This window comes from Cricetulus griseus, chromosome 4 (genome assembly GCF_003668045.3).
Source record: "Cricetulus griseus strain 17A/GY chromosome 4, alternate assembly CriGri-PICRH-1.0, whole genome shotgun sequence".
NCBI lineage: Eukaryota > Metazoa > Chordata > Mammalia > Rodentia > Cricetidae > Cricetulus > Cricetulus griseus.
In genome coordinates this window covers 184,085,868-184,230,046 of record NC_048597.1, presented here as the reverse complement: position 1 = coordinate 184,230,046, position 144,179 = coordinate 184,085,868, and the positions used below count along the sequence as shown (strand labels likewise).

The 144,179-nt window shown below is 43.7% G+C and overlaps 1 protein-coding gene and 1 long non-coding RNA gene across 4 annotated transcripts; one reads left to right on the top strand and one right to left on the bottom strand.

Annotated features, from left to right (window-relative positions):
* Nucleotides 1-26,757: 26,757 nt before the first annotated feature.
* LOC118238803 lies at nt 26,758-30,691 on the top strand. The gene is made up of 3 exons (XR_004769972.1): nt 26,758-27,048; nt 28,760-28,886; nt 30,427-30,691. It is a non-coding gene; the product is annotated as an uncharacterized LOC118238803 (long non-coding RNA).
* Nucleotides 30,692-46,976: 16,285 nt separating this feature from the next.
* Nucleotides 46,977-136,213, bottom strand: Nedd4 (NEDD4 E3 ubiquitin protein ligase). 3 transcript variants are annotated; one of them, XM_027411183.2, is made up of 29 exons: nt 135,909-136,213; nt 129,490-129,654; nt 128,337-128,410; nt 121,408-121,486; nt 121,269-121,307; nt 112,411-112,464; nt 86,860-86,910; nt 85,499-85,560; nt 83,493-83,595; nt 79,165-79,331; nt 75,781-75,898; nt 75,531-75,695; nt 72,406-72,471; nt 70,101-70,220; nt 66,395-66,469; nt 66,076-66,130; nt 65,925-65,983; nt 64,865-64,930; nt 61,970-62,199; nt 60,392-60,513; nt 60,211-60,281; nt 57,507-57,602; nt 57,120-57,193; nt 56,788-56,848; nt 55,526-55,585; nt 54,537-54,644; nt 53,834-53,930; nt 50,269-50,341; nt 46,977-49,813 (listed from the first exon to the last, which is right to left on the bottom strand). In XM_027411183.2, exons 1-29 carry the CDS (start codon nt 135,951-135,953, stop codon nt 49,711-49,713), a joined length of 2,658 nt encoding a protein of 885 aa, XP_027266984.1. In that variant the 5' UTR covers nt 135,954-136,213; the 3' UTR covers nt 46,977-49,710. The 3 variants fall into 3 exon arrangements, with proteins under 3 accessions (XP_027266984.1, XP_027266983.1, XP_027266985.1); XM_027411182.2 differs by having other exon boundaries at nt 61,970-62,202; nt 135,909-136,061; XM_027411184.2 differs by lacking the exon at nt 70,101-70,220 and having other exon boundaries at nt 61,970-62,202; nt 135,909-136,061.
* Between the last annotated feature and the right edge of the window lie 7,966 nt (nt 136,214-144,179).

Sequence of the window (144,179 nt, the reverse complement as noted above, 5' to 3'; positions counted from 1 at the left end):
TGGTGGTACTAGGGATTAAACCCAGTGAGGCAAACACTCCACACTGTGCCACACCCCCAGCCCTCCAGGGTTCACTTAGACTCTATAAATTCTCTAGAAGTGAAAATATCACGCAGCACCTTGCATTTGTGAAAATGGTTTCAGATTAGGTAGTTCAAATTTCTTTATTGAAACTGAAGAGACTTTCAGGTAAGATGTGAACTGAAAGGAAAGAAACTGCTAGTTTCTGTCCCAAAGGTGACACTTTTAAAGACATATTTGTTAGTTGTGAGTGACAGAGGTTACAGAGCCAGCCGGGACCATTTCTAAAGTGTTAAGCTGACCTTCGGTAACAAGGTCACGAGGTCGGTGGGGGTCAGGATTGGTGCAGGAGAACCCTTTGCCTTTTGTGGAGAGCTTTTTTTTTTTTTTTTTTTTTTAAAGGCTTTAGCTTTCTGTTCCTCCCTCTCTTCTTGCTGATCTCACCCTGCCTGGCTGTTTTAAAAAAACCACCATGGTTTGAAATCTGACTCACAGGCTGACCTCCCCAGCCTAAGGGCACATGGACAGCCAGATGCTGTGGCCAGAGCCTCTTCCCATTTGGCAGGATGGCAGGAGCTCCCGGAGCCTAGCAGGAAGGACTCTCCTACCCCCCACCTCCTCCCAAGTCTCTTTAATGATCTCTCCAGATCATCCCTTCTTCTGCCTCAGCTTTTCTATGTCTCTGATGACCTGGGGTTAGTCATTCACAATTTCCTGAGACCCTTTTTTTTTCTTTCTTCTCATTGACAAAATAAGAAAGTTGGATTGTATGGTGTATTCTGTTTTTTGTTGTTGTTTGCTTATTTTTTTGTTTTTGTTTTGTTTTGTTTTGTTTTTCTTTGGTTTTTCAAGACCAGGTTTCTCTGTGTAACAGCTCTGGCTGTCCTGGAACTAGCTCCATAGAACAGGCTGGCCTTGAACTCAGAGATCCACTTGCCTCTGCCTTCTGAGTGCTGGGATTAAAGACTGCACCACCACCACCACCAGGCTTGTATTCTTGATTTTTATCTTTTTTGTTTGGGTCGATAAAATGCCTGAAGTTTTTTTGTTCTTGTTATTCCTGATTAATAAAATTAAAAACAGGTCACATTTTGTTTTCTGTAATATCTGCATCTCTTTAGGTATGAAACTGCTGGGCTAACTCTGCTCTGTATGTAACTAAGGGCACCGTACACGGGGTAGTGACTCTGGGGCCCCTACTTAACAGGGCAAGTCTTTACATACAGTCAGTGAGATGTCTCTGTGGGTAAAGGCACCTTCTGCCAAACCTGATGATTCTAGGACGACCTAGGTGAGAGGAAGGAACTGACTCCCACATGTGGTCTTCCCCATGTGCACCATGGCTGTGCATGTGAACACACAAACACACATGCACATAAAATGAAGTGCAATTTTTAAAAGCTAAAAAAAAAAAAGCATTTGGTACGACATCCAAGATCTTACATATCATGTGTGCTCCATGCATGGTTCTGTCTTCTCTGGCGCATATGACGTGGCACTCAGACGACTCTGACACCTCACCACAATGTTGTGCACTCTGATTTCTGATAGAACAAACTATGCTAAACACTCTTTCTCTTCTGAGCATGCGAGGCACATTCTGACACACACCCTTTGAGCAGAGAGATCCAGCACCCTGCCCACCATGCCTGAACTCAGGCAGTGGCATCCCTTTCTCATTAATCTCCCTCCATCAGTTTGAAAAAGAAGTCTCAGCAAGATGACACCATGAATCCTCTCTCTCTCTCTCTCTCTCTCTCTCTCTCTCTCTCTCTCTCTCTCTCTCATCCTCACAGTCTTTGGAAAGACTGCTGGAATTTCCACTGGAGTGTTTTCCAGGCTCCCAGCTGCAGAGATCTCAGTCTCCTAAAACCACAGCTGCCCCCACAGAAAACTATAGTGATGGAAAACCCAAGTGTGGAGTATCCTCCATCCCCTCAGCCCTTGCAGGCCTGTGGAGGACTCTGGAGACCTACAGAAAGAACGGCAGTTCTCCCTGCCAGATGCTCCTCTGGCCTGCTCTTTCCACCTCCATTTTAGGAGAAAATAGCAAGGGAAGAAGAGGAAGCGATGGCATTAATGATCCTGGCCCCACAGACTTCTACTAGATATTCTGGGCAAACAGTCCTTGGGAAAACAAGGACTCTGAGTAGGAATTTTAGAATTGTTTCCATCTGACTCAATTCAACAACTATTTCCACGAGTAAAACTTGTTTGTTTGTTTGTTTTTTAGCCCTTGCTAAAAATATATAAACCAGGCTGGTCTCGAACTCACGGAGATCTGCAGGCCTCTGCCTTCCCAGGGCTGGGATTAAAGGTCTGTGCCACCACACTTAGGTTTCTACAGTAAAATTTTGTCCCATGAGCAAGGGAGATGCAAAAACCACTCAAGAAGTATAAGTAACAGGTTCGTCTTCTAAGGGAAGAGGAAGAAAAACTCATCTAGATCTTACACAAAATACAAAAGTAGCAGTCCGTGGCAACAGAGGGGAGGTAGTGACTGGGAAGGAGAACTCCCAGCAGGCTTCGGGCCACAGGTAACGTTTTAACTCAGAAGAACCAGTATGATTCAATGAACAGATCTTACTAGGGGGCAGAGGCGATGGGAGATGGTCCAGAAGAGGTTAAAGAAAGCAGTTTGAATAAAATCCTAGAGGAGGCAGCTAATGGCTGAGGAGGGAAGCTAAGCCTCAATAAGGTCCTGAGCAATTACTATTGCCTTGAAAATCACAGCGATGAAGGACGTTGGGTGGCGGTGGTGCACACCTTTAATCTCAGCACTCATGAGGCAGAGGCAGGTGGACCTCTACAGAGTGAGTTCCAGAACAGCCAGGGCTACACAGTGAAACCCTGTCTTGAAAAACAAAACAAATACAAACAAACAAAAATCAAGTGTGGCGTTGAGAAGCAAATAGTTAAAGACAAGACTGAGAACTTAGTGTACAGTATGTTTTGCTAAGGGTTAAGGTAGTATGTGACTCTTCTAGCATGTGTAAGACACTGGTTCAATCCCTAGTACAGAGATGGATAGATGGATGGATGGATGGATGGATGGATGGATGGATGGATGGACAGAGACAATAGATAGATGGATGGATAGATATATGATAAATAGATGGTTGGATAGATAGAAGATGGATGAATAGGTGGATGGATAGACAGATGATAGATAATGAATAGATAGATAGATAGATGGACAGACAGGTAGATGACAGATTGGATATATATACAGAGAGAGATGATAGATGAGAGACAGATGGAGAACAGAAGAGGGGGAGGGGAACAGAGGGAGGGAGAGCTAGGGAGAGATTGTTAAAATGAAAAAAAAAAACCTGTCATTATATACAGCACAGAACATCTTGGAAAATCGCCTGTCAGTAGTGGCACACATCTTTAATCCCAGCACGTGGGAGGCAGAGGCATGCAGACCTCTGTGAGTTCGAAACCAGCCTGGTCTACAAGAGCTAGTTCCAGGACAGGCTCCAAAGCTACACAGAGAAACCCAAAAACAAACAAACAAACAAACAAAAATCTTGAAAAATCTTGGTAATTACTTAAGCATTACTCAGATTAGGATAGAATGTTGAAAAAGTGAAAAACAAAACGTGTTTGTATGTGTAAGAAAGCAGGTGTGGGGCTGGAGAGATGGCTCAGAGGTTAAGAACACTGGCTGTTCTTCCAGAGGACCTGAGTTCAATTCCCAGCAACCACATGGTGGCTCACAACCATCTGTAATGAGATCTGGTGCCCTCTTCTGGTGTGCAAGCGTGCATACAGATAACTGCATACATAATAAATAAATAAAATCTTTAGAAGAAGAAGGAGAAGGAGAAGGAGAAGGCAGGTGTGTGCCAGAGAGAGGCCAGAGGACAATCTCAGTTGTCAGGAGGAAGTTCTCAGGAACTCACCCACTTCCTTTAAGTCAAGTGTCTCAATGGTCTAGAGCTCACCAACTAGGCCAGACTGACTGGCCAGCAAGCCTTAGGGGCCCCCCTGTTTCTGTCTTCCTAACCCTGGGATTGTAAGTGCACCCCATCATGCCTGGCATTGTCATAGGTTCATCCATCGCAGATGCTCGTGCTTACGAGGTAAGCACTCTGCCGAGTTACTCCCCAGCCGCGCATGAAACAGTTCTCTCCTGTGCACTGGAGGGTCAAGGAGGACCAAGAAGTCTCGAGCTAAAGGCTCAATACTCTGCCAGCTCTCTATACTGTTTCCTCTTAGAGTGTTTGTTTTTTTTTTAGGGGGGGCGGGGGCATTCCCAGACAGAGTTTCTCTGTGGCTTTGGAGGCTGTCCTGGAACCAGTTCTTGTAGACCAGGCTGGTCTTGAACTCACAGAGATCCACCTGCCTCTGCCTCCTGAGTGCTGGAATTAAAGGCGTGCACCACCACGGCCCGGCTTTCTTAGTGTTATTTTTAAAACTTTTAATGATTTTTTTTTTTACAACTTTTCTAGTTATATAAAACTAACATCCAAAAAAGCAAGAGTTGAAAAGTGCTTGCTATGAAATGAGGTGGGGGGGAAGCTGTCAGGACAAACCACTGAGGTGCCTATTTAACATATCAAAGCAGACACTGGCCACCAGGTTCTCCCTGCACCGCTCAGTCCCCACCTGTTACAGGGTCCTTCAGACTGGCATGCCCTGCCCCTACCCTGAACTCTCCAGCCTAGGGGGCTGAGCTGCTCTTTCCTATATAATCCAACCATTTTGGTTACCAGCTCTCTGTGCACCTTTGGCCTCCTGAGTGCTGCACCTGGTTCCCCTCTCCCTTCTCTGCCCCATCTCCTCACATGGCACAGCTCAGTCTGGTCATGTCCACCCTGGGCTCTCCCAGATGTCCCTGCCTCTGGCTGTGCCTACCCACATATCTACAATAAACCTTCTCCTCTACCATATCGAGGAGCAGCCATGATTCCTTTTCCTTTTTTTTTCATTCAGAATCAACGAAGTTTGATCCTATTAACTGGAGACTGGAGGCACCGATATATAAAGTCAGACTGTGACGTGGGGCACTTTGGGCACCATCAGACCTTTTCCCCCAGCCTTATATTCTAAGCTCAGCCAACTTTCTTAATAGCTAGAAGCCACTACTGTTCCCTTGTAACTTCCTCGTCACCCCTCCAAGCCTGGGCCAGGTACCACCTTCCCGAGACATGTTCTTCCCATTGGTCAGAATGAACAAGAGTTTCTTGTGTGCTCAGAGTCCTGACCATGTACATATTTGTGTGTCTATCCCTCTTTCCGGACTCTTCTGGGAATCTTGCACTTACAGGCACTCAAGAAATATTAACGAAACATAGCAATGTTGAGTTTAAAAGGTTGCTATACTTACTTGTTTTTTAAACTGTCATTTTATATGTTTGGATGCTTTATCTGCACATATGTATGCATACCATATGTATCAGTGCCCGAGGAGCCCAAAAGAGGCCATAGGATCCCCTGGAAGTGGAGATACAGATGATTGTGAGCCATCAGCTGGATGCTGGGAATTGAGCCCAGGTCCTCCGCAAGAGCAGCCAGTGCTCTTAACTGTTTAGCCATCTCTCCAGCCCCCTCCACACACCTTTTTCTTTCTTTCCTTCCTTCCTTCCTTTCTTTCTTTCTTTCTTTTTTATTTATTTATTTTTTGAGACAGGGTCTCTCTCTATAGCTTTGGCCTGCCTGGAACTTGATATTTAGATCTGCCTATTTCTGCCTTTGGAGTGCTGTGATTAAAGGTGTGCGCACTTAACACGTCCAGCTATATTTACATACTTACATTATAAATGTAGGTGCTGAAGAAGTAGCCCCAAGACCTAGATATTTAAAAAATAATCTCTCTCCATTTTCCTCCCTTCCTTTTCTTTTGAGAGAGGGCTTTCCCTTGTAGCCAAGGTAGCTTACCACTAAAACCACAGGCATGTGGCATAACTCTGCCCATAAATTTGCTTTTCTGGAAACTCCATGCTTTTCTCTGAAGGTGAAAGAAAATGGTTTTTAGTGTTTCTTGTTTTTTCTTTCCCTTTCCCTGTGAATTGCAAGGACTAGAGGGCTCTTCTGGCACTGCCTGGTACCTCAGTCCACCCAGCTGGATGCTGAGCCATTTCTTATTCCTCTGAACATCTCAGTTTGAAGAACTCATTCCAATGTTGTGGTGCTGGGTTCACTCTGCTGTTCAAATGTTCATACGGCTCTCCCCACTCTGTACTGTGCTGTCTCTGGGGCCTCCAGGGGCACTTTCCCCAAAGCCATCTCTGTTTCCTCTCATTTCCCACCAGTACCCTGGGCCAAGACACAGAGCACAACCTTCACCAGCAACCCACCTGCTGGTGGTCCCTGTCACTGCCTCATCCTCTCCCACCTGGGGTTTCCTTCTTTTATTTCCCCAGCAGAAAGCCTTCATCTTGGCCCAGGAGTTGACACTGGCTCTGAGGCATGCGCCAAGTGTCTTTCCATGTCCCAAGGGTCCCACTGCAGCCTGCATATGACCGTTACTTTTATTTATTGTCAATTTTGGCAGCCTAGAATCCCCCATGAGGCAGGCCTCTGACCAAGTCTTGATTGCATTAACTAAAGTGGGAGGAGCTGCCCGCTGCGGGAGGGAGGCACCACTCCCTGAGCAGGGGATTCTGGCTAAGGTAAGAGAGAGAAAAAGAGCAGAACACCAGCTTGTGTACATTAATCCCCTGCTCTCCGCTCTTGACTGTGGCTGTGATGTGACTAGCTGCTTCAAGCCCCTGCCACCTTGCTCTCTCACAATGATGGACTGTACTTGAGAACCAAACAGACCCTTTCTCCCCTTTATCACAGCAACAGGGAACAAAATTCAGACACTGTACTTTGAAGCATTAAGAGCCTTCCCTGTCTGAAGACCTAGAATGTCCTTTGTACCTCAAAGGAAGAATGGACAGGGAAGAGGAGACTGTGGGATAGCGGAGTCTTTGTTATTTCAGTTGCAATAGGTGTTCAGTGAAGTGGACCTCTTGGTACGGAAAAGAGAACTGGAAATATAAATTTGGGCATCAAATATATGTGGTTTTGATCCACAAGAATATTCTTTGTCTCCACACATGTCAAAGGGGAGGGGAAAAATCAATCCAGAAAAATTTTTTTTTTAAATTAAGCACTGTGCTAATTACCCCTGGGGAATAGACAGGAAGTTTCCTATGAGGTTTAAGAGCCTTTTGCAGTCCGCTCCCAGGCTCCCTCTGTAGCCTTTTTCCCACCACCACCTTCCTAGACTACTAACTCCTTAATGCTAAACCTTTGCTGGCTTCTCCCCTCAGGCAAAATGCCTGCAAGGCTCTCCTGCTTCTCTACCTCAGCTGACAAACTCATCCTGAAAGAAGATTAAAATTTCTGTAGAAAGTTTCCTGTTGCCTGCAGCACTGCGGTAGCTTTCCCCCAGCCTGTCCTACAGCAGCAACAGCTGGTCTGTGAGACGCTGAGGGCAGGGACTGAACCCATTCCACAACCTAGCAGTCTTATGCACTTGGGAGATACTCAGTGCAGATCTGTAGACTGAATGAAGGAAGTGTGTGTGTGTGTGTGTGTGTGTGTGTGTGTGTGTGTGTGTGTGTGTTAAAATCTGTACATGACAAAATAATGACACCTGAGCGGTCAACTATAGTAATAAATACATTGAGTGTTGCTGTCTAGGGCTTCCCTTCATTTTCTCATTTACTCCTATAAACAAAGCTTAGCTTTTAATTTCCATTTACAGAGAAAAGTACTGAGGGTTGTTACCTGTGCAGGGTTACTTTCCTACTATAGCAACAATTAAGTAACTGCAACTTGGAAAAGTGTCTTGACTTGCGGAGTCAAAGCTCATGATTTTGCCTTTGGAAAACTTCTGAGAAGATGGAATGTTGTTTGGTTATTGATTTTTTTAAATAATATACTTCATGTGATATTCAGAATATTTTGTGTTTTGTTTGTTTTTCGAGACAGGGTTTCTCTGTGGCTTTGGAGACTGTCCTGGAACTCTCTTTGTAGACCAAGCTGGTCTCGAACTCACAGAGATCTGCCTGCCTCTGCCTCCCATGTGCTGGGACTAAAGGCATGCACCACTACCGCCTGGCACATTATGTTACATTTGTTAAAGATTTATTTTTAATTATGTGTCTTGTGTGGGTGTGCACACAAGTATGCAGTTCCCAGGGAAGCCAGAAGAGGTGGAGGAGCCCTTGGAACTGGAGTTACAGGTGGTTGAGAGCCACCCTTACATAGGGACTGGGAACCCAACTCAGAACCTCCAAAACAGTGGCAAGCACTCCTAACTGCTGAGCTATCTCTCTAGTCCTGGTTATGGTCCTTTTAAATTGAGTACCTAGGATTGTTAGCGTGAGGGCTCTCATGAAATGGGCCTCACTGACATTCCCTCTTGGGGTGGTTGGAGACTCACAAGTCCCCTCTTTCCCCAAGGACATATAAACAGTTAACAGTGGTGGGTGTCCCGCGCTACCGTCTCCCCAGCAAAAACTATGCAGCACACTCCTCAGGATCCTTCTGCAGTAAAGCTTTAATGTGTCCTGAGAGAGAGAGCATAAGCTTACAGGGCAGAGACTCCGAACACCCAAAAACCCATCCCTTATATAGGCTGGCAACCGCCGCCTCGGACTGTCACCCCCTGACTGGCTGAAGCTCATCGGACCATATGACGTCATGGGAGGGGCGGAGACCAAGGGCTGGAAAGTTGCAAAGTTACCTAGTGCGCATGCGCACTAGCTTGTAACGGCTCCTTACAGGTGGGTGTTATAGCCACTCATAAATTGCCCAATTCCTTTCTTGTTCTCAAGTATAATCCCAAATAAACTAATTGGTTCACCAAGACAGGCTTGAGTGGAATCCTTTGTGTGGTCTGTCATTGCCCCCTCTAGCTGGTGTGGATAGAAATAGATCTTACAGGGAAAGTCACACATGATCCGTTTGCCTTGTAGGCTTGTCTTCTGATGGCTCTACGTGGAGCTACTGACTTTTAGTTTGTTCAGCATTTTGTTTTTGTTTGTTTTCTTATTGGGATAAATGTGAAGGTCCCCAAGGCAAAAAGCATAAGTCTCTAGATAGTCTATTTTAGAATAAGAAAGTAGATGACCCAGAGTAAGGAAGAAGCAGGCAATTTTAGGTCTTGCGCCTATGAGTTGCTCATGTCTGTGAGGCTCTGCCCCTGATGGGATTTAGCAGCAAGCTCCAAGTTCCCTATCTGTGTCCTCCATACCTTTCCTTCTAGGGTAGGCCTGAAGAGGAATTACTTATCCCTGGATCCATTAGCTATGGCCAAGGTCCTAAGGTCACACAGGAAGCATGTGGTCTCTAGAGCCCACCCCTGTGACCTGGGATCTTTGTCAGATGAACAGAGCCATAGGAAATATCCACGTCCGCTGTTAGCTGTCCCTGCTGGAAATGCTTATGAGAAGATGGGAGGGAAAAGAATAAATCAACTTTCAGAGACAGTTGCTAGGTAAAAAGTGCCATTACTGTCCTATCTCAAGAAGATGAAGAATGGGAAAAATGGCTTTATTTAATTAATTGATTAACTTTTTGAGACAAAGCATAACATGTCCCAGCTGAGATGTACTTGGCAAGTAGCAGAGGATGACTTTGAACTTCTGACCCTCCTTCCCAGTGCTGTAATTACAGGTACATACCACCAGACATGGTTCATGTGGTTAGGGGACTGGACCCAAGACTTCACAAATGCTACCAAACATTTAATTTATTTTTGGGTGCTGGAGGCCAAACTCAACATCTTACACACACTAGGCAAGGGCTCCACCGCTGAGCAACATTCACAGCCTCAAATACATTCATTTACTAAAGACTGAAGGGAAAGCAGCTAGACAAGTGGAAAAATTAAAACTAAAAAGCTTACGGAGTAAGGGCGCTGGAGAGATGGTCTGTAGTTAGGAGTGCACGCTGCTTCCCCAGAGGACTAGAGTTGAGTTCCCAGCACACAGGGCACATACGCTCAGCTCCACGGCATCTGATGCCCTTCTCTGGGTTCCTCGGGCACTGTACTCATGTATGCACATAGACACAATTGAAAATAAATAGTTTTTGAAAGCATATGGAATGGGAGGGGGCAGAGAGATAGTCCAAGGGTTAAAAACACTTGTTGCTCTTGTAGAGGTCTAGGCTTAGCTCCTGGCACCTATGTGGTGGCTCACAGCTATCCATAACTGCAGTTCCAGGAGTTCTGATGCCCTCTTCTGAATTCTACAGACACTCCACATGCATGTGGTATACATACATACATACGTACAGGAAAAATACTTATACCCATAAAATAAAATAAATAAACAAAAAAATAAGTATATGAGCCGGGCGTTGGTGGCGCATGCCTTTAATCCCAGCACTTGGGAGGCAGAGGCAGGCGGATCTCTGTGAGTTCAAGGCCAGCCTGGTCTCCAGAGCAAGTGCCAGGACAGCTGTCCAAAGCCACAGAGAAACCCTGTCTCAAACAAACAAACAAACAAACAAAAAAGTATATGGAACAAAAAAAAAGCCAAACCTTAAATTTTCTGCTAATTTGGATGAGCCATTGGAGATGTCAATGGAGAGAGAAAATTGGGTGACTGTTGGAAGGAATTCAGAGATGGTTTTCTGAATACAGAGTTGAAAACCAGAGGGTGTGGCTAAGGCTGAGTCAGTAGAGCAAAGGGTGGGAGGAAGGGAAGAGAGGATCCACTGGGGGCTGGGGGAACTGTTTTGGCAACTTTGTTTAGGGGCAGCTGTTTGGCAACCTTCTGCAAACAGACTGGCAACTCACAGGTTATGAATGGTAAAGGGTCAGAGGCCAGGAACAGAGGTTGGGATATGTTTCTTTATTTGTTTTGTAGTGCTGCTGGGTAGCTTGGACACCAGGAATTCACTGTCTCCATCCTAGAAACTGAGATTAAGGTGTTGTCTGGTGTCTGAGTTAGGGGATCCAGTGTTTTTATTACTGTGATAAAACAGCATTCCCCAAATCAACTTGGGGAGAAAGGGGTTTGTTTCATTTTATATCACTGAAGCATGCCAGGGCAGGAACCTGGAGGCAGGAACTGGTGCAGAGGCCATGGAATGCTGCTTCCTGACTTGCTCCTCATGGCTTGCTTAGACTGCTTTCTTATAGTATGGTAGAAATATTATAATACACTGGATTGGAATGAAGAAGGTTAATTTTATTGGGGAGAAATCACTTACATGAGAAAGAGATAACCCAAGGTCAGTGCTCCAAGCAGCCAATCTCAGCTGCCCTCCAAGAACCGACTGGAACCCAGAGAGAGAGAGCTCTGGGGTCCAAGCCCCCAGATCTAGTCCTCTCCTCTGTCATGTCCTCACCTGTGACCACTCCCAAATAGTGGTCAGTGCTAAAGGTATGGGGGAGGGGTGTGTATCTCACTACAATTCCCCTTTTAGTCTAAAGAAAAAGATTTTAGGCTTGATTTGAAACTATATACAAAGATAGCAAATCTCAAGGACCCAGGACCACTTGCTCAGGGGTGGCACCGCCCACGATGAGCTGGATCCAGCACATCAATCATTAATCAAGAAAATGGCCCAAGAGCTTATCCCCAGGCCAGTCTGGTGGGGCAATTTCTCAAATGAGGTTTCCTTCTCCCAGGTGACTCTAGTTTGTGTCAAGTTGACATAAAACCAGGCAGCACACCTGTTTTGTAAACTACCCTGAGTGACTCCATCTTGTCCTAGCTTTAGCTAACTGTCATGTGCTTCACCAGACTGCTCTCCAGCCTCAGCTAACCACATCCTGCCTGCCGAGCAGGCACTTTGGGAGGTCCATTGTCTTACAACATAAAACAAATTGTTTTAATCAACCTAACTGAAACCTTTGAAACTTCTGCCCCTGGCCTGCCTCTGGTATGATGTAATTGTGGGTTTTGGGTTCATAAACACTACCCTTACTTTCTCTGGGGTTAAGAGTTCTTTCTGGCACGAGACTGCTCTGGGCCACCGGCAAATAAAGGAGTCTTAACCTGACTTTTGTTGAGTGGCATTTTCCTGCGTCCCAAGTGGGTGTATCAGGTTGGATCCTTCTGAGATGATCTGCCCATGACTATCTCTGGCCTTGTAGTGTGTGGCCTTCAGGCCCTTGCCTTCATCTGTACAGAGTGCTTCCTTCCCCTGTCTCCACTTGGCCTTCTCATAAAGACAATAGGCAGTGCAGTATAACCTCATCTTTGTGAATTATACCTACAACTACTTTTCCAGATAGGGCCACAGCTGAGTTCCAGGAGGCTGTGGTTTCATTATATTTCCTTTAGCGTAGTGAACCAGTGAGTTTTCTGGGGTTACTTATAGGAGCGTAGGTTGCTCAAAGGTGGTGACATATTCAACACTCTCTGCACAACCTCCAGGTTAAAGACCCCCTCCCTAGAACCAATACATTTTCTTTTGAGGGGACACGAGTTGATATTTAGTAGTTCCCACTTTATGCATGAGCAGACTAAGAATCAGACAGGTCAAATGAATTACCTGATGTCATTCATCCTGTCTTAGCCAGGGTTCAAATCTCTGACCTCAAGACCAAGAGGCGCTCTTCTCTGTGATCTGAAGGCTGGCGCAGAGCAAATGGAGGGCTCAGGAGAGGCCATCAGCAATGTGCTGAGCACTGAGACCAAAATAGCAAGCAGGTCTCTGGAACAAGTGGCCAAGCTCAAAACCCTCTGCTAAAGAAAGGCTGGAGAGGAGCCCGAAGGGTCAACAGCACTTGCTTCTCTTGCAGAGAGGGCTCCACCTCTCCTCCCTCCTGGTCCTTTCTCCTACTGACAGCCTCAGCCACACCCTCAGGCTGCCATCTCCATGTCCAGAAAGCCAGCTTAGTCCCTTCCAACAGTCGCGCTTTTCTCTTTTGACAGCTGGCTGATCCTTCATATAGAACCCACATGAACAGTTGATTTAAGATTAGTCTTTGTTCCCTATACTTAAAAAAAAGATTTATTCCATTTTTAATTCTCTCTCTCTCTCTCTCTCTCTCTCTCTGTGTGTGTGTGTGTGTGTGTGTGTGTGTGTGTGTGTGTGTGTGTGTGTAAAAGTTCGGTGACTACAGAGGCCATCAGATCCCAGTTTGGTTCCCAGAAGCCATGTGAGGCAGCTTACAACCATCTGCAACTCCATCTCCGAAGGTTTCAATAGCCTCTTCTTGTCTCTGCAGACACACACACACACACACACACTGGTACAGTTAAGGGCCAGACAGATGGCTCAGTGGATAAGAGCATTGGCTGCTCTTCCAGAAGACCTGGGTTTGATTCCCAGCACTCACATGATGGCCCACAACTATCTGTAACTCCAGTTCAAAGGAACCCAGTGCCTTTTTCAGGACTCCAAAGGTCCTGAAATACATGTAGGCAAAACATCCATATACATAAAAATTAAATTAAAAACTTAAACATGGGGGCTGGAGAGATGGCTTAGAGGTTAAAAGCATTGACTGCTCTTCCAGAGGTTCTGAGTTCAATTCCCAGCAACCACATGATGGCTCACAACCATCTTTTATGAGATCTGGTGCTCTCTTCTGATGTGCAGATAAATGGAAGCAGAATGTTGTATACATAATAAATAAATAAAATCTTTTTTAAAAAGTTTTAAAAACCACTGGACCTAGGTGCCGCACACCTTTAATCCCAGCACTCGGGAGGCAGAGACAGGCAGATCTCTGTGAGTTGGAGACCAGCCTGGTCTACAAGAGCTAGTTCCAGGACAGCCTCCAAAAGTCACAGAGAAACCCTGTCTCCAAAAAACAAACAAACAAACAAAAATTATAAACCAAATAAATCAAAAGTAAATAAGCTGGGTGGTGGTGGCACACATCTTTTATCCCACTACTTGGGAGGCAGAGGCAGGCAGATCCCTCTGAGTTTGAAGCCAGCCTGGTCTACAAGGTGAGTTCCAGGACACCCAGGGCTATACAGAGAAATCCTGTCTCAATTAAAACAAAAACAAAAAGATATAAATTCAATAAACAATGGTGGTAACAATAAGGACAATTTTATAGTGTACTTTCTTTTCTGCAGGATGCTTGCCTTTTTCATGCTACTTGACCGAGGGCTGGCTTGGCCCTGTTCAGTATCTACCGCCATCCTTAGATTACTGACAAGGAAAGTGAGGCGTACAAAACTCAGTGAATTCTCTAGAACCTCCCAGCTGGTACAGGGAGCAATGTCTAGGGCTCTGGCCCTATTCTCTGCCCCCTGAACCCACCCTCAGGAGTCTTCTTTATCAAGGGTCATCTGGAGCCACAAGAAATCGGTGACATCACCAAGAAAGGCCAGGGAGAGAAGGAAGCCAGGCTAAGGTCCCTCAGGGCGAAGAACCACAATGGAGACACTTGAGTCCACACAGGGCAGGATCATGGATTCAGAGGGAATAAGATGGCAATGGGCCGATCAAACACTTGAGTAATGTCAAGGAGAAGGAAGGTGGAGAAATAATGCCACTGCTTGGGAAATGAGTCGTCTAGTCTGTGACCTCTTGAAGGTTTCAAAAGAGCAGGGGAGGAAACAGGCACACAGGGGGCATGGGGCGGGGCTGAGGAAATGGGAGAGTGAGTGGCTCCATTTTTCATTCAGAAAGTTTGGCAGGGAAAAGGAGGAGAGAACGGGATGGTAGCTGGAGGGCACAGCAGGACCCAGCAAAGGTTTTTCCAAGGGGGGAGGTGGGAGGGCTGTGCGTGTCTGGAATACATCGGATTTCAAGGCTAGCCTCTGTTTCCAGATGTGCAGTAGTCAGTGATGAATACAACAACGTCTCCATCTGTCAGCGCAGTCAGAGTCTCCCTCATGAGATTTCCATGTTTATCAACATATGTTACTAATTCTGTTTGCATTGTCTTGGACAGTGATTTGCCTGACACTTGTCAGAAAAGTTCCTAGCTAGATTTAAATGCATCCTATCACATGGCAACATTGACTTTGTAGGGACTAAGAGCTCACATTTGAAGGCATAAGGACCAAGTGGAAACCTCTGGCCAGCTAAGATGCTGTAACTTCACTTTCCTCACCGGGAGCCTGGGGTGGTGCCTACTACATCATATTACCAATGGAAGGAAATGAACTCAGCCCAATGCTGCCACATTCAAGTGCTCGGTATACTGCTTTATGGACGGTCGTGGTCGTGCGTACAGCTGTGAGAATGATGTGTCTGCTGCTGGGCCCTTAAAATAGAAATAGAGTCTTGTCTTATTTCCGTATGGAGAGTGTGCAGTCTCTTCCTACCAGAATTTTCTTTAGGTCAGATACCACTGGTGCAGAATGAGCTACATCTAATCCCAGAGCGGCCCCTCCCCCACTCATTCCTCCACTATCAGGTCAGTCTGTGTGTGGGAAAAAAGATCTGAGCTCTTTGCAAACAGATCTGGGATGGGGGTTGGGGAGGAAGAGGAGGGAAGGACAGACACCAAATGAAACTCTTTGATCTAAAAAAAATGCCCCTCAACACATACACACACACACACACACACACACACACACACACACACACATTTGGTTTCTCCCTAGCATGAGCCTTCCTTTTTTGAGGCCTAAGAGATAAAGACAAGAACACTGTTTAGAAGTTTTGCTTTTATAGATGTTAAAAATGGTGAAATCTGATGGAACCATCTCAGCTCTTTTATTGGCCCACAAAAGTTTCCTGGAAAAGGTTCTGAATTACTGAATTACTATCCGGAATAAGATACAGATAGATAGATAGATAGATAGATAGATAGATAGATAGATAGATAGATAGATAGACAGATAGATAGATAATACATTCATACAGATGCAGATCCCTTACATATATATATTCTACACACACACACACACACACACACACACACACACACACACACACACACTCCAGCATGCACACGTATCGCTTAGAATTTAGAAAAGCTACACACTTGCAGGAACTAGGTGGAACCGGGCTGGAGAAAAGACAGACTGCCTCAGAAACCCGACAAATATAAACAAATATCCAGGCCCACTGTGATTTTCTTTCAAGTTTTCTCAACTCTTCACAAATACCCGTTCCCCTTTGATCAGTTTCTTCTGAAGACTGGGGGAACGATGGATCAGGCTTCCTGCTGCTCTCTCCCATTTTATCTCATTAGACCCTCTGCTCATCAGGAGAAGGCCACTTGGCCAGGGGAACCCATATCTCCCTCCTGGAATGTGCTCCCTACAGTACTGCTGTCAAGGAAGACTGATGGGCTCTCTGGAGTGTGAAGATAAACAGGTTTCTCCTGTCTACAGGGCTTGTTCCCAGTGCCACCCATCCACTCCTGCTCTGGAAGGACCCTCCCTGCATTAAAAATGTCCCCCAAATATGATACTCCTGCAGAGGGGCTCTCTCTAGGGTAGCATATAATTGTCATTCTAGCATCCCTGAAGTGATTAATACAATGCAGGCTCTTAAGAGGACACAACACCAAGACGAGATGACTCCATAATGGGTGAGCGAACAGAGAGAAGCACAAGGTCCCTCTCTGAGGTTACAATAGCCACAGATGTCTGGATCTGCCACCACATCTGCATAAACACATATGCACACATACACAAACATGCACACACACAGAAACATACAGACATACCCAGACCCACACATACCTGTACTCTGAAAGACAGTCATGCACACACACACACACACACACACACACACACACACAGACACACACTCATCTCGCCAAACACCCCTGCTAACATCTGATTCCAGCCTCTTGCCCTGGGCACTCGATCCTCTTCCTCACTCCCAGAGGGGCATCTTCTGGATGCTTTGTCCTGTGATTCAGTGCTGGGTTCGGGTGCAAGTCGAGAGTGACCACTGGAAGGGGCTCAAGGGATCTTAACTATGCTGTCATTAACAGATCAGGGCAGGCACGTCGTGGGAGTCGGCAGTGGGCTCCTGATCTCAAAAACAAAACAACTCTTTTTCAGTGCAGAATTGGTGCTGTTTTAGGATGATCACAGTTTCCTACTAGTGTGATGTGAAGCCTGGATTTGGCTTTGCAAAATGAAGGTCCTCAGGTAAATCGAAGAAAAAGACACAGTCCGCGCGCGCTAATGGAGCCACACAAGCAAACCTCTCACTGCTGGGAGGGGGCAGAGGCAGGGCAGAGCACAGCCTCCGGGCCAGGTAGGAATCTCAAACAGATAACCTCAAAATAGCCAATTGGGTTGATAATCCTCCTGGCGGCAGGTGACAAAGGCTGCTTGATGCCTTGCAGACAGGACTCCCCTGCCAGGCCCCTAATGGTCCCTGGCGTCCCCATAATCCTGTTCTAGAAAAACCTCCTAGGCGCTGTGGGGTTCTCTTCTGGCGCCAACAGCCCCAGGCCAGAGCAGATGGGGAGAGGAGGGCCTAGGAGATTGAGGAAGGACTTCTGTAGCACAGGAAAGCACTCTGTAGGACGAAAGAAGGAGAAGCTGCCTGGAGGGGAGCTTCTGATTCCATCCCTGGTTCGGAGCAAACTGAGGATGCTGAGGAAGCCAAAGAAGGGTAGGTCCTCCCAGTTCACAAGAGCTCTGGAGGGCTGGCAGCCTCTTCCTCGGGCCCTTTAGAAAGGGACTGATTTCCAAGTGAGCCCCAGTAAGGGAAGAGAGGAGTCGGGAAAATGGACCCACACCCATTTCGGCATTCCTCCAGCGCTCTGACTCCCATGGTCCTCCCCAGCTTCAGCTGGGATTCCTGAGCCTCTTACATGAAGACCTCCCTGTCCCTCCCATTTTCTTCTTTGATTCCCGACTAGCTAAGCTTTGTGATTTGTCTGTATTCTTGTCTCCCTTGGACCTTAGGGCTCTTGAGGTGTTAGATCCCCGGAAAACTCAGGCCTCCAGGGTCCCAGCCCAGAACCATTGTCACCCCAATCACCAGGTAGATTCGAAAGCTTGTTGCAAACAGCATGAGGCTTTATTGTTGTTTAACCGCTAACCCCATGGCGGATGGCTAGCAAAGACAGCTCCAAGGGGCTACAGAGAGATCTTGTAGGGCAGCATAAGGGGAGTGTCTAGGGGTATGCACAGGCTCAGGATTGGTGTGCCTCCAGGCTTGGAGGGCTTGCCCTGTGTTGGTTGGCCAATTGGTTGTTATGGCCCATAGGCCCTCCAGAGTGGTTACTATGCTCTGCGGGTGATTGCTGTGCACTTGTCTGTAAAGCACACCCAGAGCCGTAAAGCATAGCCGCCACCAGCTAACTTCTGATTGGTTCCTTGCCATGAGGCAGGGATCTGACTTTCTAGTGACTAGGACAAGGTCAGACAAGCTGTTATGGCTGCCAAAATGGGGAGCTGGTCCCTTCAGAGGAGCTGGTGATGTGATGTCTAAACTGTTTGGTATACACCAGGGATGCTGTGGATGCTGAGTGAATAATCATGATTAACCAATAGTATAATGAATAATAATAATGACTGGATGAACCATTCCCTGGACCACTCTCTAGAGCATCCTGCATTATTCTAGAATGCTTTCATCCTCTTCAGTTAACATTAGATGAAAGATATTGAGAGGCCTTTAAAACAGAATCTTTTGTGTGTGTGCATGCATGCACACATGCATATGTTCACACAAGTGTCATGTGTGGAGGTCAGAGGACAACCTCAAGGGTCAGTCCTCACCTCCCACCTTGTTTTAGATAGGTTCTGTTGTTTGCTGCTGCATACAGCAGGCTAGCTGCCCGGTAAATGTGTATGGATTCTCCGGTCTCTGTCTCCATGCTGGGATTACAGCTGTGTCCTGCTGGATCTGGCTCTCCTCAGTGTCTGGGAATATGAACTCCGGTCCCCACACTTGCATGGCTTGCACTTTACCCTCTGAGCCATGCTCCAGCCCCAACACGGGAAGGTCGGAAGGTACAGGAAAATGAAAGTGAGATTCAGAATGCTGGCTGCATACCCAGATGCAGACAGTCCTGAACACTTCACCCTTCTCATTTTGAAACAGTGTCTCCTGTAAGCCCAGGCTGGTCTAGAACTTACTATGTAGCTGAGGATGACCTTGAAGATGACCTTGAACACCTGATTCTTCTGCTTCTACTTCCCTAATACTCGGATTACAATCTTGTTTCACCATCCCCAGGGGGTATTGTTCTGTTTCTTTAAAGATTTTACATTTTCTGTAAGTGGCTATGGACACAAGTATGTGGGGACCCACAGAACCCAGAAGAAGGCATCAAGCCCTTTGAAGCTAGAGTTACAGGTGGTTGTGAGTTTCCCAATATGGGTGCTGAGAACTGATCTCAGGTCCTCTTCAAGAGCAGTACTTTGAGCCATCTCTCCAGCCCCATCATGTTCATTTATATGTGTGTAAAGCAAAGCTGGGGAATTGAACCCAGGGCTTAGAGCACCTAAGGAAAACACTCTACCAGCTGAGCCAGATTCCCAGCCCCCTCAATGGCAAGCTTTTTTTCTTTTTTGTTTTTTCAAAAATATTTTTATTTATTTTGTTGGCTTTCTTTTCTTTTCTTTTTTTAAAGTGCATTGGCATTTTGGTATGGGTGTCCAGAACTGGAGTTACAGTTGTGAGCTGACATGTGGGTGCTGGGAATTGAACCTGGGTCCTCTGGAAGAGCAGTCAACGCTCTTAACCATTGAACCATCTCTCCAGCCCTTTCTTTTTTGTTGTTTTTGTTTGTTTGTTTGTTTGTTTGTTTGTTTTGAGACAGAGTTTCTCTGTGTAACAGCCCTGGCTATCCTGGAACTTGCTTTGTAGACCAGGTTAGCCTCTAACTCACAGAGATGCACCTGCCTCTGCCTCCCGAGTACAGGGATTAAAGGTGTGCTCCACCACCGCCTGGCATGCAAGTGCTTCTTGATTTATGGACAATGTTTTCAATTTAGGATGAGGTGAATGGGTTGTGTTCTCATCCTGAGTCCAGGGATATCATGGTAACCAAGAATGTCCTATGTCTTGGTTCATTCATCTTACTGTAATGCAGCAACAAGACCCAGGGACTTGTAGTAAACAGAGGCTAATTTTCCCACGGCTCTGGTTTCTGGGAAGTGCGAGATTGTTCCCTGTATCCAAGATGTCACCTTGCAGTAGCATCCTTACTTGGCAGAAAGCAGAAGGGCAAATGGGATGGATGCAGCTACTTCTGTAAAGACACAGCTGTTCTGACCTTTTCTAAGGGCCTTAATCCCAGCGAGGAAGGGGGTCAGCCTCATGACCGTCATCTGTTGTGATTTGAATGTGAAATGGCACCCATTGGCGTGTCTTTAAACACTTGATCCCCAGCTGGTGGTGCTGCTGGGAACATTATGGACCCTTTAGTAAGTAGGGCCTAGCTGGAGGAAGTGGGTCACGGGGGTGGGCCCTGGGGTTTTATAGCCAGGCTTCATTTCCTGTCTGCTCTCAGCTTCCTGTGTGCTCTTGGCTTCCCGACAGCAGATGAAGGTGTGACCAGCTGCCTCATGCTCCTGCCTCCATACTGTTGCCTCCACAACAGACTGTTTCTACTCAAACCGAAAGCCAAAATAAACCCTCCCTCGCCAAGACTGATAGCTGGGAATCCAGCATGGGACTGATCAGGAACATGGGTTTCAGTGAGGAAACCTCAGAAATCTATAGGACCTCCTGTAGAAGTTCAGTATTTATCCCTAGCATAGGTGTAGACTTTGGGAGCCCTAGCATAGGTGTGGACTTTGGGAGCCCATCCCATATAGAGGAATACTCCCTGAGCCAAGACACACGGGGGTGGGCCTAGGCCCTATCCCAAAGGACACGATAGACTCTGATGACACCCTATGGAAGGCCTCACCATCCAGAGGGAGCAAAAAGGATATGTGATAGGTAGGGTTTTAGTTGGGGAGGGGTGGTAGAGGAGGACGAGAGGGAGAAGGGAACTGGGATTGTCATGTAAAACAATCCTGTTTCTAATTCAAATTAAAAAAAAAGTTGGAAAAAAATTAACCCTCCCTCATCTAAATCACTTTTTTGTCATAGCAATGAGAATGTATTAATACTCATCCCAAAGACACCACCAAGTCAATATGAATTGTGGCAGACATAGACCACAGCTCCCTATTTAGGTACAACTGAGCCTCGTCTCTTATAAAAAAGTCAGATCAACCTGGGTGTTGGTGGTGCACAACATTAGACCCAGCATTCAGGAGGCAGAGGCTAGCGTGGTCTATATAGTGAGTTCCAGGACAGCCAGGGCTATGTAGAGAGACCCTGTCTCAAATAAAACAAAAGAAGTCAGACCAAGATTTGTTGGGACCTAGCCTGGAGCACATGTTTGAGATAAAAGGTCACACCACCTTGCTGTTGGAACCTATGAGAAATTTGCCTCAGGCAAGCCTAGAGCAGACTCCAAATACATCAGACTGCAAATGCGAATGGCCATCTTGGTTATTTGGATGATCCAAGTCCACTGCAGGAAACAGAGGGAGTGGAGTCTGTCGGGTGCTTCAGCATAGAGGGGGCCCCAGAATCAGCCTCACCCTGGACAGGCATGCAGGGCTTCAGATCTGCCATGAAGAGTCAGGAGGTGGCAGGTATGCAGGATGCTCTGGCCTAATCCTAAGACCAGCTGCGGACACACTGCTTGGATAGGCTTTGCCGTAGTTAACACTTGACAACTGTTCTGATAACATTCCGGTAGTATTTTCTGTGGCAAAGCAATACCATGATATTTTGACCTTTAGAAAATATGAGGAAATAGGGCTGAGGGATGGCTCAGTGAGTAAAGGGCTTGCTGCTCCATCACAATCCCCACCCACATAAAAAGCCAAGCACAGAGGTGCACACCTGTAATCCCAGTGCTGGTGAGCAAGAAACAAGAGGGTTCTTGGGACTTGCTGGACAGCTAGCTCAGCCAATCAGTGAGCTCCAGGTTCAGTGAGAGGTTGGAGAGATGGCTCAGTGATTAACACTAGCTCTTTTGCAGAGGATCTGGGTTGGATTCCCAGTACCCACATGGCAGCTCACAACAGTCTGTAACTCCAGTTCCAGGAGATCTGATGCCCTCTTCTGGCATTTAAGAGCACTGCACATATGTGGTGCACAGACTTACATGCTTGAAAAATATTCTTGTGGCCATTCTGAGGACCATGTGGCCATCAGACACTGCTGTGTCTCCTCTCAAAGCCCAGCATGGGGTCAGACTGCCACTATGCCTTTTGGATACAAGCCTAAGCCCAGGCCAAGCTAGACTTGGTATTTGGGTTTCTATAGAAATGAGTGTCTGGTTCAGTCAGGGCCCCCCTTGCTAAATGCTGGGAGTAAGCACCCTGCTCCCTGGCCACCCACAGGCCCAGTCAAGTTAGGATGACAATACCACACAGTCCTGGTGATCAGGCATCCACTGTGGCTGTAGAGAATAGCTGTCTCACTATGGAGAAGGTGACAGAGATTGGATCGGAGTAGACTGGGCCGGAACAATGAGCCCACAGTGACATTGACTTCTTGGAGGACTTCAGTGCCAGCTCCAGGAACCACCGCTGGGTCAAGCACTGGACTTCTCATTTTGCATATTCCTTGTTCTTCAGGCTATAGGCAGGCCACCAACACCACTGTTTACCACTCTGCTGTGTATCCCTTAATACAACAGGCTCCTGCACACAGAAGCTCCGTAGTGGCCAAGAAATTGATTCATGATTTCTCTTCAGTAGTTCTGAGATCTAGATTTAGAGGGACTTGTCATAGTCGGAGACAGACAGACATAAGCCAGGTCTTGTTGATGTGGGGAGCATCTACCCTTAGTCACAGCTGCTTGGACCCACCTGGACTTTAAAGAGGACAGCATCCACAGTTTGCAATGTGTAGACTAGAAAGATGCGTGTCTGCAGGTATGCCACCAACTAGACAGAGACATCAAAACAATCCAGAATGTCTCCTTCCCTCCCCCATCTCCTGTCCTCTCTTCTGCCCGTCTTCCCTTCCTTTCTCACTAAATAACCCAGACAATGGCTTCAGACAATCCTGCCTCAGCCTCCAATGTGCCGAGATTACAGGTTAAACAATCGTGCCCTCCTATTACCCGCTTCTTTTAAAAAATATCTTATTTTATATGAATAGGCGTTTTACCTACATGTATGTGTGTGTACCACATGCATGCAGTACCCACAGAGGCCAGAAGAGGGCATCATGTTCCCTAGAACTGGAGTTATACATTGGTGCTGGGGTTTAAACTCGGTCCCACGGATGAGTAACAGGTGCTCTTACCTGCGAAGTCATCCCTCCAGCCCCTCCTATCTGCTTCTTGAAGCCACCTCTCATTACTGCAACCTCGGGATTTGTCCTTGGCCCCTCCCAGTTCTAGAACACACAGCAGCTATTCAATGAGTATTATTTTACTAGGTATTTGTTCTTTGCATGTTGCACGTAGTGGTTTTATTTCTAAGTCTTTTCTTCTATCTTTGGATGAATAATGTTTCTGCATGCGTGTCTGGCTGTCCCAGGGAGACTAAGCAAGATCTCTGGAATCAGGGCTACCCTGTGTCCTAACCTCCCTGCTCTACCCAGGCTAGCACACTGCAGGGCTTTTCTATGCATGCCGGCAATGAAAGCGCCTGTCCGGAAACTCCCAGTAACAGGGTCTCCATGGTTACCCAGGTCATCCAGCTTCCACCATTAGTTCTCGCAGCTGGTCCACTGTGTGGCCCTGTGCTAGAGCCCGAGGGAGGGCAGGAGGATGAGCGAAGCCTGGCTTTTGCCCTCAGAGGGTGGTCAGTAGCACAGAGCCGGGAATAAATAACACTAACTTAAAATAGGAAAATGACGTTCCATCCTAGAACCAGAGACAAGACTTAGCAAACACATCAGAGGAGGGAGGATTGCTTCCAGCTGCTGAGCCCAGGCAGGCCTCCAGGACACTCACTGTCTTCTGCCACTCACCCCCAACGAGGAGGAGTGACCTCCCAACACTTCAAAGGACTCTGGACCAAAGCAGATAACAGAGCAACCAGAGAGTCCCTCCCTGCCTGTCTGTGCTCTTTGGAATACTTCAGCAATTACTGTGTGAAGGAAATAGGATCTCTCTCTCAGTGTGTGTGTGTGTGTGTGTGTGTGTGTGTGTGTGTGTGTGTGTGTTTGTTTCTGTGTGTGTCTCTGTGTGTCTGTGTGTGGGGGGGTGGTGGGTGGTGGTGTTTGTCTCTGTGTGTCTCTGTTTCTCTCTGTGTGTTGCTTGCTCTGTCTCTCTGTCTCTTGTGTTTGGGTGTGTGTGTGTCTGTGTAGTCTGTCTCTGTCTCTGTGTGTCTGTTTCTCTGGTGTGCGTCTGTCTCTCTGTGTGTATGTGTGTGGTATTTGTCTCTGTCTCTGTGTGTTTCTGTTTCTGTGTGTGTGTGTGTGTGTCTGTCTGTCTCTCTTTCTCTGTGTTTGTGCCTCTCTGTCTCTGCCTTTCTTTGTGTGTGTGTGGTTTGTCTCTGTGTGCCTCTCTGTGTCTGTTTCTCTCCCTGTGTGTGTCTCTTGCTCTGTCTCTCTGTCTCTGTGTTTGAGTCTGTGTGTGTGTGTGTAGTCTCTCTGTCTCTCTGTCTCTGTTTCTCTCTCTCTCTCTCTCTCTCTCTCTCTCTGTATATATATGTAGTGTCTGTCTCTGTCTCTATGTGTTTCTGTTTCTGTGTGTGTGTGTGTGTGTTTCTCTGTGTTTGTGCCTCTCTCTGTCTTTCTGTCTGTCTCTGCCTCTGCCTCTCTGTGCATATGTGGAAGTCAGAGGACTACCTTAGCTCTTGGCTTTTCCAGCTTGTCTGAGATCTCTTTTGTTGCTCTCTTCTGTGTACCCAAGGCTAGCCAGCCTGCAGGAGCCAGCCATTCTCCTGTCTTTGCCTCCTGTCTCCTGGCAGGTGATGCTAGGAGCACAACCACCAGTGCTACCATGCCCAGTTCTTACCTACGCTCAGGGGATCTAAATTCAGTCATCAGGCTTGCACACCATCTTCCTATCCCGACACAGTGTCTTTACAGTTAAATGAAAACCCATTGTGTCTGTATACCACACTCTTACGGTCTGGCTGATGGACACAGGGGCTGCTTCCATCACAGGGTGTTGCAAATAGTGTGCAACATGCAGGTGTGTCCTGGTGTCTGTGTGACAAGCCGACTTGGCCTCCTTTGGATACTCTCCCAGGAATCAGAAGTGGAAAGTTCTAGTATGAGGAACGGCCATACTGATTTCCAGAGTGGTTGCACAGTTTTTACAAGTTTATGCTCCTATCAGCAATATCTAAGGGTCCCACTTTACTCACACTCAGGCAAACATTTGTTATTATTTTCTATTTACTTATTTATTTTGGTTTTTCAATACAGGGTTTCTTTGTGTAACAACCCTGGCTGTCCTGGAACTTGCTTTATATACCTGGGTGGCCTTAAAGTCACAGAGATCTGCCTGCCTCTGCCTTCTGTGTGCTGGGATTAAAGGTGTGTACCACCACTGCCCGGCACACAAGGTTGCCGGTGCTCTTAACTGCTGAGCCATCTCTCCAGCCTGGTATATACCTTTAATTCCAGCACTCAGGAGGCAGAGGAAGGTGAATTCTAGGCCAGCTTGGTCTACAGAGTTAGTTCCAGAACAGCCAAAGCTACACAGAGAAACCTTGTATCAAAAAATAAAATAAAATAAAAACAAAAACATTTGCTACTCTTGCAGATGACCTAGCACCCACCATGGGCAACTTACAAGCATATGTAAGTCTATCTCCAAAGACCCAACGCCCTCTTCTGGCCTTTGTGGGTACCTGCATATATACATGTACATAGTACACATAAACTCATGTAAACACACACACACTCACACACAAATAGATCTCTTAAAATTTCAGGGAGAACAATACAACTAAAAGTGTAAAATCCAAAGAAAACATGTAGAATGCTTTAGCCACACCAGCAATGGACTAAACACACCTTTTCAACAATTTCAGGCCATCTTTACAAAACTCAGATACAATATAGCAGTTCTTGTTAGTGATGAGGAAATGGGGGGACAAGGTCACACAGCAACTAAGCAAAAACTGATATGATGTGTGGAACCTATATGGAAGCCACGCTCCTGAGCAGTACAATGTGTGAAGGGAATGTGGCCAGAAGACCCTCAGCAACGTTGCAGAGTTGTTATCAGGTAGTAGTGTACAGTTTGGGAGGGCACCCATCTTTCCCAGCAATGCTCTGAGACAATCTGCAACTATGTTCTGGTGCAGATCTGAGGGACCAACCCTGTGAGCTAGCTGCTTGCTTCCTTACTACGGCCCCAAGGCAGCTCTCCTTTGAGAGCTTTGTTGTGTGCCTGGCCCACTTCCAACACCTGTTTGCCCAGCACATCCCTCTAGGTGCAGCAATACACTCACTTCACCACCCAGGGTGGGGCCTTCCTTCTGGACTTAACACAGTGCCCAGCAGGAAGCCAGTGTCACAGAATGAGGGGCAGGTTTGCATTTGTGAATCACTGTGCCATAAGGCATTTAAAAAAACAAAACAAAAAGATAGTCTCAGATTTCAGTTCTCCTTCCATCACACACACCGTGGAGTAATGCAGACTAAAGCATGGGTTCCCTGACTGTGTCCATAGCTAAAAAGTGCGGTGTCAAGTCCACATCACATGCCACAGTGTTGATGGAGCTGACGGAAGTCAACGTATCTCCTTCCTAGAAAAAGCTATTTTCTCTCCTCAGGTGCATCTTTTTAAAGATTTATTTTTATTTGTGCATATGCCTCATGGGGGTACAGGAGCCTGGAATCGCAGATGGTTGTGAGTCACCAGCGGTGGGTACTAAGAATTGAACTCTGGGCACTCTCCAGCCCCCTCATACATATTTCAATAAAACACTTCTCGTTCCTCGGACTTAGGACTAGCCTGTCCTCCTCCAGCTCTGTTGGAAAATCTTAAACAACCCCTTCCACTTGTTCCGAGATCCAACAAGAAAGAATCATTTTACTTACAGTTACACAGTCATCAGGGTGACTGTCCAGCATGAGATCAGTTACACAGTCATCCACATGACTGTTCAGAGTGAGATGGGATTTCTCAGCAACCTAGAACGACAGGCTCAGCTCTGACCCACAAGACCAGGGAGGAAAACTCTGCCCACTCTACTTCCTCCCCACAAGAGGAATCAACAAGCCTTTCTCTGACTTTTTCAGGTGACTAAAGAAACTTTCCAGGGGCTGGAGAGAGGGCTCAGAAGTTGAGAGCACTGGCTGCTCTTCCAGAGGTTTGGAGTTCAATTCCCAGGACCCACATGGTAGCTCACAACCATCTATAGTGGGATCTGACGCCCTCTTCAGGCATAAAGTTGATAGAGCACTCACATACATAAAATAAACAAATCTTTAAAAAGAAAGAAACTTTTGTGAGATTTGACAGTAATTCTTTCCTCTCAAAAACGGGTGCAGCATGTGGGTGTGTACAGTGTGTGTGTGTACAGTGTGTGTGTGTATACACTTACACATACAAGCACATGAGGAGGCCGGTATCTCTCTATCGCTCTTCACCTTGTTTTTTGAGACAGGGTCTCTCACTGAACCTGGAGCTAGCTGTTTGGACTACTTTAACTGGCCCCTAAACCCCACACTAATAGGCCAGTAAGCCCCAGGGGTCTTCTGCCCACCTCCCAGCCTAGTTTTGCCATGGGTGCTGGTCCTCCTGCCCTGTCACAAGGAGGCGCTTTATCTACCGAGTCTCCTACTCAGGCCCCAGACAGATACATCTTTCTTTCTCTCTCTTTTTTCTTCTTTCCTTTTTTTCGTTCTTTCTCTTTCTTTCTTTCTTTCTTTCTTTCTTTCTTTCTTTCTTTCTTTCTTTCTTTCTTTCTTTTTCTTTATGCAGTACACAGTGTTCTGCATGCCAGAAGAGGGCACCAGATCTCATTACAGATGGTTGAGAGCCACCATGTGGTTGCTGGGAACTGAACTCGGGACCTCTGGAAGAGCAGACAGTGCTCTTAATCTCTGAGCCATCTCTCCAGCCCCATACCTCGTATTTTCTACTTGAATCTTAAAGTTGTTTACTTTTTATGAAAGAAAATCTAGACTGAGGTATTTGAATCAAAATGATTTCATGAATCCACATTTCACTCCCTGATCGATCTAGTTCTTTCTTTTCTTCCCTCCCTCTCCCCTCCCTCCCCAATTTCCTGTGTGCATGAGAGGGGTTCACTTGTGTGTGCTTGTATATAGAAACCAAAAGACAACCTTTGTATTGTTTCTCAGGAGCCACACACCATGTTTTGGGGACAGGCTCTCTCACTGTGTTGGAACTCACCAAGTAGGCTGGTTGGGTGACTAGCAAGCCTTGGGGATCCCTAGGTCCCGGTCCGGTCCCTACCTCCCCAGAGGTAGCATTACAAGTGCCACCATGACTGGCTGGGGATTTGATTCAGGCCCTTTCCTGGTTGAGCTGTCTCCCAATCATTAGCCACCCCCACCCCCGAGACACACTTCTCTTCTGTCCATTCTTCCTTCCTTCTCTTAACATGTGAGAAAAAAAAAAATCAGAGCCTGGGATCTTGTTGGGGACTTTTCACTTCACATTTACTTTATCTTCCAGACTGGCTTTGGGTGGCATCAGGGACATGGCCCTGCTGGCTTAATGTCTTTTTTTCTGTCCTGATCCCTCTTCACAATACTGACCCGGCTCTCAGTAACCTGAGATGGCTAGATAACCACACTTTCAGGGCCTCTCTAGCGTAGCTGCTGCCAGAGATCTGAAGTGGCAAAAACTGTATATCAGCGCTCTCCGGGCAGCAATTGGGCAATTGCCAAGCTCAGTGGCCATTTGTACCTTCTGAACAGCATGCAAATGGCTGGTAGCGGGTGCAATTCAATAGCACGCGCTCATCCCCAACTCCGTTAGCCCTTTCCAGAGACCGTCCAAAGGAAGACCAGGTCGATGTGCTTGAAGTCAGCAAAAGAACAGACAGCGCAGCCACCCCCTGCAAGCATGAGCGTCATTGTTTTGAAGATTCATCTGTTGGCAGCAGGTGAGTAGGTGATTTTCCCGCAGCCTCAGAAAGCGGGGGGGGGGGGGGGGGATTGGGGGGGGTTGGGGTGGGAGCCTTCCCAAATGGCCAGCCCACAGTCTGGGGGAAACATGAGTTAGTGGCGCCACCTTCTGGCAGAAATGACCTCAGGCCGTTGCTGAGGAAAATGTAGACATTTTGTTGGAGGCTCTAGAAGACTCGGGGCTGGGAGAAATCATAGGACTGGTTTTTGAATCTGGTCCAGTCTTCTCATTTCATGGGAAAGCAAATGGAAGCCTGGGGGGGAGGGGGTTGGGGGGGTGCTGACGAGAGTCATGGTAGAGTGGAGACGAGGAACTCCATGAACGGATTCTTACCTGTTGACTTTCCTTAGGGCTGAGCACAACCAAGGACAAGTATATCTTACACCCTCTGTATGAAAAGTGAGATCAGAGACGCTCAGGTGATGGCTAATTACAAGTCCCGGTGGCCTTTCATGCACACAAATGTCACATGCAACCTAGGCTCCAGGGTGTCTGGGAAAATGCTGCCACTCTATCTGTTCATGTCTCCAGAGCTCCTGAATAGACACAGGCCCTGTTCTTTGGCTAGAGTGGGCCTCCAGGAAGCAGAGGCATGGTGTCTGAAGGAGGCAAGGGGCTTGTGAGAAGTCAGCCAGTAAATAACATTCACCAGGCCACTTTGCTCTCTGTGAGATTTTTTAAAAAGATTTTATTTATTTATTATGTATCCAACATTCTGTTTCCATGTATATCTGCACACCAGAAGAGGGTACCAGCTCTCATAAGGGATGGGTGTGAGCCACCATGTTGTGCTGGGAATTGAACTCAGGACCTCCGGAAGAGCAGTCAGTGCTCTTAGCCTCTGAGCCATCTCTCCAGCCCCTCTCTGTGAGATTTTTCACAAATGCCAGAGTAGTGTCTTGTTTGGAAAAAATAGTTCCTATGTTGTGTGACCCAGTGGGAACTCAGGAAACACTATTAAATATTACAGATTGGGCTAGAGAGACAGCTCAGTGGGTAAGGGTGATTGACTCCAGCAGGGTCACCTAAATTTGATCCCCAAGAACCACATGTAAGAACAGACTCCTGAAAGTAGTCCTCCAACCCCTACACACATGCCATGGCACACACTTGCATGCATGCACACGCAGAAATAAATAGAATACATATGTGCATACAAACATACATACATAATTAGATTGCCCACAAAAGAGAATAGGGGCATCATTTGTGCACTTATTTCTCCCTTCACTCACACACTCACACACACACACACACACACACACACACACCTACATATGTTATTTCTCCAATTCTTAATTCAGCTTGACTAGCTCCAGAAGTCTCAAAGATTGCCTCCCTTTAGTATATTCCTATAATTAAAGTTATTCCTTTGTTGGCGTAGTTGGTCAGACAACTGCAGTCCCTGGTCCTAACAGTCACTTCTTGAGGTTGGTTTGTCTTCTACCAAGCGGTGGCTATAGTGGCTATGTTCCTCTTATGCTCTTTCCCTTAACTCGCCTTGGCATCTTCCACAGGTCCTTCCTGAGGCTTCTGTTCCCACCATGCAGTCCCCATCCCTAGGCCCAGGTGCAGCCTGCCAAGCAGATCAACTAGGGACGATGTCTCTTTCATGCCCAGGCCTGCCTCCACCAGATGACAGACCTGCAAAGAGTCTTGTACCCGACCGTGGCTTGTACCAGGCAGCTCCTATTGGGCCTAACAGCCTGGTTTGTACCTGGCTCTTCAGGGAATACTGAAATGTCTGCAGTTATTGGGTAACTCTGTATTGACTGTGCCCTGCCTTCCATCTCATCCATAAAATAAGGGATGTGGGTCTATTTACTTCAGTGGCCCTTTGTGTCTCTGATGCAAGCCCTCTTGGCATCACCACAGTAGTTCCGAGCGCCTACGCTGGCCTCTCTGGGGAGAGCGGAAGCATTTTCCAGTCACATCTGTGTCTCATCTGCACGCTAATCTTTTCCTTCCTAGAAATTTCATAATGGCTACAGATTACTATTTGGCAGAATCTTTTCTGCCTGAGCCAAAGAATCGTTTATCTCTTTTCTTTCCTGCCTCCCCCCTTGCCTTTCTTCAGGCCTCTCAGTGGAAGTAGCCTGGCCACTTCCACACCTCAGGTTCTGTGTGGTCATCTGGGGTAGTGATGCATGCCTTTCCTGCACTGTGACAGCCCTGACAAGTCACAACAGGTGACTTGTCATATAATGTTCATGTATGTGCAGGAGTGCTTATGAGTGGTAAGGATGCCATGTGGAGCTCAGAGGTCAGCCTTTGCTGCTGTTCCTCAGGAGACTGCCATCTTTTGAGATAAAGCTTCTGGAACTTGCAAATAGGCTGGACTGTGTGGCTTATGAGCCCCCGGGAAAGATTCATTCCTCTATCCCTTCCCAGCACTGAATTACAAGTGCATGTCACCACACTTGGTGTTTTTTTTTTTTTTTTTATGTGGGTTCTGTGGATTGCACTCAGGTCCTTGGACTTGCAAGGCACTGAGCCATCGCCTCAGACCCCAGTCAGTGGGGAATTTTGAGCACTGGAGAGGATGCTGCACACATCCAGATCAATGGCAAGATTATGATAGCCCCTCTTTCCATATAATCATTATTTTTATGGCCGGCATTAACATATTATTAACTACAATCCAGAGCTAGATTGTGTGAGGCACTGATTTTCTCATAACACTTCCAGGTGTCTAGAACACATGTTATTTGTACAAACACTTCATTTATCACAAGAGGGAATGCACAGAATTTTCAAGCATATAGTTCTTTCCCCACAAAAAGCACTCATCTTCCTGACAGGAAGGTGTTCCTCAGTGAAGTCAGTAACAGCCGCTTGCCTGTGTGTTCAGACCACACTATTCCTGACTTTTCTCCTTAGCCTATAAAGAACAACAGACAAGCTGAGGCTCAAACTCTGAGTCTAGGCTAGTGTGGCCTGATTTGGTCCTTGGAGTCTTCTGTCCCTGGTAGGTGGTAGGGACAGCAAGGGCTTTGCTGTGTCCACCACACACAGGAATAATCATCATAAGAGAGAAGAGAGAAAAATATTTTAATTGCCTTGTAACTCTCTCTAGCTGTGAAACAAGGTGGCCTTTACAGCTGCCCCCCAGAGAGACTAAACACTGGCCAGACCTATTCTGAATGGAGAGCCATAAAGTGCCAGCAGTTAACAAGAGGCAAATCTGTAATCAGGGCTATTTATAGCGCTGGCCCCACAGGCACAAGGCCCAGAGCTCCTGAAACTGAGCAGGCCTGCCCTCAGCAGCTGACTTTGCCCGGAGCTGAAGGCCCAGAATCCAGCAGAAGTTTGGGTTGGAGGAGGCCTAGGTCTATGGGACTAAACACACACACACACACACACACACACACACACACACACACACACACACACACACACACACACACACACACACACACACACACACACACACACACACACACACACACACACACACACACACACACACACACACACACACACACACACACACACACACACACACACACACACACACACACACACACACACACACACACACACACACACACACACACACACACACACACACACACACACACACAGGTGTCCCAGCGGGGGCTGAGACTGGAGTGCAAGCCAGAGCCTCCCCTGAGCTAGGTGATTAGGGAGGAAGCTGGGCAGATAGCAGATCTGCCACCCTTTCATCTCTTAACCACGAATGCTTGGAAGCTAGGGTCTATACCAGTGGAAAAATTTAAACACTTAAATTTGTTTTGAATCTTTCCCCTACTGAAATTAAACATCTGTAGAACTAGTTTTGCCCAGGATGGCTGTGACTAGCAGACCTACAAACCTCTCTCCCCACCCCTCCCTGCTTCTCTTTCCCCCTCTCTTCCCCTTTCCCTCCTTCCTCTTTCTTTCTGCTGTTTTGAGACAGGTTCTCACTGTCCTATCTGACTAGCCCGGGACTCACTATGCAGACCAGGCAGGTCCACACCTATCTTCCTGATTGGGGGTTGGGCTTTCCCAGCTGCAGCTCTCCCTATAAACACAGAAATCTAAGCAGCAACCACAGGCTAGCTAGAATGAACGAACGAGTGAAACCAACAGAAAAACTCATCTCAGGGAGAAATAAAATTAAATCAGGGAACAGGAGACTTAAAATGAGAGTCCATGAATATTGTCAGAGGCTATCTTGTCCATAAATCAAGATGGGACGCTATAAAATAGAGCTGGCAAGATTCTTGGCTCAGTGGGCAAAGAAGCTTGTCACCAACTGTGACAACCTGGGTTTAATCCCTGGAATCCAGAGTGGAAAGAGAGAACCAACTCCAAGAGGTCCTCTGATCTCCACAGGCATGCCTTGAGGGATACACACACACACACACACACACACACACACACACACAAATAAATCTTTTGAGAACAACAAAATAAGAAAAATAAGAAGGGCTGGACATTAAAACAATTTGAAACTGGGTGTACTGGCACGAACCTTTAATTCCAGCACTTGGGTGTCATATGAAGTTTTACTCTATTGGCTTTTTGGGGGACCCACCACCCAGCTCCCAAATAACTACACATGGATGCTTATTCTTAGTTACGAATGCCCGGCCTTAACTTGGCTTGTTTCTTGCCAGCTTTACTTAAATTATACCATCTACCTTTTCCCCCCTGGGCTTTCTTCTTTTTTTTTTTTTTCCGGTGGGGGAGGGCGTTCAAGACAAGGTTTCTCTGTGGCTTTGGAGGCTGTCCTGGAACTAGCTCTTGTAGTCCAGGCTGGTCTCGAACTCACAGAGATCCACCTGCCTCTGCCTTCCGAGTGCTGGGACTAAAGGTGTGCGCCACCACCGCCCAGCTATCTTTCTTCTGTATATCTTACTTTCCTTTTTACTCCATGGCTGGCTGGGTGGCTGGGTGGCTGACCCCTGACATCCTCCTCTCCTTGCTCTCTCATTCCTCCTTTTCCTCCTTTCTCCTATTTATCCTCTGCCTGCCAGCCCTGTCTACCCTTGCTCCTGCCTCGCTATTGGCCATTCAGCTCCTTATTAGACCACCAGGTGTTTTAGACAGGCGAAGAATCACAGCTTCACAGAGTTAAACAAATGCAGCATAAACAAAAGTCACACACCTTAAAATAATATTCTACCAAACTCAGGAGGCAGAGGCAGGCAGATCTCTGTGAGTTCAAGGCCAGCCTGGTCTACAGAGTGAGTTCCAGGACAGCCAGGGCTACACAGAGAAACCCTGCCTGGAAAAACAACAACAACAACAACAACAAAGATTGCTGAAAGAGAAATTCAATAAAAGAGAAAATAAACCTCCTGGATGGTAAAATTAAGGAACAGAAAAGCCAGGTGTGATGGCACACGCCTTTAATCTCAACATTCGTGGAGGGGAGGCAGAGGCAGGTGGATCTTTGTGAGGCCAACTTGATCTACATAACAAGTTCCGGGACAGCTAGGACTAGAGACCCTGTCTAAAAAAAAAAAAGTAAAACACATAAATAAAAGAACATACAAAAATGGTGAAATAGAGAACCAATTAAGCCCAAGGTTAGAATATCCAGTTCCACAGAAAGAACCACAAATAGGCAGGAGAGAAAACTATGAAAGGAAAAATGATTTAAAGTTGAATAGCATTATGGTAACAAGTGACATCATAGTTAACAGGCTTCACTAGTGCTAAGGGTGTCATTCACTTGCCTAGCTTCTGAGAGGCTCCAGGTTCAATCCCCAGCAAGTCACACTTACCCACAGAAGGCCTTGCACAATAAACCTAGAAAGTGGAGGAGGTGTGGTGGCTCCTACCTTCAATTCCAGAGCTTGGTAGGCAATACAGTCAGATCTCTGTGGGTTTGCAGTCAGCTAGTCCCTACATAGTGAGTTCCAGGTCTGCCAGGGCTATAAAGTGAGAACCTATCTCTAAGATTCATACATACATACATCATGAACCTGCACAAAACTGAAAATGAAGGGTGGAAGTGGTTAAAAGGTGAAAAAAAGCTGCATACCTAAACAGATGTGCCGTTGGGTGATGGTCACAGCTGTTAATGGTAGAACACAATAGCACAAATGACAAAGACCATAAGGTAAATGATTTTTAACTAGAAATCTGTACCCAATACAGCTATCACCAGAACATGAAGGCAAAGCCAAGATCCTCTCAAGACTTAATAAATTATTTGTAATTTGTGTTTTAGGAATTTACCCTAAGATGTGTTCTAGAAAAACAAGGAAGCAGACTAGAGAGATGGCCCAGTGGTTATGAGCACTGGCTATTCATCCAGAGGACCTAAGCTCAATTCCCAGAAACCACATGGTGGCTCACAACCATCTATAATGGGATCTGGTTCCCTCTTCTGTCTTGCAGGCTTACATGCAAATAGCACACACACACACACACACACACACACACACACACACACACACACACACCCTTTAAAAAAGGAAAAGAAAAAGAAGGAGGCAAATTGTGAAAGAACCCTGACTGGGTCCGGTATCAAAGAGTCTCAGGATCCAGAGGGGCTGTGAAATGTCTGCCCAGAAGTAGATCCTAGGAGACAGGTCTACAGGGAACACCGTCACTTCAATGGACATGCAGTAAATATACAAGAAAGATAATAAGAAATTCCAGGAGAAGGCCTAGAGAGATGCTTAGCAGGTAAACGTGCATGTCATACAAGCCTGGCGACCCGAGTTTGATTTTTGGGTCCTATAGTGGAAGGACTGACTGACTCCCGAAAGCTGTCCCCTGACTTCCACAGTATTGGAGGCAGAAGTAAATAATGTATTTTTCAAATGTATTTATGTTGTGCTTATATCTGATGCCCTGGAACGGGGAGTTAGGGATGGCTGTGAGCCACCAGAGGGTGTGATTGCTGGGAATGTGAGTTCTCTGTAGGTGTGAGCATGCCCTGGTGTGAGTGTGGAGGTCAGAGAACAATTTTCAGGAAGTCAGTTCTCTCTTTCACTATGTGGCAGGGGACTTTACCCACTGAACCATCTTGCTGGCCATCATAATACTGATTTTCAGCAATTGGACTTAGCAAGCAATGTAAGAAAAACTACATGCTGTTTTTGGACCCAAATGTTGGCATCTTGAATCTCGAAAATAAAAAGTTAGATGAACAGTTAGGGAGAGGGAAATCAGCTGAAAGATAAAATATGGGGGTAGTTAAAATTTCAGTAAAAGAAATGCCACCCATGGCACATGGGAGGAGAGATAACGGTATTATTTAAACATTTTCAACTGTGTGTGTGTGTGTGTGTGTGTGTGTGTGTGTGTGTGTGTCCATACCTGAGCGTATATGAACCTGCTTCTCTCTCTGTGTACCATGTGCAGCAGTGCTTGCTAGGGTCAGAAGTGGGCCTCATGAGGCCCCTGGAGCTGTAGTTATAGATGACCGTGGGCCGCAGAGGCTGTGGCACTAGGGTGTGAACTGTAGTCCCCCACAGAAACAGTACACACTCCTGCTTTGTTTTGTTTTTGTTTTCTGAGACGGGATTTTTCTGTGTAACCCTGGCTGTCCTGGAACTCGCTCTGTAGACCAGGCTGGCCTCAAACTCAGAGATCCGCCTGCCTCTGCCTCCTGAGTGCTGGGATCAAAGGCGTGCGCTACCATGGCCCGGCCTCTCTGCTTCTTTTATGCTAACCTTTATATCAACTTGTCTTTTAAAGGTTGCTGGTATCACACTAAATTTTTATTAAATAATTACATTCTTTTTTATTTATTTACTTTTATTTTATGTGCATTGGTGTTTTGCCATGGATGTTGTGTACCCTGGAACCCTGAATAGGAACAGGAATTGTAGACAGTTGTGAACTGCCATGTGGTTGCTGGGAATTGAACCCCGGTCCTCGGGAAGAGCAGTCAGTGCTCTTAACCACTGAGCCATCTCTCCAGCCCCTCACACTAAATTTTTACAAAATTTATTGATGTTTAAATTTGTGTTTGTGTGTCTGCTCAATTGAGTGCAGGTGCTCATGGAAGCCAGAAGAGGGCGTTAGATCCCCTGTGTCTGGAGTGAGGATGATTTTTGTAATGTTGAATCATTTCCTGTAAGAATAGGGTTGTACTCCATTTGTTCAAGACTACTCCTGGCCTGGGTTTTCCAGGAGTGTCAAATTACATTTTAAAATACACTTGTTTCCAACTAATTTGAGGCTGTGTTGAGTTTTTAAGAATATGACATCCAGCCAGGCGTTGGTGGCGCACGCCTTTAATCCCAGCACTTGGGAGGCAGAGGCAGGCAGATCTCTGTGAGTTCGAGGCCAGCCTGGTCTCCAGAGCGAGTGCCAGGATAGGCTCCAAAGCTACACAGAGAAACCCTGTCTCGAAAAACAAAAAACAAACAAACAAAAAAGTGACATCCAACAAGATGGAGACAACATATGTCACATTCTCTGTGGGAAAAAAGATCTGCATCTTAAATGGGATTCTGCCTCACACACTAAGTGATGATTTCAAAGCCCACAGTGAGGCTGGCCAATTCCTTTGATGAGCTTTGTATCAATGTCAGCTGCAGAGGGAGGCTGTGGGCAACCAGGAAATGCCAGGGACATGGGATTGTTTTCTTTTTTGGGTCTGCCTCTCAGTGCTCTGCAGGAAGCCAGATCTTACCACCTAAACCATAAAATTTCTTGAGAAACATAAACAGCTTCTCTCTTCCTGAGGAGAGTAGGCTGATGTAGCCCACAGTCAATAATCTGAGACAGACTCTTTCAGAACAGAGTGCAGGCGGAAAAGAGTGTAGGGGTGTGTGGCTAGGCCAGTACTTGCAATAACCAGGCACGAACTGTGCTGCAGAGAGCTCAGTACACATGTGTAATACATGCATGAACATATAGAAAACATGCACACATGTTTATAGACACTTGTATATGTGTACAGGCACAATACACGGGCATATGCTTATACATGGTACACGCACATATATGTATGCAAACATGCACATACATATGCACAAAGGGCATGGGAATGCATGCTGAAACAGGAGTGTGTATGTGTGTGCTCGAGTGCAAGCATGCATGCCTGTGCGTACTCACATGCAAACACACAGACACAGCACCAAAGGACAGAAATGGCAGAAAATAATTGATCTACGCACAGAGAATGAAGACCCAAGAGGTACAGAGCGAAGTCCCCTCCCCTCACTGGAGAATCTTTAGCAAACTGTAGATCACATTTGGGCATCCAAGGCCACAGCACCTCAACACACTAGGTTTCTGATGAGTGGTATGTCATGTTTAACTATGGTGTATGTCATAGTTTTAGGACTCTTTAAGACTATATAAAAATGTAAATCCAGTAAGGTCTAGCTGTCCTCAGTTTATTCATACTCTTCCCATGTGGAGGAGAGGAAGGGGACCTGGCTCAAACTCCAGACAGAAGGATGGTCTCCGGCCTCACCTGCAGGTCAGACATGGAGATTAAGGTGCTCGTATTTGGCCTCCACAGAGCTTGGAATCTGTCTAAAGCCTGAGTCTGGAGACCACCCAAAGAGACTGACCTCACTTCTAGACCTCCTTCTCACTTAGTGGGTGAGCAACAGCGAGCCATGACAGCTTCTGGCTTACCTTTCTAACTGTCAGATGGCAGTGAGAGAGTGTGCTTTTACCAGCTTCCCTGGAAATCAATGGAATGAGGCAGTGAGAGGGAAAACATGTTAAAAAGAATTAAAAACACTGTCTAAAGGGTAGAGTGTCGTGAGTTGTGTGCTAGTGCCCTTCAACGCCACACTCCAGGAAGAACAGCCTACAGTTAGATCTCTCACAAATGAGTGTCATGGGGTCTGAAACTATCCACTCACATGAGGGCTGAGTCACCCTCCCCACCCAAGTTCGACCTATGAGTGTCATTGTGCCCATGCACGCAGCCGGTTTAAAGGGCTAAGGGACCTGGATCCCACAAGTTGAAAATGCTTCCGAGCGCCATAACTTGGCAAATAGGCTTCAGAATGAGGCTGTCCCCACACAGTTGGCAGGGCACACTGAGGCTGAGTCAAAGGAAAATAGTTATTGTCACCCTGGCAGAGGTTCCATAACCTCCAAGAAACATTTCTTATATTCAATTAGGTAACCAATATCATTTCAAACCTCACATTTATGGCTGTCCCTTATGGTGTAGGCATATTTGTTCTGGGAGTCCATGCCCGAGAACACTAAGCATCTTTGGGATAATTCAATATTCAGGAGCATTTTGTGGCATAGAATTGTGAAATGCTTCTACTCAGAAGCCCTAAAGGAGAGCTCAGGCAGATGGCACAGTCCAGTGGCCTGTGCTTTGTGGAGAACACACTGCCTGCCTGAACCTCTGCTTGACTGTCCCTCCTGGCCCAAGACCAGCTTCAGGAGCCAAGACAAGGTGGCTGGGTTAGAGTATGGCTCCCACAGGCCTTGGGGGCTCTTTCCCAACTTAGGGGAAGTGTCTGTTTTCTAAGTAACCAGCTCTGAAATAGTGGTTGACTATGGGTACATTTGGGGCCAGGAAACCTCTTTTTCCTTTGGCGTTTAATAACTCTTCCCCTTTCTGACAGGATCTCATGTAGTCCAAACTGAGATGAATTCAATGCGTAGCTGAAGATGACCTTTGAACTCCTTGATCTTCCTCCCCCTACTGCCAGAGTTCTAGAATTAGAGGTGCATATCATACACCCAGTTTATGTAGTGCTGGGGATGGAAACCAGGGAGGGCCTAGTGCACACTAGGCTGAGCTGCATACTCAGTCCTGGTGCGTAATTTCAGTGTGGAAATGAAAGGCCTTCTTTTCTATTCAAGTCTGTTATCAGAAAATAGGTGGGAGTGTAAACCCTAACTCTCCGGTCTCACCCTTCCGAGGCCTTTGCGTTTGTACAATTACCATAACTCATCTCCTGGCTCTATTTCCTCTTCCACAGCACTTCCTCAAGGCTCTGAGAGTATCTCATTGTTCTTCCTGCTTGGGCCATCCTGTCTGGTTGATTTCTCTATCTACCCAATCAGCTCACGGAGTTAACAGGGCTGTGTCCATGGACCCTCCCCAAGTCCTCTACAGGTGCAGCTGGGTTCCCCACAGGGAACCTTCCCCACAGCTGCTAGGCCTCCTAGCCCTAGATGCTAATGTGTGGAAGAACGAGACTGCCTTATCTGGGAGGCTCAGGCCCAGGAGTTGGGGGTGAGGGTGGGGTAAGGGTGAGGGTGGGGGCTCAGGCCTCTGCCAGGAGCCTCAGGCCTCAGGTAGGGAGCTCAAGCACCCTTAGAGGGGAGGGCAGCAGAACAGATGAGACTGTGAACCCTAACCGGCAGTGGACATCAGGCTGCCCGAGTGTGTGCACGTGTGTGGACATCTCACCAGCCTAATGGGAAATTCTGACTTTGTACCTGCTGTCCTTACATAAAGGAAGAGTCGCCTAAGAGGTGAACAAATTGCACACACACCAGCTCTCACCGTGGCCGTTGCTCATGGGACCCAGATGGGTTGTTTCCACAGTCGTCTGTTTCTATTTTTCCACCCCAAGACAATCTCTGCTCTTTCCCCACCGGGAGGGACCCCTTGTTTAGCTTCACAGGCCACACGCACAGCTGAAAATGAGGGAGCTGTTCCAGTTCAAAGCCCCCAGCTGGACCCAACGCCCAGCCGGGGCCCAGTCACATCAGCCTGGTCTGGTCACATCTTGTTATTATCCTCAGACCCCCAAAAAACAAACAGATGTCTCTCCCACAGCCTCTGCCTTCCCCTGCATGTCAGAGGTTTGCTCCCAGGTGACCCCTGTCACCCCAGTCCCTGGGAGCTCTGACCTCAAACATTTGCTTCCTCCAGGCATTCTATTTTGTCACCGCCCTCTGTTTCTTGCACTTTCAGACAAACCATCTACTCCTGTTCACCTCCCAGCTGTGGTGCACATGGCCTCTTTCACTGAGATCTGTTTCTACCCACCATGCTCACTGTCTTCAGCATGGCTACTGGGGACAACCCCAGTACCTCTCTCTCTCTCTGAATCTCATGTATCCCAGGATAGACTTGTTATATAGCCAAGGATGATCTTCCACTTTTTTTTTTTTTTTTCCGAGACAGGGTTTCTCTGTGGCTTTGGAAGCTATCTTGGAACTTACTCTGTATGTAGACCAGGCTGGCCTTGAACTCACAGAGATCCGCCTGTCTTTCCCCCCCCCCCGAGTGCTGGGATTAAAGACTTGCACCACCACGGCCCGGCTCAGTCTTCTCCTTTGGATGCTCCTGTGTCTGCCTCTTGAGTGTCAGGATTGCAGCAGGTGTGCACCACCACACCCAGCTGATACAGTACTGAGGATTGAACCCAGTGTTTCCTGCATGATAGGCAAGTGTTCCATCAACCGAGCCACACCCTCAGCCCTACAAGGGTTTCTTTCCACACCCCTATTCCTCTCCGGCACGCAGTCTGGCAGATGTTGGCTTGAGCTGAGGGTTCAAACTCTTCCCCACTGTGGTGTTTTGAATAAGAAATAGCCCCTACAGTCTCATATATTAGAGACTTAGTTACCAGGGAGTGGGATCATTTAGAAAGATTAGAAAGAGGTGTGGTCCTGTTGGAGTGGGTGTGGCCCTGTTGGAGGAAGTGTGTCACTGCAGTGAGCTTTGGGGTTTCAAAAGCCCATGCCAGGCCCAGGCTCAGTCTCTCTCCATCTCTTCCTCCCTCTCTGCTTGCAGATCAGGTTGTAGCTCTCAGCTACAACCTCACGCCTGCTGCCCTGCTTTCTACTGTGATGATAATGGACTAAGCCCCTGAAACTGTAAGCCAGTCCCTAACTAAGTGCTTTCTTTTATGAGTTGCCGTGGTCTTGGTGTCTCTCTCTTTATAGCAACAGAACAGTGACCAAGATGCCCTCATACTCTGCATCAGCCTCTCACCCAAGTTGCTATTAATAAACATTATCAGTGAAGTGAAAACTGCTTCTGGGGACACACAAATCCCTTCCAACCAGATAGCCATCCCGAACCATCTAAGTGTAAACTTTGAAAATGCAGGAAGTGACCGTCGATAGAGCATTGCTTACTTCTCAGCATTTGGCTTTCCTGGAACCTGATGAAGAAAGTGAACCCAGCCCATCAGCCTCTCACTGTCTCTCCCTTATACAGTTCTAGCCTTCTTCATCACCCCCAAGGTTGTTTGGTACACAAGCACCAACCACACATGGCTATTTGGAGCATGACCAGTCTGAACTGAGATATGGTATGGTGTAAGACAATACTGGATTTTGAAGACCTAATACCCCAAAGTGAAAAATGAGTTCATTACCAATTGTATATGGATTACATATTGATATGGTGTGTTGTACTATTACAAATGACTTCCCATTCTATTTTTTACTCACTTGAATGTTGCTATTAGAAAGTATAAAATGATACCACACATACATGTCCATTGGTTAAGGCTGCAGTTTGGGGCCTTCACACAGGTCTCAGTATAGCTTCCAAAGTCTGTGTAATTTCTCCTTTCTCCCTAAGGTCACCTACCTTGCCAGTGCCTACATGACTAATTACAAGTCTTTTTTTATTGATTTTAAAATGGGGTCTTATGTAGCTCAGGTTTTCCTAGAACTCCCCATGTAGTTGAAGGTGAGTTCAAACTTCTGATCTTCCGGCACCCACCTCCCGGTGCTGGGATTACAGATGTGCAGCCTCACACCTGCTTTCTGACTAGAGATTTTGATACTTCCCACATTCCTTTCCACACTGTCCCCAGATGGAAATGGAGCAAACAAGCAAACAGAGCTCCTGGGCAACCATAGATGATTCCAGAATCCTGGTAGTGACTGTGTTCCTAGAACATTCTCTTTTCTCATCTCACAATTCTTTTGAAGAGACAGATGAGGTGAAAATGTCTCTGAATCCTCCTGGCTAAAAAAAACCCACACCAGCAACACCGAGTAACAAGCACTTCCCCATTACAAGCAATGGTAAAACTAAAGAAGCAAACCCAGCTGGTGGTTAGCCATTTATCACCGAGAACTTGGCTATCCCATTAGAGGCTAAACGTAAGATATTTCACTGTCGTCAGCCGGGAAGAGTATTTATGCTACTCTTGGATTGGTGCCCAGGGATAGAGTACTAACAAAGTCATTCGTCTGGGTTGTGCTTTCAAGTCTAGCATCAGTGAAAACCCTGTTTGTTTAAACAGACATTAGCTGTGGTTTGCTGTGCTTATTATCTCTAGTAGTTCAAGTGACTATTCTTGACTTTCTCCTGTGTAAAATATACTTGTTTGGGGACTGGAGAGATGGCTCAGCAGTTAAGAGCACTTACTGTTCTTCGGGAGAACCCATCGGGTTCCCAGAACCCACATAAGGCAGCTTATAGCCATCTGTAACTTCAGTTCCAGATCAGATGCCCTCTACTGGCCTTTGTAGGCACTACACACAGGTGGTACACACACACACAGACTCATACACATACATTTAAAAATCATTCTTGTTAAAGAGAAACTATTTTCAGGAATACAGATTATTTGCCTTGATAATTATTTTTCCACAGAATTATGGTCCAAATAAGGGACTGGATGGTGCTGCTGTACTTAAATACCAGTTGCTTATTTAGTCTGATTAACTGGACTAGGAGGAAGATGTCTTATCCAGAGTCACTGGATTGCAGAGGATGGTCCAGCCACGCCAGGTGGGAAGAACACTGTTGCCCTTCCCTCTTGGGCTTTCCCTACTTCTGGACTCTGTTCTGACTTGGACCCACCAACTAATCCTGCAAAGAATACCAACCTTCAAATAAAAAGAAGGAACAGCTTTGGCCTTTCATTGATGGGTAGGTCAATCTGCACTCCATGGTATTAAGACAAAGATCAGGAGCTTACAGGAGGAGGGACTTGAACATGCAGTGTTTAAGTCTCACTGGTTGGTGTTCAAGTCAGTTTACACAGCCTTGTGCTGATTAGGAACGGAATATCCTGGTGAAGATTTCTTTTGCTGTGATGAAACACTTGGGGAGGTGTTTATTTGGCTTATTCTTTTTTTTTTTTTCAAGACAGGTTTTCTCTGTGTGGCTTTGGAGCCTATCCTGGCACTCTCTCTGGAGACCAGGCTGGCCTCGACCTCACAGATACGCCCGCCTCTGCCTCCCGAGTGCTGTGCCCTCCTGCATCAAACACTAATTAAGAAAATGTTCTACAGGCTTCTCTACAGCCCAGTCTTATGGAGGCATTTTCCCAATTGAGAATCCCGCCTCTCCAATGACACTAGCTTGTGTCAAGTTGACATAAAATTAGCTAGCACACTGTGTGTTACAGAATTAGACACCTTAGCGTTTTTTACATTTTAGGTTTAACCTATAATGACTGAGCAGATCGGCTGATGCATCTGCATAGCACGGCCGGAAGTAAGAGCCTTCATTGAAAACCACAGGCATGGCTGACCAGATTGTTCTTCAGAAAATCTGCCTCCCCACAATTTAAAAGATAGGAAGGGAAGGACTGGAGACTCTACTTTAAAAACTCTGAGAACAATCTGGGAGGGTACCAGGTGGGCCACATCTGGTCAAGTAAGCCCTGATTGAAGAGAAATTTTCCACCTGTGGCAGACAGCAAACCAGAGGCTAGGAGCTTGAGATGCAACCTCTTCCTGAATAGAGATGGACCAGTGATGGGGGATGGAGGTAAGTGTCCCACCCCAAGTTACCTGCAGTCACAAGAGGAGTCCAGGCCTGGAGCTATTAAGAACTGGACTGGAGCTGGGCGTTGGTGGCCCATGCCTTTAATCCCAGCACTCGGGAGACAGAGGCAGGCGTATCTCTGTGAGTTTGAGGCCAGCCTAGTCTATAGAGCGAGTTCCAAAGCAATACAGAGAAACCCTGTCTTGAAAAACCAAAACCAAAACCAAACCAAACCAAAAAAACCCAAAAAAAAAAAAAAAAAAAAAAAAAAAAAAAAAAAAAAACCAAACCAAAAAAAAAAAAAAACAAACTGGACTCTGGCAGCCCTGAGGGATCCTGGAGAAGGTAAAGCCTGGCAAGTTGGCTCCTGGGTTTTGATGCCAACAGAATCCATGGAGATTTCTGAGCTACAGAGGGTCTAGTTTTTAGATGCTGTTTCTAGCAGCTTGTGCAAAAGAAGAGCATCATACCCAGGGGATTTGTTCAGTTTCATTTTTCTTTTTTTATTCCAACTGTTCACTTCTTTGAAGAATATATGTGTTAAGGTATCTTCACAAATACCAGTTAAGTACCAATGATAATATGATCAAGTTATTTAATCATTAATGGCAATATCATCAGGTTCAGCTGGCAGGAAAAAATTCCTGCTGTCTTCTTGTGAAAACAAAATGAAATAGGTTGTGAAAATGGATCTCAACTGTCATTGGTCAGTATATAAGAAATTAGGGAATGGAGAGATGGCTCAGTAGTTAAGAGCACTGGCTGCTTTTCCAGAGGACCTGAGTTTGATTCCCAGCACTCAAACAGTGGCTCACGACCATCTGTAACTCCACTCCAGGTGAGCCAATGCCCTCCTCTGCCCTCCAATGATACCCTCATACACACACACACACACTTTAAAAATCTTGTAAAAATCACTAATTTTGAGACAGCTGACCTGAGTTTATGGCAGTTTATGGACTCTGGACCAAGAGTTAGGTAGTCTCAATGGGAATGACCTAGGCCCTCTGCATGTGTGTGACAGTTGTGTAGCTTGGTCTCATTGTAAGGCTCCTAGCAATGACATCAGGACATGTCCCTGGCCCTTAGCTAGCTTTTGGAAGCCTGTTCCCCATGCTGGGTTATCTTGCCCAGCCTTGACGAAAGGGGAGGAGCTAGGTCCCCCCTTTCTGAATGGAGATGGGGGAGGAGTAGAAGGGGAGGGGTAGATGGTAAATGTATGGGGGAAAGAGGAGAGGAGAGGAGGGAGGGGATCTGATGCTGCCTTCTGGTCTCTGAGGGCACCTGCTCTCAAGTGTTATCCACAGACACAGAGATCCATAAATAAAAACAAATATTTATTTACTTGTTTTGTTTCGAGACACGGTTTTGGTTTCTCTGTGGCTTTGGAGGCTGCCTAGAAACTAGCTCTTGTAGACCAGGCTGGCCTGGAACGCAGAGATCTGCCTGCCTCTGCCTCTTGAATGCTGGGATTAAAGGTGTGCGTCACCGCCTGGCAAAACAAATTTTTAAGAAAAAGATGCATGAAAGGCTTCTCTGTCCCTAAGCTGCCCAAATATGTGCAAAATTATGCAAATAATCATTAGAATTAGGTTATTGGTATTAGTGGATACCAATAGTGAGGTCACTAAGCCCAAAGAAGTGATGTAAAATTAGAAATGAGCTGAGTGTTCCAGGAAATACAAGCACTGGGACCTTCAGTGATCAGCGGTAGAGGCCTCATAAAATTCTCAAAAATTTTTAATAAGCAAAGAAACATTGTGAAGGTTGACAGAGGGGCATAAAAGAGCATTCAAGGGCCCAGGCTTCAGCCTGAGGTCTTTTTATTGGGTCTAAAGGAAGAGGGGGCTGGTTACTAAGGGATGTAGTTTGGGTGGCTCCCTATTGATTGATAGATTAGGTCATATTCACTTTTCCCACTGTGATGTCCCATCCTGTATCTGACTTTAGTCATATGCACAAGCATAGAAGGTAAACAGGGCAATCTTCCCAAAGTTTACTGGAAGACATAGTTTTGCCTTTCTGCATATATACCCCAAAACCAGTTCAATCTGAACCAGCCCTTCTAATCTTCATATTTTGGTTTGTCGGATATCCACCTGGATACTGACTAAATATGATTGTTACCAGAAACAGGGAAGTGTACACTTTTGTTCAGAGAAGGGAGAATGTGCAGCCCAATGCAGGTGAGACTCCAAGGGGGTCCTGGGCACATTGGTTGGAGAGGGGTGTGTACGTACAATACATGCAGGTGAAGGAACTAGACTGCTGAATTCACTATTCTCAGGGAGTCTGTGTAACCCCAAATGAAATGGGGAGCCCTAAACTAACCCACTTCCTATACTTGCCTAGGTAAAGTGGAGACAGACTGTCCATCAGTCATTTAGGAACTGCAGGACGCGTTCACACACATGTCAGGTCTATCTTGAGAACCTGAAGACGTCCCTCAGTAAAATGAGCCTCAGCTTTGTCTTTAAAATTAGAATAGAACTTTATTTGTGGAATTGAGATTTTGAAAATGATTTTATAGTTTATGCGATAATTTTTGATACATTAATCTGGATATACATTTACCATATAAGAAAGAATTTAAAAACAATGTCGAATAGCTTATCACCAAAACCAATTGTGTTTAACTTGATATTTTTAAGGAATAACTTGGGTGTTATAAATAAAAAGCGAAAACAAATTACCATTTGGGTCTGCATTTGTAACGTAATTTTGTGTTTCATTTGTCAGGGGAGGAGAATTAGAGAAAATGAAGGCTAACATACTTTCCTAGAAAAGTACAAAGCCTTTGCTTTGTGAAATTGGCTCCACAACTCCCCAGCAGTCGAATGTCGCTGAGACATTTCCATGCAGACTGGCACGAGGAGCTGTGGTGATCTATCCAGGTTCCTCCAGACCATTGGTCCACACCTGGGTGAGTGGGAGTGTGCTTGGACTTCCTAATACCAGGTTCTAGTGAAGTCAATGGACCATTCAAAGGGCTATCTGCCTGATGAAAAGAAAGCTTATGTTTTCTAAGCTCTGCTGTTGATGGCTTCTCCAAGGAGGGACCAAACAGCCATGTACAAATCTATTTCATAAGACAGTTTCACCCTTAGTTCTAAACAATGGGGACATTCCAGATAATACACCGGCCCATATTAGTGTTACTTTGCCACTGTAGAGAAAGTGAACTCTGCTGCTAAGATCCATACATGAGTACATACATATATGCCAGCACACATTTGGGGTCAGCCATATCCTTTCATCTTCACCTACTCTAAATCACTTTCTTTGTAGGTGAACATACTAACTGGGAGGAGAGGCAGCTTGGGTGCCTGACTCAGACTCTGGTGTCTGGCAGGAAAACATTTCTTTAAAAAGAACGGCCTGATCTTTTGGTACTCCAGAACTTACCATAACCTCAAAAGACAAAAGGGTGGGCATAGCTATTCACACCTGACAGATGAAGAAACTGGAGCCTTGTAGTGAAGGCTCACACAGATGGCCAATGATAGAATCAAGACTGTACAGGTGTCATGGCTGGCTGACTCAGTAAAGACAGCTGGGAAGCATGCACTGGCCTGGGGTCACTTTCCCTGACCCACACAATGATGTGGCCCACGGAAAGTGTTTCTGCTACTGTCATTGGAATCCCTACCATGGGCTGACAGGCACTTGTCTTGTTAGAGCCAACAAACTAAAACCAGTGACCCCACGTACTTCTGACAGCTCCCATGGGGCATTTATACGCACCCCAGAAAGTTAACACACGAGTACATTAATTTATACATACCACATTGAAAAGCAGGCTTAGTTTTTCCATAGACATGCATAATGAGCATTTTCTGCATAATCACACCATCATAAGGATGAATAAGAGTCAGCACATATGCTCTCTGCAGGTGGACCGGGACCTCGCCTCCCTTTCCGCCTGCCTTTGGCTGCTCATCCCTGCTTTCTGTGGTTTATGAAGTCATCTACATATCTCCAGGTTTCTCAAGGATGAAGATGGAGCTGGATGTCACTGCTGACAATTTTATCTCAGGCCCTGGTACATAGCTGGCACTGTCTATGTGTGCTGATTCATGCACGGGGTCTCTTCCTATACTTCAATGTGGTTTCGGTGGGATTCCACCTGTAGCATGTGCCTCAAGGGTTTTTGACTTTGAATAAAACATAATTTTCATAGTAAACAGTATTTTTTAGAAAGCATAAGAAACCTGGTAACAAATTTATACAAATTATGCATTGAACTACTCTTTGGTTATTTTAAACAAATTCTTTTATACTAATGTGATACTAAAAATATAAAAATGCAACTACAGAAATTCGCTTGATCTGTAAACATAATGAACTCCGTAAACACGTATGTACTACGTGACTGCAAGCGTGAAGAGTGGCTGGTAGGGCAAGTCATACATGTAACTTGATTCTTCACGGCATGCGTAGAAACACTGTTTTGTGGAGACTGTTTAGTGTTTGAAGGCATTCTAAACACACTAACACATAATAACTGTAGGCTTGAGGGTACACAGGGCAGAGGGAGGCCTAAAACTTTCTACACATTGCAAATAAAAGCTTGCTCCTCCACTCGTCTTCTCAATGGCCTGTAGGCTCAAGCTGCATGCTAACAAACGTGAAATACATCCCGAGTGAAGAGTATATATTTTTTTTGTTTTTCTTTTTTGTTTTTTTTTTTTGTTTTTTGCAAGTGACTCAAGTGACTAAAAATGTAAGTGACACATCTTCCAAAGTTGTTCCAAAGATCTAGGCAATAAGGTACACTAGGCAAGTTCTACAGAATACAAAGCGACAAGTAGCACTAAGTGTGTCGCAGTTACTCAGTATTAAAGACTTTTTGTCCAAATTTCATCTCAAAAAATCGTCAATTTTTTCCCACCATATACTCATTACAGATATTTCACAGTTGGAATCTCAGTAGTTTCAGAACGATGTGCCTAGTAAGATGAGATACAGCCAGGCACACAGGACTTAAATGCCCTGTCGTGTGAACCCCAATGAAAGGACAAAGTAACTGGACAAATGAACACTTCAGTATGGTGGTGGCTGAAACCTTGGATGAACTGTGTACTCTGGTCTCTCGGGGAAGAGCCAGTGACTATCTTATAGAAGTACTCTGGAAAATGTTAAGATGCAATTTTGCTTTTGCTTAAAAACTATGGTGTTTAAGACACCACAGCTTGTTACTTGTAATCTAATCGACCCCATCAAAGCCCTGAGTGTTTTCAATCGCCATCTGAAGTTTATCCCAGAGTTCGTCAAACGATTCGTAGGGTGGCAGGTCCAGGCGATTAAAGCTGAAAGGATGGAGAGGATCTGGTTAGGACTGACAGGGATGCAGCAATCACCATGGTAACTGTAGTACCATTGCCACTTGTCAGGAATATGTTTCATCATTGCTATCAGAGGTCACAATAGGCAGGGAGGTTCCCTATGCAGTCTTGTCCTCACCCCCCCCCCCCAATAAGTAGGTTCCTTGACTGTTAGCCTCCAAGATAGAATATTCTAGCACTTTTTGGGATAGGCCATCACCCATGGAATGGGGCAATATATATGGTCAACAGTTAGTTGGGCTTCTCTGTCCTTAGTTACCTGGATTTTGAGCCCAAGCAGCATGATTTCTGGGTTTCTGTTTGTCCTTTCCTCTCTCCTAAGGCTAGCACACACCAATCCCACAAGGGCATGGTAGGGGCTGCTCCTAGTCCAGCAGGAAGGGGAGCTCTGCTCCATTAAGGGTAAAACAGCTACTCACCAGGTATGTGCTCTTGGCAGCTTATCAGGGGTGCCCCACTGTTCAACTGTGAAGGACTGTGGTCCATTCGAGCCTATGGGGAAAGAGTTTCCATGGTTTAATTTACTTTACCCACAAGACCCTAGACATTACAAAATGTACTTTTGCATATATAGAACTTGCACACATAGAAGCCCGGCCTGTGCTTGGATTCACTGGCAAGCCTGTTGTTTCTTCTGTGAGGGCCATGCCCCTCTGCCCCACTGAGGTACTCCTGGTGATACACCTGGCCATTTCCTAGCTCTGACCCAGCTGCATCTCCAACTAGGATTTCCTTTACAAGTACAGAGAGGAAGGGAGGGCTCTATTTTTGACTCACATTGAAAACATGTATGTTTTCCTTTTTCTGATTATATAGTTACTGAAAAACTTGAAAACAACAGAATAAAACAGAACCAAAGAACTTAAAAGTCATTCATATCCTAGCTCTAAAGGTGGTTAATTTGGGGAGGGCTTTTTGTGTAGTTTTTTTTGTTTGTTGTTTTCCAGTGTTGAACTTAGACCTCATACATGCCACGAAAGCACTTGACTACTGAGCCATAGTTTCAGTCTTGAGTTTTAAAAAAATTTATATTTATTCATTATTACTTTCTGTGTGTACCTTAGCGTACATATGCTAAGGTCCGTGTGTGGAGGTCAGAGAACTACTTATGGGAGTTCTCTCTTTCCATGTTCTGGGTTCTGGGTATTGAACTCATGTCATCTAGCTTTTGGTGGCCAGATCATATCAGTGATCCATATCAGTGAACCATAAGACTGAGTCTCTTAGTCCAGGCTGGTCTGGGCCTCCAAATATAGCTGAAGCTGGCCTTAAACTTCTGTCAGTCCCAAGTACTGGGATTAAAAGTGTGAGTGCACTTGCAGGGCGGGCATTGGTGGCGCACGCCTTTAATCGCAGCACTCAGAGGCAGAGGCAGGCAGATCTCTGTGAGTTCGAGACCAGCTTGGTCTTTAAGAGCTAGTTCCAGGACAGTCTCCAAAGCCACAGAGAAACCCTGTCTGGAAAAGTATGAGTGCACACACCTGATTCAGGAGTCTTTCTGAGTGTGTGCACACTCATATAGAGCCTTGGTCCTCACCTTCCTAACGCTGCAATCCTATAATACAGTTCCTCAAGTTGTCGTGATTCCAAACCATAAGATTATTTTGTTGCTAATTCCTAACTGTAATTTTACTATTGTTATGAGTGGTATGTAAATATCTGATATTTAGGGTATCTGATATGTGACCCCAGGGCATGGAGACCCACAGGTTGAGACCTGCTGGGAGATGTCCACTCCATCCTGTTCCATGGTCTATAATTGTTCTCATTATGCACACCGCAGAAATTGCCTTTCCTTTTCTCTGAGTTTCCACTTAGCTCTCTTGAATCCTCAGCACCCCAACCACCAGATAATGAGGCTCCTATCCTGATCTGTGACTTTCCATTCTTCTCCTTACATTTCATAATCACTTCCAAATGTGTGTGAACAGCTGCCAGAAGCAGTGAGAGCATATTTAATATTCTCAGCAGTAAGTTTTCTTAGAGGCATAACCTTGCATATTTCACCCACCACGATCAGATTCACAGCTACATGCTTCAGTACTGGAGTGTGGGCTGTAAAGAGCCCACACCACTCTTGCGGAGGACACAAGTTAGGCTCCCAGCACCCACACTGGTAGCTCACAACCTCCTGAACTCCAGCTCTGGGGGATCTGACACCCTCTTCTCGCCTCCATGGGCACCAGGCAAATACGTGGTACACAGACATACAGGAAGGGAAAACACCATTACGTGTGAAATAAATGAAAAATTAAAAGAGAGAGACGTGTGTGGTCTCATCTGGGGTCCTGCCATCTCCCACAAGAATGAAGAACCTACTGACAGCTGCTACGAGACAGGTCACACCAAACCACAAAAGGAAAATAATGATCCCATGACTGAGAAAGCTTTGGAAAACTTTAAGAAATCTTTTAGGTCGAGCGTGGTGGCACACACCGTGGATTCCAGCACTCGGGAGGCAGAGGCAGGAGGATCTCTGTTAGTTCGAGACCAGCCTGGTCTACAAGAGCTAGTTCCAGGACAACCTCCAAAGCCACAGAGACCCTGCCTCAAAAAACAAACCTCCCATCCCACCCCAAAAAACTTCAGTTCTTCCTCATCTGTAGAGAACAGGTTTCAAGCCCCGCCCCCTGTGGACACCTTAAATCGTGGCTAGCACTAACCCCCACATTTGCTGGTGTTACACACACATGCACATCGCACACTAACACATAACAAGGCAGTACTACTCAACAAGGAGAAGGCTGTAAACAGCACAGGGCAACCAAAGCCATGGGACTGTGGTCTTTGCTCTTTTTTTTGGAGAGAGAGGGTTTCTCTGTGTAGCCCTGGCTGTCCTAGAACGCGCTCTGTAGGCTATTCTCAAAACCACAGAGATTCTCCTGCCTCTGCCCCCTGAATGCTGGGTTTAAAGGTGTGCACTACCACTACCTGGCTTCGGCCTCTGCTATTCACTGAAATACCTTTCAGTATTTTTAGATGGATTGATGTAGTTGAAATAGTAAAGTGAATCCTTGGACAAGAGGGACAGTTTATCTTTCTTATCCTGAGGCCACTATTCATTGCTTAGATGTTGGCTAACAATCTTTCAGTGCTGTCCTTACCTGTCATTACTCTAGAGCAGTGGTTCTCAACTTGTCAGTCAAGACCCTTTCGGGGGTGAAACTACCCTACCCTTTTACATGGGTCACTTAAGACCAGCGAAAAACATAGATACTTACAGCTCATAACAGTAGCAGTAAGAAGTAGCAATAAAAAGGTTACCACAACACGAGGAACTATATTAAAGGGTCCCAGCGTTAGGAAAGTTGAAAACCACTGCCCTCAAGGCACTAATGTTTCCGGGACCACAGAGAAAATAGGGCTTAATGCTCAAGAATGGAAAATACCTCAACCATTTCCCAGTTTCTCCTTCATTATCTGATTACAAGGTAGAAATAAAGCCTGCCCTACTTCGGTATATCAAATGATCACTTAAGTGTTAATTCTTGTGTGTGCATGTGTGTGTGTGTGTGTGTGTGTGTGTGTGTGTGTGTGTGTGTGTGTGTGTGTGTGTGTGTGTGTCCGTGTGTCCGTGTGTCCGTGTGCACACTGGAGACCAACCTCAGGTGCTACTCTCCCAGGCACCATCCATTTCTTTTTTTATGGGTCCTGGTCTCTTAGCCACTTGTAGCTTGCCAAGTAGTCTAGGCTGGCCAGCCAGTGAACTTCAGTGACCCACCCGCCAGTGACCACCTACCCCTGCCTCCCAGGACTGGGATTACAAGTGTGTGCCTCTATGCCCAACTTTTAACATTAATTCTGTGGTAGTCTCAAGTGCTTGCCAGGTATGCACTTTACGAACCAAGTTGTTTTTCAAGCTCACAACTTAATTTTTTAAAATTAAGTGAAACATTGTGAAAATGGTAGAAGCTTGAAGACTTATCAGCCCTGAAAATGACAGTCAATGTCTGCATTTTAGAGACATCTATTCAGAATCCTTACCATAGAGTTCAGCAAATCCATTCATAGGCACACGGGATGTGCCGGTAACAAATTGAAGCAAGCGTATTCTTTTTTCTGCATCCATCATTAAAACAGCCTGGAAAACAAAGACTTCTGTTAGAGTACTAGAAATAACAGACAAATTATCCTGGAAAAAAAACCTATTAGAATTTAGAGAATTAATAACCACTAAGTTTTGTTCTTGTTCTCAAAAAACCTATTTCTAAGACTTTTCTCTCGGGGCTGAGATGGCCCAGTAGTTAAGAATGCTTACTGCTTTTGCAGAGGACCAGCACCCACATGTTGGCTCACAACTATCTGTAACTGATGCCCTCTTCTAGCTCCTGCAGGCACTGCATACATGTGATGCACATAAATTCATGCCACACACACACACAATTTTTAAAAACATCTTTAATAATTACATTTATTGATATTACTGAATGGCACATGTGTAAGTGAATTTAAAGGAGCCAGGGTGTCTATTTTAGCTCCTTTATAGCTATTCTGAATCATTTCCCTACCTACTTACCTCTGAATATCTGGAGGGTGGAAACACATGCTGAGACAGAGCATACAAAATCAAAGGTACACATGCTCAGCTGGTGTGCTTTTCTGGGCTACCCCTGTGCCATGTACCCAAAAGTTATTCTAGAGGTGGCATAGTATAATTGAACCTATCGAAAAGCAAGCTTGAGATTACCTTCCAGAACCAATGGATGACCTGGTGGTTTACGCTGTAGCCATTTTTATACTTTGTATGCTCCTTCCAGTCACTAACATCCACATCTCCCAGACCACACATGAGAAGCTGCAGATAAGATATGCAGTCAGAACTTCAAGCAGGAAAAACTAGATGCAAAGCCTTTTTTTTTTTTCCTCCCTGAGACAGGGTATCATTATGTACCTCTGGCTGTTCTGGAACTCATTATAAAGATTAGGTTGGCTTCAAACTCACAAAGATCTGTCTGCTTCCACCACCCCCCTGCCCAGTACAAGTGCTGGGAAATAAAGGCATGCAGCACTACACCTAGCCAAAACTCTATTTTAACATAAAATATTTCTTTCTTGATATTTTTATTCCACCCATCCATCCATTTATTTATTTATGTGTGGTGGCAATGTATATGCCATGTTATGAGTGTGAAAGTCAGAGGGAGTTGGTCTCCCTTCTAGGGCTCAAACTTGGGCTGTCAAGGCTTGGTGGTAAATGCCTTTCCAACTAAGCCATCTTGTTGGCCCTCCAGTTCTCTCTTAATAGACAGGGTCATATAAAGAGAGACCTGATGGGGGAAGTACTTCTGTGTATGTTTATCTTATTGATTGTTTAATAAAGTTCTGTTTGGCCAATGAAACAGCAAGTTAAGAGTCTGAATTCATAATGTAGCTGAGGATGACTCTGAACTATTGATCTTGCTTTCACCTCTCAAGAGCAGCATAATAGGTGTGCACCACTATACCTGGCTTTCGCTCTGCTGCAGATGGAGCCCAGGGCCTCATGTATGCTAAGCATCACTCCCCCCCCCCCTTCTCCATAAACTCCACCGATTAAGCTGTATCTTCTCCTTCATGCTTCCCTCCCCACTCCTCTGCTTTCTTCTTTCTCACCCTAGGTGGCACTGAGGACTGAACTCAGGACCGAGTTCTTACCACTGAAGTACATTCCCAGCCACACAGAGAAATATTTCTTACCTCCAGTTCATTTTCATCGAATATCTTGATGAGGTCCTGTGGTATCAGTTCAAAGAATCCCTAAAAGGAAATGAACGTGTCCCAAGCTACTTAGCAGGCTCAGCTCCTATGCGTGAGCATTTTGTAGCATGGGAGCACTCTCATGTAGCACAGGAGCACTCTCACATCCACAGACGACACCACTACACGTTCATGAGCTCTGCACTGTGATCCCAATAGGATCTGCTCTCTGTCTTGATTTCTCAAAGTGACTATATTAAAACATCCCATTACTTCTTAAGCCCCCCTTCCTCATCATCCCTTCTTCACAGCACGGAGAAGGAAAACTGAGGCAGAACAAAGCCCAACACCCACCCTGCTGAACCCCCATCCTGGCAGCCTCCACCCTGTGCCGGCCTCAGCTCTCTCCTCCTGCCAAATCCAACTGTCCATACCCCAGCTGTCACTCCACCACACCACCACCTGCACTGCTGCAGACGGAGGCAAGGTCACCTTTGCAGCCATCTAATAAACAGTTCCTATTCCTACCCTCTTTGGTTTTGTCTTCTTCTAAAAAATTACAAGTGTGTGCAGGTATCTTCTGTAAATGTGCCATTCATTATTTTAAAAACATAGCATGGGGTTTCGTGTGTGTGTGTGTGTGTGTGTGTGTGTGTGTGTGTGTGTGTGTGTGTGTGTGTGTGTGAGAGAGAGAGAGAGAGAGAGAGAGAGAGAGAGAGTGAGTGTGTGTGTGTGTGTATATGTGTGTGTGTGTGTGTGTGTGTGTGTGTGTGTGTGTGTCCTGTTTCTACCTTCCAAGACTGGAATTACAGGTGGCGGCCACACCCGCCCAGCATTTACTTGGGTTCTGGGATCAGAACTCTGGCCTTACACTTGAATGGCAAGCACTCTGATGGCTCCTCAGCACCAACCCCAGCCTTCTCAGTGTTCGCTGCTCAGAGTGACTGTATTTGAACAGTGAGTATATACTCTAGTGATATTTTGTTAATTTAAATACATGCTTAAGGGGGATGGAGCAATGGCTCAGTGGTTAAGAGCATATACTGCTCTTGCAGAGGACCTGAGTTTGGCTCCTAGCACTATGCAGTGTCTCACAACTGCCTGTGACTCTAACCCAGGCGATTTTACTGGCCTCCACAGACATGCAAGTGTACATACTTTAAAAACATAAAACTAAACAATAAACATACTGAGAGTGGCTTTCCAGAGCCCACCACATCCTAGCTGAATTTAGGGGAAGGCAAGCAGAAAAGCGCCTGTACCTCTTTGAAAGCAGCCATTTGCTTCTGGATTCGGTTCACAAAACGCCATTGTATCACAAGGCTAGGAGGAGGAAAAAAAAAAAAAAAAATCAAAACATTTCCACCCACATCCAAACCAAGAAGCAATTTTAACACGTGTTAATTCTAGCTAGGAACAGACAGACTAGCTGGAACTATGGCGAAAGCTGAAGAGCAGCAGGAAGGACTGAGGGGTATTGTTTCTAAGAAAATTGAGATTCTGGCCACGGGAGAACAAGGAACAAGTTAAGGAAAGTCTTAAAAAAAAAAAAAAAAAAAAAAAGGCACAGAACTGTGTCTAGGAAAATACTTACTAAATATACTCCTTCTTGTTCTTATTGGTGACAACGATCTCTGATCCACCAGTTTTCAGTTCATGTTGATGTGTCTAAATTAAACAGGATATGTTGTTTTAGTGAGGAAAATGAAAAAAATGAAAAAGTGTACATGAGTTACACCAGAAGCCTGGTGTTTTAAATTAAATCCACTCAAAAGCTAAAAGCTAAGAAAACTTAAATATTAGTTTTACTAAAATAAATACAGAATGAGTCAAATATCAAAGCAAATGCAAATGCTGGCTGAGAGACAGCTTTTGCTACCAGTAAAAGCAGTGCACAGAAGTGTCTCGGGTGTGTACTGATGACTACACTTAGGTGACAGCATTGATTTTGCAAAAATGTTCTATCTGAAAGTCTACAAACCTGTCCAAAAAGTTCTTCATCTATGATAAATCTCAGGTCCAGCTCTGTCGGGTCATTTTCAAGAATCCATCGCAGTGAACTGTAATATTCACTATCCTAGAAGGGAAATTACATTTTAATTAATTAATTAATTAACCAATTTTGCAGTGCTGGGAATTGAACGAAGGATCTTGTACATCCCAGGATAGTGCTCTACCATAGAGCTGCACAGAAAAACTGCACATAAAAAAATAAAAAAAGTTTGTATACACAAAGGCACCTGACCGAGCATAACAACCACATTGGTGGCGCTGGGGAGATGGCAGTCAGTGAAGAGCTTGCTTCACAAGCTCAAGGACCTGAGTTTGGATCCCTAGCACCATAAAAAAAGCTGGGCACAGGGCATTCACCTGAGATGCCAGCCCTAGGGAGGTGGAGACAGGAGAATACCAGGAGCTCAATGGTCAGCCAGCCTGACCAAGTCAGTTCAATGAGAGACACTGTCTCAAAGAATAAGATGGAGAAAAATGGAAAAGACATTGACATGCTTCTGCCTTCCACAAGTGTACACACACTATACATATATACACATGCACATACCACACATAGAGCTTGTGAGACAGCACACACAATACCAAAGACCTGGTTAATTGGGGGAAAAGATAAAATGTGACTTGGATATCTTTACCATGCACACCTTAACATCTTTCAAAGGGAGTGATGGAGCTGAGCTGCACAAGGGAAAACACACCAGTCGGTAACATGGTGCCTACTTCTTTTTGTGCAAGCAGTGGTTGTAGTGACTTTTTACTGTCTAATCATAGGGTTAAGTAAAACATTTTCCACATAAAACTTTTTCATGGATTTCCAGACACCTCCCTCCTAGGATTGTGAGATGGTACTTGAAATGTCTGAGTTCACTGCTGACCCACACTAAACAAAAATTTCAAATTAAATATAAAATCTTAACCAACCCCCAAAGAATCATGCTAGGGCAGAGGATGTTGCCCAGCTGGTGGTACTTCCTAGCATGGGCAAACCATGGGTTTGTTCCCTAAAAGAGCATACAATGGGTATGGTAGCAAACCCCTGCAATCCCAGCACGCAGATTATAGAAGCAGCAGGCTCCAACTCATCCCTAGCTACCTGGTGAGTTTGAGGCCAGCCTATGCTCCACGAGACCCCGTCTAAACAACAAAAACCACAATGAATTGTCAACTAGGATCTGGAGATATGGTTCAGTGGGTAAGAGCTCTGGCTAACTCAAAGAGGCCTGAGATTTCCTTTCCAACACCCGAATGGCAGCTCACAATCATCTGTTATTCCAGTTCAGGGAAGCCAGCGTCATCTCCTGGCCTCTGAGGGCACCAGACCTACATGCAGGCAAAATGCTTACATGTATAAAATAAAAATAAATACATCTTTTTAAAAAATCATACTGTTTGTACCAATAAAATATATCCAGAAGAAATAACGATATACTTAGTGCTAAAGACCTGACCTTGGAACACACCTGCATTCACACCGAACGTCCTTCAGCTTCTGTTTCTTTACAGGAGCCACCACAATACCCTGCCTCTGGAATGCCAGCTTTAAGCATTTGTCATCATCACAAACAATTATAACTCAAAACCTAACGAAAAAGATATGTTACTATTGTATGGGATAGAAGAACCTAGCGAGGTCTGGCAAGATGCCTCGGGGTAAAGGCAACTGCCACCAAGCATGATGGCCTAAGTTCAATTGCTTGGATCCACATGACAGAATGAGAAGTGACTCCTACTAACTGTCCTCTGACTTCCACAGGTGTTCCATGAACACTCGATGCTCCCCTCCCCCAAATAAATAAATGTAATAAAAATACACATAAATTTAAAAATTTAGCAGCAAGTCAGCCACAGAGCTGGCTAAACCTGATGAACAGGGTTCGATTCCTGAATCCACACGATGGAGGAAAGAACTGACTCCCTTTCTACGTGGGTGCCTAAACAGAAAATAATTCAGCAAGTGTAACTATAGTTGCAATGCACGAAAAATCTAAGATGCATTGATAGACTCAGGAACAGGAATAGAGTTGGTGTGTGATGGACACAGGTGTGAAGTAGGAAAAGGATGCATCACAGAACAAGTGGGCAATGGCTATGAACACACTCACTGCAAAGTTCTTCCTGGAGCACTATATGCTGGAAAATGTTCATGTGTGTATTTTTGTGTGTAAATGACCGTGTATGGTGTGTGTGTGTGTGTGTATGTGTGTGTGTAATTACACATCAACTGAGCACACGTGTCCTGTCCTGCTGTCACTCTCCACTTTATCCCAAAGACACAGAGTCCCTGTCTGACCCTCGAAGTGAGCTCGTGGGCAGCAAACACTAGAAATCCTCCAGCCTCCCACAGTACTGAGGTTACTGAAACCCAAACAGTCATGACCGGGTTTTTATGTGGAGAGAAGACATAAACTCAGGTACTTGAGCTTGCCCAACAAAGGCTCTTACCAATCGGGCCACCTCCTCAGGCTCCTTTTACATTTTGAAACATTAAAATTTATTAATTTCTGTTTTTAAAAACAAATTATCTGGGCTGTGTGAATAGCTTACTGGTACAGCACCAACTCAGCCATGTGCAAGGCCCTGGGTTCAACCCCCAGCACTGTGAAAACCACCACCCTGACCCCAATTCCCCAAGCCTATTAAGTCATACATTTTCCAGCGTGTGAGAGACCTACCACAGACTCCATGTCATGCAGGGTTATCAGCTTCTGAAGCATCATCTTGTAAAAGGGGCGGATGAAAAAGCCTTGTAAGAAACAAAATATATTAAGATGATTAACAATTAAAAAAACAAACAAACAAAAAAAAAACAAAATAAAAACCCCACATTAAAAAGGTCTGCATGTTGATGCTAACCGTCCAGCAGCTTGCCATGATAAACAGCCATTCCAGCCACACGACCAATGAACTTGAAGTAAGAGAGGTGATCTTCATTACACAGGCCCGAGTTTGGATTTATCTGGAGGGTGTAATTATCCCTGTAAAGACAAGCCACATTTATGTGATCCTCTCGAAATTTCATAGAAAAAAAATTTACTTAGGCAAGTGATTATGAAAATTTCCCCTTTTGTTATTTTTCTCTACTAAAACTAATGGATCTGATAATGGTCTTTAAAAAAAAAAACAAAAAACTCCATTTCTGTTAAAAGATGGAAATAACCCCAAAGGACAGGTAAAGGAATAGGCAAAACCTTCAGATTTATATGTTCAAAAGACAAAGAGAAAACCCTGACACTTGGTATAACATGGCTGGAATCTGAAGATTGGCTGTTGTACAACAATTTCCTCTGAAATGAATTCAAATACTCCCTCCTGTGGGGCTCCTAAGACTCAGGAAGTGGGGCTGGAGAGATGGTTAAGTGCTGAAGAGCACTGAAACCAGGGGGTTGGATTTCCAGAACCGGTGTGGCAGCTCACAACCATTTATAACTCCAGTTCCATGGATCTGATGCCCTCTTCTGGCCTGTGAGGGTACTGCATGCACATGGTGCATAGTTATACATGCAAACAAACATCTATACACACTAAATGAAATAAAAAACAAAGACAGACCCAGGATGTTATCAAAACTTACAAGATACACAAAGCCCTCTCCTGGTTAGGAAAAGCAGCAATCCCTGGGGAGAATGCTGACTAACTGAGCTACCTGAAGTCATGCCTTGTGGGGCATCACCCATGCTAGGGTGGGCTTCTCGGTTACCCAGCTGCCTTTGAGTCATCCAGGATGCTGCAAGAGTCCCTCACCTGTCTTCTGAAAGTAATCCAAATAATTTCACTGGTTTGCCTCCTTGGGCTTTGGCTGAATCCTAACTTGGTCTGTTCTCAGCTCCCTATCTGGGGTGAATAGGTTTGTTCATGTTTCCCAAGGAAATGTCACTTGACATATGCGAAGTGCAATAATGCATATACCGAGCCCAAATGCTGTTTGCTTCCATTCATTTAATGTAACTACAATAGTCAGATTCAGAGAGAATGCACTGATGGTTGCTAGGAGGTGGGGGTGGGGTGGGGAGGGATCCAAGTGTTTACTAGATGTAGACTTATTTCAGGAGAATGGAAAGGTACAGAGTTCAATGATGCAGAATGGACTTGAAATGCCAGTGTGTGCTTACAGAGAGCTGGGGTGGGAGCTCCGTGGAGAAGGGCCCCAATCATGTGCAATCCAATCAGAGTGCACAGAAACACATAGTTTGACACACTGGTTAGTCTCCCTGTGACACCAATCATGTAGCTCATCAACTCAACTCTGGAGACTGATTCCTGCCCACCCCACCTTCTGTACGTGATCATTTAAAGGATTTATGCCAGGTGCAGTGGCACAAGCCTACATAGCCTTAGCTAGTCAGGAGGCTGAGGCAGGAGGATTGCTTAAGCCCAAGAATTCAAGGTTAGCCTGGGAACACAGTGAGTCCTGGTAACAAGGAAGGAACTTACGTAGCAGAATATTCAAAGAGCCCGTAATAAGGGTTAAACATTTCCTTTGAAATGAGGAAGAACCATTCTCGAGCAACTCCTCCATAATCAAGTCCCTTTTCACCATCGAACTCAATCCAGAGTCGAGCCTTGAGGAAGTCGGCTTTCTTGACACCCATAATTCTCCGGTAAGAGTCCTCCAGAATATTTGCACGGCGAAGCTTCATTTCAAATTTGTTTGGAATGTCGTTCTGCTGAGCCAGGGAGAGACACATGGTTTAAATCATCCCAGCATGTTTACCACACTCCATTCTATGCCAGCAGCCCTTTTCCTTTTAAGTAAAACCATCAGGAAAAACCCACTCGGGCACACTGACCTTTCTCCCCTGCTTCAAGAAACAGGGTCCATTCTTGTCACCTAGGTTAGCCATGCACTTGCTATCTAGCTTAGGCTAGCCTCAGCAACCCCTTCCCCCTTACAGGCATATGTTCTCACATCTACCCTGGATGTATGGTCTTAACATGGTCTCTAGTGGCAGAATGTAGGCCTTTCCCCCTAAGCATTTCTGCTTATTTATCTAAAGGAGCTATAACTGGTGAGAGTAAACCCAAAGGCATTTTGCCAGTAATGAGCTCCATGTTGTTACAGTTAAGTCATTCTGCCCTCAAAGCTCCAGCTATTCACCTACTGCTAGCTACTCACTACCTGCCTGTCCTTACTCCCATACCAGGCACTACATCTGATGGGTTCATTCATCCATGCTTCAAAACAAGACTACAATAAGCCACCATCTGTTTTAACATCAGAAACTACAGACAACAGAAATTGAAACAGTCTGACTTCCCAGCCTCAGCTCTTAATGGAGGACACTTGGCTCCCTCATCTCTTGTACACCTGTGCTTCAGAGACCAACGAAGGTAACTCTGCCTCAGGTCCCACTGTAAATACTATAGTGTGTTTCATCCCATTTGTGTACAACCGTCAAGTGGGTACTGTTGGAAGAGAAGCTCTCCTCTACTGTCAGCTCAAAGACAGACAGACAAGTCCTTAGGAGGAGACACACCACTCTGTAGTAAATTTAGGGAAAGCAGAAAGCCCCACGGAAACATAATAGAAACAACTCACAGAAGCAACATAGGCATCCTACTGGTTTCCCCTGCTGCTCGTGCAAGTTAAACAGTGGTAGGATTAGAGAAAAGTGGTTTTTAAAAGACTAATTACCAGGGGGCCGGAGAGATGGCTCAGCAGTTAAGAACACTGGAGTCTTTATCCCAGAACCCACTAAGGCCACTCACAACTGTCTGTAACTACAAGATATGACACCCTCACACAGACATACACGTAGACAAAACACCATTGTACATAAAAGTATTATTAAAAACAAAAACAACTAGTTACCAGGTGACTGGTGCACATGGCATGTAAATAAGTGTCCCGCTCTGGGACAGGCGCCATAGTGGAGGCAGGAATGGGAAAAGAGAACTAAAATTGGGGTGTCAGATGTACTTTCTCAAGAACTGTACGGTATAGTGTGGGTGGAGGAGACTGTAAATAGAGTCAAACTACAGGAACTCTCAGTGGGAGTATGCAAGAGTGAGCTCTTGGTGTGGGCTCCAGGCCAGACAATTTCAAAACACCGCTGATGTATTTATTTATATTTAAATTTTGGGGTATTGTGTGTGGGTGTATGTGCAGGTCAGAGGTCAATATTCAATGTCTTCCTCAATTGTTCTTTGCCTTTTTCTTTTGTTTTTGGGTTTTTTTTTTTTGTTTTCTGAGACAGGGTTTCTCTGTGTAGCTCTGTAGAGCAGGCTGGCCTTGAACTCACCAAGATCCACCTGTCTCTGCCTCCCAAGGGCTGGGTCTAAAGGTGTGCACTACCACTGACTGGCTTCATTTATTTTCTTTTGTGATATGTTTTCACTATGTAGCCCTGGAATTCTCTATGTAGACTAGGTTGCCTTTGAACTCAAGAGATCTGCCTGACACTGCCTCTTGGGTGGCTATCTACCCATCTCCCTCGTTAAATGCTTTAAAATCAGAATGCCTAATTAATTTAGACAAAAAGCTATCCTTTAAGGATATCATCAAAGCTCCGGAGCATTTAAAGTCCTTTTCAATTTAAAAATTCTATTGCGGAATATAATATTTAGTATTTTATTTTGTTAAATTTGTGAAAAACTCTGGTATCCAACCCACCATTTTGAATCACTTGAAGCCACCAGCCTGGAGCCCTACAAAGTACAACCCAACATTGCCACCTAGTGGCCATGCTCCTCAACTGTAGGGAAAGGAGGGAGGGACCAGCACATGAGGAAGGCATTTAAAATGTTAGTTACACCAAAGGATGGGCAGATGAATTTAATTCTGAACATACTTGCAGTTTGGTGACAGAAGAAAGTGTAATGAACATATCTGCCGAACATAAGGAAATAAGTAACAATACCACCATTTGCCCTTTCCGTTCACTGTTAATTTTTAAATTATGAGGAAATGTGTTGTATTTAAAGCCGTGAAGAATGGACGGATGGCTATAAACACTTAGTGTGGTAAAGGAATCCAGAAATCTCAAGCACAGTCATGGGGCTGGAGATGGCTTAGTGGCTTAAAGAGGACCCAGATTCAAACCCACATGGTGGCTCAACTACTCTTAATTCCAGGTTCAGAAACCCAGCACCCTCTTCTGGACTCCACACCAGATCAGACACACATGTGGCACCTATGCATGAGTGTCCGAAAAACATTTACACACACAGAATAAAATAAATCAATCTTTAAAAAAATAACTTAAAACTTCTTTAAAACACAACCCCTTTCCTTATGAGGAAGTGACCTCTCAGCCCTCAAACAGAGCACCATACTCCAGACCCCCAGAGAATGGCGATGATGCTTGAGGCTGTTACAGTGTCACTAACCTGTTTCTTCAGCTTTCTTCGGAAGAACTCGTACTTCCTTTTGTAATCCCTGGAGTAGGGCACTGCCTTTAGTTGAAAAATTTGGAAAAACAAAGTTTAGGCTTTATTCTGGAGCAGTGTTACATTAGTTCCCCCTGAATATCTTATGAATATACACAAAGAAAGAATTATTTGAAAATTAATGTTTCATTTAAAGAAAAGCAAACAGAAAATTTAAAATAAGTCTTTTTCAAGATACAATTGCATTCAGTAGTTACTGTGGCTGCAATTTCTTCATGCATTTTTTTTTTCTTTCTTTTAAAGACTGTCTCTGTATGTATCTCTGGTCACCCTTGAACTCTACAGGCTAGCCTCAGCTTAAAGAGATCCATCTCCTCTGCTTCCTGAACTCTGAGATTAAAGGCATGTACCACCACTCCCAGCTCATAAAAAATTCTTAAAATGCAACATTCCAGGGGCAAAGTTAAGTCTTTCAGGTAGAGAAAATGTAGAAACAAAAATTTCTACTTCTGAAAAGGCTGTGAAAGTGCTTTCTTCACTGAAGGAACTATTGAAAAATGAATTTTTCCTTGAACTCGCAGGAATTCCCCTTCTTACTCGTTATTTTAAAAGACACATGCTGAGATACTAGACACTAATCTAAAAAACCTTTTGTAAATTAACAAAATCTGAAGGAAAAAAATGGGGAAAGTAGCTATATATATAAAACAGCGATTTTCCTATAGCTGATCTGACTCAAGGGCAGTATAATCATTTTTTACAAAATATGAATAGGGTTTAATAGTGGGCCTTTGCAAGGCTGACTAAAAATCACTCATCCTGACTCAAGTTGGCCCCTTTCTGGTTTGCACTGTTTTTAGATTGGTAGATTTCAGCCTAGGCCGAGTAGTTTGCTGCCCCAGCCTCTGACTGTATCTCAAGTTTGTGGTGTGCAGTAAAAATGGTTTCACACCATCTTTTCAAAGAAAAGAGTAGGCACAGTGAGGAGAGAGGGGAGGCCAGCGGAGGCTGTTCTTCTCAGTTCTACTCTTGACCTAGAGGCCAGGATGAGGAGACTCACTGGTCCAGTTGTTGCCACGTTCTGAGTGCGAGGATCTTCCCACTGTGTCTTTTTTGTATCTAAGAGGGAAAAGAAAAGAGATGTTCCTCTTCCTCATGTTTACAACCCAGTACTACAAAGAACTACAATAGAGAAGTCAGACAGTACGTACTGTGATTTATATAGAAGACTCTTCCATCTGTGTGGGTTCTTTCTTCCCATCCAGGCTGTAATGAAACATTTGTTGCAATTATTTTAGCACCAGGCCTTAAGTGGACAGGTTATTTAAAAAGAACCCCCGAAACCCAAATAAGCAAAAATATTCCCAACAAATTGGCATTAGCTGTATGCTTAATTTGCATATATCATTTTTCGCAGAAGGTATCATGAGTTTAATAATAACAATAACAATGTTAATTATAGTTAATAACTCCTATATTTGAAGGTACAAAAGCATCTGAGTTAGTTGTCAGCTCAGCAGCAGAACTTACAGGTAAAGGTCCCAGGTCATTGTCCACTGGTGTCTTTGCTCTCAGATGAGCAGGGATCTTCGATCTTGGGTCTTCCTTTATTTGGTTAAGTCACAAATAAAACAACAGACATATTTTAAAACGAAAAGTCATATACTACAGTTGTTCTGTGAAGTCAACGGATATTTAAAATACTCTCTTTGGAGTTGGAGAGACAGCTCAGTGAGGAAAGCATTTGCCATGAAAGAGTGCGGACCGGAGTCTGGATCCCCTGAACCCATGTAAATGCCAGGTCAGCACCATGGTCCATTGTAATTCTAGTCTTGGATGGAGGAGAGGGGATCCCAGGGCAAGCTGGCTAGGTAGACTAGTGGCACAGACAAGCTGTGGGCTTCAGTGACAGAGCCTGCCTTATCAATTTACTAGAAGAACAATGGAAGATGATTTCTGGCATCAACCTCAGGCCTCTACATGGGTGCACACATGCGCACATACACTCACAGGCAGCAAGCTCACATATATACACACATTCAGCACACATAAAACATGCACACACACATATAAATGAAAATGGACCACATCTGGGCTGGTGAGATGGCTCAGCATGCTGAGGTAGCTGCTACCAAGCCTGACAACCTGAGTTTGATACTTGAGAACCACATACATGAACAGACTCATACAAGTTGCTCTCTGATCTCTACACACATACTGTGGCACACATACATGTACACATACAGGATAAATAAATGCAATGGTATAATCAAACAAACAAATGAATAAATAAATAGGGCCATATGTTGTGGTATCTATTTGGGCATTGATTTATGATTTTTTTTTGAAAGGGAGGAGGGTAGCCTAAAATGAAAATAAATAAGATCAATTTACATCTTAAAAAGACAATAAAGTTAAATTTATTTGGATTAATTAGTGTATAATTTAATATTATTATATTAGTCAAGTTATTAAGCTCTTTTAGATTTGTTTCAGCTATGGTGACCTTTTAAAATAGTTACTAAGTCTCGAGTTTTATGTTTGGAGAACTTTTGTTGGTGATGAGCTAAACATCAAACAACTTTAAAATGTAAACTAAAAATAACAGGACTCAGCAATTAAGAGCACTGGCTGTTCTTTCAGAGGACCCAGTTTTGAATCTCAGCACCCACGTGGGGGCTCACAACCATCTGTAACTCTTATTTATTCTAGGGGATCTGACACTCTCTTCTGGCCTCCATGGGTGCACAGGCAGTCAGACACATAAAATAATGTAAATAAACTCTAACAACAGCAGCAACAACACAATATCGTCCTGACTAGCTTGGCAGAGTCTTTCTGATAATATTAATACATGAGATAGAAGTTTGAAAGAGTGTGGAAAATAGAAAAAGTTTCAGGGGCTGGAGAGATGGCTCAGAGGTTAGGAGCACTGACTGCTCTTCCAGAGGTCCTGAGTTCAATTCCCAGCAACCACATGGTGGCTCACAACCATCTATTATGAGATCTGGTGCCCTCTTCTGGTGTGCAGACATACATGGAAGCAGAATGTTGTATACATAATAAATAAATAAAATCTAAAAAAAAAAAGTTTCATAAAAGAAAATAGAAAAAGTTTCATATAAAGGTAAAAAAATATTACTAAAAATCTTTATGACTAGTGAGCCAAAAGCTGGAAACAGGAAATAACTGTGAACACCTCCATAAAAATCTAACAATCTCAAAAAGAAGCATAAATATACTTTGACTACAAATAATATTATTAAGACTCCCTGGAGCTGGAGGTGTGGCTCAGTTGGAAAACACCTAAATGCACAAAGCCCAGGCTTCCATTCCCAGCAGAAACAGCACCTCAAATGTGTGGGACTTGGGCAGTGGAGGCAGGAAGACCAGGAGTTAAGTTCAGGTTCTGTTATACAGCAAGTTTTAGGAAAGCCTGGACTACATTAAGACCATAGCTCAAAAAACAAGAACAAATCTAACCCACAAACCCAGACTTCTGCATGCGATTCACTGACTGTTAGGTAGTAGACGCAGAAGCAACAGCTGCCATGAATTTAAAGTGAGGAGCATGGAAGTTACCCAGGTGGTGGCCTTGGTGTTGTGGTCAATAAAGAAAGGCCTCCCATTTGGTGCATGCTGGACTTCCCAACCTTTGGGAAGGAATCCTTGCATAGTGTCAGCCGGTGGACTCGCCTGTTGAGCGGGGCCACTGGAGAGGAGCTGTGGCTGAAGGCCTGCAGAACTCTGGCCCGAAGGCAGCTGAATAGTCTCCGCTGTGGCCTGGTATAATAATTAAGCCATACTATAAAACTAAAAAGAGAGCTCAAAAATAAAGAATATAATTAAAATAGCTCAACCCGTGAAGACAAGGTACACTTGTAAACCAGTCCTGAGCGTTTGAGGCTAACTCCTAAAGATTTTTTTTATTATGTGGAGGTGGTGCGTGTGTCTGTATGGATATGAGAGCAGGGACCTGTGGAGAGGCTAGAGGTAGTGGATTCCCTAGCGCTGGAGTTACAGATGATGGTGAGGCCCTGATGTGGGTGCTGGACCCGAACTTGAGTCCTCTGGAGAGCAACAAGTGCTCTTAAATCACTGAGCCATCTCTCCAAGCCCAAATCAACAACATTTTAATCTTTTTTCCCCCTGAATAATAAATAAAGTTTTGTTTTTTTTTAACCAAACTTGGTTTTTATAATAATCTAGTTAACTAATTTATAATAATTTTCTCAGCTAATAAACACAAAGTAAGATGACTGTTAACTGCTGCAGGTGCATCTGCCCCGGGAGCCATAGCCACCAGCCTGTGTAGCAGAGCTGCAAGGAGGGAACAGTATCTAGGTCAGAAAGCTAGCTTTCCTGCTAAGATTCACAGTGGGAACACCCCAGCAAAGGTGCTTGCTGCCAAGCCTGAGGACCTGAGTTTGATTCCCCAGAACCCACATGGCAGAATGGCAGAAGGAGAGGACCAACTCCAGGATGTTGTCCTCTGACCCCCCCTCCCCCGCCCCAGATACAGATTACACAGACCCTGTGGTGTCCACCTTCCTTAAATAATAAATGTAGAAAGAAAAAAAAAATCAATGAAAGAAACAGTGATAACATAAACATGTCATCAGTCTGCTACAAGGAAGAGGTCACAGTTATAAACTTCCTTAAAAAACGTATGTATTTTATTTTATACGGGTGAGTGTTTTGCTTACATGTATGGCTGTGCACCAAGTGCATGCAGTGTCCATGGAGGTGGAAAGAAGGTGTCAAGTCTTCTAGAACTGGAGTTATGAATGGTTATGAGCCACCCTTAGGTGCTGGGCATCCAACCTGGGTCCTCTGAAGAGCAACAAGTGCTCTAAAGCACTGAATCAACTCTTCAGCCCCATAATTATAAATTTCTTTCACAGATACCCATCACCAAGCTATCTGAACAAGAGCCCAGCGAGATGCCTCTGGATAAAGTGCTTGCCATGGTGTGAAGATCAGAGTTCAGACACACACACACACACACACACACACACACACACACACACACACACACACACACACACACTCCCCAAAACAACAGTCATGCAATGGAATAGATCATCACTTTGTTCTCCTGGCCCCGAAAAGATTTGCTTCAGGTAATGACATATACTGGAGTCCACAGGAGACGGCAGAACAAACAGGTGACACTAGGAGTGTGCAGCCCGAGCTCGCCAAGAAAGCTGTAAGACAAGCTAAGAGTGCAGAGTACCTGCATGGTGGGCTTGGCCCATGTGGTTGTTCTAGAATTGTGGTCTACGTAGTATGACCGTCCTTTTTCATCTTGTTTTTCTTCCCAACCTGGTGGCAATCCAGATGAAGTAGGCAAAAGCTAATGCGTAACAAAAAAACTCCATGTTAACCGGGGAGAGCTCCTGAAGGGAGCTCCTGGCCTTTCCACTGCCAGCTCGGAAATGATCCTTATTTTATTTTGAACTAAAACCACTCATCACAACAAAAAATGGACAGATGATACATTTTAAATTTAGAACAATGGACTTCGTTATTAATTTAAATAATATTAAAAAAAAAAAACAAAAACCCAGCAATTTCACTTGGGAAGAAAAGAAAACAATGAAAATGATAAAACATGCCAACACAGTAAGTCATATACTTAGGGACACACACACACAGGCACAGGCATACATACATGCGCGCGCGCACACACACACACATACACACAAACTTGATGAGATTATTGCTAACACTGTCCCACTTTGTGGATGATAAATTGAGACTTTGGAAAGGAAATGACTCCTAGGCCAGCGCTTCTAAGAAAAGCAGTTGAGGTGTGAACCAAAGCACACTAACCCTAGAAACCACATTTAAGTGGAGGGAGGCAGAGGCAGGGGTCTCTGTGAGTCTGGGGCAAGCCTGATGTATCAAGTGAGTTCCAGGCCAGCCAGGGACTACACAGTGAGATCTTGTCTCTGCTTACACATGCTCCAGTCTAACAGAGGAGGTCGGACAAGACAGGATGTGGATCCCTAAACAGGATAACAGGGAAGTACCCTGTGACTTCTGTGATTTGTCGTCATGTTGACCAGGCCTGTGGGCTTCAAAGTCAGGTGGGCCCTTATCCTCAGCACAGGGTGGAAGGGATCTGTTGTGGAACAATCCTTTTGTACACTGTAAAAATGTGTTTCTGCCTAAGAAGCCTTTTGATTGGTTTAATAAATAGTTGAATGGCCAATAGCTAGGCAGGAGAGAATAGGTGGCACTTTTGGGGAGAGAGGAACTTGGAAAGATCCTAGGCACACCAACTGTCATTGACACAGAACAAGTCTGACATACAAAATGCAAGAGGTAAAAGCCATGTGGCAGAACACAGATTAACAGAAATGGGTTAATTTAAGTTTTAAGAGCTAGGTGGAAAAAAGCCTATGCTAAAGCTCAAGCTTTCATAATTAATAATAAGTCTCCATTGTCACTTGCAGGCTGGCAGTCCCAAAAGAAAGTCTGACTACAGGAATTCTTTTCAGTAAGGACAAATAAACACTTCTAAGTTGATAATTCTAGAGCCTCAGCATCTCCATGCTGCAATCCCATGAACACACAAACCTCATTCTCATAACTGATACACACTCAAAGGTGCAATGATTGGTGGGAAAGTGAGGACGTACTCCCAAGAGGAGAAGTGGAAAGTGCACAGAGATGAGAGAAGAGAATTAGGATTGGGAGGATAGCCAGGTGTTTGGAAGAAGGCAGACAAGTGTCAAGGCAGGAGGTGGCAGGCAAGGGGAAGGGAGGGCTGAAAAGGCCTCAGAGTTTAAATCTATTTGAAAAGACAAGTGGGGCTGGGTATACAGCTCAGTTGATACAGTTCTTGTCTAGCAAGCATGAAGCCATACGTTTAATACCCAGGACTATGTAAATCAGGCATGGTGGCATATGCCTGTAATTCTAGCACTTGGGAGATGGAGGCAGGAGGATCGGGCATTCAAGGCAGGCCTGGGGCACATGAGATCCTGTAACAAACAAAACAAAAGTGACTACACAAGGCAGTGAGAACTTGGGATGGGGGAAGGGGTCAGAAGGATGACAGAAGTGGGAGAGTTACTGTCAAATGACAGGGGTGGGTCTCTGCTTAACGGTGGACTGAGAACAATGGTAAAAGAGGAGCCAGAAGATGAAAACTCCAACCTGGCCACTGGTACACACACTGGACTGAGAGATGGAGGTCCCTCACTAGACAAGGCACACACAGGGCAGATCGGGCTGTTGGGTGTCATGTCAGTACACAGCTGGTGCTGTGTATCATGTGTAGGATAGCAGTGGCCCATCACCTCCCAGCAGCACAGAGACCAAGCTGAGAAGCCAAATCCTACCCACCAACATCAGCTGAGGGCCTCCTTTACATGAGACAGTTCTCAGAGTTCTGACTTAAGGTTGTTCCTGTGACTCCTCGGTCCCCTGCTGGGCAGCCACTCACACTCAGTGTTGTGATATACAATAGTTTAAAAATGACTGAGTTTTCTGTCTTCCATTCTTGTCTAAGGGGAGAGGAGAGAACTTACCACAGGAAGTGCGGGCTGTTCCTCAAAGATACAGGTTTGCACACTGCCGCTTCTGCCGGAATGATTCTTGGGGGGCAGGAGAGAAACAACACTTTAGGTCTTCCCTCAGAGTGCAGACAAAGAAGTAAGGGTGAGGGTGATGGGGAGGTGAAGACTCATAGGGAGAAAGAAGCCTTCTCTCTCCTCCCTTCACCCCAAAAAGGGCCAGTTCTGTGTGCCCTTTCTCTTGGCCCCTCTGCTGTCCACACTGGACTTCTGTACACCCCATGTACACCTGTGCTAACTCATTGCTTCATCCCACTCAGTCTTTCTATCTGGTGCTCAGTAAATTCACCTTCCCTGATGGCTAGAGTATGGCTCTTCTTCTCCCTAAACCAAATATTCTCACCATTTGTCCCCCTAACTACCCCAGCAGGGACAAGGGCTTCTTGCTGCAGCCAGAGGACTAGAACAAGTCCCCTGGTTCTCTGGCTGAAGCCTTCAACAGAAGGTCAGCTACCACACGGATGTACAGCACCAAACAGTGCTTCCGCCCCGGGGCCCCACCTCTTCCTCATCTCTAGTCACTCAGGTCTCACAGCTCACCACTGGGCATTCCACGACAATGACTTATTTCCTGGAAATCCCATATTCTCTCTTCCCCTTTCCCTTGATATATAAGCTCTACCCACAAACTGAAATACCTTATTTTTGTTATTGACATCAAAACTTACAACCACACATGCATGAATACAGAATATCCCAAACTGTATTGTTTATATTAACACAGATGGTTAAACAATCTAAGTCCATCACAACAGGAAAACGGTAGATAATTTCAGGACAACTCGTACAAGAGCCATGCCACAACCTAAGATTGTTTTTGGTGATTTTAAAAGAGGTACATTGATAGTCATGGAAATAGTCCAATTAGCAAGTGAAAAAAAAGCTACCCAAAGGATGATCTCAGGGGGATGAGGGTGAGGCTCAGAGTAGGACACAAGCTCCATATGCGTAAGGCTGAGTTTGATTCCCATACCCAAACCAACCCACTCCCAACACAGAACAGAAACACACATTATAAATAAACCATTTACAATTATGTATAAGGGTTCAAGAGATTGCTCAGCAGTTAAGAGTGCTTACTGCTCTTCCAGAGAACCAGAGTTTGGAATTCAGCACCCATCAGGTGGCCCACAACTACCTGTAACTCCAGCTTCAAGGGATCTGTTCTCTCTGGCCTCCATGAGTATGACACTCATGTGCACAAAACCGTATACAGACACATATAAATCAGTAAAAATAAATCTATAAAATTTTTTTTAAGTATACATGTATGCTTATGAATGTATAGAAAATGTTTAGGACCCCATGTCCCGGGGCATTAATGGTCACTGAGGGGACATAATTACCAATTAAGAAGGAAGAAACATTTATTGTTCTGTAGACCTCAATACTGTCACTGGTGACACTTTTACATGGCCTAAGCATGATGAGTGTATGCCAGCACACCTGGTTTTTATTTCACATAGGTTCTGAGCATCGTACTTAGGGACTCATGTGTGCACTCATGTGTCATCTCACCATTCCTATTCTGTGAATCTGACGAATCCTTTCCCCAGCTGGACAAATTAATTAATTAAATGAACAGGAAACAGAACAGGCAGGTGGAAGAAAGAAAGGGAAAGAGGCAGGTGAACTGATAGTCGTATAGGTAGGTGCATGTAACTGTGTAATGAAGCTTCTTAAAGAAGGTGCTACAAGTTTGCAACCATTGCCCACCAAGATCCAACACTGAATGCTAGTTCCACTAACTGCTCAACTCTGAGACATGGTGTGAACGTGGCTATGGACAAGTAGGAATGGCTGGATTCCAATGACACCTTATTTATGGCAACAGGCAGCTGCAGATTTGGCCCACAGGGCGCAGCAATGACCCCTGAACTACAATGGAAGTCTTGTAAAAGCAAGTAGTTCTGTATGCTTTATTACAGAGTGATTAGTTATTAGTGAGTGATTAGTTATTAGTGTACTTGGCCAGCCCACATGAAATAGTCACTGAATGAAGCTGAGAATGATCAGAGCATCCATAGAAAGTAAACTGCCATCTACTGAACCTGCCTCATGATACAGATTAGAAAAGGCCAGCCAGAGTTTCTCACAGGGGTGGCGTATGCTAGGATGCTTGCTTGCTTCTGGATCCTGCAGACAGCAAGTGAAACCATCAATTCTCATTTGATCTACATGGCTCTTATTTACACGTGTGTACTGGTGACATTTGTGATGTAATGTTAAAACCTCATGGAGGGGATGGAGAGATTGCTCAGCGGCTAAAAGCTCCTTTTTGCTCTTCCAAAGGACCTGAACTCAGTTCTTAGCATCCACATGGTATTTCACAACATTCTGTAACTCTAGTTCTTGGGGATCTGTTACTTACTTCTGGCTTCTTGAATATCAGCCATGATATGTGGTACACATATAATGTAGTCAAAACACTCATGCACTTAAAAATAATTAGAACAAAATAAAACCCCTCATATAATCAAGAGACAGAAGTAGACTCCACCACACAGGAATTGACCTGGTATATACAGGTAAGATCATGACAAGCTCATGATGTCTTCTAAAACGTGTCTAAACACAGGCAAAATAAAAAAACTAGCTGAGCTACAAAACAAACAGCTGCCATCCCCTGGCAAGTGAGTAATCGATCTACATAACTCATCGAGTCTGTGTCACCTCATACGAGATCTCTGATACCCAAGCACGCAGTTCTCTCCACTTCCTGACAGCATCTAGATGGAAATCCTGTCTCCTCAAACCCTCCTTTACAATTACCCAACAAGGAGTCAAAATGCACTGTCCTCCCTCACACCCGCTAACTGACCAAGTGTGTTCTCTCTTGCTGAAATGTACAAGGAAATCAGCTTTTGGTTTCATTGTTTCTGTTCTCAGCGACCACCAGGATTATCCATACTCTACCGCACTACTACTGTTAGTGGAAGGATAAGTGAAAAAACAACCACACTATTAAGTCCCAACATGCATCAATACATGCTATTTAAACAAAGGTTTGCATAAAACATAGCTGCTGAATTATATTTATATGAAATCAGAAAGCCATGACAATATCTAAGATATCTTACTGAGCTGGTGACTGGCTGGCCGGTGGCTGGATTTCCATACACAGCGAGTCTGGTATCTAACTCTTCTGCAAGGCGAACCTGCACATCTATGTGACCCGATGGAGGTGACTGGACAGCCTGACCGCTATACTCAGTGTTGTCATCATCTCGTACAATTTCCCAATTCTAAAAAGAACAGAATCCACTTGAGCCATATGTGCACTCATCCACTGCTGTGGATGTGCTGGAAACCGGAACAAGAGGTTCGTACCTCAGGGGACTCTCGGTTGTCAGCACTATCCACCTCCTCTGATATCTGCCGCCTGGTGGTGAATGCCCGATGTGCCTGTAGCTGAATATTACCGTTCTCAGCATCTGTGAGGTCATCCCTAGGGTGGAAGTGTCACAGTTAGAACCACAACCAAAGACTCTGCAGTTAATAAATACTTCGATTGAAAATTTATTGGTTTTGTTCAAAAGCTGTATCAATACATTGATCATACTGTCAGCACATTGGTACCTACCTGGTTTGGGGGACTGGAGTAGGGGGAGAGAAAGTACCTTGGAAGTACAAAGTCTCATGAAAATGTGTAACTAACAGCTGACATATACTTCATCACTGTGCCTAGGATAGTGTCCTAGTTTGCTTCTTGTTGCTGCAACCAAAACAACTCAGGGAAGAAAGGGTTTATTTTATTTAATGGATTCCAGTCATCATCAAGGAAGTCAGGGCAGGAACTCAAGGCCAGAACCTGGAGTTAGGATCTGAAGCAGAAGCCATGGAGGGATGCTTACTGGCTTACTTCCCCATTGCTTGCTCAGTCTGCTTTCTCATACAACCCAGGACCACCTGCTCTGGGGTGACTCCGTCCACAGTGAGTTGGGGCCTCCCACATCAATCATCAATCTAGAAAATTCGGGAGACATGTCCACAGGCATATCCGATGGAGACAACTTCTCAAGTGAGGTTACATTTGACATAGAAGAGCTTTATAACTCATTTACTTTACCACATTAGCATGAGATTAAAACACAAGGCAGAGCTATGTAATATTATACCTCCGTGATAGAACTAGTCTTATTAACAAGGAGCAGTACTCTCCATGCAACATGGCAGGCAATGCAAGGGCCCTATCACTGTAAGTTTAATAGAAAGGGGATCTCCGTCCAGGAAAGAAAGGAACAAAAACCTTAGGCATTTCTGAGTTACATTAGCTGTCTAATTTAAATAGGCTATCACATTTCTGTTATTTGTTTAATAAAAACAGGCTATCAAATTGGGAATTTTATTCACATGTTCATTAAAAAAATGTTAATTAGAAATGTTCTCTCTCTCTCTGTGTGTGTGTGTGTGTGTGTGTGTGTGTGTGTGTGTGTGTGTGTGTGTGCCTGCACGTGCCATGGGCATGGATATGGAGGTTAGGGATCAACTTGGAGAGATTGGGTCTCTCTATCCACCTTGTTGGTCTTGGGGATCATACTCAAGTTGTCAGGCTTGGAGGCCAGTACCGTTACTGAGTCATACCACTGGACCCTAAAATATTAATTTGTTTGATGTCATATTAAACTAGGAACATCAAGAAACTAGTTTTTAAAAATATAATTATTGGGCAGTGTTGGCACATGCCTTTAATCCCAGCACTCAGGAGGCAGAGGCAGGGGGATCTCTGTGAGTTCGAGGCCAGCATGGTCTACAGAGCGAGTGCCAGGATAGGCTTCAAAGCTACACAGAGAAACCCTGTTTCCAAATAAAAACAACAACAAAAAATTTATTATTATTGTTGTTTTCCAGACAGGGTCTGACTATTAGGTAGCCCTGGCTGTACTGGAACTCAATGTGTAGAACAGGCTGGCCTCAAACTTAGAGACAGCTCAGTGGTTAAGAGCACTGGCTCCTCTTCCAAAGGACACAGGTTCAGTTCCCAGCACCCACAGGGCAGCTCACAACTGAGTACAATGTCAGTTCCAGGGAATTTCATACTCTCTAATGCAGATTAGAACACAGGGTGTTCACACTAAAATGTCTACATAATAAGCAGATTAGAATGCATGGCACATTTACCGCTATCCATTTGTCACTTCTAGGTGACACGAGCAATCAGCATCTTCTCTGGCTTTTATAAATATTCAATACAGTATTACCAACAATCTCAGTGGTCCATGGAGCACAGAACTGTGTCTAACTGTCCCTCTCCCTACATCATTTCTTACTCCACTGTAGCTGGTAAAAACATTAATTATGACTTTTGGTTCTAAGGAATGCTTAGAATACTGTCACCTGATTTTGACACAAGTCACAGTAAAAGACACAGAACGCTGCTCGGGGAGTCTGTTGGGCTTTGCAGAATTTCCCACTTTGCAGTGTGAGTGTGATCATGCAGATTCTGATGCCTTTGCTGGAGAGTGTGACCACCAGTCTACTTAGGAGGGACTTGAGAACAGACAGGATACAAGTTCTTGGGAAATATCAGATGTACTGCAGCAGGAGGTTAATGGACTTGTAAGAGAAACCCAAAGACTGAAAATAGCCACGTGAGGCCATATGAGAAGAAATCAGGATACTGAAAGAGTCTGGAAATAAATGCACAGGTTTTACTGCATTGCTCTTTTTCTTTCTTTCTTTTTTTTTTCTTTTTGTCCAGGGGATTGAACCCACGGCCTTGAGATTGCTAGCAAAGTATTTTATCTAGTGAGATAAACCTCTAACCCCAAATGAGATCATTGCCCAATTTTGTATTAAAAAAAATTCACTAAGGAAATATAAACTAGAATATACTAAAGGCATTCCATCCTTGCTCTCTTCATGTGGGAAGATTTGTGTTCACTGTCCAAATTGGAGACCAGTCTTTAATATAGGACCCTTATTTAGCTCCTCTATGATTTAAAAATAATTTATATTTTAAAAATGAAGTACTGGGGTTGTAGTTCAGTGGCAGAATGCTTGCTTAGCATGAATGAGACACTTGTTAGATCTCTAGAAGCACAAAAACATTGCAGAAAGTAACAAATTTTATAACAGCCCACCACAAAATTTTCTATGATATTTGCATGTACTTGTTGCAGAGAACACATGAGGGCAAAACACCCATACACATAAAATACATAACCCCAGGCTGGTCTCAACCTTGCTGTAGTTAAGAATGACCTTGAACTTCAGGGCCTTCAGCCCCCACTTCTCAAGTGCTGAAGTACAGGTGTGCACCACCAGATCACACTTTATGTTGTACTGGGCGCAGAATGCAGGGCCTCCTGTATGGTAGGCAATTACTCTACCAACTAAGCCACAGCTGCACCCTCAGTCATTTTTGTGTATGTATAGGTGTGAGCATGGCAGGGTACACATGTGATGGTTGGGAGACAGCTGTTGGGATTTGGTTCCTTCTTTCCACTATGCAGGATCTGGGGATCAAACTTGGGTTGTCAGGCTTGGTGGCAAGTGCCCTTCATACGCTAAGCCATCTTACTGTCCCTCAAATAATTTTAAATATTATCAAATCATTAAAAAAAAAAAAAAAAAAAAAAAAAACCTCAGCTGAGATAGCAGTTTTCACTGAGTTATCTTATAGTTTAAGGATGTGTGTGCTACTATGAACCTACTGGAGACATGGCATCAACATACAAAGTAGTGGCAAAATATATTCAGATAGGCACATACTCAGGGCTTGGTCTTTTCCACTGGGTTCTTCTAGACTCATGGTTCACATAGTAGGTCCTTCCAAGGACATCCTGTCTCTCTTCCCATCCTGGAGGTAGGGGAGAGGGTTCTGGTGGATGCTGCAAATGGCTAGCAGCATCTGGTTGGTCCAAAACAACCCAGCCAGGCTGAAAAACAGAATGGAAGCAATTAAATTATGCTGGACATTAAAAAAAATTTATAAATTATAAATAAAGGAGATTAAAGAAGAATTTTACATGTTCAATTTCAGAAATTACACATAAACAGAATTAGTACATGCTCAACTCTTGAGGCCAGGATGTACATATTTTGTAACCAAGGCTTTCCCACAACATTTAAATTTTGTTTGAGAATGTTTTAAAATAATTCAAAAGGCTTAAAATACAAAACAGAAATAAAAGGACAAAACAACAACAAACCAATACCAACTCCACCCCCGCCAAAAATGAACCATCACCAATAACAACAACAACAACAACAAAACAACCCCAATGTCTTTAAATATTACTGAACAATGATGGTGATGTTGGAAGGTACTGAGGAAATGAGAAACACAACTGAAAACAGTATGAGCCCAGCCACTCTCTAAAGCACAAGCAAATGAACAAGGCAGCCAAGGAGCCTCGCTGGTCATCATCTCTCCCACAGGCAAAGTGCCTTGCTTATGGTGGAAATCAGCAAACACCAGGGACATGAAAAGAGCTGTCAACTGAGAGGCCCAACAGAGACAGGAGAGTGAGAAACACTCATGACATAGGGGTGTGTGATGACGGACACATCACTCTGATACTCATGTCTGCATTTTCTACTTCTCCCCTGGACCCAGGACAGGCATGGGATCAGATCATAAAACAGTCAAACAAGGGATTAAAAAGGAAAGGGACAGGGAGTTGGTTGTTTAAGACTAAAAAGAGACAAAATGCATAGAGCCCTAAGGTAGTTTACAAAAGGAATTAAGTAAAAAAGGCATTAGGTATTAATGACTTGCTTTTATATATAATAAAAAACAACCTGGAAAGACTGCTCAGTGATTAAGCACATACTGTTCTTGCAGAGGACCTGAATTTGGTTCCCAGAGTCCCCATCAGGTAGCTAACAAATGCCTGTAACTACAGGTCTAGGGGATCTGATACCTAGAGGCTCTGCAAGTATGTGCACTCAAGTACTTACACACACACTGATACACCACACCTAAAAGTAAAAGAAAACTTTAAAAAACATCTTGCTAGGAGGTGGTGGCACAGGACTTTAATCCCAGCATTCACGGGGTAGAGGCACCAGATCTCTGTGAGTTCAAGGCTAGCCTGGTCTACAGAGTGAGTTCAGGACAGCTACGGCTACAAAGAGAAACCCTGTCTCAAAAAAAAAAAAAAAAAAAAAAGGAAAGGAAAAGAAAGAGAAGAGAAAGCTGGAGCATGTAGCTCACTTAATAAAGTGTGTGCCTATCATACAGGAAGCTCTGGGTTCCATCCCCAACACCACATACATCAGGCATGATGGAGCACCTCCCCAGGCCAAATTTGTCAAAATTCTGATAAAATTATTTTATGTTATAAAAATGTTTGAAAAATAATGAGAGCCAATTCTCAAGTTCAAATAGAAATACAAGTAAGATATAACCAATTTATCTTCTAAGGAAGAAGAGAGGCATGGAGATGAAGCTGTAAGAGAAAACACAGTAGGCTGCAGTCGTTAGCACTGGGCAGGGTGGTACAGACAGCTCAGAATAACAGACTAGGAAACAGAAAGAATGAAGCTCAGAGGGTTTCAGCATATGACAAACACATTTTCAATCTGTGGGAAAACAGGAAGATTATTTACATATTGGACACTTGTTGGGAAAAAATTAATTTGGATTCCTACCGTATACCAGGATACACTACAGACTAATATTCAAATGTTAAAAAAAAGCAAACCCAGCCAGGCAGTGGTGGCGCACACCTTTAATCCCAGCACTGAGGAGGCAGAGGCAGGCGGATCTCTGTGAGTTTGAGGCCAGCCTGGTCTACAAAGCTACACAGAGAAACCTATCTTGAAAAACCAAAACAAACCAAAAAGAGTATTTGAACAAATTTGGAAAATTTTAAAGCAATCTATTCCAAGCACAGGAAAATGTTACACATGGCAGCAAATCAGAAAGCACAAGAGAAGAATTATATACCTGACTTGAAAACCACAAATATATATGTGCCCAGGCTCTGCTAAATCAAAGTAAGATGCACAGGAATAGTCTTTGGTACCATGGCAGATAAAAATAATTTAATATATACTTGGTACTAAAGACCCTGTGTTAGCAATGGATGTGCAGGCAGATGCGGGCTGGAAAGGCACTGCTGGGAGGCGGAACCCGACAGCAGGGGGACCAAGAAGAGGTGTGGGAGGAAGAAGTGGAAAGAGTGTCTGAGGGGTTGGGGGAGGACCCACAAGAGTTACTTGGTGGGGGACTCTACCTGGAAAGCTAACGTATTCCTATCAATTTTTCTTTTTACTTCTACAGGAGACAATGCCTCATTTTCTTCCTGTCGCTCAAATTCCATTCCCCTCTTTGAAAATGTATATTCTCTCTTAAAGATCTGCTTTCATGTTGTTCATGTAAATTCAGTAAGAAAAGTGAAAAATGTAACTTAATTTAGGGGTTTAAAAGATGAAATGGTTTCAGTTTTTGGGTAGAATTCCTCTAAGAAACATGGATTATCTATTTTTCTCATAAAATAATTTTCTACCAGTCAAGGAATCCTAATTACTAGTCTTAAAGCCAATATGCAAATACCTACAATTTAGCGGAGTCAGAGGGGCCAGAAAGCAAGTACAAAGTGCTTAGACAAACATTTTACCCTAATCTTGTAAAATCTATACAGCTGGCCCTAAGGCACAAAGACAAAAGGAGCCATACGATACTCAGAAATGCAAGCTGCCCAGAGCATGCCTCCCACCAAAATTACAATTGTTTTCTTCAAATAGCAGAATTTTAAATATTTAGTCACAAACTAGATGTCAAAGAATCAGGCAAGACTTCTCTGGTCTTTGGCTACCCAGAAAGATAAATAAGCACATTTGTGTGTCTGAATTCCTTGGCCTTTTCGTAAATAAACGACACGCTTACATCTCCTGAAATTATAAGGTGGATTCTGAAGGAATTCAAACATTGCGATGGGAGGCCACAGCATGAAGCAAAGCCAGTCTACACCACAGAAGTGAACCGTGAATGAGATGCCTGTGATCTGTGTGCAGCTAAAGCCTGGAGCAGGTTCCTAAGGAATAAAACGCTGTTTAATTTTTCAAGTCTCTAGAAAAGTCTTATCTTTCTTTACACCAGGCCCTCTTCATTTCAAACAGAATTCCACAATGTAAGATACCCTCTGCACCACAATGCTATGTACAGACATTTACTACCCACCCTAATTCTTGAAAGCTTAAACTTTGGCTCCAGAGGCAGAGGTGTTTGCTTTATGATCTGTTCAGTCCCTGAGACCTTCATGGGGGGAAGGGGAGAGAATGAACTTCTTTGAGCTATCCTCTGACTTCTACTAGAGTACCATGGAAGACAGACAGACAGACAGACAGACAGACAGACAGACACACACACACACACACACACACACACACACACACAGCGTGTGGTTGAATAGATGGCACTACTTTTCAATGAACTCTGCCTCTGAGGGACCTTAAGGGTGACTGAGTGCAGTCCTCAGCCTTCTCACAGGTCACAATTTGCTCCTGGGGCTCAGTTGTCAAAGCCCACTCCATCCTGATACTCAATTTCTCTCCACAGACCCAAAATGTGGAGCTCTGTCCAGACACCCTGCTTGGACTTCGTGTTATTCCTGTCATTCATGAAAATCATGAACTTATACTTATTTCAAAGAAACACAACAAGAAACACAACAAGAATTACATATCCCAAAAGTTTCTTTTGTAATAATGTAATTATTATATAGTGACATATTATAGTAATTTTAAAGTAAGATGTCTATATATTTAGCTTTGCAAATACTAAACATTTTCTTATTCTGAAGGAGACAAGGGTGAGGTTTTGAAAAACTGAAGAGTCAATGATGTAATTATAATAAACACATTGATAACTATTGCATTTCCTATCTTCTAAACGTCTATCAACAGCAGTCACTCTACAGAAATGCCTTCACAGGAAAGAACCACTTAAGGAAGATTTGGTCAAATCAACATCCCAGTGATTTTTATTGCATGTGTGAGCTTCTCTGAATAACAGTATTGTTCCACCAAGGGTGTAAAATGACAGCAGACAGCTCCTTTGCAGCGTAATCAAATATTTCTGACAATCTCACCTCTAATTCCTCAGCCTGGTCTGCATTCTCATCGTCCGAGCCATTGGATTTAGGTAAGTAAGTCATTTTTAATCTCAGATAACCTTTAACTCTTGATTTGTGACTGTGGAAAAGAAAGCAATTATTCACAAAATTGAACACAAAGAAGAAAGTGTTTGTTTGGTGTCTTTCTTTCTTTCCTTCTTTCCCTTTCTTTCTTCAAGAAAAGGATACTATACAGAGTTTTTAGCAACTGAAGGGCCAGCTAGCAGGGCAAGCAAACACGAAGGAAAATATTTGCTTAGCTATTCTTGGTATGCACACATTCAATCAGTCCAAAATTAAAGGAAGAAAAAGGATTCAACTTCTACACGTCTAAAGGAATTAAATACAGGACTTCTCTCCAAACAGTAACAACCACAAAGCATGGGCTCCATTATTTTGTTTTAATATGTGTGTTATAACAAATAGGTTAAGGCAGTCATTTTAAATGAAAGAAAAATTAAGTGCCCATAATATACTGTTCAAATGCAGTTCTTAGTTAAAAAAAAAATAAAAGTAAATGATATGGCTTTCCCAGATGTCCGTGGTCTGTTATTTGGACTCATAATGGTAAATCACACTTTCTAAATCGACTTGGGCTATGTGGCACAAATGATCAAAAGGAGTTTCATTTACAACTTAAAATTTAAATTTTGGGGAACTGGAGAGGTGGCTCAGTGGATAAGAGTACTTTCTGTTTTTTACAGAGGACTTGGGTTTGATTTCCAGAACCCACATGGCAGCTCAGAGCTGTCTGTAACTCCAATTCCAGGGTATCTGAAGTCCTCTTCTAGCCTGCCTTAACACTGTATGCATATGGGAAACATGCACACACTCTGGTAAAACACTCATATACATAAAATAATAAGCACACCTTTATTCCCAGCACTTGGGAGGCAGAGGCAGATGGATCTCTGTGAATTCAAGGCCAGCTTGGTCTACAAGAGCTAGTTTCAGGACAGCTAGGTCTATACAGAGAAACTCTGTCTCAAAAAACCAAAAAGAAAAGAAAAAAAGATTACACTTGGCTGGGTGGTGAGTGGTGGTGGTAGTGGTGGTGCAAGCCTTTAATCCCAGCACTTGGGAAGCAGAGACAAACCTCTCTGTGAGTTCAAAGCCAGCCTGGTCTACAGAGTGAGTTCCAGGACAGGCTCCAAAGCTACACAAAGAAACCCTGTCTCAAAAAACAAAACAAAAACCATAAAGTTTAAACTTTTACTTAAAAAAAAAAAAAAGCAACCATATAAACCATGTAACTTAGTTCAGAAAAATGGAATTACAAGTATGCTATTTGGGTTTTAAATTCACTCTGTTCATGCTATGTTCTCTCATTATGTGTCTTCTAAAATATAATATTTTTCCTGAATTTGATTTTATGCATACCAAGTTGAACATCTGCTTTACATGAATAACAGCTATCTATATGATAAATATGGGGAATTGGTCTTTCCTAGTTTCTGTATGTGTTTTTAAAGATTTATATGTATGTGCATCTGTGTGTGTGCGCTTTGTATGTATGTCCACAAACACCAGAGGAGGGCATCAGATGCCCTAAGGCTGCTACTCAGCATGAATGTTGGCTCCACTTGTAATCACTGGGCATCTCTTCAGGTCACCTCAGTGTATTTTAACATCTAAAGTAACTAGAGCTTTGAAAAGAAAAATACAATATTTTTGAATTGCTTATTTACAGGGCGTTTAAATCCTGAATCTTCAAACAGGAGGGCAAAGTTTTAAGGAAGACACAAAAAAAACTTAGTATGTGTAGCTGGAGTGATGTCTCGATGGTTCAATTCCTAGTAGCCACATGGCAGCTCACAACAGTCTGTAATTCCAGTCCCAAGGGATCCAAAACTCTCTTCAGGAATTCATGGGTACCATACACATGTGGAACACATTCAGGTAGACACTCATTTACATAAAACAAAAATAAATAAATTCTCAAAAAATTAAGCTTAATATGCTATAATCTTGTATTTACTGACCTCCTTGGATGAAGAACGAAATCCTTAAATGTATATGGTCTCTCCATTCTTGGGTTTTCTGTCTAAAATGACAAAGGACAAAGGGGATTAAGTACTTTTCAAGAATGTTGATGAACTATAATGAGAGACATAAGTGAAGAATAAGAAAAGGCAGTTTTAACTTGTGACGAGGAGGCAGGCAGTAGAGCAACAGTACAGTGTGGGCAGAACCCTGGCACCAGATAAACATGGGATATGTGTAATATCAGCAGGTTGGCTTGGTTAGAGCACAGAGAGAATTCTAGAACAAAAACATAAACAGCCCGGAAAGGAAGCGTGGGTCAAATGTATTCATGAAAGCTTAAGGCTACTAAATACTGCACAGAGCCAGGAGTCTTGAACATGTGCAGAAGAATACTGTCTGCCTGCTTTTAAAGTTCACCAGCCCTTTGCTTTTTATTATGTCTCTGCTTCTCTGCATTGACTACCCTCCATGCCTTGAAACTTTATTCATTTATAGGGAAGTTCTCACTATGATGTCAGGCTAGATTCAAAGTTGTAATCCTCCTGCCTCAGCTTCCCAAGTGTCAGGATTATAGGAATGGGCTATCATATATAACATGAAACTGTTTCCTTAAATTTTCTGACACTCTTTTTCTTTGGTTCTTTTCCACTCTATCTTCTTGACTTTCCTTAGACGCACCCATGTTGACTAAGGTTTTCCACCTGGCCCTTTTTCTTGCTTATTTGGACAGTGAGAACCCTTAACCTCTTTTGTTTCATTTATATACACAATTTACTTGGGTACTGCTACTAGCTGCCTCTTTAAACTTTCATTTCTCCAACTTTATACTGAAATTAAATGTATTCTAAATATGCACCACATGTGTTCAGGATCCACCAGAAGCCAGAAGAGGGCACTGGATGCCATGGACCTGTGGTTTATGGTGGTTGTCTGCTATCAGAAGAGTGCTGAGAACTGAACTTGGATCCTCTGTGACAGTCATCTTAATATCTGAGCCACCTCTCCAGCCCCACCAGCCACCCTCTAAGTCCTTTCTACTGCTGTATTTCCAACTTGGTTCTTAGGGTCTCCAGTTTTCCCTGTTGCACAGTCTCTTACTTCCCTTCTGTGAGCCTAGGCTATTGCTGCTCTATTCAGTAGTATAATTCCAAACCCCTCTCTTTAAAACTCTGTTTTCATCTTGCTAACCAATTCCAGCAGTTCTGTGTCTTCTTGGAGCTCATGTAAGGAAATCTTACAGAACAATGAAATGGAAAATTGAGATGAATTTCAGGAAACAGCTTATACACTCATATTGGGAGTTATTAAATTAAAAATCACAAACATAACACCCAAAATTATGGACACCTATACTCACCGGTAAAGGATAGAGAGGGACATCCACTTGACCTAGGAAATCATCTCTTGTCTGTAAAAGAAAGAAGAAACAGCATTACTGATATATTCGGTTTCATTATTATGTTTAGAAGAGAAGCTCATCATTCACTCACACAAAATTAAGTTGTTGTTTGATCCACTGCAGCATTAAGGGAAAGTCAATGAAAAAATGCAAAGCAATGTGGTTCAATGCTTGATAACCTGGGCAACAGAAACAAAGCAGTCCTTCTGCAGATAATGATTATATACTCAAGCAGAGTATGAAACAGAATGCAGAACAAAATGGCAGGAGAAACAGGAGAAGCCACCCCTGAAGAAAGAACAGTTAAACAACCAGGAAGAACACATGGAAGTGTTTAGTCCTAATGCAAACATATGCAATGTTCTGGTGTGAGGGGTGGGAACACAAAGAGTGGAGTTAGCAGTGTTATGGGAAAGCAAGTAAGGAATCTCAGAAAAAAAGGACAATAAATCTCTGTAAGAAGTTTCCCTGACCCTCGCTGATCCCTGCACCGCCATAGTTAAAGGTCCAAGACTCAAAGGACTGAGCACAGATAACAGGGTGACAGTGTTTGTAATCCAGCTAAATTAAATTTCTAGCATGATAGTGAACACTCCTTGAGGAAAGAGAACACAGTGTACTCTCTCCATTAAGAACCGAATGTGGGGAAACTTACTAGACATGAAACAACAGGGAAGAATAAGGCAGAAAATTATTTGAAAAAACTACAAGTAGACAGTTTTTCCACATTTGGGGAAACAGTAGCTTAAGTTTCAATGAACTCATTGAACTGACACCTGATAATATGAAGGGCTGTGTGTGTGTAAGTTTCTCAAGAGCTGTATGCCTTCTTTTTGATGAGACAGTGTCTGCCTTTCATTGGTTGGCCTGGAGCTCACTGGCTAACGAGCCTCGGGAACCCACTTGTCTCAAACTCCCCAGCGCTGGGATTATAAGCCTCTCCACCATACCCAGTTTTTTATAGCGGGTCTGAGGATCAAACTCGGAACTCCACACTTTCACAGCAAGCACTTTAATGGCTGAGCCATCTCCCCAGCCTAAATTGAGGTCTTAAATTTTTAAAATTGTTGTTATGTGTGTACATATATGACTGGAAAGGAGCGGGCACATGCCACCAAACACAGGTCAGGGAACAACCCCATAGAGTGGGATCTAGAGACTGGACTGGGTTCCCAGCTTATGCCACAAGCAAGTTTACCCTGAGCCATCTCTCTGGCCTCTGAACAGTTCTGAACTTCTATATAAAATAAAAGACCCAAAGAACTGAACATCCAATATCAGAAGAATGACCAATTTCCCCAAACTAATGATCTGTTTGGTGGTCTGAGAAGGAGGATAAAAACCAGGGGCCTCCCCTGGAAAGTCAAGACACATGGCTGCCATAAATGCAGGGCAATCCAAGGTACTTTTTCCATTTACAAAGGAAAAATAACCGACTTAAACTCGTTCCTATGAGAGCAAGTGCATCTGTGATCTTCATTACCATGTCCCTGGCCAAGCAACTGTTCCACACCCTAAGTATCAAGTATGTCTCTGTGGCAGTCATTTCCGACATTTGAGGGGAAAGCAGCTTGCTTCAGGAGCAAACCCACACTCGGGGAAATGTAAGTTCTTAAAAAAGGCCTGAAAATATGAGCAAGAATTCAGGATGCAGATGACTCTGAACAGCATTGTTAGTAATGGGCACAGTCTGGTCACTAAATAATAATCTTCCAATGATTTCAATTTCATTTTCCCAAAAATATGTTTTAGAACCTAAAAAGGGGGAAAAGCCAATTCATTATTTAATACAAATTTCTATTAGAATTAGATTTTTTTCTTCTTTGTGTGTGTGAAATGTGGTGTGTGTGTATATGATTTGCGCGCACGTGTATGCTGAATTTAGCTCAGGGTCTATAAAGGCACCATCCTTGGTTCAAATAATTTTAAAAAACTGGAATGGAAAATCTTACCATTTCTGTCTCAAAGAAACCCCTCCTTTGTTAAAACTAGCTATTGAGTCCCAAATGAAGCATTTTTGTTATACACAGAAGGCACTAGCAAAGAAATAGTAATTTGAGATCATAAAGCCAAATTATCAGCAATTTTGATAGGAAATGAGACCACACAGACATCTAAAACACATTGGTCTCCCTGACGTCTTAGGTGCCTTCTGTCTGAGTCCTACCCTGCCCCCTACAAAGGGTCAGAATGTTCAGCAGAGCTGGATCAGTTACCATAAGCCTTACATGGCCTGCTCCACTCCCTATGACCTGCTGGCCTCCACCACCATGGACTTGAATGAGGACCCAAGATGCTCTGAGTAGCTTACCAAGCCCCAGGCCATGCTCTTCACTGCTCTGACAATGGGTTATGCTTTGGGATCATTTTCTGGTTTTCCCACCTCAGAGTCTGAAATGGGTTTCATCTTTATACAAGTAGTCCATGTGTTTTCTAGACATGACCTGCCTTTTAGTGGCCATGAGCCACCCTTCCATCCTTGACACATGGAATCTACCATAGAGAATCTGCACATTGTTGGTAAAGTTGGACAGATTAGAAGGTTATACATGAAATTACACATGTATAATACACTGAAGTTCAAGTTTGCTAAAATTATAAACATGACCTATTGATAAGACCTCCAACTAAAAAATACATCACTGATAGGTAAAATCTATAACTCAAGAGGTCTTATATTGAGATATAACATTTAACAGTTTAAATATCATCTAAGAAGACGTAAATAGTATTTAAAAAAAAAAAGTTAAAGTAATTCCTTGGACCTAAGAGATTGCTGAGTTGGTAGAACGTTTGCTGTGTAAGCATGAAAATCTGAGTTTGGATGCCCAGAGCTTACATAATAATATGGGCATATTGGAGTAAAGAGACAGCGACTAGGACCTGCGTTTGGTTCCCAGAAGCCACATGGCAGCTCAAAAGTGCCCGTAACTCCAGATTCTGGGATATGATGCTTTCTTCTAGGCTCTACAGGCACTGCATACACATGGTACACAGACATGCAAGGCAAACACCTACACACATAAATAATAATAATAAATCAAAAAGAGCTGGATGTGATACTGAGAACCCATAATCCCAGAACTACAGTTAGAAACAAAGAGGGTCCCTGAATGTCATTGCCCATCCAGTCTAGCGCAATAAGTGAGCTCCAGGGTCAATGAGGGCAATAGAGAAAGACATTCGACATCAACCTGTGGCCTCCATATGCACACACACCCTATAAACAGAAGCACACTTATGAACACAGTATACACAAAAGTAAAAACAATTTGTAAGCCTCTCTGCACTGCATATAGTATGATCTCATTGTTTAACTGCAGAGTTAAATACATTTTCATTGCCTCAGCTTACAGGAAAACAAATTTACAGTTAGCACTAGCAGGCTACATAGTGCTGTTAATTTAGGGTTTATCATTGACACACACACACACACACACAATCATACATACAAAAATAATAAATAAATCTTTAAAAACAAAGTAAGATGTCTTTTGTCTTTTTATGTAGGCTGCCCTATCAAACTTTTCTATAACAAAATATACCAAAAAGTACAATTTTGTTTGTTGTGATTTTCCCTAACCATTAACAGTCACATGGACAATCCTTGAAGAAGGACATAGGGGAAGTCACAAAACAAAATTAAGGGCTGGAGAGATGGTTCAGAGGTTAAGAGCAACGACTGCTCTTCCAGAGGTCCTGAGTTCAATTCCCAGCCACCACATGGTGGCTCACAACCATCTGTTATGAGATATGGTGCCCTCTTCTGGTATGCAGATATACTTGGAAGCAGAATGTTGTATACATAATAAATAAAATCTTTAAAAAATATTAATACTATTAAAACAGGAAAACAGAAGATGGGACAAAACGACTGAAATGTTGACAGTTTATAACTGAGTGGGGCACGCATTCACTGCATCATCCCTTCTACTTTTCTGTGTTGTCTGAAAATTTCCATAATAAAAGGTTTTAAATATTAGTGGAAAGGTGGTTTTTAATGACACAGGCAGTTTTCATGAGGGTGAAATGAATAGATGGTGTTGTGGGAGGTGAGTCATGCTGAGTGTGTTATAAGGCCACTAAAGGTACTCAGAGCCCTGGGAAGGCACCTCAGCGGATGAGGTGCTTGCCTACAAATGTGAAGCCCAGAGTCCCAATCTCCAGAACCTGCATAAATATCATGCGGGTGTGGCCACCACCTGTAATTCCAACCTTGAGGGAAAGAGGCAGGAGGTGTCCCTGCCCGGACAAGCTGGCTAGTAAAACTAGTCATGTCAGCAAGCTTCAGGCTTGATTGAGAGACCCCCATCTCCAAGAGCAGAGTGAGAGACCAATGAGGATGATACCTGACATCAACCTCTGGCCTCCACAAATATGTGAAACATGTGCACCCACAGAAAAAGTAATCAGAGAAAACAAAGAAAGTCCACGCCTCTGGCCAAGGTTGGGAAAAGAGAGACAGGTAAAAGGGAAACTGATTTTCCAGGAATGTTAGGTAATAAGCTCTAGCTAGCCTTAACTGTCACTCAACACTGGCAGTACGAGTGGACTTGACCTGTGTCCCATGCTACTCAGCTGGGAACACTATTCATCAGGTTGTAGTCATCCTGATGGAATTTTCCCTCCAGACACTTGTTTTTTCCTTCTGGTGTGATTTTTACCAAAATAACCTTCCCTAAGCAGATTTCTCCAGTTGGATTTTCCTGCTACAGGGTGAGAGTCCTGTCAGCCTGTGGTAGAGCAGGGACACATTACAACATAATGGCACCGAGCTTCAGTCCTCAGGGCCCGAGTTGGAATATGAACATTTGTATCCCTTCATTTCTCATGCAGAAATATCTAGGTTTTATTTTTTAAATATGGCATATGAAATATATCCAGATTAACTCTTTGTAAAAGAATGCATCAAACTTTCCTTCCTTCAAGTTAAAAGTCCTAGACTTTTGATATAATGATGGTAAGCATCCCACATCGAACTCCACGAGGAGGCCTTTGTGGTACCTTCTAGCACCTCATCCTACTCTCAAACTCTTTTGAGGATCTGCATGTGTGCGCAAGTGTGTGTGGTGCATGTGTGCAAAAATACGTAGAGAACATAGGACAATCTTTTTATGATTTATTTTTATTTTATGTACATTGGTGTTTTGCTTGCATGTGTGTCTTTGTGAGAGTGTCATACCCCCTGGAACCAGAGCTACAGACAGATGTGAGCTCCCATGTGGGTGCTGGAAGTTGAACCCAGGTCCTCTGGAAGAGCAGCCAGTGCTCTAACCATCTTGGGTTTGGGGATTTTTGCTTTGTTTTTTCAAACAGGATCTCTCTGTATAGCTTTGTAGAACAGGCTGGCCTTAAACTCACAGAGGTCCACCTGCCTCTGCTTCCCAAGTGCCCAGGTGATAGAAGATACCACAATGGCCTGGTGGTGGATACACCGCTGCCTGGCATGTTTTTTCCAGATAGTGTCTGAAAAAAAAATTCCTATTCAACATAGGAATCTGGGATCACTCTTTGACTAGAGTATCTGACCTGCAAGCCCTAATGACCTGTCTGTCTCCACCTCCCATTCATCATGTGCCACCTTGGTCAGCCTATTACATGTGTGCTGGAACTGAAACTGAGGTCCTCACGGCAGCTCAACAAGCACTTTACTGACTGAGCCATATCGCTGTTCTCTTAAACACATCCCTTCTCCCCCCGACACAGGGTTTCTCTGTGTAGCACTGGATGTCCTGGAATTTACTCTGTAGACCAAGCTGGCCTTGGACTCAAGAGAGAAATCTGCCTACCTCTGTCTCCTGAGTACTAGAATTAAAGGTATGAGCCACCACTATCTGGCTCTAATGCATTTTCAATAGGATGCTTCTATGTCTGTGAGTGACAAGAATGCATGCTTATAGTTAGTGTATTGTCAAGAATATGCATACCTTTAATCCCAGAACTCGGGAAGCAGAGACAGGTAGAGGGTTAGAGGCCAGCCTGAGTTAGAAGTCTATAGATCGAGTTCCAAGACAGCCAGAGCTACACAGAGGAGCACTGTCTCAAAAAACAAAAACACAAAACTGTTATTGTGCATATGTTTTTGTGCATATTTTGTGCACTGTATATGTTAAGGAAATCACAGTTTATATTATGAGGTATGTTAGAATTAGTCACTTCAGGAGTGGATATGCTTCCAAATGTATCTAGGTACATCAGACAATATCAGGCAATCTTATTTAAATTAATTCCCATCAGAACCTTGAGAATGAGATATTTACTTCAATATCACTTCTAAGATTTGGTTTGCCCTGAATTAATAGTTGTATAATGCCACAGAAAGGAAGCATCTTCCTGTGTATGTATGAAACTGAGCAACAATAAAAAGTGCTCTGAAGAACGGAAGTGACCAGAGTGACCAGAGACAGAACTGCACAGATTACTTCCTGTAGAAGCACTCCCCTGCCCCCAATTTGAAAAGCACGACACTACAGAACCTATAAGCAACTTCACACTGATTCTCTTTCAAAAACAAGTAACAGCTTGCCTAACCTGGTGGTCCAGGCTTTTAATCCAGAACTCAAACAGCTAGAGGCAGGCAGAGCTCTGTGAGTTTGAGTCCAGCCTGGTCTACACATAGTGAGTTCCAGGATAGTCAGGGCTACATATAGGAACCCTGTCTCCAACAACAACAACAACAACAACAACAAAGAACAACAGGCTCGTGGTAAACAGTGCCCAATAAAGAATTTCCTGCAATGTGAGTAAAGAATGTAGCACCTCAAAACAAAACAAAGATGAATGATTCTCAGCATAGAAAAGATTGCACAGGCAGTACTTGAAGTAGCAGAAAATAAGAAAGACAAGCATGGTGCCTCCCACCTGTGCCCTGGCACTTGTGAGGCAGAAGCAGGCGTTCTGCTTGAATTTTGCAGCGAGCCGTCGTGTATACATAGTGAATTCTAAGCCACTCTGTGCTACAGAGTGAGGTTCTTTCTCTAAAAAGACAAGTGGGATGACGATGTAGCTCAGTGTTTGACTAGCATGCATGGAACCTAAGTTTGACCCCCAGCATGGTGGTGCATGCCTGGTTAAAACCAATACTCAAAGGCACCGAGGCAGCAGAATTCAGGTCAAGGTTATTTCTGGCTATACAGTGACTTCCAGGACAGCTTCAAATATGATACTCTGTCTCAAAATAAATAAAAAGAAGCACCCACCCATTGAAACGATAACAATTAAATAATAAGAACTTTAAAAAATTAAAATTAAAGAGAAAACTTGTAAATAGAGTAAAAAAAAAAAAGAGGAAAGCCAGGAGGAATTTGGTCAGGAGGAATTCTTGAAACAGAATAGATGGGAAGTAACATGTAACTTTTCAGTTAGGCATGTTGTCACTGTGATAAAAAAATTTTTTTCACTGTGATAAAATTTAATTCAAGATACATGAGCCATCACACACCTTGGAATTTGGGTGGTCGGCTGTTTGAATTAGGCATTTAGAGTTTATTCTATATTATATCATTTCCCCCTCTGGTTGTTTTCTATAAATTATGTTTTCCTTCTATCTCAATTAAGAGCTCTTCAAATCCTAGAATAATTTTTACCACTTACATCAGGTTCATACTGTTTCTTTCTGGTAAATACTTTAAACTCACCTGCTATGGACTTGATTGTCCACTAAGCTCCATGTCCCCGTAAGAGGGCTGACCCTTGGTCATGAGGAAAGGTCATTCTTAGCTAATATTGTCACTCAAAACTCCAGCAACTATTAGATCTCCACTTCAGGCTCATAGGAACTCATGTTACTAAACAATGCTAACTGTAAGCTAGTCTGATGGCCTTTGCTGCCCTTTAAAGTTTTTCTCCATTCAATTTTCCTTGCAGAAAACTTGATCTGTGCCTCTTACTCAGACACGGAGTTCTAGGGTACCAGTTAGTGGAATGAATCAGAGTCTACTGTGGAAACTAATGCTTGAGTCAGGATCACAATATTCCATTGGCACTCACCCCAGGGACGGGATATTCATTTAGGAGAACCGTTCAGTCATCACTTAAACAGCCTAGTTTGGTTATCTGTCCCTGCCAGGCTGTCAGGTCACCCTGCTTGATTCGGGTGCTAGGAACCAAATCTGTCCTCTGTAAGGGCAGCAAGCACTCTTAACCCATGAGCCACCTTTCCAAGCGCTCAAAGGAAAGAACAATTCCTAAAAGATTCTTTTTTAAATGTCGACTTATACTGGAAAAGTAATATACAGCTTTCAGTGGCATTAAGAAGGTACATAAAAATGATTTTCAAACTTTCTCCTTTAATGTAGCAAAAAGAGAAGTTACAACTGTGCCCTTACAATATAACAATGTCTCAATTACTACACTATGAAGTTTAAGAGTTAAGCAGTCTCAATAGTGTACTGACTAGCATGCCAGAAAAAAGTATGTTTGGAGGATTCAAATGTTGCTTGAATAAGTCAGAAGAGTTAAGGAAAACAGAACGTGCCAATTGTGTACTGTTCAGTTCTCATGTTAAGAAGGGAGAACTTAACATAAGAAACATTTTTAAAATAACACAAACAGAGACTGAAGAAATAATACAAATGTTTCTGAATGGCAGATTTTGGTTAATGCCCAATTATGTCCATGAACAAAACATGTGTTTATAATACTGTTCAACATCAAATGAAAATCACTATGTGGTAAGAACTCACTTAGCCATCTAAGAATGTATAAAGTTTAAATATCATTATTTCCATTAAGATTGATAGCATACTAAACATGGAGGCAGCCTCTCTTGTGTGTGTCTACTCCCCCCCCCCCCAAGACAGGGTTTCTCTGTGGCTTTGGAGGCTTTCCCTGGAACTAGCTCTTGTAGACCAGGCTGGTCTCTAACTCACAGAGATCCGCCTCCCTCTGCCTCCTGAGTGCTGGGACTAAAGGTGTGCTCCACCACTACCTGGCATGTGTATCTACTTTAAAAGGCTGAATCCAGGGCCTAAACATCTGGATATAAATTGGGTGCCATGTATGTATGTATGTATGTATGTATGTATGTATGTATGTATGTATCAGGAAACTAAATCACTGATGTCTCATTTTCCACAGAAAATAATCAAGTCTACCAAGTTATAAAGGTTCCATTTCCTTTCAAATTCCAGCTCTGAAATCATCATTGACTCTTATGTCTTGAAGATTTAAACAGTAATAACCCATTCTTTAAAATTCCTATTTTCTCTCTGAATTCTAGCTTCCCGTTCTCTAAATGCTTGAACTGTAATACAGACAGTATTATATGGCAGAAACAGGAGATTCACTCCAGACGGTGTGCTGCAGTAGAAGTTAAAGGCTGAAGGACATCTTTTTGTTTTGTTGTTTTTGAGACAGGGTCTCTCTACATAACTCTGGCTGTCCTGGATCAACCCACCTGCTTCTGCCTCAACTGTGGGGATTAAAGGTATGTGTCACCACAACTGACCTTGAGGAATGTATTTTTAAAGGGAATGTCCCTCCCACACTCACTCAGTATCTGTGGCTCCTCCCAGCACTTCTCACCCCGCCCCCTATCCTAAACCTCTCCAACCCTGGGCTGGGCTTCTCTTCCCCCAGCTTCAGATTCCTGTAACTCAGCCATTTTTGGCTATGTGCTGTCTTGGCCCTCTTCGTGCCCCCCCCCCCCCCCGCCCCAGTCTGGATGCTTCCAGATGCCTCAGGCTGTGCTCTCATATCCTCAACCATATCTAGGAGAGGCCATGTCCTCATTTCCATTCACCATTAATATTCTTGATGCAAATTCTTTGCTTGGCAACACATTTTGTTCTTTTCTAGAAAGCACCATGGCTCATGGCTCTGTAATATCTCTAAGTCCCAAGAAGGCCTGATCCTTTCTTCCTCCCACAGGCATCCAAGACCCTTTGTAGAAATGCCATGTGTTCCCCCTAGTCAAAGTGAACTGAGCTACAGAGTTTGATGCCATGCCAGGTGCTGCTCTTTTCACACTCAGATCTGCTGCTGGGGTTATGTCCCAGTAGGTTTTCACATCATAGCAAAGGTAAGACTGCTGTCAACAACTGCCTCCACATTGACAGACTCCCAGATGGGTACACAGATCTGCTCCTCTGCTGTTATCAACATTTTCCTTTGATATCATCTGACTGCAGCCTTCCAGCCTCCCACAAGGGCTAACACCAGAACCTGAAGCACACACTATCGATGCTTTCTTCAGATGCTATAGGGATATGCTGACAGACAGACAGACAGCTGCTTCCCCTTCTCCCAGTCTTCCCTTCCGCTAGTCACCTTTGAAACCTCAGCATGCAGCCTGGCCACACCCAGAAACTCTGCCAAGCTTTCTGCTTGGCCATGCTCCCAGGCCTGGCCTCTCCAGGTCTAATCTTGTCTTGTCACCCCTCATGGTCCAGAAGGGTTTACAACAGCTAGCACAAGCAGGCTCTATATCTTACAAGAAACTGACATAGCTGCCTATTCCCCAAGTTTCTAGGAAGTAGCCTTTAAAAAATCTTGGCTCAGCCAGCCAGTGGTGGCGCACACCTTTAGTCCCAGCACTCGGGAGGCAGAGGCAGGCGGATCTCTGTGATCTTGAGACCAGCCTGGTCTACAAGAGCAAATTTCAGGACAGCCTCCAAAGCCACAGAGAAACCCTGTCTCCCAAAACAAAAACAATCAAAAAATCTTGGCGCACTTTCTACAGGGAGGCTCTACGCCATCTTATTTTCTACAAAAATTTTATTATATTTATCTGTATGTTTGTGCACACGTGTGTATGCCACAGTGCATATGTGGGGGTCAGGGGACACTTGTGGGAGTTGATTCTCTCCTTCTACCATGTGGGTCCCAGGGATTAAATTCAGGTCATCAGGCTTGGCAGCAAGTGACTTTACTTGCTGAGCCATCGTGTCAGCTCTATTTTATTTTTGGTGTCAGGCAAGAGGCTGAGAAAGACAGGACAATGCTGTTTAGCCATGCTCTAGTGGATGGCCCACACCCATGAGCATATGGGCAGCATAAACTGGAATCAGTGGGCTGCTTAAAACAAAACAAAAAACCATAAAGTTGGGAGGGGGAGAGAGGTAAGGGTGGATCTGGGAGGAGTTGGGGGAGTAATAAGGAGTATGATCAAAATGCGTCGTATGTATGCATGAAATTTTCAAAATAGCAATAAAATATTATATTCTTAAAGATTAATTGTGGCTGTGCACAGAAGTCCTGAGCTCCCACCTGAAGTTTTCTGTTCCCTCACATGGCACTGCCACAGCATATAGTCTGGATATTACCACCAACACTCTAGAACATTGAGTCCCCCCATTCCTGGAAGAGAGAGGGCACTTCCTTTGTAGAGATGGACTCTATCATATTTCATTTTAAAATCACCCAAAACTGAATCTTCTACGTAACGGTCATTAAACTATACCTTGTTTATATTACATCACACTCACTGTATGGCATTTAGCTGGCTCCTACGCTTGCTGTTTTTAACTATTTTATTATTTCACCTTGGGCTTTAACCCTGGGGTTCTCCTAGCTGACTCTTGCTCCTAACTACTACATGGAACTGACAACTGGGTTCCCTCTTAGAAGAGCACGCCATCTTCTGACCCTTCCCTTGACTGCATCTCACTATGCTCTCCTGGCATGTCTACGGGCTCACTGGGTCTCCCTTTAATCTTCTTTCACACTCTCCTCAAAATTAGTGGTCCCCAAGATTCAGATGCAGCATCCCATATGACACATGGCCTAATTGAGCCGAGGCTCTGAGCATGCTCCTACCTGACAGCGGTATCAGATTCTCTCTGTACTTGTACCATTTCCTTCTCATATGCAGTCTGGTCCCACCTCTTGTACTCCCTTCTATCTTGTGATAGTTCACAGCATCAGTGTATAACCCAGTCACACAAGGTAAGAAAAGTTAAGATTCCCTTAACATCCACAGTGCCACAAATAATTATCTTTTAAAAACACAAAAGTGAACACTTTTGAATAGATGCCCACTGATGGGGCAGGCTGGACAGATGGCTCAGAAGATCTAAGTTGGGTTCCCAGCATCCACATTAGGTGGCCACAATCGCCTATAACTCCAGCTCCAGTGTATTCGAGTCCTCTGATCTCTTGGGGCACATGCGCTCACATACACATACATACCCACATAGACATAGATACAGAAGAAAGATGTCTATTGACTAAGTTCTGCCTGTTAACAGAATACAAAGGGTTTTCTTTTCAACTGCAACTCCAACTCAAGAAGCAGCTCCTCCCACGTCCTTTGTGCCTCTCATCTGAGTCATACTGAGAGGCCCTTGCACATCTGTTCTTCATGCACTGAGGCTTCTGCCTAAAGGAGCAGATCTTACCACTTTTGCCCTGGAGAACATGTGGCAATGCCTGAAGACACTTTCGGCTGGCACTCTGGTGGGGCATGCAACTGGTATTTAGTGTGTGATGGTCAGGCCAGCTGCTCATCACCTTACAGTGCCCAAGACAGCCACCCCTGCAACAAAATAATTACCTGGCCCCAAACATAAACAGTACTGAATGGAGAATCCCTGCCCTGGCATATCTGTCTGAACTTTTCTGGGAAACTTCAACTCACTTGTCAAGACCCAGCTCTAGGGTCGCCTACCTCTTTGGGAAGGCTTCTAACACGTCCTTTTAATGCCATGCTTCTTTCTCATGCAACTCTCTATCTCTGCAAGTCACACATCCATTAGTGACATATTTATTTTTTATTGTCTGTTACTATAATGTTACTATACTGTCCCCTTAAACAAAGATTATATTTTATCCACCTTTTATTATCAGTGCCCAATATTTAAATGTGTGCTAAATAAATTAGAAATGATATGTCTGCAGAGAATATATAGTATCTCCAAGCATATAAGTCAGGTCCAAATACCTCCGAAGTCATTATTATAACTCTTCCATTCTAAGAAACATGTTTTTGGCCAGGCGTTGGTGGCGCACTCCTTTAATCCCAGCACTCGGGAGGCAGAGGCAGGTGGATCTCTCTGAGTTCGAGACCAGACTGGTCTACAAGAGCTAATTCCAGGACAGGCTCCAAAGCGGTAGAGAAGCCCTGTCTCGAAAAACCAAAAAAAAAAAAAAAAAAAAAAACCCATGTTTTTGGACACATTTCTAAAACTGGTCACTTACATTGCTGGATCACAGTTCCAGTTTGATATTTACTTATACATGCTTTTTATAGGAAAGATTAAGTGGTTTTTAAGATAGACTTAATGTTCTTAGATAATATTCATTAAACTATATAAAATATTGAAAAAATGCTAAAAGATGGAAATACTTAAAGCACTGATCTTAGGAGGAATTATTAAAGAAATTACTGAATTGTATCATCTTGGGATTAATGACTATAATAGTTAATAATAATAGTTAATATAATAGTTAAGACATAAAAACATTTTAAGATCTACCCTTTTAGGCTTAAGCAATATGCGTATCTAGGGTTAAGTACTAGACCACAAGCAGAAAACTCTTTTATAAAAAAAAAAAAAGAACAGAACCAGAAAGAGTTTCTAACAGAAATGTGAACACAGATGGATGATGGTAGGCACATAAAGCCAGGGTTGGGTTCAAAGGTTACTAAACAAGGCAATGAAACCTCGGAGTATCCTAACAATATGACAAAGGATATTGAGAACATAACACACAGGGAAAAGGGAACTAATAACAAGCAAGCTAACTACAGATTTCAGAATCGATATTAATTTCAGAACTGTGAATATCCCTTAGCTCCTCAATGTATTTATTGATTACACTGACGGACTATTATACTCATCAGTGAAATACCATACTGCCTTTAGCTATATAATACTGCATTTAAGATGCACTCAGAAAATACAAGAGGCAGTTGTTTTCTTTTCTTTCTTTTTTGGCTATACCTGAAATAGACTTATGTTGACGTTTTCAAGAGCCCATCTTTAGTCTCAGCTGTAAGGACAGAGGATAGCTTGTGTCTCATCTCAGACACGGGTTAGAAGTCTTCACTAGACATTAAACATTAAGTCATTTATGAGCTGGGATTATAAGAGAGCTATAAACTCGACACGAGGCTGCTGGAAGCTGGTAGCTAAACACACGAAAAGGGAATCTGGAGGCCTGTCTACCTCAGACACCAGGGTCTCTTTACCAAAGCAGTTATTTGATTTCACTGCTGCTCAGTACAGATAGCTGACATTACCAAGAGCGACTCTAGTATCAACTTGTTAGATATGCATGCAGACTCAGCAGATCTGAACAGGAACCCAGACTAAGTGGAGACATGAGAAATATTTTGGGAGCTGTTTATTTATAAGCGAGCTACAATAAACCACTATAATTAGATTAGTATATCATTATTGATAAACACAGTATTACTTCTGCATTTACAAAAGGAATTAGCATAAGGCCTCAGTTTGCCATTTATCACTGAGATCAATTTAGACACTGTAGACAATAAATATAACTGTTACATTGCTTACAGTATTTTTATGAGGAAATTGTTCAATGCATGTTAAAGAACAACTGAAAGTTCTCAGGCACATGGTACCTTCTGGATTCTTTCACAACCAACACAGCTTGGGCACAAAGCTAGGCTCGTCACAAAGCAGTGTGTGTTAGTTTGCTAGAAAGTTTAAAGGTCCGTGAAAACATATATTCTACTAATGCAAACAGCATTTAGTTTCTATTTCATTGGGTACACTCCAAGTGCCCCTTTGAAAAGTGTCAGTGACAAACGACAATGTCACAATAACAACTGCTTGGGGCTATTTCTATAATTCTTTCCAGGTTAATGACTTCTTCGGGTTACTTTGAATGTAAAATAGTCTTAACACTGACTGAATAAACAGATTATTAATGTTGCTTCAAGCCCCCAGTTCTCCACCTCTTTTTGGTGTGTTGCTAGTGGTGGAGTTATTCAACTGATAATAATGCCCTAAAAACAGTTTTAGAAAAATTTGTAACTGAAGTGAATAATTTTAAAACACAGATCAGTAAAGTAGCTGCATAGATTAACCCTAGGAACAATGATTATATTTACCAGATTTCAAGAGAGAAAAAGCAATCACCTAATTTTTTAACACCATTTGTCTACAAGTTATCTGGATCCCTCCTCCCTCCCCGCCACCCAAGATTTAATACAGATATCTGGTGTTATGTAAAAAAGAAAAAGAAACCCTATGTGCTGTCAATCTAGAGCTAATGTAGTCAGAAAAACAATTAAATTTCCTGGAATTTAGCAAGACTTTCCAAATACAGAAATTTTAAAGGCTACTTTAGTTCAAAACACTTTAAATGCTTTGGAAGGGCCAAGTTATATAAAGAGCCAATCTGGCTCTGATCTGTTAGAGTTAAATTACTAATAAAATAAAGCAACACTGTCAAAACAACAAACTAATGTAGTAAACAGAAAATTGTAGGAACTACCTAGTAAGTTTAAGCCAATTCAAACACATAAAACTTAGAAATCAATACTGTTGAAAATGTGAGTTACATTTGGGAGGCGGCATTAACTGGTAACTCAAGAGAAAAACAGGGTGGAACAACGTTCCTGTGGTTAGGGTATATATAAACGCAAAACCCATTTATTTTTCCTTTTAAAACATGCAACAGAACAGTCATTTTTATCATAGATCTCACAAATGCATGCATTTGAAAGGCATTTCTTCCATGTTCGTTTAAAAGCAGGTATTTGCAATTTTGTTTTTGAAGTTTACAATTTTTGAAGGAACTCCATTGTGGCTTTATTTCACAATGATTAAGGAAAGGAGAGAAGGAAATGGTCATTTCTGAACGTGGGAAGAGCACAGTGAACTGTGTTTGAAAACAAACACACTGGAATCGAGTGTTACAAGACCTAGCCAGTTCCAGAAGAATTTTATGATTTAAACCACCAAGAAAAGGTGTTTTTATTTTTTGTTTTTAGTAGTTTATCGACTAGTAAAATAACAAACAGTGGAAAATGATAGAGTTCTTCAGATATACAAATACAGCGTTGATGCTTTCCAAATACTCCCTCGCTAAGGGCCAGAAAGAAACAGATACCACTAGAATCAGTTCTGTTTCAATAACCTACTCTAACTAAATCAGTGTTTAGCAAGACCAAAAGACACTTACCTTACCAGACAGCTCATTTGCCCAGGCTCTCTCTCTCCACAAACTATCAACGTTACCCTCATTCCCAGATGCAAACTTTATGAGGAATTGAGATGGTCCCCCCTTGGAACAATTGTGCTTCAGGCTGGATGAGCAGGACACATTCGAGTATGTCCCTCCCAGTGAGACACTTCTCTGTAAAGCAGCATGGCTATTGCTTATCTGTGAATTTGGTCTTTCCAACTCTCCTCTGATGTTTACATGGTAATCCATTTCTGGTGTGGTTGGTAAGCAAGGGGATGCCCTCTGTGTGAGGATGGCATGGTCCAAAGCAGGCTGGAGCTGGAGTTCTGATCTCTCCGATGGGCAGCCACCACGTGAGTTTTCAGAAACAGACACAGTTGGTTTTTGTTGGGTCAAGTGCAGTGAAACACAGGAAAATCCCTCAGGCAACTTCTCGCACACAGTCTGCTTGGGCCTATTATTCGAAATGACAATTTTATTTTGCAACGATCCCTTGACGTGCAGCGGTCGTACATCTCTGACTTCTCCGGGAGTACAAGCTATTTTAGATAATCGAAGCCCGTTGACAGCTGTTGACAGAAAGCCTTTGGTGCCAGTACCATCTTCATGATGTGCAGCTTCAGTAGGAGATACAACCAACTGGTGTGAGGTCTGGTAGGCACCTCTGCTTGTAGGGGAGGCAGGCGGAGTAGGACTTCTGGGGAAAATGACCAAAGACGTGCAGCGTTTCAGTGGGACCTTTGCATCCCTGCTCACTGGCACTTTCATGATCTCCACGCCATGATCCAGGTCCTCCTGGGCAAAGGGAAGCCCACTGGGACTTCTGCACATAACTTCACAGGGAGTGGTACTGACTGGCACACTTCTGTTGGAGGTACTGTGAGAAGGTAAATTTCCACTAAAAATGGTCTCATAACCACTACTGTCGCTGCCAACACTGCTGGTGTACGAGCCTCCGCTTGTGATGCTTGCACACGACCCACAGTCACTGCCAGTGCTGCTGTAAGACCCATTGTCACTGGCCGAGAAGTTACTGACGATGCCGTTGCACACAGCAGAAGTACCTAAGAGGCTGCTATCACTGGCACTGGGCAGTTCACTGTCCACCCCAGTGCTGCTGCAAATGCCATCCTTCAAAACACAGGTAAAGGATGTGTCATCCCTGTCAGCCACAACAGAGCTGGATGGAAGATCCCCTCCGTTCCTAGGCTGCAGTGAGATCTGCAGGCAGCTGCTTTTTTTGTCACTACTTTCAGAGGATCTTTGCTCTATCCACGGAGCCAGTGGCGTCTGTCTGGGGGTCAGCCTCATTTGAACCACGCTGGCCACTGAGATTCCAGGCGGGCTCTTGCCATGTGTGTGAACGTGGCTCTCCAAGTCATCTCCAGAGGATTCCGACAGAGGGTAAGTCTTGCTTCTTCTGGCTGCAAAGTGCAATCGTAAACTCTGTGCCATTTGTTCTCATTTCCAAGCATGTTCAGGGCTGAGAGTCAAAACAAAGATCTCTGTCTGTAGACAGGCTAGCAGCAGCTGTGCTGCATCCAGAGAAAAAACCATCGGTGCCGTTAGAAAAGCCAGTCAGGAGGCGTCGTTAAGCTTAGGACAACATGAGAAACCAGATTTCATAGAAAAGGACGACCCATGCCCGAGATCGACATTTCCCAAGTGTCTAGAATCGCTCGTAGTCAGAACGCCTTCACTGACAAAGCACTTGATTTCCAGCGACCTTTAAGCTGAGCTCAGCTGCAGCCCTGACTCAAACACAGCCAACCTTGTTTCAATTATACCTTCGCCAATTTGCATGAATGAGTAACGCAAGAACAACAAGCTTCTTGCATTTCAACTTGAAACCATGTTTTTTACCCCAGCCCTACAAATGAACATTTAACTCCAAAAATCTCAGTGCCTACACTTTTCCCCAGAGATCCTGACCACTGATATTTTCACCCAAAGGTATATGATTACAGGAAGTAGGTAGGAATAAAACCCTTGTGATTGAGTATCAAGTTGAAGATTGAATTTCCAAATAGTAGCCATACTGAGGGATTTAGTTAGGTTAGTTAATGCTGGCAATATGGACTGTAATATTTTTTTAAAGAGTAAGTGCAAACAGTTAAACACATTTGGAAATATGAAAACTTTGGGGGGGGGTAAAACCTTAGCATTAAGTTAAACAGACAAATATTTTAGCAAACCACAATTATGAAAGTGAAAGTTGACAGACTGAACTACAAAATGAGTCTCGTAACACTGCTGTAAACACTGAACAACCTCCTCAAGGGGAAATTAAAAAAAAAAAAAAAAAAGGCCAAAGAGAAGCTGTCACCAACCATTTTGTCCTGTAATTTTAAGGTGTTTTGCAGCCAAGTAGTACAGTCTTTAAATGATGCCATTTATATTTTGACTATTAAAATCCTGCCAAGAAATAGCCTAGGCAAACATTCCATTAAAAATATATGCAGATTAGACAGAAAAGCTATACCCCAACATAGTCTGAACACATTGGATATTTTATTCCACTATGTGCAATTCATTCTCTTAAAGAGAGTGTTGTGGTAAGAAGTCTAAAGAGGATTTAACACATCAAATAAACATATTTCAATGCCAATTCTGTTCTGAAAAGAGTTCTCTGCTGGCCCCTACCGGTGCTTTGAAACAACCCATGCAGCTGTTAGATACCTATAAAGAAATACAAACCACGCCACATATTTCATTATATAAACAAAGCGGGCACTTGTTTACATTTTTGCCTCCTAGCCCTGCCTTTGAGGTAGAATTACAAGTGCTGATAAAACTCTCACAGCAGAGAACAGTAGATGGCCTGTCCATCAGAGGTTGTGATTCGATAGATAGATAGATAGATAGATAGATAGATAGATAGATAGATAGATAGATAGATAGATATTTCTGATTTGTGTTTACTTAACCTTTACTGTATTTTCAGCTTACTCGGCAATAAAAGTTTAATATTTTAATTTCTCTCCCAAATGTCACAGACGAAGGACGGTATTCTATTTGAAAGACACAAATTTATTTTTAAATAGTACTCTAGGGTATATTTAAAGCCCCTTAACTGAATTTTATAGCAAGACTCCAGCAATAAATATATAGTGGCTCATTCATAGGAAGAGTAAAAAGAAAAATGGTTTAGCTGTTTACACCACAGGGTACTACACCCAACTTGTATTTTTCTAAGTAGGTTTTTTTTTTCTAAGTAAAAGCAAATATGTAAAACATATACTCATATTTTGTTTAAAAAAGAAAATTACTTAAGTTAGATCTGCTTTTAATCCTAATTTTCTAAGAGTATTTTTAACCGGTTAAGCCATAACAAACTAGAATTTGTTAAAATTTATTTGACTGGAATAAGACATCACACTTTAGAAGGTGCATAACAGTTAAATAATAATTATATTCTAGTTTAATGTAAGTCTTCATGCCTTTATAGACTTCAGTAAATACTCCTTTATTATTATTCATTTTCTGTAAGGGAAGTCCTAACCTTGTTTCTTCCTTCTAACTTTCTTTTTGGAATAAGTTAGGGGCTTGAGATCTTAAATGGGTCACTTATAATCGGATAATGAGTAAGATCTAAGTACACAGGCCTTGGGATAAAACAGCTATCTAGATTATTAATTAAAATCATCCCAGATGTTAGGTATTTGGTATGTTTTCTCCTTAACAAACACCTTTGCAATGTGATCTTGAGCTTCCAGACTGTGAGGACCACAAACCAGTTCACCGTTCCCCTTTTGATCCCAGTGAGCATAAAACAGGCACCAGGTCACCCCAGCTGGGAGTGTGAAAGTGGGAGTGATGGGTAGATACTGTCACTGCAGCCACCATTAATACCCAATTTTTCCTTTTAGTTTGGTGGGGTTTTGTTTGTTTAATTTGATCCAGGGCTGGGAATGTAGCTCAGTTGGTAGAGAGCTTGTCTACCATGCATGAAGCCCTAGATACAATCCCCATTACCCTATAAACCTGGTTATGGTGGCACATGCCTGTAATCCAAACATTCAGAAGGTAGAGACAGAAGGATCGGAAGTTCAAGGTCATCCTCCAATACATGGTTAAGTTTGAGGACAGCCTGGGCTACATGAGATATTATCTCAACAACAACCAAAAAAGACAATCCAGCTGTAACTTCTAAAGGACTATTTAAAAGTTCTACAAACATATGAGAAGCAATGATACTTGAAGAATTTAGAGAAATTAGCCAAGGAGTCAGGCAAGACAATCGTGTTGAAATCCCAAAGTGCTGACTAGCCTGCATCGTGGGCTCAGGCCTAAGGCAGTGAAGGAGCCACAGTTAGCAGGGCCAGTGTCAACTCTGACCTCAAGCCAGAGGAACGGGATGTTCTGGCAGCCCTCATTGGGGAGGACTCTGAGCTCGTCCTGTCGAAATCTGTAGTCTGGAAAGAAATGGACAGTGCCTGAGAACTGAAGCTTGGTTCTTCACTCTCAGCTGTTTGGTCACTGGCTGGTGCACAGTGCCTGAGGCTGGCCCCCGACTCTGAGCTGTTTGGTCACTGGTTATTTCCACATAGAAATACAGCCTGTCCTATGCTGTGTGGACAGGCTCTAAGTGACGTTAACTGTAGGTGAATCTTGGGAACTGGTATCTACTGTGGCAAGTAACTGAACCTATCAATTTGACCACATTATGACATTTGGCTGCTTGACTAAATTCCAGCCTACACATTGTTGAAAGTATTTCTAAAGACATGAAGATGAAAACTAGTGGCCTTTTAGTAAAAGCGGATGGCCTTCCACAGTGTGAATGAACCATATCTAGTCAGCTGAAGGCATCAAGAGAGAAAAGAGTAGACAGGTTTCTCAAAGGAGCAATTCTGTTTATTTTTAATTTTTTTTTTTTAAGTTTACCAAACAAGGTTTCTCTATGTAGCCCTGGCCTTCCTGGAACTCATTCTGTAGACCAGGATGGCCTCAAACTCACAGAAATCCACAGGTCTCAGCCTCCCGAGTGCTGGATTAAAGGCGTGTGTCACCACTGCCTGGCTTGTTTGGTTTTTTGAAAGAGTTATTTTTAGTATTTTTAATTATGCATGTGTGTATGTTTGTTCACTTGCGTGTAAGTGCAGTATCCTGAGACACAAGGTCCCCGTGGAGCTAGTTTTACAGGCAGTTGTGTGCTGTGGTGGGGTGCTAAGAGCCAAACTCAGATACTCTGCATATACTCTTAACCACAAAGCCATATCTGCCTCCAACAGAGCAATCCTGCCTGCATTCATTCAGCTTGCCCAGAATCCAGACCTGTCAGCCTGTACAACCCTGTACACCAATCCCTCCCAATCTCCCCCTCTCAGACCGCAGTGAGAACAACCACTAAGTCTCAGAAGCACAATGTCTCTACCTATAAGCCTTCAGTGGCAGAGACACACAGGTCCCTGGGCACCGTCTTATTTTTGTTCTTTGCTTTGTTTTCAGGCACACAATCCTGAAGCCACATCACCCCTCTGTGTATCACCACACCACCACCTCAAGACTTAAAATCAGCTTTAAAAAAAGGAATGTAGCCCAATTTTTTCTCAAAAGCAAGTATCATGTATGATTCAGGAAACATTTTCCAGATGACTGGAAATTACTTCTACTTAAAATTATACTTGTGCTCTCCACCCTACTTTTCCAAAGAGATTTGTTAAGCAAGTCATGTTTTCAAGGTCAGATGTTTATAGTGATGGCAGTCTCTGCTGGCTGCCCAGCCTGGGGACTACGACTCCCACTGCATCGCAGGCGACTGCTGAACTTCAATTACATGCTGAGGTGTGGCTGGTACTTGGCACACAGCTCTAGTTTTTTCTGGCCCTGATAGCTGCTCACATTCACTTCTTGAGGAAGCTCTATTTCCAGCACACAAGAGGATTGACATATCATATACACCTAACATAAGAACAGGTACCACACTAAATGTTAAAGGACATTTTAAATGTGTTTCATCATAAAGACATTTCTGAGGCTGGAATGAGGCTCAATTGGAGAACTGCTTGTCTAACACAAGAGAAGCCCAGAATTTGATCTTCAACTCCATACCTATAATCCCAGCACTGGGGAGGTAGAGGCAGGAGGATCAGAAGTTTAAGGTCATCCTCAATATCAAAAGAATTTGAAGTGAGTCTGGGATAGATACACAAAATCCACCTCCATACATAAATACATTAAATGGAAACAGTTAACATTCCATGACAGTCCCTGGAAGGAAGGACGAGACAACCAGTAAGGTGGAAAGCAGGAGCTGTCCTTCATTATGGATGACATTCAAAGCCAAGGGACATCCATACTCAAAGACCAGGCAGAAAGTCACTTGAGCATGAACACCAGCAGGAAAAGGAATACAGTGATGTCACAGCAACCACAAATTCAGCTCCCAAATCCTCAGCCTAGAGAGGCACTCAAAAATGAGTACATGAAATCAGAGCAAGGACACCTATCCATCAGTAACAAGGAAAGAAATTTGAAACAAGTCAGATACGGAGGGTTTATGCATAAAGTATGATATTACATCCTGCAGGTGATGGACAATTTTGTCTGAGTGAAAATGTGTCAATGTGGGTCAGTCTCACAAATACAACACTAAGGAACAAGGCTGTCATAAACCACTCAGGGTTGCTACATGAATAAGTTCAAAAATATACAAAAGAGAGCTAGAGCAATGGCTCAGCTATGAAGAGCTCTTGCTGTTGAGGACCCGAGTTCAGTTCCTGGAACCCATAGCTTACAAACAACTACAACTCTTACTTCCAAGGGATCTGATACCATCTTCTGGCCTCCATGGGCACTGCACTCATGTGGACATACACCGAAACACACATATGCACAATTTTAACAATATATATTAAATCTCTTATAAATATGCAAAAGGAAACAATGTTTTTAAAGATACATATATATACATATGTGTGTACATGATAAAATATGTTAGAAAGCAAAGACATGTTAAGGAGAAACGTAGGATAGTGGCCACTATTATGGGGGAAAAAAAAGGGACACTGTTGGAAGGAGGCCTTTGGAGGCTGCAGATGTTTTGGGGCCAGAACTGAAGCATTTGTACATAAACATTTGTCTTGCTAAACTAAACTAAACATATTTGCACTGTGTATTCTTTTTATTTTAAGATTTATTTACTTACTTTATGTATATGAGTGCTCTCTCAACTTTATGCCAGAAGAGGGTATCAGATCCCACTATAGATGGTTGTAAGCCACCAAATGGGTACTGGGACTTGAATTCAGGACCTCTGGAAGAACAGCCAGTGCTCTCAACCACTAAGCCATCTCTCCAGCACTGGACTGTGTATTCTTATTCATATGCTCATTTCATGATTTAAAAAAATAAATCACCAGAGCTGGAGAGATGATTCTGGTTAAGAGTGCTTGCTCCAGCAGGGCGATGGTGGCACACACTTTTAATCCCAGCACTCAAGAGGCAGGTAAGCATATGTCTGTGAGTTCGAGGCCAGCCTGGTCTACAGAGCGAGTTCTAGGAGACTCCAAAGTTACACAGACAAACCCTGTCTCAAACCCCTCCCCCCAAAATAAGTTTCATTACACAATCATTTATTTGTGTGAGTGTGTGTGTGTGTGTGTGTGTGTGTGTTCAATGTGAGTTGATGTAGACATGTATGTATACATGTATCACAGTCCACTATTCTTTTAAGGCAGTCGCTTCCCTAGCCCAGATCTCATGGTTTCCCTGGTAGGCTGAAAGCCAGCAATCAGCAGTAATCCTCTTGTCTCCACTCCTCTATGAGCAGGGTTACTGCCATTTCCAGGACACCTGTTTGCTATCCTGATACTGAGATCCAAACTCTGGTTCTCATAACGGTATAGCAGACATTTTTAACTAGTAAACCATTTTTCGAGACCTCAAACCACTAGTTATAAAAGTGATTCAGATTATGTAATTCCTCTTTCTGGTGTTTATATTTAATAACCAAAAAAGACTGAATACTTAAAACTATTTTTATATGCGTTAAAATTTGTATCTGAAGTGTGCTGAAAGCTCATGTGTAAAAGATTGATCTTTTGCACCAGCATTCAGATATGGGATTTGACTGGACCATGAGAGCATTGACCGCAACAACAGATTAATTGATAAATTAACAGCTTAATAGGTTTGGAGGTAGGCACTACATTATGAAAGTGACACCCCATCCCCACCACAAGGGTGAGCAGTTCTGTTCTACCAGACATTTCTCCCATGATGCTCTGTCTCATCACAGGCCCCCAAGCAGTCCTAAGTGCCTGTGGGCTAAAACCCCTAAAAGCACAAGCCAACTAAGTCTTTCCTCCTTTTGGTGGATTTTCTCAGATATTTTGTCAGTGAGCTGGAAAGCTGACTACCACAATCCACATGTTCAGATCTTACAAGTATAAAATATAAATGTAAGCCTCTCGGGAAGATTTGAGAAGGCATCCTAAAGAGCAAAGAGGAGGAAAATTACAGGGCTTCCAGATTTTTTTTTTTCAGGAAGGCACGAAGCAGAATGATCCATTTTATAAAATGAAACCAGGCTGTGCATGGAGATTCAGGCCCGTAATTCCAGCACTTAGGAGGCAGTAATAGGAGAGTCACTAGTTCACTGCTAGCATGAGCTACAAAGTGAGTTCCAGGACAGCCACGGCTACTTAGGGAGACGCTATCTCAAAAGCAAAAACAACAACAAAAGCAATACGGTTTGGCTTTGTTCTGGCCTTTGTGAATGATGCTAATCCCCTTCGGCGTGCCCAGGATTATAGGACAGCTGGGATAAGACAATGGATGGACACTGAAACTAAGCACGGGCAACCTTAAGAAGAGCTACCATAGGACTTACCTTCCCAGGATCCACATACAAGGATGAGTGTGGTGGCGAGCATGTAAACCCAGCACTGGGAGATAGGAGGTGGAGCTAGGCAGGTTCCAGGACACTCAGAGATATAGCCTTGCCTAGCTAGCAGAGCTCCAAGCAAATGTGACCGGAGGTTGTTTTCTGACCTCCACTGAAACTGGTGGGACACACACACACACACACACACACACACACACACACACACACACACACACACACACACACACGTACTTTTTATGTACGTACGTACATTGGGGGGGGTATAATTCTGTGGTAAATACACACAACTGCATACAATCTGGTGTTCAAAGTACATGGCATGGGAAACAAAAGAAGGGCTTTCCCTCCTCCATCTTACAATCTTGACAACCAGGAGAGGTACTTGGAAACAGACTGGAATGGTAGGGTCAGCTCCAGGAAACAGGAAAGAAAAGCACGGAACCTCCATAAGCAGCCCTTCTGTTTCTCCAATCACGGGCTCCTGAACCTCCCCCCACTCCTGAAGTTCACCCTTGATGCATTCATCCTTCACACTCATGCAGGGTAACTTAACTTACCAATCGGTTTTCATCAAACACTTCGAAAAGAAGCCGATGCTGCTGTGGAAGGACCTAGGTAAGAGAAACAACCTTTCTTTAAAAACATGAACATCCAGCCACAGATGCCAAGACATCTCCAAAATGTGATCCAGTTACACAGCTAAATTACACATCCAGGCCATACTGATGTCACCCGTGGTCTCCTGAATTCAAATACTTTTTGTTGTTGTAAGAATAAGTAGAATTTTTCAAAGCTAATGTCTTATATTTTTGCGGAAATATTACAATAGATAAAATCTACTTCATACCAAACGTAACAAAACTACTTTTTAAAAAATGTATCAGGGGTTGAAGATGTCATATAAAAATATACTCAGGCAGGGCATGATAGTACATGCCTTTAACCCCAACATTCTACAGGCAGAAGCAGGCAGTTCTAGGCCAGTCTGGTATACAAGATGAGTTCCAGGCCAGCCAGGGCTACACAGTGAAAACCTGTCTCAAAAAGGAAACAAAATTTAGGAAGGAGCTCAGTGGATATAGTAGTTGCTGTGTAAGCATGAAGTCCTGGGTACTGTACTTACACAGACTAGAATCCCCTGCGAAGGGCATAATGGAACTCACTCTATAAACCAGGCTGGCCTCAAACTCAGTGATCTGCCTGCCTCAGCCTCCCAAGTGCTGGGATTAAAGGTGTGTGCCACCACTGTCCAGCAGACTTTATATTATATTCAATTGACAAAGATAACCATCACATCAGCCAAAGAACCCTGTGTTGAATCGAAGGGTACCACTTTCCACAAATGAGAGTGCTTCATGTACCATCCAAACCTCTGGATGGTCACACTATCGTGTGCACACACACACACACACACACACACACACACACACACACACACATTATTCATTATTTGAGATCTTCTCTTAATATCTGATTTCAGGAAGGCATTTAGCTCAGGATTCAGTTGCAGTGCACAAAATATAAACAGCAACCAAAACTGTAAAATATAATCTCTGAATATGTATATATTATATATACAAAAGCTATGCAAAGTTTTTCCATTTTATAAATGCTAAGTATGATTAGATCACCAGAAAATCATAGCCATTAGGGGATGGAGAGTGGTTCAAGGGTTAAGGACACTCAATGCTCTGCCAGAGGACCCCAGTTCAGTTCCCAGCATAAAATGGCAACTTAGCCATCACTCCAGTTCTATGGATGCAACACCCTCTTCTGGCCTTTGCAGGCCTCTGCATGGTGCATACAAACTCACACAGGCTCACCCACATACACCTAAGTAAAATTATAAAAGTAAAAACACATCATAGATGCTTCCCAAAGAAAATAAAGTAGCTAAGGTAAGAAAAATTAAACTATAAGCAGCCTTCTTAGAGACGCTTAGGACACTCACATGCACAAAACATCAAAATCAAACAGTACACTACAGAATGAAAGTTACTAGAGAACAAAGGCTGTCAGAATCAAATGGAAATAATTTAAGGTGAATTTGGGGTGGTTTCTCAAAATATAGAATACAAAGCTAAGGAAAAATAGACAAAGGGGTTAGGGATTTATCTCAAGCAAGGCCCTGGATTTGGTCCTCAATTTGGGGAGGGTAGACAAAATTACACAAGCCTGGCTATGGTGGCACATGCATTTACTCCCAGCACTCAGGAGACAGAGGCAGGCGGATCTGAGTTTGAGGTCAGCCTGGTCTACAGAGAGAATTCCAGGACCGCTGCAATTTCACATTTCAGACAAAAAAAAAAAAAAAAAAAAAAAAAAAAAAAAAAAAAAGACTTTCTGAACAGATTCTAATCAAAGAATTAAGCATAAAACAAAGGTTAGACAAAATATGATGTATGCATCTGTAATGTGTGTGCAAATGTGCTCACCTTTGCTATGTGTTTGGAGGTCAGGTTTTTTTGGAGAAAGGATCTCTCAAAGCTGCAATTTCACATTACAGGTAAGCTGATCAGCTATCAAGCTGCTTCTTCCCTTAGCGCTGGAGTTACACTTTTTAAGAATGGTCTTATTGTGTCTATCTACATTTGAGGCAGAGTCCTGCTATGTTGGACCTGCTCATCTCAAAATCCTAGGTTCAAGTGATCCTTCTGCCTCAGTTCCTGGATACCTGACAGCAGGTGTACCATCACATTCCACATTACAGAGAGTGAGTAGCCCAGGCAGGTCACAAACTATGTAATAGAGGCTGGCCTTGGACTTCTGATTCTCCTGGCTCCACCTTACAACTCCTCCCCAACCTGACACCATCAAGCCAGGGTTATACTCACATTGCACATGTATATATAAGTAACTACACTATTAGGAAATTTTCTGGGCTGCAGAAAGAGCTCAGTCAGTAAAATGCTTGCTTGTATGCATGAGGACCTAGATTCAGTCCCTAGAAACCATGTAATAGAGCCCATGAGGTGAGGTGAGGCATACTTCCAAAACCAACACAGGGCAGGGGAAACAGGCAGATCCCTAGGACTCAGTGACCAGCCAGACTGGTACACTATAAGTCAGTGACAGATCCTTTCCCAATGAAAATGGGTGTCCTTTGGTATCTAAACACATGATGTGCACATATACTCAGACAGACAGAAAAGGGAGGGGGCAAGCAAAATCTATAGCCCCTACCAAGAGACATTTCCTTCAACGATCTCTTAAATTCTCTCCTACCAATATACTGGTATCCGTAAGACACATGAGAAGTCACATTTAAGTGACATTTCTAATTTTGTGGATTCATAAAAATGTCGTCTGACTTAAAATCATTTGGGGTAACGCTGCATCTTATCAGGTGGTAACTAGGACTGGTCATAAACTCAGTGGTACAGTGCTTGCCCAACACTTTCAAAACCACAGATCCAATCCCCAGCAACACATACACACACACACACACACACACTCCCGCTCACACACAGTGATTGTCATTATCAGGTTGGTCTTTGGGGGACAAAATTGACAATTAATTTGATGTAGGAGGCCCAGCCCACTGTGGGCAGTACCATTTCCTAGGATGGGTACCTGTACTATATAAAACAGTGGCAAGTTAGATGAAAGCAAGCAGCATGGGTACTTCATTTCTCTCAGCTCTTCAGCATGGATTTTGTGTGAGCAGCTACTTGAGGTGTAAGCCAACTAAACTCTTTTCCCTTCCTGCTTTTGGCCAGGGTTTCATCACAGCAACAGAAATGAAACTAGAACACTAATGATGTTCAGTTCTGTTCTCTCAAGGTCCACATCTGGTTTTGGTAAAAGTCTGCTGGTTTGAACAAACTGCAACATGTCCCCTCCTCTTCGATTTTTCAAGAGACACTGTATAGAATGTGTGACAGATGTCATCAAGTGTAACTATGGAGGTTAAATTTTTTGTTGAATGCTTTTAACTGAAAAATCAATTTCTTTAGTAGATATGGTAGTATTTGGACAACTTATCTCTTCTTAAGTAAGCTTTGATAGTTTGTATCTTAAAAATTGACAGATTTATGGGTAGAGAACTGCCAGTGGCATCCCACTCCATAGCATCTATTTCATGTCTGAGAAAGATGAGAAATTCAGCAATATGGATGAAATAGTCAGAAAGGAGGAAGAAAAATTCAGCAAGGAAATTAAGAGATAAAGGGAAAAAGAAATGTTAAAAATTAAAACTCAATGAATCAGGGGCTGAAGAGATGGCTTATCAGTGAAGAGCATTTACTGCTCTTCCAGAGGACTGGGGTTTGATTCCCAGCACCCACATGGTAGCTCACAGCCTTACTTCAACATCTTACACATTTCACTCCAATTCCAGGAGGATCTGACACCTACACTCACACTCACACTTACACAACCACACAGACTCTAGGCACCTACTCTCACACGCACACACCCGCACAAAGAATACACACATATCGCACAAGAAAATAAAATCAATCTTGACAGGGCCCAAGTGTGACCCTGCAGACCCTACATAAAAAGTTGGACACAATGACAGACACTTGTAATCCCAATAATGGGGAGACAGAGGTAAGCTTACTGTCCAGCTATCCCATCCAAATCAATGAGACCTGCTGGCCAGTGAGCGAGCTTCTATCAAAAAGTAAGGCGAGTGATGCTTGAGTAACAAAGACACCGAAGGTTGTCCTCTGACCTCCACATACATGTACATGTGTGTGCGCAGTCGCATACACACACACAGAATCATGAAAAGCTGTAAGACAATAAGCTCACCTATGGCGGAAGCATCAGAATACCATTACGTCTCTCATCAACAAGCTGGCAACCAGGAAAGTGTGGAATGATACATTTTAAGGCATGAAAGTAAATGCATACCAACCAAGAGTGCTAGACTGGAATAGCTGTCTTTTTACAATGGTGAGGAAAGAAGGACATATCTATACAAGCATTTCACAATCATCAAGCCAGTGTTACAGAAGATGCTTCAAGGATGTAACACCTTACATCCAGGAGGTGGAAAGAGTCACTCACAAGAGCCCCATGATCAACAGTCACCCAAACAAGAAGGTCCAGAACAAGACAGACCCACTCATGAATTCAGACAAGCCTTTAATGAAAGTCAACATCAATGTTCCCCAATCTGTTCTATCAAGTAGACAGGGAAGGAATGCCACCAAACTCATTCTACAAGGCCAGTGTTAACCCAACACCAAATCCAGAAAAGGACAAAACAAAGAAAGCAATTGTTCAATTCCCCAATGAACACACACACAACATACACACACACACACACACACACACACACACACACACACACACACACACACCTCTCACTAAAATTTCTGTAAATCAAATCAAGAATACAATAAAAAGGTGCACCATGATCAAGCTGGTTTCACTTCCAGGGACATAAGCTTGGTTTAACATATGCAAAACAATGAACTTAAGCAGAACATACACAGAGCTAAGGAAAGAAATCTTGTTATCATCTCAACCAGTGAACATACACAGACTTTAGGGTAGAAATCACATGATCACCTAAACCAATGTGAAAGACCTTTGGCAAAGTTCCCCAAAGAAACTAGGAGTAGAAAGAACATACCCTAACATAATAAAAGGCTGTTGTGACAAACCTATAGCCAACATTATGCTAAACTGATAGTATAGTTTTTAAAATCTTGATAGAGACAAGGTTGCCCACTTTCTACTCTTATTTTATTTAGAGATAGAAGTCTCAGCCTCAGTAGAAATAAGAAAAGGTCCACAATGAAAAAGTCAAAATTATGGCTCCTTGCAGATGACTGATCATTTATTTAAAAGGCCCTAAATCCTCCACCAGAAAATTCTTAAACCTAATTAACACTTCAGCAAAGCAGCAGCTATAAAATCAGTAGATGTGCATCAGTAGATGCAAAAAACAGATTTTTTAAGATACCAGCAAGAAATTAAAAAAAAAAAAGAACAAAAGAACAAAAAAATCTGTGGAAATGCTCTTAACTGCTGGTTCAGCAGCATTTGCTGCTCTTACAGAGGACCAGGGGTCAGTTCCCAGCATCTACATGGTGGGTCAAAATGAGTTCCAGAGGATCCAATGCCTTCTTTTGACCTAGGGGCCTCAAGCACATAAGCATTTTACATGCATGCATGCAAGGAGAACACTCATACATATAAAATGAAATACAAAATAAATCTAACCAAAAAAACTTAAATACCTATGAGGTGAAAGGCCCCTACAATGAGAAGTTCAAGACACTGAAGACACTAGGAAATGAAAAATGCTCCACAATCAGAGACTAGAAGATTTAGTATTGTGAAAATGGCTCTTACCAAAAGCAATCTTCAAAATCAATCCCATCCCCATCAGAACCCCAATGAAATTCTTCACAGAACTAGAAAAAAAATTCCTAAGATTCAGGTGGATAAAAAGACAAACAGCTAAATCAATCCTAAGCAGAAGAGACAATGTTACATAGTAACAAAACGCCAGGGTAGTGGCACCTAATCAGGTAAGCAGGCGAAAGGAATGGAGGAGAGGACTAAATCGACACAATAGAGCCACCCTATGTTTGACTAAACTGCTGAAAACATACCCTGGAGAAAACAGCTGCTTTAATTCTGGGTGGACTCCCAAAGCAAAAGAATGAAGCCAGACCCTTATCTTGTGCAAAAACCAATTCAAAATCCATTACAGGCGTAAAGTAAACCCCAAAGTTTTAACTGCCCAGGGAACACACTTCAAAATACAGGCATAGGCAAGGGTTTTCTGGTGCTAATAAAGATGTTAATTATGTAAGAAGTAATCACAAAATTTGACAAATTTGATTATATGAAATTAAAAAGCTTCTGTACAGCAAAGCAAACCTTGCCAGAGTGAAGAGAACCTGTAGAATGGGTGTAATATGTGTCAGCCACATGTCATATGACCCCAGAAATTAAACTACCAAAGAATCAACTCGTCCAACCAGTAAGTAGGAAGAGATCTTAGCGGGGGTGGGGAATGGAGGGCAACAGAAAGGGAAATGGGGAATAACTGGAGAAAAGAGCCAGCTGGGAGGGGGTGGGGCGTGTCAAGGAAGGCTGTGGAACAGGGGATTAGTGAGAACAAAGAATGATGACAAATGCTTGAAAGTACCATTATGGGATGATTTATTTTGTATGCTAACCTAAAAAGTTAATTTTAAAAAAAGATCGTCCTATATTATGAAGTCATCAAGGACATTTTTATAATCAATTTTCACATTTGCTTGTGGTTAAAAAGCAAGAATTATAAATAAATAATCTCAAGGCAAGTAGAGATGAAGACAAAAAAGATGGATTTTAGTTTTAATTCATTCCCTTCTGTAACATCTTTCTGTTAGCTCTTTCATGGGAAGTAAATGAATCAAAAATAATGAAAGAGCTGGGTATGGCGGTACACAGAGAAACCCTGCCTGAAAAAAAAAAAAACCTAAATAAATAAATGGTATGCAAAAAGAGACAAATACACACTCATCAGTACTGGAACTACTACGATATAACAGCAATGATGAGTTAATATTACAAAGAGCAGAACAAGGCATGGTGGCACACACCTTTAATCCCAGCACTCAGGAGGCAGAGGCAGCTGATCTCTGAGATCCAAGCCTGAATGAGATTCTCTCTCAAGAGAGAGAGAGAGAGAGAGAGAGAGAGAGAGAGAGAGAGAGAGAAAGAGGTGCAAAGAAAATGTTGGTACACTGAAAATGCACAAACTTCTGAGCAAAATACAATACGGAAAATAATAATAAATTTTGAATAAGCAACCGAGCCACTTGGGAGGACTTTGAAAAATTCCTAAGCAATACACATGCCAAGGAAACCATCCAAGGCGGCCTCTGGCTTAAAAAGTAAAACCAAAGGTTAGTTTCACTTTTCTCTAAATGACTCTAACCAACTCTGCCATTTCTTCAAGAATCCAAAATCTCAGACGGGTTTCAAATGCCGGTTCTGCCACACTGAGCAGAGGGAAGGAAAACCGTCTCTGAAGCGCTCTGCTGGCGCTGGACCCTCAGGGGCTCCTCTGTGTCTACCTTCAACAGCCTCCTCCATTCTGTTGCTCTTCATCAAAACTGAAAACAGCAAACATAAACCTTGGACTGTACGCAGGCAAGAGGATTCTTTTCCCTGACTGAAACCAAGTGTTCAGCACATCTGCAGCCACATTCAATTTTTTTTGTTTTTGTTTTAGTAAAACAAAATAAATATTTACTCAGAAGAGCATTGCACCAAGGGGAAGAGATGAGAGGAGCCTGGCAGATGAGAGTCACAGTGACCTTGGGTGTGAGGTAGGTCAGAGCGATGAAGAGTACACTGGAGAAGCAGAAATGAATGGAGATACGCCTTTTAAGAACACTGGCCATGCATGAGCCCACAGGTAAAGGGGAAACCGAGACAGGAAAACTATTTTAAATAAAACACAAGCAGAAACGATTTACCCTTCGGGCAACAATAAGGACTTGAGAAACAGGCCCCTCAGAGTCTCTCCTGGGAGCTGGAGTCATGGTTGGAATCTAAGGTGAGGTGAGAAGGCTGGCAGGTCAAGGAAGGGTGTGTAAGAGCAGCATCTACTTAGCCACCACTCCACGCCCTCACGGTTCTAAAGTGGAGTAAGAGCACTCTACATCTCTCCATCACTTGAGTTTATTACAACGGGGCATTCCCAGCCTCCAGATACATCTTTCACTACTCCATCATCTTACAATTATTTTTCATAGTGAGATTAATGGTCCTACCATATCATCAGAGGGTTCCTAGTTTTAACTCTCTTTTAAAAGATCTATTTAGTTACTTTAGGTGGACAAGTGCATGTGTGCCTGGTACACTCAGAGGTAGGAACAGGGCAATGGATCCCTGGAACTGGAGTGACAGATGGTACTAAATCAATATGGGTGATAGGAATTGAAGCCAGGTCTTCTGTTAAGAGCAACAAATGCTCTTGACCTCTGAGCCATCTCCTCAACCCCTAATTTTCACTCTCCTTAAAAATTTTTGCTGGGCACCTGGGCATGGTGGTGCACTCAGAAAGCAGAGGCAAATGGAACTCTGTGAGGACAAGGCCAGTCTGGTATATATAGCTAGTCCCAAGCCAGCCACAGTTCACAGCAAGACTCTCAGAAAAAAATTTTAAATTTTCTTTAAAATATTTTGGGTCCAGTGAAATGTTTCAGTAGGTTAAGATTTTTTATGCAAGCCTGGAGCTTGAGTTTGATCCTGGGAACCCACAAAAAGGTGGCAGGAGAGAGCCAAGCTCAGAGCTGTCTTCTGACCTCCACACATGTACTACAAGTAAAAAAAAATTCAAAACTCTAGGCAAATTCCAAGATGTATTTTTGGAATATTGTAAATGAGTATTTAATATTACCTACAAAGAAAAATATTTTTTCTTTTTTAATAAAATAAAATGCATACTTACTCTGAACAGTATTTCTTCGTTCCATTTTGGATTCAAAGACTAAAAGACAATAATAAACATAGTGTAATTTATTTTTTAATAATTTGTCAATATAAAAAACTAGTTTTTTAAACATTTTTGGAAACTGGCAAAATCTAACCTTTTTGATAGTTTTTGTCTGAACACTGGTAAGGATGCCACTCATCGGGTCGTACAATGTCACTCTCACATAAGGGTCACTGTTAAAAACAAAGATATTCAGTCCAACAGTTCACATTATCAGATTTTCAGAGTTTTCCTTGCTAACAGTTGCTACTATTTTATTATTTCTATAACTTTGAATCCTTAAAAGCCAGGGATCTATAAGCAGGCTAAACCATTTGCAGAAACAGATTTTGTTTAAAAAGCTTAAGTACCAGGCCGGGCGTTGGTGGCGCACGCCTTTAATCCAGCACTCGGGAGGCAGAGGCAGATGATCTCTGTGAGTTCGAGGCCAGCCTGGTCTCCAGAGGGAGTGCCAGGATAGGCTCCAAAGCTACACAGAGAACCACTGTCTGGAAAAACAAAAAAAAAAAAAAAAAAAAGCACTTAAGTACCACGTTAGTAAAACAGGCAAAGACTTATAGTGCAGACCTCTTACCCATAGTTCTGGTGCCTTACAAACTTTTTAGATAAATCGGTGGCTAATTCAGGGGCTGTAAAACTAGCTTTTCAAGACCACAGTTCTTTTCAAACCATCTCATGTTGTAAACCTTGTTCCATAGCAATGACCTGAACACACGTGGTGCACATCAATTCATGTACATATACATAAGTGAACATAAGTAAATCTTAAAATGTTAAATCTTCAGACTAAATTAAATCTTTACATTAAAATAAGATAAACTGAAGTTAAAAATGATCACATCTTTCCAAGCATGGTGGGGCACACCTTTTAGTCCTAGAACTCAGGAGGCAGAGGCAAGCAGCTCTTGAAGCTAGTCAGGGTTACATGATTAGACCCTGTCTCAAAAACAAATAAAATTACATGTTATAGAAGCCCTTCTAGTTTCTTTTAAGGCTCAGTTTATTTTTTACTCATATGTGTGTGTTTGTGTACAAGTGTGGGTCCCCTGGACCTAGAGTTACAAAGCTACCTAACATAGGTACTGGGAAGTAAATTGAGGCTCTCTGCAAGACCAGTAAGTGCTCTGAACTGCTGAGCCCTCTCCAGTCCCAGAAAGCTTACTAAAGGGAGACATGGAAGAGGACAATCTGTGACACTTGGGCTTTAAAGAGCACAAAAACTTACTCAGCCACTTTCTCTTATGTATCTCAGAGCTAGTACTGACCCTTCTCACTACCACCTCCCTTGTTTCCTCCTACACTTTCATACTTTAATTTACAAAGCCCACTCCCAACACACTGGCACTAATTAGGACCCACCCTCCTTCCTTCTCTCCTCCTGTGTGGAACTGATCCACTTGTCCAGTGCTCTCCACCTCAGAGGCCCCAAATCAGGGCATTTCACCAACTCCTTTATCCTCCAGCTTTCCCTTTGACCTAGTTTTTCTAGGTATATCACTGTGTTTTGAAACGCCTCTATTCCTGACTCCCCTCCTTCAAGCAGAGTGGAACACGTTTTTTTCTTCCTTTCTCAGTTAAACTTTACAAGAGAAACTGTAAATTATGCTTGGCAATAACACTTACACATCAACTACTCCACATCAAAGACTGTTCAAAGCAGCTTTTGTGGATCAGGGCCAGCTATTAACCTTTTCTCCAAGTTGTAAGGACTACACTGTAGGGAGAGGGCTGAGACTACAGCACCTGCTCCACTGAAAACAACACTCAGCCAAAGCAGTGACCTCTCTTTCTCCCTCCCTTCATTCCCACGGCTCTTTAGGACCACTAAGAATAGTTTATGTCTCTGTCCTCAGATCTATTGTGAAAACGCTTTGAAATACTCTGGGATCTTACCCCTAAATTCCTCTTTTCTCCTTCTCTCTTATTGACAGGTTACCACGTAGCCCAGATGGCCCTAACATCTCCATGTCAAATGTTGGGATTACAGGCGTGCATCACAGCCGGGCGGTGGTGGCGCACGCCTTTAATCTCAGCACTCTGGAGGCAGAGGCAGGCAGAGTTCGAGATCAGCCTGGTCTACAAGAGGAAAAGAAAAACAAAAACCAAACCAAACAGGCACCTCATCCAGTTCATGTGGTGCTATGGATCAAACCCAGGGCTTTGCACATTTGTACCTATGTCCTCAGCCATCCCTCTGTCTTTCTTAAGCCCCTTTTCTATTGTCAGCAAATTTCACACCTCTATTCCCTAAGGTATTCAACTAACCTCCTGTTCTCTACATTTCCCTTTCTAATCTCATCCATAGTTTTTACAACAAACTATATAATGTCAAATAAAACCTATAAAAATTGCTAGGCGTGGAAGCACACACCTTTAATGTTAACGGTCTTCTATTTCTTTCCCTTTCCTCAGTGTAGCTGATTTATATACTTACTTCCTAGGTAATCACACATCACAGTTGAGCTCCCACTGAATCTGCACTCAGGATGGAATATGTAGGAACATCATAGAGACTTCTCAGGGACAGCATGACACCACAAAACCCACAGTAGCTTGTTCTAAACTCTAATCAGTTACAACTCCCTGATAACATGGGTTACACACTGAACTCCAAAGTTCTCAGCCTGCAATGCCCTCACCCACATACGCTAACATACATACTACTAGGGTCTCCCCAGTTGTCTCTTGCCGGTGAAGGGTATTTCACTCTTCTGAGAACTACGTAGTTTTAAAGTGTTTCTGTGATTTTGTTGAGTTGTCTCCTCTGTGTTTACCTGCATGACACCCTGAACCTAACTTCTCCCCTGGAGACAGGCCCCTGGGTGAGAATAACCTGGACACAGATCAGACAAGAGTCACAGGACATTGGCCAAGACATGTAAACTTCCTGAAGCACATCTGGTGGCATGAGGTTCTACAACAGGATGAAGGACCACAAAGACACTCTGATGACGACACAGTGAAATGCCCAGAGCATGAGGATAGGTCTAGAGTTTATAGACATCCCCTGAGAGACCTCACGACTGAATTAGAAACAAACACATAACAGCCACTTTGTAAGACCCTGAAGCAGTGAGTCAAACTAAAGACTCCAGGGGTGTCTGACTCACAGACTGTGAGATAATAAACACATGCTCAGTCGAGACACCAAGCTGTGGTCAACGTCATCAGACAGCAAGAGATACACAATCCTCACATGGTCTGTGACTGTCAATGTGCTGTGTACATTTGAACATCTATTTTACAGTCCAGAATGTTTGGTTTGCAGCCATTAGAATATATCCTTTAGGCCAAAATTATTTGTAATACTTTATAAATTTGTTTTAAAGATTTTTAAAAATTATGTGTGGGGGTCTGTGCACATGAGTAGTGGTGCCTGCAGAGGCCAGAGGCTTTGGATATCTCTGGGACTGGAGTACAGGCAGCTGTGATCTACCAGACACAGGAGCTGGGATACGAACTTGGGTTCTCTGCAAAAGCAGGAAGCACTCTTATCTGTGGTGCCTTCTCCCTCCAGCCGCGTTTGATTTTTTAAAAAAAGATTTATTTATTTTATGCGTATGAGTATTCACCTTTAAGCCAGAAGAGGGCATCAGATCTCACTATAGATGATTATAAGCTACTGTGTGGTTGCTGGGAATTGAACTCAGGTGTTCAGCAGCCAGTGCTCTTAACCACTGAGCCATCTCTCCAGCCCCCTGATGTGAAGTTTATTAAAGTGTCCGTCTTAACAGTTCTGAAAAAAGCATGAGTGCTTTTATCCATTATTATAGAATTTTCCATTTTCCCTTTAATTCTGTCAAATTTTGAGCCATACATCTCCAAGTTCTACTGATAGGCATACACCCCATTTCTAACTATTAACATTCCTGATGATTTTATTACGATTGTGAAATATTTGGAAATAGTTTCATGTTGAATCCTCATTTCATCAGATTTTAATGTATTCACTTTAATCTTTATCATACCAATTTTGAAACCATTTTTCCCAACTTAACTGTGTCACTGTATTTTAAGCTTATCTTTCTTTGAAGAGTTGCTTCATTATTTATGCATGCAATGTCTGCAGAAGCCAGAAGAGGGCAGTGGCTCTCCTGCAGCTAGAGTTGTAGATCGTTGTGAGCCAGCAGATACAGGTGCTGAAAACCAAAATCCAGTCCTCTAGAACTAAAACCCTGAGCAGCCTCTTCAGTCCCTTAAATATTGTCAGCACAACCTCTAGTGATGGCAGGACCCCGCCCCAACCCCCATACATCCCTCACTACCAGGGATTCAACACAGACCACTCCAACCCTAGATTTCTGAATGTGTCACCATGTAGCTCAGGCTGGCCTAGAACTCACAATCCTCCTGAGTGCTAGAATTATAGGACTGGGACACCAGGTCTAATGAGTCTTACTTTCTAATTTATTGTAATACCCTCTATTTTATGTTTGTTTCATGTAATTACTGACATGACTAGATGAAAGTCTACAACTCATATTTTTCTTCCCTTGCCCAGCCCCTTTCAAAACAAAAAACAAACAAAAAATTCTAATTTGTTTTGTACTGGCTTTTTAATATTTTTCAAGAACTTCATATATAAATTTTTGCTTTCACAGCCAGGCATGGTAATATACAACTTTAATCCCAGCACTCAGGAGGCAGAGGCAGGTAGATCTCTGAGTTCTAGGGCAGCCTGGCTTACAGAGCAAGTTCCAGGAGAGCCAAAGAAACCCTGTCTCAAAACAAAAACCAAAACCAAAAAAAGACAGAAACAAAATTTCTGCTTTTACAAAACCTGTAATTCTTTGCATTACTGTGGATGGCTTATTTATGGTTTCTATTATATACCCTTAATTACTCGCTTTACCTATGCTATTATACCATTCTTCCATATAGGTTCACAGCAGACCTCATACAATGTACACACCCCTGTCCTTTATGCTGTAACTGCCACAGTATGCGCTTTATAATATGAATCCATAAGACAAGGTTGTGAACTATGACTCCAATGGGCCCTGTATAAGGTTAAAAGCACTTGCTGCTCTTGCAAGGGACCCAGGTGTGATTCTGAGCACAAACATGGCAGTTCAAAACCATCTATAGCTCCAGTTACAGGAGATTCAACACCCTCTCTGACCTCTGTGGGCATCAGGCACACATATATACACAAAGACAAAACACCCACACACAAATAAAATTTTTAATTAAAAGAAGTATCTGTAGATTCCAGGCGTTTATTGTTTCTGGTGTTCTTTTCCTTCCTGAGGGTCTGTGCGTCCATCTGGCATCAATTCTCTTCACCAGGAGCAACTTGCTTTAACATTTCTTCTTTAAAAAGATTTGTTATGTGTGTGTATGTAAGTACAGTGCCTGTGGAGGCCAGAAGGGGGCATCAGATCCCCTGGAGTTGGCCATAGGCAACTCATTGGGAATGGTCTTCTGTAAGAGCAGTACAGGCTCCTATCTGCTGAGCCATCTCTTCAGAACAATGTTTCCGATAATAGAAATTAGTGTTTCATTGATTTCACTTATTCTTTTTTTCCCCCAACACAAGGTTTCCCTGTATAGCCCTGGCTGTTCTGAAACCACTGTATAGATCAGGACTCAGAGATCCCCCTGCCTCTACCTACCAAGTGGTGGGATCAAAGGGAGCGGTACCACTGACCAGCTTGAACACTTATTCTGTAAACATGTTTTATTTCATTATTTAGCTCTCCGTTCTTTCTGGAGTGTAGTTATGACAGACTTTCTTTTTACCTGCCATCTTCTAATTGGTAAATAATTCCTCTTGATGTAAGTTCAGTTCATCTTTTCTCTACACTCTGCTACCACAACCACCAAGCATTTTAATTTCAAATACTATATTTTAGCTGTGGAATTTTCCCTTTATTTTATTATTTATTTATTTTGGTCTCCACTTCCTGAGAGTTCTAATGTTTTGATGAACCATGAGCATACTTTTATTCCTTCCTTCCTTTTTTATTTTCTGGTTTTTCCTGAGACAATGTCTCTCTATGTATGTCTCTGGCTGACCTGAAACTCATTCTGTAGACCAGGCTGGCCTCGAACTTAGAGATCCCCTGCTTCTGGGGGATCAAGGGCATGTGCCACCACTGCCCACTCACAGTCTTCATCGTCTAAAAGTGTGTTCCTCTTCCCTGGATCTTTACAGACCAGGTGATTACATGTTGTACCATGGACACTCTAAGCTGAGCTACAGAAACTCTGGGTTCTGTTATTCTCCTCTGTTTATCTACCTTCTTTGGACAAGGGTCACAAACTCTGTTAGGCAATGACTCTCTGCTCAGATCTTTTGCCATCAGCTAAGAGTCCAACTTTTTTTCTTCCAGCATCCTCACCACGGCCATACTTCCTTCAGATTCATTCTTCTCGTTTCTCCACCATGGTGCATACCACTGCTCCAGATTTTCAGGCTGTGGAGACTACCAACCACTGCTCCACCTTGTGACTCTATGTAGATTCAAGCTAATTCCTTTCGTTTTTTCTTTTTTAAGACAGGGTTTCTCTGTGTAGCTCTGGTTGTCCTAGAGCTACAGCGTTTCTCTGTGTAGCTCTGTAAACCAGGCTGTCCTTGAACACACAGAGATCCGCCTGCCTCTGCCTCCTGAGTGCACCATGGCCCAGCTCAGACTAACTCCTAAAATTGGGAACACGCTACACTTCTTTTCTCCAAGTACGGATCCCCACAAGTGTTGCCCTGCTCTCTTCATTCTCTGCTCAGAGAGCTACTTTTTTTATATTGTATCCAGAGATTATGGTTGTTATACACTAAAGGACTTGGAGAATTAGAATTTTATAAATTTCTGGGAGCAGAAATTTATAAATAATCTATCTATCTATGTATCTATATCACTGTCTTTAATTTTATAAATTCAGTAAGTAATTCAGATACCAAGAATAATTTCGCTGTGCATCAAAATTTGCTAATATTATCATTCAAATTTTCATTTAATCAAAGTTCAAGAAAAAAACTAAGAAATGCCAAGTTTTAAAATCCCAACCCCATCATATACTTACCTGGCTCCCAAGATATCTTTCTTGGCCAGGCCTATGCCAGCTATCACTTTCACTCTCACAACTCGTGTATTATCCTAAAATACAAAAGTTCTGGTTTATTTTCATATAATTATGAGTTATCCTATATAATAACAATCTAACACAATAATAATAATACTAAAATTAGAGAAATCTTAAAACAATCAATCTGATTGAAAGATAAAAGAAAATAAAAACAGAAATTACTATTTTTAGATACAGCTGAGCACATACAAAGAAAAGCAAAGAACTAAAGTTACTACACTCAGTAAGAACTTAACATTAAGGGCTGGGGAAACGGCTCAGAGGTTAAGAGCACTGGCTGCTCTTCCAGAGATTCTGAGTTCAATTCCCAGCAACTACATGGTGGCTCACAACCATCTGTCATGAGATCTGGTGCCCCCTTCTGGTATATAGCATACAAGCTGACAGAATGCTATATATATAATAAGTAAATCATTTAAAAAAGAATTTAACATTATTTATAAGAAAATCTAATGATAAATTGTAACTAATGAAATTACCACTATTGCTGTGTTCATAAAATCAAAAGCATACAATCATTTGTAATAACTACTAAAAAAGGGCAATTATTTATAGTACACCACACTGTAATGAGTTAAATACCAATTATTTTGCATATCATGGTGAGGTGAGATCTTATGGGAGAACTTTGTCTTAAGAAGGACATATCATCTGAGTGGACCTGGGGGAAGATTAGTGGGGTGAATGTGATCAAAATACACTGTATATGGCTAGCTGGGTATATTGTTACACTTTAATCCCTTGGAGGGAGCACTATGCAGATCAATGTGAATTTGAGACCAGGCTAGCCAGGACCATATAATGAGGTCATCTCCAGGTTAAAAAAAAAAAAAAAAAAAAGGAAGAAAAAGGAAATGGTGGGGATAGAGAAGGCTGAGCAGTTAAGCTTAGCAGTTAAGAGCACTAGCTGCTCTTCTAGAGGACCTGGGTTCAATTCCCAGCACCTACATGGTGGCTCACAACCATCTCTAACTCCAGTTCCAGAATCTGAAGCCTCTTCTGGTCTCTATGACACCAGGAACACACACAGTATACAGACATACATACAAACAAAACACCCACACACATAAATAAAAATTTAAAAACATACATTGTGGGAATGGAGACATGGCTCGGTGGTTAAGAGCAAGTGATCCTCTTCCAGAGAACCTGGGTTCAACTCCCAGCATCCGCATGGTGGCTCACAACCGTCTGTACCATCACTTCCAGGAGATCCGACACCATCTTCTTGCTTATCCAGGCAAAGCTCCCATACCCATAAAAATAAAGAAAACATTGTATGAAATTCTGAACCAATTAATAAAAATATTATACTTTCTAAAGAGATAACATAGCAAAATATTGAGGAGGAAATGACACAAATTCTGTAACTTTTTCTCCAATGGCTTAGCAAATAAAAAGCTGGATGTGAGTCTGTGCAAGTATAAATAAAGGGGACGACCACAATGCTACCACTCTGTGGACTTTGTTCATGGCTACAGAAGAATGTGCTACATCCCTCTCTTAACTGTCCTATTAGATTAGAAATAGTTTAAATCAAAAAAGGGTAGGTACAGATTAATTTTGGCTATTGGGAAAAATACCCCCAACAAAAAGCAACTTAGGGAATTTATTTGGCTTACAAATTCCTCACTCCATCATGGAGGGAAAAATCAAGGCAGGAACTCAAGCAGCTGCTCTTATCATATCCACAGTCAAGATCACGAACTGAGTAAACCTGGCCTTGCCTGCTTGCCCTTAGTCAGTTTTCCTCTCTCACAGGAATCTGTAGGACAGTTTGGTATAATGTATACTTCCATAAATCGGTCCACAGCCTGGTAACACTGTGTTCATTCTCTTTTATTTATGTACACACAGACATATTCACATCCAACTTTTTATTTGCTATGAATGCTGGCTAGTTTTATGTCAACTGGACACAAGCTATAGTCATCTGAGAGAGGGAACCTCATAGAGAAAAAGATCAGGCTGTAGGGAAGCCTTCAAGGCATTTCCTTAATTAATGAATGATGGGAGGGCCCAGTCTATTGTGGGTGGAGTCATCCCAGTCTGGTGGTCCTGGGTGCTACAAGAAGGCAGGTTGAGCAAGCTATGTGGGAGCAAGCCAGTAAGTGGCCTCTGTATCAGCTCCTGCCTCCAGGTTCCTGTCCTGTTTGAGTTCCTGCGCTACTTCCTTTAACGATGGACTGTGATGTGGAATTGTAAACCAAATAAATTCTTTTCCTCCCCAACTTGCTTTGGTCACAGCATTTCTTCACAGCAATAGGATAGTAACTAAGACACTAAGCTGTTTGAGAGTAAATTATAGGGGATGCCTGCCGCCCACAATGGACTGTGTCTTCTTACATCAATAAACAATGAAGACAACCCCTATGAATCTGTCCAAAGGCCAACCTAATCTAGATCATTCCTCATCAAGAGTTTTCCCCCTATATTAGTTCATGGTTTTAATACCAGCACTCAAGAGGCAAAGGCAGGCAGATAAATCCCTGTTTGAGGCCAGCATGGTCTACGTAGTGAGTTCCAAGGCAGCCAGGGCTACACAGTAAGACCTAGTCTCAAAAAAAAAAAAAAAACTATTTAAAATTGTCAAGAAACAAATAAAATTAATAAAAACACACACTAACGTCAATAAGGTTAAAAATACTGTTGAAGAAGAAAAGAGAAATAATAGGGACATTCTCTGTGCTTATGGGTGAAGATATTTGACAATAGTTGTCTATTTTCTCCAAAATCATACATAAATCCAACACAATTACAATCCCTAACCACTTGAATTTTTTTTGTGGTCTTAAATTATTTGAAAGTTCATTTCAAAGTGTAAAAGCAAGAAGCTAAAGATGGCACTTGGTCACTTATACAACACAAATAAGAAACAAAATTCGATGGTCAGAGGTGGCCGGTACTTTTAATCCCAGAACAGAGGCAGAGGCAGGTGGATCTCTGAGTTCTGAGTTCAAAGCCAGCCTGGTTTACAGAGTGAGTGCCAGGACAAGCAGGACTGTTACACAGAGAAACTTTGTCTTAAAAAGTCAAAATAGCCTTTAATCCCAGCACTTGGGAGGCAGAGGCAGGCAGATCTCTATGAGTTTGAGGCCAGCCTAGTCTACAGAGGGAGTTCCAGGATAGCCTCCAAAGAGAAACCCCCATCTCAAAAAAACCAAACCAAGGGGCTGGAGTGATGGCTCAGTGGTTAAGAGCACTGACTGCTCTTCCAGAGGTCCTGAGTTCAATTCCCAGCAACCACAACCACCTGCGATGAGATCTGGTGCCCTCTTCTGGTGTGCAGATATACATGGAAGCAGAATGCTGTATATATAATAAATAAATAAATCTTAAAAAATAATAATTTTAATAAAAATAAGAAAAGAAAAAGAAATAAAATTCACTGAGTAGCAGTAGCACACCTTTGATCCCAGCACTCAGGAGGCAGCGGCAGGAGGAGCTCTAAGTTTGATGTGCCAGCATGATCTACAGAGTGAGTTCCAGAACAGTCAGGGCTACACAGAGAAACAGTCATGGCTACACAGAGAAACTCTGTCTTGAAACAATAAAAAGAAAAAAGGAAAAAAAAAGAGAAACAAAAATCCAGGCAATACTAAACTGAGAAAGAAAACCTATTCATGGGAGTCAGCAATATGGCTCCAAGATACCTGCTGCCAAGCCTGACTAGGGTTCACATCCTGGAACCCACATAGCGGGAGAACTGAGTCCCATAAATTGTCTTCCATACATGCACCATGACACACACACACACACACACACACACACACACACACACACACACACACTCTCTCTCTCTCTTAATTTCTAAAATTTCAGAAAAAAATTCACAAGAATTTCAGGCTATTCCTATGAAGTTAAGTAGGAAATAATCAGGGCTGGAGACATAGCTAAGTAGCTAAGTTGGTTGAGTATATGCCTACCTGTAGGATGCAGCCAGGAGCATTCTGAACTTGTAATCACCCTGTCTCCACTTCCAGATACCTGGATTACAGGTGTGCAGCATCACCCCCATAAACTAGTCATGCTAGACAGCACTTAACCAATCAACTTTTATCTCTAGCCTCAGACACTGGCATTCCTTTTTGTTTAGATTTACTTTTATTGTTTTTAATTTTATGTGTGTGTTTGTGTGTGGGTCCCAGTGCAAGCCAGAAGAGGGTGGTACCAGGGTCCTCTGGGGCTCAAGTTACAGACAACTGTGAGCTGCCCTGTGAGAGTGCTGGGAACTGAACTCAGGTCTTCTATAGGAGCAGCAAGTGTTCTTAACTCCTGAGCCTTCTCTCCAGTCAACACTGTAATTTTTTTTGTAGGAAAAATGAAACTACAATTCTCTACATTCCATGACATTTCTATCCATTTTTCTCCTTGTTTCAATTTGTTCAAATCCATTTCATTCTTTCAGAGACAGCAGCTCACAGTATGGTTGGTCTTACAGTCAGGTGATCCTCTGGCCCTCAGCATCTCAAATGCTGGGATTACAGGTGTGTGCTATGATGGCCCACTAGATGACTTTGGAACCTCCCCTCCCCCCAGACAAGATCTCTCTGTGTAGCCCTGGCTGTCCTGGACCTTGCTACATAGACCATACTGGCCTCAAACTCACAGAAATTCTCCTGTCTCTGTCCCTCCAGTGCTGGGATTAAAATGCAGTGCTGGGATCCAATCCATGGCTTCGAGCACACTAACCAAACACTCCACCCACTAAGCCACACCCTCAGCCCAACCACTTTTAATCAACAGCAGAGGGTTGCCTACTCCAAGACTAGTGAGTTCAAAAGGTGACAAAGCTGCCATGTTTCCTTCTTTAAATAAAGTGTGGTGTGTGTGTGTGTGTGTGTGTGTGTGTGTGTGTTGGTGTGGTGTGTGTGTTCCAAGCCCCCATTTAGTTTTGTGATAAACCAGAAAATAAACGCCAAATGACATCGATGAGCTGCCAACTACAACCAGAAAACAAGCCATTTCTGTCTTTCCCTCCAGACAGCAAACTCCTTGGAGGCTGGCAGTCTTTTATCCCGTCTCCCTGGTGCTTGGCAGTGCACACAGAACAGTTAATGAACGTCTGCTGAGTAAATATTAATAACCCAGTTACCACCGCAAAGGAAGATGCTCACCACTATGTCTGTCTTTATCCTCTAACCTCGTCCTCTTCCTTAATGTGCACAAAGTAGACACAAAAAGATGAAAGGAAACTTGAGTCATGGAACACACGTCTAGTCCTCCATCATGAGACTTTAACAGTCCTTAACTACAAAGGTGGAGTTCCTAGCTCCAGTTGCTGCTGAGCACCTAGTAGCTGCTGCACAGATCTCTAGTTCAGCTGGGCAGATGAAAAAGACAATCAGAAATACAGATAACGGGCCAAGAGGGAGAAGAGAGATGGGGAAAGATAAATTAAGCAATATTTAGTCTGTGATCAGCTGGCTCTGCTGGAAGGTGAGAAAAGAAATCTGGGAGAGCAGCCTCAGGGAACAACAGAAAGCCCAAGGACAGGGTAGGATGCCAGCTTGAGATCCTCCACACGGGGTGGTTAAGCAGCAGTGCATTGTCTCCTTCTAACTGGGTCTACACAACAAAAATGGGGACTAGTCAGACTGTCTCACCCCTAGCTAGAGCAGGCTGAAGACTGCTTCCGGGGAGTAAGGATCTGGAACCATCTATTGCCCATCACCACAGGCTGAGCATTATCTGAGCACCAAATTTTCTTCTAAAGATTTACTTATTTATTTTGTGTGTAGGAGTGTCTTTGTTCCATGTATTCATATGCACCACGCCTGACTTCCACAGAGGTCAGAATAGGGCATCATTTCAGATGGTTGTAAACCACTGTGTGGGTGCTGGCAGCCAAACCCAGGTCCTCTACAAAGGCAGCAACTGCTCTTAACTGGTGAGCCATCTCTACAGCCCCTCCTGTAACATTCTGAAGTACAAACATTCAACCCACCATGTATTTAATAGCCCAGCAGAACTTGCTGCTCCCAACTATGTATGACTCAGTCTATCAGCCTTTGTCTGCCTCCCCCCTTCTCTGCCTCCAGTAATCACCAATCTACTCTAAACTTTTTAAATAAAGATCGTGTGTGTGTGTGTGTGTGTGTGTGTGTGTGTGTGTCCGCACTTGCTCAAGTGCCACAGAGGCAGGAAGAGGGGATCAAATATCCTGGAGCTGGAATTTATAAGTTATGAGCTGCCCCCCAAGGGTGCTGAGTACTTAACTCTGGTCCTTTACAAGTGCTCCAAATCACTGAGACATCTCTCTCCAGCCCCTCTACTCACAATTTTTATGACAATAACTCTTTAGATTTCCCATGAGAAAAATCTTAAGTACCCATTATCTCCCTAAGCCTGGCTTATTTCACTTAAAATGTCTTCCAGTCCACACATGTTAAAAATAAAAGGATCGCCTAAGAAATCAAGTTCCAACCGCAACACAAAAAAAGTTCTCAAAATACCCTTCAGTAATTATTCTACATTAATTAATAAGGTGCCCACTGTTTATAAACAAAAAGCTCTCGGGGACGTGGGGAAAATTGGAGGGGGAAACTTGCTAAGAGAATGCACCATTAAAATAGTGTTTGGAGGTACCTGAGAAAGGAATAGAAATTGGGGGGTTGAGGATTTCCAGCTAACTGGGCCCAATATTGATAAAAGGTACATGAGCCCGTTAGATTAAGTAACAAGAAACTCGCAGATTTGACTCACAAACACACACACGCGCGCGCGCGCGCGCACACACACACACACACACGCACGCACGTACGCGCGCGCGCACACACACACCACACACACAATCTGAAACGGTCACTGTTAACCACTACGAAGCCTTTAATGCCCCACCCATTTGAGACAACCGCCAGCTCCATCGAAGCACTCCTCAACTGGGCCTCACTTTCAGGGAGCGCGAGGCAAAAGTCGCGATTAAGTTGTTCGACTGTAACAGACGGCTTTGCCTGCTTCAAAACCTAGGACTACAGTTTTCAAAGCCAACAGCTGTGGGGGGGAGGGGGGTTCCTTAAAGTATTTATACTTCTTCGGCCTTCGTTTTTTTTTTTTCCTAAACCCTAACAAAGGCCGCGAAACACGGTGTGAACTTCCCACATCAGACACTTGCCGCGGAGTCGAAGGAATCCCACCTCCCCCCGTTCCCACCCTGGCCTCTCGGGCAGCCATGGTAGGAAAGTCGCCAAGTTCTTTCTGCTCCCGCTGCGGCAGGAGCGGGATGCTGAAGCCCGGGATGTCGCCCCACCCAGGCCATCGCCCTCCCCGGGAGGGTGCGCGCGCCCAGGCCGCAGCCAGGGCCCCCGGAGGCCGCCAGGGAGGGCGATGGCCCTGAGCTGTGGGGCGAGCAGGCGGGGACCTGCGCCCGCAGCCGCCTCGTGCGCGCCTCTCCCCACCTCGCCCTCACCGCGTGTCCCGCTCTAAGCGCGCGGACGGGCCCCGGCCCGGATCACCCTCTTTCCCCCACGCCTCGATGGACCCCCCGAGCGTCCCGCAGCCGCCCCGCACCTCGTCCTCCTGGAGCCCCGGCACCTCCGCCTCGTCGGCTGCCATGTCCGAGCTCACGCTGGACGCACCGCCCCGCCCAGGCTGCAGCGGCGGGAGAGGAAGGGGAGGAGGCGGCGCTGCGGCTGAGGCCCACCCCGGGAACGCGCGGGGTACAGGGGCGCGCGGCGGGAAGGGGCGGGGCGCGCTCTCCGCGGCTGCGCCCCTGGCTGGGCCCGGGCGCGGGGGGCTGGGTTGGAGCAAGCGTGGCGGGACTCCGGGAACAAGGAGCTCCTCTGGAGCGCGCGTGGCAGGCAGGGCCTGCGGCGGGGGCGCGCGCGCAGGCGGGGCGGGGAGGCGGGGGGACGTTGGCGGCTGAGGCCCTCAGCCCCCGCCTGGGCCGGAGCGGGGGGTGGGGAGGCCCGAGGAACGTCGCTCTTCAGCAGAGAAACTACCTTGCGGTTTTGCTCAACAACAGGTCTCCCTGGGAGCCCGCCACGACTCGGCCCACTGTGTTTAGAGCCGGGAGATGAGGCGTGCTTAGTCCCAGCCTAGAGCCACATCTGAAAGCGAGCACTCGGGGATCAGAAGCCACCTTAGGACCCGGGAGGGAATGTGCAGGCCTAAACCCGGGGTGGGGGTGGGGGTGGGGAGTCTGCTTCAAGTCCAGCCACCAGGCTCAGTTAGCCAACCAAACGTGCTTAGCTGAGCTTCAGCCACGCTGAAAGGAGAAGAAAGGGGTGGGGGGTGGGAAGAGAGCCGCTACTCCTGTTTTGAGAAGGCCTGGTGTGTCTCCCAGGCCAGCCTCCAACTCAGCTTTCTTCTGACTCACCCTTCTGGGCCTAGATTACAGGCCAAAATGATCTCTTTGTATTTCTATAGTTGCAAAATGTTGCAGAAATACAGACTCCCAAAATCAGATTTCAGGGACCGCGAGGAGGTAAAGGCCCTTCCTTCGTCACCAAGCCTGACATCCGGGAGTCCAGTGCCCCACAGCCACATGGAGGAATGAGAGAACGACTCCATGAATGCAAGTTGTTCTCTGTCCTCCACACGTACCTACGAAATAAATAAAATAAATGGCTTTTTACTGATCCTATTTCGATTTTCCCCAAGAGGATTAAACTGATTCTGGATTACTAGTCAGCGTTTAAAATGTTGACAGGTGTGAGCAATTGATTGTTTACATAATATTTCACTGAACTTTGGCAGAATCCATTTCATTCATGTTAGCTTTCAGAATTCTGTTAATATGTGATCCACATTTTATCATTCGTGTTAGGACAGATGTGACGAGTAAATATGGGTACAGTATTCCTGACTAGTCAGATTGTTGGTTTACTTAAATCTAAACACTGTCATGGGGCTAGCAGTGTACATTACAGTAGAACGATGCCTAGCCTGTGCAAGGAACCGCAGACTCGTAAATAAGTAATTAAACAGGGCGTTGTAGAATCAACTCTTTAGATTTATAAATTCACATATCTGTGTTCTTAGGTATTCACATATCTGTGTTCTTAGGTGTTAAGAATAAAATAAACTAATCATAGTGGCCTATGCCTTTAATCACAGCACTCAAGAGGCAGAGGCTGATGGATCTCTCGAGTTCTAAGCCAGTCTGGTCTACACAGTGAGTTCCAGGACAGCCAGAGCTACATAGTGAGAGATCTGCCTCAAAAGTAGGAGGGAGAGGAAGAAGATCTGAATCTTCTCCATATGTCTGTTATTTTGAGAGTAATAATTTCTCTTAATATCTCATTGTGTTTTTTTTTTTTTTTTAAACTAAACACGGTCTTCTTGTGTAGCATTGACTGGCCTGGAATTCACTGGGTAGACCAAGAATCCCCTCAAATTCAGAGAGATCTGCCTGCCACTGTTTCTGAGTGCTGGGATGAAAGACATGTTCCATCACACCTGGCATTGTATATATTTTTTTATATTTTATTTTTTGTTGTTTTTTCAAGACCCAGCTTCTTTGTGTAGCCCTAGCTGTCCTGGAACTCACTCTGTCGACCAGGCTGGCCTTGAACTCACAGAGATCTGCCTGCTTCTGCCTCTTAAAGGTGTGAACCACCACCGCCCAACTTATCTTCTATATTTAATTTTAAGGAGGTTGTTCATGTTTTTTCAAACAAGATCAGAAATCAATTTCATTACTGTATTATATTTGATGATGGAAGAAACGACAGCTTGGGATTGGCAATAGGATCATTGCGAAATCCCCATGAGATTATGAGCTGATGAAGCATTTGATAATGATAACTCCAAATCCCAGTTTTTGAATTGTGGTACTTTCCCCCCCATCCAATGAAAATCAAAAGGAATAATTAACCTGGCTTATGTATGATGAACATAAGTGATTTATATCTCCCCTCAGAAAGCTGAAAGGGGCCCCGTGAAGCTGTCTCCTGAAATTAAAAGGAATTTCAAAGAGAGAAGCTGTTAACTGGTGGTTCAATTGCTAACCTCAAGTTAAAGAAGCTATCTATAATAGAAAATCCCTTTTCTCCATGTATTCTTCGTGAGCTTTACAGGATATTCATGGTAGTGGGGTGTGTGTGTGTGTGTGTGTGTGTGTGTGTGTGTGTGTGTGTTCATTCTTGGGTACTACAGTGAGCATGTGGAGGTCAGACTCAACTTTGTGGAGTTGATTCTCTCCTCCCATCTTTACGTGGGTTCCAGGGATTGAAAGTTCATCTTCAGAGTCCTAATAATAATAGCCCCTTTGACATATCCACATACCCTGTTGGTTCTGTTGTTCTGAAGAACCCTAATGTATGTGGTAACTGGTTATGGTAACGTTTAAGGATAGTGATAGATGCTCCAGACCTCAGGTTTTTCAAATTTTTAACTCAGAACACTCTCTTTTTATTCTCTTCTAAGTGCATTGAAATAAGCACTTGAAATGTCATGGGCTGGGAAGGCTGCAGCAACTCGCCTTCCTAGGAAGTAAACTGCAGCCCACTGGAACCTGGGGATAGAATCTCAGCTTACCTGATCAGAAACTCAAGCTGTCTCCACATAGGTACTTCCCATAAAACCAGCCCTGTAGCAGGGATGGAGACCCAGCTTCACACTGTCACCTGCAGCAGCCTGAGGTCTTTTTCAGAGACCTGTCCTCAGGCAAAACCAGGGCCTTGGCCACACCAAAGGAAAGAATTTCAGGAATAACCTGTATGAAGCAGAATTGGAGTTTATTAAAAATAGAGAGGAGAGAGAATAAGGCATATTTGAGAGCTTGGGCGCCGGCTTCTCAAAGACAAGTATTGCCTAAGTGTTTAAGCTGTAAACATATGCTGGTGGTCTCAAGTTACTTCTCAAAGGGTTGCTAAGAAATTCTTTTCCTCTCTTTTTGTGCAGTGAGATTCTAGGGTGGCTCCAGAGGTGCTCTGGATAGGATTACAATCAGGTAAGATAAAATCAGGAGCCACTAGGGTTGCACAAGGAGTTAGGACATGTTCTACAGTAACTAGAGTTTCTGATGAGAATCATAGTAAACTGCAGGTTATAACTGGGGGTGGGAGAAGCCTCAAGCAAATGTTAGTTGTGTTGGATTTCGTGTGTGTGTGTGTGTGTGTGTGTGTGTGTGTGTGTGTGTGTGTGTGTGCACTTAGGCGCACTCGAGCACACAAGCCTGCAATGTGAGTGCTGGTATACATGGTGTATGGAGACCATGTGTTCACCTTAGGTCTGCAATACAACTACTTCTCCTTCTTCTATGCCCCCACCCCTTATCTTATTTCTTATTCTCTCTGACCTAGAACTTGATGGGTAGATGAGGCTGATCAGCCAGCAACCCCCAGAATTCATCTGTCTTCTTCCCAGTGCCCAGGATTCCAAGCCTATACTGCCATACCTAACTCTTTTACATGGATTGTGGAAATCACTGAGGTCCTCATGCTTGCAAGGCAAGTGCTTTACCCACTGAGCCCATGCTCTTGTGCTGGAGTTTCCATTCTCAGCTGGTGAGTGGCTTCCATCTTCCCCCGAGTCCATAATCTTCCCCATGCTTCTGTCCTGACTTAGTTCCTACATAATGGAGCCACCTAGCTGAAGCCAACCAAGTCATTTCTTTTAACATGGATTGATTAAGTAAATGTGTATGTGGTGGGGGGGAGGGTGCACAGGCATGTAGTGGTCAGAGGACAACTTGCAGAGTTAGTTCTCTCCTTCTACAGTGTGTGTCCCAGGGATCAAAATTCAGAACATCAGGCTGGGTAGCAAGTGCTGCCTGTAGAGCCATCTTGCTGGTCCTCAGGTAATTTTCTTTTTTCTTTTTTTCCTTTTTTTTTTTTGGTTTTCCAGACAGGGGTTCTCTGTAGGTTTGGAGACTGTCCTGTCCTGGAACTCCCTTTAAAGACCAAGCTGGCCTCCAACCCACAGAGATCCTCCTGTCTCTGCCTCCCAAGTACTGGGATCAAAGGCATGCATCACCACCTCCCAGCTGCCCTCAAGTAATTTCTTTACTTTTTTTCCTCCCTGAGACAGGGTTTCTCTGTGTAGCTCTGGCTGGCCTGGAACTAGTTCTGTCGACCAGGCTGACCCTCAACTAATTTCTTTTCTTTTTCTTTGGTCTTTCAAGACAGAATTTCTCTGTATTGCTTTGGAGCCTGTCCTGGAACTCACTTTGTAGACCAGGCTAGTCTTTTTTTGTTTTAAAATTTTATTTCTATTTTATGTACATTGATGTTTTGCCATGGGTGTCAGGGCCCCCTGAAACTGGAGTTACAGACAGTTTTTGTGAGCTGCCATGTGGATACTGGGAATTGAACCTAGGTCCTCTGGAAAAGCAATCAGTGCTCCCCTGAGCCATCTCTCCAGCCTCCTCAAGTAATTTCTTTACTTCTCTATTCAGTTTATAAAAGCTCACTGTCTACTCCAGAGTTCTCTGAACCTTTTCCCATACTGTCATCCAATCTGTAAACCATCCTTTGCTCAAACGAACCCTGAAATGTTGAAGTGCCTGTGTTCATCTTTAATGGTTCATATCTCAGCACAGGAAGCTTGTGTACAACCATGGCCATGGAGGGGACAGCCTGGCATTTTACTCTGGTCACTCAGTTGAACTGCATAGCTGTTGTTGATTTACACACAGCCTTTAGTGGGCATCCCGTATCTAAGGGCTCCTGGGTCACTGGCTTCCACAGTCCACCTTTGGGGACTGTGGAAACTCTTCCCTGGAGACAGAATTATGAGCACATCAGAGTCACATGGGCAGCCACTCTGTGTAAAGCTCACACAGAAATTGGCAGATGTCCCACACTGACACTCAGCAGTGAGGGCCCTCCTCAGGAACAATCTATCTGACTTCTCATCAGGGTGGAAAGCTGGCTCTTCCATTGTCCCCCACCCAAATCTGCCTTCTGATGGTGTCATCTTTGACTCATAGTTCTCAAAATCCAGGCTATAAAAAAAAAAAAAACTGCGGGGGGGGGGGGGGTGGGGGGGGTGGGGGGGAGGGGGGGGAGGGGGGTGGCACACACCTTTAATCCCAGCACTTGGGAGGCAGAGACAGGCAGATCTCTGTGAGTTCGAGGCCAGCCTGGTCTACAGAGCAAGTACCTGTATAGGCTCCAAAGATACACAGAGAAACCCTGTCTCGAAAAACAAAAAACAAACAATCAAAATTTTACCAGGCGTGATGGTGCATGCCTTGGATCTCAACAGAGACAGGCAGATCTCCATGAGTTCAAGGCTAGCCTGGTCTACATAGTGAATTCTAGGATGGCCTAGGCTATATAGAGAGACCCTGTTTCAGATTTAAAAAAAAAAAAAAAGGAAAGAAAAGGAAAAAAAAGAAAAAAAAAAAAAGGCTATCATTTAAGCCAGGCGGTGCTAGAGCATACCATTAATTCCAGCACAGGAGGCAGAGGCAGGCAGATCTGGTCTACAGAGTGAGTTCCAGGACATGCTCCAAAGCTACATAAAAGAAATTTCCCAGCAGGGCTGAGGAGATTGCTTGCTACTGGAGCACGGAGACCTGAGTTCACACACACTCCCCCTCAACACAAGCAGGTTAGAGATTGTAATCCAGTGTTGGGCTGGCAGGCCACCTCAGCCTCCTCAGAGGGCAAATGAGAGACCTTGTCTAAGAAAACAAGATGGGTGGCTCATGAAGAACAACACTTGGGGCTGTCTCCTGGCCTCCATGCACACACACACACACACACACACACACACACACACACACACACACTGACACTAGTATCTTGTCACAACCTCCCCACTTTTTATGTATTTATTAAGCTTCAGGGCTTTATACTGGTTAGCTCTATAGAATACCATGAATTACCCTCAAACTTAGTGCATCTGAAAATTCCATCACCCTTACTCCCTGTCTCTGGAGATGGTGTTCTTACCTATTCAGTTTCCAAGGATACTGTGAGTAGCCTTCAATTCATGCTCCCTGCCTCCCTCTCTTCTGCCCTCCACCAACCTGAGTGCTGAGACACTCTCTCTCTCCTTCTACCTCCATTTTCCTGAGTTCCATAACTAATGTCAGTTTGTTACTGGTCCTATTTTGGCTTTTTTTAAAAAAAATATTTGTGTGTGTGCATGCACACCTGTATACCAGTGCCTATAGAGTCTAGAAGAGGGTGTCAGATCCCCTACAGCTTTAGTTATTTATAGGCTGCTGTGAGCCACCAACATGACTTGTAGAAACTAAACTTGAGTCCTCTGGAAGAGCAGCAAGGATTCTTACCCAGGAGCCACCACCCCAACCTCCTTAAGGGTTTGTGTTTTTTTCGTTTGTTTGTTTGTTTAAAGAGGATTTCTCTGTGTAACTCTGGCTGTCCTGGAACTTGCCCTGTAGACCAGGCTGGCCTCAAACTCACAGAGCTCTGCCTGCCTCTGCCTCCCAAGTGCTGGAATTAAAGGCCTGTACCACCACTGCTTGGCTTTTGGCCTCATCTTCTAATGTTACAATGTCTCAGCTTTCTCTGAGGCACCTTTCCCACTGAAGAGACATTGGGTCTACTCATGCTGACTTCCAAGGGCAAGGGCCAGTTGTTGGTTCTTGCTCTCCAGTTGCAGATGTGGTGCAGGCCTGTAATCTAAAGTTCATGCTATGAGTGTGTTTGCAGTAATCAGCAAACCTTACCCACCATGGCAATGTCTCCACAGAGTATCAGTAACTAAAGGATCACCAGCATGTGTTTGGTGTAAGTGGCAGTCGAGGGCTGGGAAGAGGAAAGCAGGGCAAAGAGTTCTGGGATATGGACCTTGTATTCTTGAGCGGAATCGGGATTCTCAGTTAGGACTTGAAGAGCCGTCTAGAGCATACCTCAGAATTGTTCTTTCCAGGAAGAATGTTTGCCGGCTAGTTTCCATCTTTGCTAGACTGGGGTGTGAACTTTCTAACATTTCCACTTTTGCCTGTGTGTGTAAAATGGCTGAGTAGGCACCGGCAGGCATCTTGAATAGCAGAGGCGATGAGACCCAGGGACAAAGAGAAAGAACAGTGCTGAGCAGTGGAAGTAAATGGCTTCCAGATTAATCCTCCACACAGCTGATGGCTGCCAACAGGACCTCAGGAAGTTTACTGAGAGGACACAGTGGAGTGAAAGAGGAATCTGATACACCCAGTTCTGCCCAGACTTAGTCCAGTCGATCACAAAGCCTGTGAGGTAATGGACAGTTTTTATCCCTTCAAAACTTAATAGGCTAGGGTTTAGAGGATGAGCTGTTGTATCCCCATATAAACTGGTCTCGGGGCTACACTGATATGCTTCATCTGCCTTCCATCACATCCATTCCAAGTGTCCCCGCCCTTGGCCAGCATTCAGCAGATCTGGGCTGTTGCCTATTGGTGACTCAGGTTTTCATTCCCTGAGGGTATGAATCATTAATTGTGCTTGTTGCCATCAGTGTTCATTTTACAGTCAGCACTGGACATGCAGGTACTGAGTTATGGCCCCAGGGGACCCCCCTGAGTTCAGCACCTACTCTGCTGGTGTTTGTTAGTGGCCCAACCATTACCCCTCATTGTAGCCAGCATCAGCTCCTTATCTGTATAGCAAATGCCTGCAATAACTGTCAAGAGAAAGGCTGTGCTTTGATTCACAATGTTGATGTTTCTGCCCGTGACTGGATGGCTTTGTTGTTTAGGCCAGCATTAAAGAAGCACACGTGGTAGGAAAGCATGGTGGAGCTAACCTCCTCAACTCACGGTTACAAAGGGAAAAGAGAGAAAGAGGTACCCACAGTCCCCCTCAGGAGCTCGTCCCTAGAGATCTAGAGACCACCACTAGACCCCACATCCCAGTAGAGCCATGCTGGGGACCAAGTCTTCAC

Bases quoted from the DNA above. Each gene is read 5' to 3' on its own strand.
- Nedd4 (XM_027411182.2), bottom strand. From the start codon at position 135,953: ATGGCAGCCGACGAGGCGGAGGTGCCGGGGCTCCAGGAGGACGAG. The intron at 86,911-112,410 runs GTAAGTTAAGTT...TTTCTTTTACAG, and splicing joins TGTTTGATGAAAACCGATTG to ACAAGAGATGATTTCCTAGG. The intron at 64,931-65,924 runs GTGAGTCTCCTC...TTTCAACTAAAG, and splicing joins ACGTGGCAACAACTGGACCA to GCAGTGCCCTACTCCAGGGA.